At 44.7% G+C, this 144179-nt stretch overlaps 1 protein-coding gene across 1 annotated transcript; it reads right to left on the reverse strand.

Moving 5' to 3' along the window:
- Positions 1-25842: 25842 nt before the first annotated feature.
- On the reverse strand, positions 25843-99556 carry LOC147740936 (bile acid-CoA:amino acid N-acyltransferase-like). The gene is made up of 4 exons (XM_086952221.1): positions 99450-99556; positions 75168-75673; positions 62377-62579; positions 25843-28764 (listed from the first exon to the last, which is right to left on the reverse strand). Exons 2-4 carry the CDS (start codon positions 75628-75630, stop codon positions 28168-28170), a joined length of 1263 nt encoding a protein of 420 aa, XP_086808347.1. The 5' UTR covers positions 75631-75673; positions 99450-99556; the 3' UTR covers positions 25843-28167.
- Between the last annotated feature and the right edge of the window lie 44623 nt (positions 99557-144179).

Consider the following 144179-nt stretch of genomic DNA (forward strand, 5'->3'; position numbering starts at 1 on the left):
TACAAACAATTAGCCTTTTTGTGACTGACTAGATATAGAAAAACAACATACTGGCAGGGTTAAACACATTTCAGCTAGGGTCTGACGTCAGGCTAAATTAAATCAATAGACAACATAAACTTTGGTTGCATGATTGTGCATACACATGAGTATATTGAGGACAAATGTGACATGTGAAAATAAAAGTAAACAAGATTACATTGAACAAGTAATCAAATACTCTACATGGGTTCTGGATGACTACAATGGCTACATTTCAATAATTGGAATAAATGCATCACACGTTAATAAAGGTATGTCACACACTAAATACAAATGTTGTATATGAATATGTGTTCAGTTCAAATCTTTTATTCGATTAACGTTTAGATAATCATAAAAAGTACATCATACAATTGAATACATTTACATAAAATCACATTATTACATTACAAGCGGAAATATAAAAAGACTTTGCTTTAAATCTATATACAAAATTGATTCAAAATTAATTCAGGTGATCATGAATTCAGTTAGGCATTATCCCCATGGTATTACGGGTCGTTAAACATGATTTTAGAAAAAGCACTACATTCTTTGCCACATATTGTGAGTCTAAATGCTGAGGTGCCAAAAATGCCGGACGACAGGTCCTCAACCCCATTTGGCGCAATAGTGGAATAATCCAACGTTTACGTGCTTGATCGTAATAACGACAAAACAAAACAGCATGCATAGTCGTTTGGGGAGAGACTTGGTCACACGGACATTTGGCTAGGTCGTGAGACCAATTTGACACAGTGGGAAAGGTGACAAGACGGAAAAACAGATTAAAACGAAACCTAGTTAGTAAATACTTTTCGTAGTTCGACAAATAAAAAGTGAGGTAGGGCTGAATCCCAGGAGAGACTTGGACCATCAATACTTGTACATTTGTTTGTTTATCTACTTCACAAGAGAGGCGCAGTTCTCTTAGGTGGTTGAGGCATTGATTTTTCAATGCATTTCTGCTTATCGCAACTAAAGAAGATGGCTCAGTGAAGTATTGTGTGAGGTTCAGGTCCTTCAGGAAGTTAAAAACGTACATTAACCATGGAATTTTCTTTCAGCACATCATTTTTAAACAATCAGAGATCAGGGCACGTGTTAGGTGACATTGTGGTTTATTCCAAATACGGTGCCATAAGAGGATTGGTTGACATTTGATGTTATCAGAGAGGTAGTCAATACCAAGCTCAATATGGCTACCGTATATTGGAGCGCTCTGTGGGAGTGCCAGTAGATATTTTATGAAACCATTTTGGATTTTTTGTAGATCTTCTGTGTTTACGTAGCCCCAGACGCCTGCGCCATATGTTGCAATGCTGTGGCATTTGGCTTGATAAATTTTGAGCAACTCGGATAGAGCAGGCTTGCCCAATTTTCTAGAGAAGGAGACAAGAGCTGAGGTCGCTCTCTGATAGAGCAGTTTCCTGCTTGCCATCGCCCTTTTCCAGGTTAATTGGTCATCAATTAAAATACCTATGTAGGGATATTCCCTAGTTCGTTCTAATTTGGTTTGCTCAATATAAAGGTGTTTAGGATTTTTTACCTTCGGACCCGTATACATGACGAAAGTCTTGCTTTTGGTCACTTTTAGCCCCAAAGAAAGCATATATTTACAGTATTTATCCAGTTGTTTTTGCAGCTGTACTAGGGTCTGGCTAGTATGACGGACAGCATAGAGTAATGCTGGGATAGGGCGATGGTTGATGGTAGGTAGGTCCTGGTTCCCTTCTAACATGGCTGTTTCCAGCCCGTTAGTATATAGATTAAACAAAAAGGGAGCCAGGACGCAGCCCTGTCTGACTCCTCGTGTTATAGAGAATGAAGGTGATAGTTCTCCACCTATCCCGTATCTTACGCAGGCCGAGGCATCAGAATAAAGCTCACGCAGAAACTTGATAAGTGGAGGATCGACACACAATTCTCCCACATACTTGCCTATTAGAAGGGTTAGATTTAAGGCCTGTTCAACAGTACCAAGTCCCTCCTGGAAACCATACTGGAGGTCGGTGATGATGTTCTTCTCTGTCGCCCAATCCTGGAGACGTTCCAGGATTAGGCGTCCCGCGACCTTCCCCATTGAATCCAGGAGGGAGATGGGCCTGTAACAGGCTGGGTTATTTCTGTCGCCCTTTTTGAAGATTGGAAGAAGTATGGAAGAGGACCAAGAGTCCAAAAGGCCAATTTTTGATACCACCGCCATCACCTGGGTGACGATTGGGGACCATAAATCGATATTGGTGACAAAGGTATCAAGAGGGACTCCGTCAGGGCCAGGAGCCTTTCCGATTTTGGAGGTAGATAAAGCGTGTATGATCTCACCAAGAGTGAAGTGGAGATCTATTGGGTATACCTCCGTTTTAGAGGAATCAGCTGTCGATTCAATCTGTGCAGTGCAGACCGAGGGGGAGTCACTAAAGATCTTTGAAAAGTGAGTCACCCACTCGTCTGCAGTCACAGCCACATCCAAATGCTGATGTGAGTTTGCATCAGCCAGGAAAGGGGATTTAACTACCTGCCAGAACTGGGAGCTGTCCTTGCTAAGGCAGCTCGCGTGTAGTTGGGCCCACAGTTTATTCTTGTGGTCTTTTTTACAATTAATTTGGGCCTGTTTGTACTCAGATCTAAGTTTAGCTACTTCGTTTTTATCTCTGACTGGGTTATGTAATGCCTTTTTTAAGGCAGATAATGCTTTACGACAAGCCGAGTTAAACCATCTTGGAGCTGACTGATTACCTGCTTTATGATGACGGAATAATTCAGCCTGAATGACTTTTAGGATCTCCCGGAAGCTAGATATAATTAGCTCGGGGGTGGAATCTTCCGCCAGACAGGTGTTTATCCATGGAAATGCCTTGGATATAACCTTGTTGGTGATTATTATGGGATCGATCTTTGACCATTTCACAGAAAAACCGTTGGTTCTGTCCATGGTCAAGGATTTCTGGGTCAGTAAGCTCTTCCTGTTAGAATAGGAGTCGCTCGAGGTTATCTTAAGAGTAATGCTATTAGGGAAATGGTCACCTGAAATTTCTGAGCCTGTGGTAAACTGAGAAAGTTTGCCCTTTAAAAAATAAGAACATAAAATAAAATCTATGGTGCTTGAACAACCCCTACCGTGGAAAGTGGGTCTGAAGTCTACAGGGGGGTCTACAAGTTCATTTGCATACATCAGTTCCAACGAAGTAAGACTGTCGTTAAGAGAGTCACCTAAGTAGGAATGAGTAAAGTGAGTCAATGGACAGTCTTCTTCATCTAGAAGCCCACAAGTGCCTTTTTTATAGTTAGCGCACAATGGGACATTAAAGTCCCCTCCCCATATTACATTACATGCAGATGATAGTTGTTTAGAGCGTTGTTCATTTATAAGAAGTGACATTGCAGAAACAGTTTTCACACAGTCTACAGGGGATAGATTATTGTAAAAATTAATAAAACAGTATGACGTACCATTGTTAAAAATAACCAGTAAAATTTGGTAATTCGAAGTGGTATGGAGAATGGAGATATTCCTTACTGCCAAGTTATTTGAAATATATACTGCTAGGCCTCCCATAGGTCTGCCGTGAGTGGTAGTGCACGCTGGGGAATGGAATGTTTTATAACCTTGTAAATGTATTGGGTCGATTGCCCACGTCTCCTGCAGACAAATTATCTGATGGGTAGATACGAATTCCAGCCATGATTTAAGTATGATCTTCGTTCAAAGACCTGCTACATTCCAGAATAGTACGGATATTAGCAAGGTCGACGTAATTATGGTGTTAAGTGCTGGACTTCCTGGTTGAGGCGAAGTATGAAAGGAAATGTGATTGTCAACATTAACAGAGTGGGGCGAGGTTTCAGCACATCGTTGTGGGTATAATTCTGCTAATACCGTTGTTTGAGCAGTGTGAAGTGGTAACACAAGACTGGAGGGTGGGATCGAGGGTAATAGGGGTCTAGGTGAAATGGATGGTAATAGACCTAAAGGAGGGGGATTCCTGCTATCCTGGTTGTTGGCCGATGGTGGTCAATCCACCATCTCCAAACAATCAAATCTATTGTACGTGGGAACACCCCTCCAGTCAAAGGATGGCACGGTGTCTCTGCCTCCTTGGCCCGTCCAGTCTACCCAATCTGGTCTTCTATTCCAGCTTCCTACCTGGGTCCAGTTCCAATCAGGACCTGGAGCATAGCGGTTAGCTGGAGGATAGAAGAAGGACAGTCTTTTTGTGCCTATTCCTTCTGAGGATATTTGGGAGCCCCAGGAACAGATATGTTCGACTGTTTGGGGATCTTCGAAATTAATTATTACACAATCTCCAGGAATTGTTTTTAACTCTTTTCCTACCCTAGGGACCCTACGAACCGATATAACTCTGTTATTGGTGTAGGGAGGGAGGGGCCTGTTGGTTGATAGCCAATGTAACACTTTATTTTTTAAGGACCATCCTGGTTCCTCTGAGTTTGAATTCAACTCAGGAACCCCGGTCATGATAACGACAAATGTGGTTGCTTCCGGGGGGAGATGGATTCTTTTTTTCGGTATGGCTCCCTCCCTCTGACCCCTAGTGTTTGGGGAATGAGAATCCTCCTCGGTTGGATTTGTAAAGAGAATCGGGGTTCTCTCGATTGATAGGGGTGATTGGGGCGTGGGAAGGTGTGAAAGTTGCGTGGCTGAGAGATCAATAGACACCGACAGGTCCACGGTGCCTGGGACCATGTGGGACTCCAGTGGTGCGCCAGAGTCTAAGTTGCGCAGTGGGGTTTTAGCTGCGGCCAATAGACCCAAGGAGGAACGCTTGGCTGTAGCTAGGTCTTGAGAAACCCTCCTTTCTAGCAGGAGGACACCTTGATTTATGGCGTCATTTGCCCTTGCAATGAACTGGTCAATTGGGCCTATTGTCTGAGCAGCATGGGATGGCTTGCTGCTTCTTGTAGTTCTAGGTGACATGCTTACAGTGGAAGTAAACAAGAAACAAAAAGGCTAAGTTAGGAACACCGGGACACAGCAGGGCGAGGATAAATGATATATCACATGGAAGGAGAATAAGGAAAATGTCAATAGGGTGGCCCAGTCCAGTCTTACCCGGTCTTGAACGGGCTTAAACGGGCCCGCCCTTGGCCCGGGCTTCGCCCGGCGTCCCGCGAGACGGGGGTGACGCTGAATTTAAGCGCCTCCTGGCGCGCAAATGTCGCGGAGTGTGCCGCTGAGGATGCTGGGTATTGTAGTCTTTTAGCCCCACACCACGCTCCACTCGGCGGCTGGACCCCAAGATGGAACAGGAGTCAGGCGGCGGGAGGCGGGTGGGCGAAGACACGAGTTTTGGCAATCCAAATAGGGCACAAGTTCAACAAAGAGTCCTGAACACAGCAGTTCGTGTGGCAGAAGGTTCCCTCCCTCGACCGGGGTGACGCTGAATTTAAGCGCCTCCTGGCGCGCAAATGTCGCGGAGTGTGCCGCTGAGGATGCTGGGTATTGTAGTCTTTTAGCCCCACACCACGCTCCACTCGGCGGCCGGACCCCAAGATGGAACAGGAGTCAGGCGGCGGGAGGCGGGTGGGCGAAGACACGAGTTTTGGCAATCCAAATAGGGCACAAGTTCAACAAAGAGTCCTGAACACAGCAGTTCGTGTGGCAGAAGGTTCCCCCCCCTCGACCGGGGTGACGCTGAATTTAAGTGCCTCCTGGCGCGCAAATGTCGCGGAGTGTGCCGCTGAGGATGCTGGGTATTGTAGTCTTTTAGCCCCACACCACGCTCCACTCGGCGGCCAGACCCCAAGATGGAACAGGAGTCAGGCGGCGGGAGGCGGGTGGGCGAAGACACGAGTTTTGGCAATCCAAATAGGGCACAAGTTCAACAAAGAGTCCTGAACACAGCAGTTCGTGTGGCAGAAGGTTCCCTGTGTATAATTGGAACATAGAGTGAAGCCTAAATGATGCTGCTTCATAATTAAAACAGGCCCAAACAAAAATCTGAGTGTTGAATACTGAACCAGTGACGAAAATAATGAAATGTCTCTTTCTTTTCCTTTTCTTCTTTATATTTATATTTCGAAGCCTGATAGGGAATGAACATCAGTAATCGTTATCCCCAAATAATCAAGTTCATGAAAATGATGGAAAGAGATCAAGCACATATTGCAGAAGTGAGTGCAACGTTTGAGAAGATCCACAAGAGGGCAGTGTCCAAACACAAATGTTTGGAATCATAAAAAGCCAAGTGTAACAGGCTCCCAGAATCAATCCAGGCATGCATCTGACGGAGTAATAAAAATAATAATAATAATAAATAATAATAGTTCATTTATAGAGCGCATGGATACCCCTCAAGGTGTGTCTCCGCGCTAGAAGCACCTCAGCAGCCGTGGGAAAGAAAGACTCCGGGCGAGAGTTGATATAGGCAGTATTGATCGAAAAGCCAAAGCACTCACCCCTCAGGGAGGGATGAAAGATCCCTCACCTGCTCCTGAAGGATGGCGCCCTGAAGCCTGTTTTGCTGTAAAACTAGTTATGTATACTCGAAGCACCTGTACACTGAAATCGGAGGAGCACATGTCAGATTGGGGCTGCTGCTATCAGTGTTGTAATACTGCAGCCAGAGGGGTTGTGAAAAATGCAAGTGTTACACAAAGAACAAGAGGCAGGTTTCCGAGACTGTGAGGCAGTGCAGCGTTGTAAACCAGCTTGCGGCGCTGCACTGCGGCACTGGGGAGGGGCAGGAATGCCCTGAATTTAAGGCAGTACAAGATGCAGGCAGGGTGGATGCATGGAGAAAGGGGCCCCTTCCTGCACAAAATCAATCCTGAGAGGAAAATTCCTCTTTTATGTGTGCTGATGCAGCACACATAGAAAGAGGGTGTAAGAAGGAAAAATAAAGATATTTCTCCTTTGTGGTGCACTACCAGGATTACCAGTTTTGGTAAATCTGAAAATACAACAGAAACCATGAGAGTTGTGTCTGAACACCCAGGCAGCGCCCATGAACGCCTCAACAACACAGAGTAAGGCAACGCAGCGATTTGCACTGCGTTGATTAACTCCAGATTCATGGAGCCACTCAGGGCCACTCAATAGGACCATGCCTGGCTTCAGAATTCCCATTTAAGATTTGCGTTGGGCATGCACAACGTCTCGTGGTGCATCACATAAAAATGCCCCCAAGCTGGTGGTGCACTTGGGAATGATATTTTGGCTAACGTGCTCTTACCATACACACCCACCCATCAACTCTGGTCTCTGGGTCAACATCTGGCAGCGTGCCAGTGGGCATTCCTTCCGTACATTAGCAGCCAAACTTTGGAATTCTCTCCCACTGCGCATTCGCAGTCTGAATAATTACTCCGCTTTCCGTAAGGCACTAAAAACTCATCTGCTCCCCCCGCCCCAGACCCTGCTGTTCTTTTCTTAGTGTCTCCCTATTTGCTGCTGCTAGCTCTGGGACGCCCCTTTGCTGGGGCAGCTGTGCGCTCTATAAAACCTGTTAACCTAACCTAACGCACTGTCACAAATATATTGCTAAAGAATGGCTTGGTAACCACTGTCATTTAGAGACAAGACATTTTCCATTGAAATGGACACTTAGGTGGTTATTTATGAGAGCCCTGTGTAACTTTTGTACCGCGTAAAGTTGTAAATGCATGACGCAGGGCTCTCCTAAAGACTTATTAAGCCACAAAAAGCCAACCTGCATAGCTCTGAGTGGCCTCATGAACCATGAGAGGTGCAAATCGCTACGTCACCTCACTCTTTGCCTGGAGGCAATCCATGGGCATTGCGGTGGGTTTTCCCATGCAACACCCATGTACTTTGGCACTGCCCTAAATTTAAGTGATGTAAACCTGGGGATGCGTCAAATCTTTACTCCTCCCAAGCGGAGGCATAATGAGGATAAATATGTTAATTTCCCCTCTTTTTCTTACTCTTTACATGTGTGCTGCTGAATTCTGCAGCACACATAGGAAGAGGGAAATATATAAGCCTCAAGGTGGGGTGCCTACGTTGGCACTAGGTGGCCAAAATGGTGCCAGCGCATGCAGAAAGGACAGGAATGCAGCGTATTGCTTACATATCATACATTCCTGCTGTTTACCTTGGCGTAGGGCAGTGCAGTAAGGTGCCTTGCTGTGCTTCCCTACACCAAAATGCCATACATTAGGCCCTTAAGTTGATGAGACGTGCAGTTGTGATAATAGAGGTAGAGGTCTGGTGCAGCAGCCAGAGCAGCGGCCTCTGGAGTGCGGGGCTCATGGTACGATCACCGGCACCGGCGACAGCAGCTCAGCACCACGTGACGCTAGGCTATAGCTCACTTAATCTCCCCAATGGCCCCCCAGCGCCTTGAGACCCTTAGGAGGGGATTTATTTGAGCTTAATAAATACTGGATTTATTTTAGTTATTTATAATACTGATAATACAATATAGCGCACAAAAGATCATGTCTGGAAATTGGCTTCAGTGAATATTAATAATTTGCACATCACCAAGTAAAGTGTTTTGATTTGTTTTAATCCTACTAAAACCTTTGATTCCATCACACTTCAGAATTACAAAAACATACTTTTCATTTGTAGCTTCCTAACAGCTATTTATTTTTTATCAGTGACATAATATATAATACCAAAATATAGACTTAACAAAATATCAACGGAAAAATATAGAATGCAAAAATATCGAATTCCTATCTACAAACAGGTAAGTACAAAAATGAATCAAAAATATTGTTGTAAAAAATATAGTTAGTCAAAATATAGATTTTTTTTAATGTCTTAAAAGTAATTGAAAATTAATGAAATAATAAATATAATTAACTTAAAATACTTAAATAACCTTAAAAATAATAAATTATTACTGTAAGTTAAAAGAAACATACAATTTTATTTTTTAATACATATATATATATTAACGTAATATTAATCAAAAAATATACAATATTTTTACCGTAGGATAGCGGGAGGGTAAAAATTACTATTCCCACTCCAGAGAGTGCAACAGTAGGAAAACCATTGGAAAGCGTAGGGGTAAAAATACTATTCGCACTCCAGAGAGTGCAACAGTAGGGAAAGTGTTGGATAGCAGGAGGGTAAAAATTACTATTCCCACTCCAGTGAGTGCAACTGTAGGGAAAGGATTGGATAGGAGGGTAAAAATTATTATTCCCACTCCAGAGAGTGCAACAGTAGGGAAAGCGTTGGATAGCGTAGGGGTAAAAATTACTATTCCCACTCCAGAGAGTGCAACAGTAGGGAAAGCGTTGGATAGCGTAGGGGTAAAAATGACTATTCCCACTCCAGTGAGTGCAACAGTAGGGAAAACGTTGGATAGCGTAGGGGTAAAAATTACTATTTCCACTCCAGTGAGTGCAACAGTAGGGAAAGTGTTGGATAGCGCAGGGGTAAAAATTACTATTCCCACTCCGGTGAGTACAACAGTAGGGAAAGCGTTGGATAGCGGGAGGGCAAAAATTACTATTCCCACTCCAGAGAGTGCAACAGTAGGGAAAGCGTTGGATATCGTAGGAGTAAAAATTACTATTCCCACTCCAGAGAGTGCAACAGCAGGGAAAGCGTTGGATACCGTATGAGTAAAAATGACTATTCCCACTCCAGTGAGTTTAACAATAGGCAAAGTAATGATTTGATATTTTAATAAACATAAATCAAATATCAATACCAATAAAACATTAATAAAAATTATTTACCAATTTAATATTATGTAATAATTAATTAATTAGAAATACAAATACATATTAGTTATTAAAAATCAATTACCTATTCATAATTAATTAACAACGAATTATTTTTCAATAACAAAAACTAATTATTAATCAAAATTAATACCATTTAATAATGAATTAAAAGTAAATTAATTATCAATACACAAAAAGTATTTTTAATATATAATTAATTACAATTACATTACTTCCCACCCTATTCCCCTATAAACCCACAACCCGATACGAAAAATAAATTAATAAAATTAACATAATTATCAATTAATCAACAAATAAAAATTAATTACCAATTAATAAAAACTAATTACCAATTAAAAATTCATTAGCAATAAATTCAAACTGAATACCAATAAATAAATAAAAATATTTAATTAATTACAAGTAAATTATTTCCCACCCTATTCCCCTATAAACCCACAACCCGCTACAGAACTAAAAAGCAAAATTAAATAAAAAATTATAATTGCTAAAAATAAATATTTAATTTAATATCATTAAATTACTTCCCACCCGATTCCCCCAGAAACCCACAACCTGCAACAGAATTAAATTACGCAAAAATTAAATAACATAAAATTCATTACTCAAAAAAAATTAAACATACATTATAAAATAGTATACACTTTTCACACATATACTAACATACAAAACACTTTAAAAAATTCGATATTAAAAATTCAATATATTTTAATGCCTATAATATATACTTCGATATTTTTACAATCGATATTTTGATAATCGATATAACTTACCTTCAATTCTATATTTGCAACCACTATATTGTGTCCATTCGATATTTTGTCCATTCTATATTTTTACTTCGATATTATGTCCATTCTATATTTTTGGTTCGATATTATGTCTTGTTACCATTTTTTTTATAGATTTGGGCAGTTAATTTTCAGATATTTAAATGCTTTTTTGTGTGTTAAAAAAAGTTTTATAGCCTATCATTTTACACTCCCTGTGCCCTAACAAGAGTTTCACTTACTGCAGTTTACAAAAGCCTCTCAGTCTGCAGTCAGAGGAATAAAAGTAAATTCCACTTTCCATGGTCTAAGAATAATGGCAATACGTCAGAAGACATAACCTGACATTTGACCTCTGTCTTAGAATGTAGAGAAGAGGTAAAAACACATCATTATTGAGACTTCACATTCTGAACCTCAGCATGTTTATTTTGGGGGTGCTGCAGTATTGTACTTCCAGTGACCAATAACGAAACACCTCACCTTTCGGTTCGGCACAAACTCCTTACAGTTATGGATGTAATGAGCCACCCAGTCGCATCCCAACAATGTATTGATCAGCAACTCTCTGGGCCGGGCACGGACCAGTGGGTTTAAATAAAGGTGACGTCGGTGCAGAGGCTGTCGATACTCAGAGAGTACATGGTGTGTGTCATGATTGTGTGTCTTGTGACGACTAGGCCCCACATAAATCCCCCCGACAGGCGCCCCCACCACCTTTGTGACGAGGCAGAGCAGATCCACAGCGTGTGCAGGGGTACAAACCTATCAGTGGCAGGGACTGTGGTGAGTGGAGCAGTGGTCCGGAAGTACCAAAAACTAAGGTCAGACGGTGAGACGCTGCGAAGCGGGGCTGCATGTTGCTGAGCCCGCGATGTCCAGAGAGTGATTATCTGTGAAAGAGCGTGTGCAGCTGCACGCGAGTGTGGGGCGTGGCACACAGGGGCTGGAGTGCAGAGTAGGCCCGACTGGTGAACAGGCTTGGCCCTGCACGGCAGAATTGAAGCAGCCAGGAGGCCTACCTGATGGCCATGTTCTCAACAAGCGAAGTAGAAGCTGATTACCTCTACGTCCCTCGTCCCCGACCCAGTCATGACACATGAGGTATTCCATACGACAAGAAACAAAACAGGAAACGCTTTTAGACTCCACCCACCCTCCTGTCAGGTGCTATAACACACCTCACCACCAGAAGCAAATCCTGATGTACCAAGCACCAAAGGCCTGGAAAGGGAGGGCGGGCGGGAGTCAGAGATGGAAGTCAGTCAGCTTCATTTAATTTTGAGGAAGTGTGTCATTCACTTCGGAAAGGCCATTGTCAACTGCCACACCTGGAATATGACTCACAAAGCTTCTAGAATGGAACTAGGACCAATAAACAAACACATGACGTGGAGAGAAATGCTCCCCCCGGAAAAGACTGTTTTCGTTTTTTTAATCAGAATTGTGTCTGTAAAATTTAGAGTCAACCTTGTGTAGCCGACTGGAATATACACCGCCCTTCTTTGGGTGAATAAAACACACTGTTGGAACATATAGTCGTGACTGGTTTGAAAGGGAGTGGAATATGCAACCCTTTCCCAACTCGTCACAGGGAGCTGCCCTGTGACGAGTTGGGAAAGGGTGTGGGAAAGGGTGTGGTAGGCTGCTGTCAGGCGGGAAGCAGACATTGAGTCTGCGCAGTATGTCAGGACTTCTGAAGACCACTCTCGTTGTCTGCTTCCTGCGGCTGCGGCACTGTTGTTGGTGGCAGGACCGTGAGTTGGAGCCATTATTAGAGCTCCGGGTGGTCCCTGTGTTTCAAAGTGGCCGGTAAGAGCTGAGTAGCAGTGACAGCCCCGATGGTCCCCTAGTGCAGCTCCCAATCCGGTAAATTGCTAAGGGCACGGCGGAAAGGAGAAAACAAAATAGCGTAGTAACTTAAGTTTACAGATACTGGCGTGCTGAATTGAGCGGTAGTTACTCACTTAGTGTAAATATTCACAGCTGAGTCCTAGAAAACGCGAATGAATGAAGCTTGTGTTGTAAAGTTTACTCCACACTGTGCTTGTACTGGCTGACCTTGGGTAACCCCAGGTCCACTGTTACAGGTCCCTCGAGCGAGTTCCAATGTTCCTTTCCGACTAATCTTGATAACTCTTTGGAGCTGTTCAATCGCTTTTCAAGATGCCTCTAGAGTTTTCCTCTGCACTTCTGTTCTTTGTTCCCTCAAGTAAGCAATACACAATGAATTCACGGGAACTCTTTTAAAACCGGAGTCCAAGTAATCCGCAGTGAGAGATAATTGCTACTGATTCATTAGATGCTCTAAGGAAATGAGGCCTCTTGAAGTCAATCCTTCACTGCACTAACATTTAAAATCCACCACTAGACAGCCGTTCTACCAGTCACATGTCAAGCTGTCGCAAGACTGGTTCAATCCCAGCCCTTCTGGCCTCTATAGATCGCCCAGGCTGTGCGTGCAAATAGCATTTTAAACCTCTCCCCCCCCCCCCCCCCCACCTACTTATCCATCACTAGCTGCCCTCAAGATAATTTGGGCCGCAAATCACAATCTCCTGCAGTTTAAAAACTGTAATTTTGAACACCCCATTCATGCAGTCATGGATGTCAACGTCACGCCTGTCTTCCCACTAAAGCACCAGCAAATTACTGCAGCATTTTCAAAAGGCTGAAGAGCAGAGATCATGTCTATTTTTTTTTAGTACTCCCATGGGTCAAGGATGAGTGCCCCATGCTCCTGTCCCGCTGGCAATCATTTACTAAAAGTTCTGGAAAGTGTGGTATCAATAGAAAAATAAAGAAACGTTCAAAGACATCCCACGCAGCCAATTTAAGAAGAAAATCACAGCATTTCACACAAGTTAGGGCACAATGAAAGGAGCACTCGTGTTACAAGTTGTTCTATCTGTCCGCCATGCAGACCCCAGAGGGAAGACTCCAAACATAAAGACATATGATGACTATTTGTTTATAAGTTCCTGCGTCATAATATGGTTGTATGTACAGAGCACCCTTGCTGGAAATCCCAGCTGATGGCTGATGCAGACTAGAGCTGATTTGTAATGTCAATAATTGTCAAATTAGTTGATGTCTAAATGTGCCTATTGGTTTCAGCTTTTTATTATTAACAAGTAGAACTTGCATAATGTTATTTTTCCACAGTGGGCACATGCAGTGAAACGTTATTAAACCCATATGCCACAGGTAGGTCAGGAGAACCCATTTGTAACTTGTAAACTGGAATTTCCACAAGGGCTTTAACAAGGACTTTTTTGAAAATCATTAACACATGATAGTTTTTTTCCATATTTAGAAAAGGGACTGGGTTGTAACAGACCCTCTACAGTGGCATAGAATGTGCAAATATTCTGTTCCTGGGGCTAAAACTGCATTGATTGTCTCTCAGACTTTTTAATAGAAATCCTCTGACAAATGAAGTCATGTTTATTTATGTTTTTTCATTGCTGGCTGCCAAATAGAAGTTCGCTCAAGACTGGTTTGCCTTGTCCATCGGAGGAGGAAAGAGTTTTATGATCAGGACATTTAGGCCTAATTACAGCCATGATTCATGGGCTGGCCGAACAAATGACATTAAAATGGTGGCGCAGACACACCATCTGCACGGGCGAAGCAGCTCTGCTTAATAAAAGTATCAGTGAATGAATCTGAATTTTTCGTTAGGCCACATTTTCGATTGCTGGTCCCTTCTTGCCGTTATACCGAATCCTGTCAACAAAGAGACAGCCCAGCGGCAGCAATGTGTAGTGTGTTTAGGAAATTAAAAGCGCCCAAAAGCCATCACTAAATTGCACATGTACAACACACATAAAACACATTTCGTGCTGTTTTACAAGAAATTAAAAGTGTTTTGTTGTTATTCATCCACATTAAATTCGTAGAACCTCAAATTCACACCCCCTAAGAAAAGAGCAAATGTTTAAAATGTTTTCCCCCTGCTTAAGTTTTAAACATGTATGAAAATGGAAACCCATAACCAGGGCTGGCGCTAGGCATGGGCAGCGTGGGCGGCTGCAAAGGGCCTCGCACTCAGCCCACCAGCATGGGGCCACGCACTGGTGATGTGTCCTGTTGTTTCCCTGGCGATCTATTACAAAGAAAGGTGTCGCCTGCAATTAAGGTCCATTGGAGGGGGCCCCCTCCCTGGGCCTCTCATGGATGGTGTCAGGAGGCATAGGGGAGGGAGACAGAGACGGAGACGCTCCCTCAATTGCAAGGAGACCATTCACAGACACTGTGGGGGGCCCATTGTCCAGCATTTTGGCGCCCCCATTGTTTTAACTTTTAGACCACAATCAATTCTCACACCTATGAAGGTGTGAGAAATGCTTGTGGAGTAAACGTTAAAACTGTGGGGGCGCCAAAATGCTGGACAATGGGGCCCCCACAGTGTCTGTGAATGGTCTCCTTGCAAGGGGCCACTTATCTAAATTAGAGTGGGCCTCGCACGTTCCCTTTTAGCCCAGGGCCTCGCAAATCCTAGAACCGGCCCTGCCCATAACAGCATAAAGGTTGGTGCCTTTGCTGTGAATACATTTGTTTTAAAAATCCAGGCACAGATCAAAAATAACCTGCCTCTGAGAGCTCCCTGCCTTCATTGCTTGTCCCAGAATGCTCTAGTGCAGGTGTGTTTGCCAGGGGCTGTTACTGCCAGTGCAATGAGTGAGATGTTTCATTACTTATTACCCCATACACAATTTCTCCTACAATTACAGTGGTCAGGCCCTTTGGCAGGTCATTAAAGCCCTATTAAGTGGGAAACGCCAGCTCTCTCTCCCTGGTACCATTTAGTTGCCTTTATAACTGCTCAGAGCTATGGAACAGCGCAGTATTGCTAAGTAAATAGTTAGAAATGACTCTTGGAGGAAACTTTTAACTTATTCATAATTCAGGCGTTCTCCTGGAGTGAAACTACAGCTGGTGGTTTGTGCGCCTGTCACATCAAGGGTGCTGCATCACATTATCAGCTTGAGTGAATCCTCCGTGTTGTTCATTACGTGCCCACAACGAGGCTCTGAAAGTTTATTTCCCTGACATTTGATGTGAAGGTGAATCAAGTAGTGAAACCGGTTTGCTTTCGGCAGTCAGTGCACACTGCACACGCTGGCACTAATCTCCTTCAAGTAGGAAATTTCCGTAATCTCACATATCTTTTCTTATTGAGACCTAGAAGAGCAAAAAGTACTAATTAGTTTGGAACACTCATAGGTGTCGCTGTCTAAAATGGTTCTAAGGAGGCCGCCACCCACTTTTAACCCCAGGTGTGGCTCCCATTCGAATGGATCAATCAAACATGATAGCCTCATGAACCTAATAACCTGTTAGTCCACAAAGGCATGTGGCCATACATCAAGACATGAAATAAATCAGAAGAAAATCTGCTACCTGCAAGGCTGTCTCTGTAGAACAAGCACCCGATGCAATTTCAAACCATACATCGAGTTATGTCAATGAGATTGTGATAAAGATTTCTGATGCTACTTTTCTGATTGATCCCTTTAATGGGCTATTGCCCAAGGAGCTAGGGGGTTTGATGCAAAATGCTGCTGTCTCAGCTGGTGATTTCTGTTTGAACAGCCTGTCGTCTGCTTTCTCTGCGAACTGATGCAGGAAAAAACTATGAAGGAAACTTGAACATGAATTGTATTAACCTGTGTACGATTTCCTTCCAGTGTGCATATGAAAGGACTAGGAGGTAACAACTGGCAAGGTTTTTTTGGACATAGTGCAGGGTTTTCCCACCTTAATTGGCTATATTCAAGGGCACTGGAATTATGCGACAGGGGAGGGCTAAATAATGCGGCTGGGTTAACTAAACTATGTGCCAAGAAAAGGCAAATTATGTGGCTTAATGTGGCACATTGTCTAATAGTATTACTTCACACTGTAATTTTTTGCAAATGTTAACACTGGGTGGAGGTTTGAGCACATTAGTACCAGATTACACACAAATAGAGCTGTAATCACCTGAAGGGTGACCAGTGAACCTTTGTGTGAATGGCTTTCAAGTGTGACAAGCTGTTTCAGTATGTTTTTAGTAGTGTGGAAGCGTTCCAAGTATATACTTTTGTGCACTAAATAATAAAGAATAATAGTATTTTGATGTTACTATTGATTCTGAGTTTTGCTTTGCATTACCTTGACATGCTGATTTACTTGTGAGTTTTGTTGTACAGCACTTACTATGATTGTGATAAAAACAGAATGGACCCTGAAACAGTGCAACCTGATACTGTGACGAGCTGCTCTTTGGTGGTGTGATGTGTCTTATGATGTTACAAGTTGCCTTGAGCTCTGATGTTGTGATGGGTTGCCGTGAGCCATGATGCAATTTAGTGGTGTCCCTTGAGTTGTAATATTTTATTGAGCTGTGATGTGTTCATATGCTTTTCTGGTTGCTACATGGTGTCTAGTGATTTTTTTTTTATAGATTCGAGAATTGGCAAACATTTTTTCTTGCAACCTCGAAATTTCTCGCCAAAAACTATAACTAGTGTGAAGCTTAAGAATCTGTAAAGCTGAGCTTTTGCATGTAAATCAGGACTTTGTGACTATTTTGTGTATGTGTATGTCTGATATGTAAACTCACTGATCACAGATGTCACTGCCTTATTGATGGCTTTGCATTGGCCTCCAGCCAGACAAATTATCCAGTTTAAGACCTGCTGTATCCGCATTAAGGTCCTGAATGGCATGGATACTTGCTTTGTGAATAGGAGAGTCAAGAAATACATCCCTAATCAGATTGGTAAAGAAAAGTAAAGGAGGCTGTAGCTTCTCTGTACAAGTTCCTGTCCTGTGGAACTCTCTCCCAGATCACTTACGCCACATAGGTAATTTTATTCGCTTTAGGAAACACTTAAAAACAGTGCTCTTTAAATAAGCATTTCACTGTTTACTATCTACTTTGGCTCCAAAATGCTATATTTGGATCCCCCTTTTTTCAACAATTAGCAGTAAATATGTGTTGTAAAAACCACCATTTGAATGCATTGTTTTCAAACTTTTCTTGGGGAGGGAGAACCCCCGCACCCTCCTTTTGCAGTTCGGGCTCGCTCGCTTATTACCTTAGTGTACAATATTTTGCGCCTCACCACTTTCAAATTCCACCAGCCGCCACTGGGATAGGGGTGAAACATACAGCTCCTTCCAGGACAAAAAGTGTGTTACAACAATGTAGGCACTACTGGTGTGCAAGAAAGGAATTGGGGCCTGTATCCACTTCTCAGGTAAGAGAAGCATCTGACCTTGAAACGACCTGAAGTAGAAGGAACCAGAAGATTAGACCATTCAAAGCCACCTGTGAGGCATGCCAGAGGGGCAGTGATGTGCAGCCACCCATGGAGTGGAAAAGAGAGTTCCTGAGGCATGCAGCCAGCTCCAGGGCAGGAGGCGTCAGACCCATGAGTGGAAGAAAAAGGGAAGTTACAACATGCAGACGACTCTAGGATGGTAGAACGGGGGGCAGGGGTTGGATATTCCAGTATCACTGCGAGGAACAGAGAAAGGACCCACACATGCATAATCAAATGTGATGTACAAGGGTGGGACTGAAAATGCAGCCACCTCTGGGTTGTAAGAAGGTAGAAATGATAAATGAATCTACCAGTGCACTGAAAATAAGTGGGGCATGCAGCACCTATGGGGTATGGGAAAGAGGGGGCATGGAATCTACAGTCTGTGATTGGAGCCCCTGTAGAGGAACAACTTGTGGGGTTTTAATATCAAGACGTGCAGATGGCTTTAGAGTGGAGTGAAAGAAAGGCATCACATTACAGACACTTGTGGGGTGGAGAAAGGATCATGCACACAGGTGCCAGAGCGAGGGACAGGGAGGGTTATGGTTTCTAGGATAAAAGGAGGAGTAACCACGACATCTGAAGGTGGAAAGTGCATCTCTGTGATGCAAAAGAGAGAGTGGGGAATGCAGTTCAGGGAGGGGTGACAGGATGAGAATGAAAAACATACTTTGCCCTACGGTTTGAATGATTGGGGAGCAGCTGCCTGTAGTGTTTTAAGAATCTAGCTTGGCTTGTCACAGCACCACCTGTAGGATGAAACTCCACCAGCCCTGCCCTCCTCCCAGCATCAGATCAGGATACACTATGTTTACAGCTCACTTATTAGAAACCTTACTTGTTTTTTTTTAAATGCAGTGTGTTAAAGTAACAGTTTGAATTTTCAGTGAATCATACCTAGTGGATTGGAATCTATTGTGAAGCTTTTGCTTGAACTAAGTTCTCAGTTATCTCACTAACAGGGCACTGCAAGGAAGGAGAGGTGCTTGCGTGTGACTGGGGACACAGCATGTCCTTGCACATTAAAAGGGTGTAATGCTTAAAAGCTCTCTGAATAATTCTCAGATAATTTAGATCGAGCTTTAACTGAATCCACCCTGCAATGTTGACACACTCAAAATGGGAAAACCTTGTCAAGGATGGACCTAGCTCATACAGTCCAACTCAGCATCCTCACAAGCAATAGCCAGATTTACTAATATCCTCACAGTACTGCAATGTGTAGTTCTACCTGGGGTCTGGTTGCGCTCTAGCTCATTCCTTTTTTGGCACATAGATGTGGTGTATTTTCGAAACAAAACATTGTGATGCAACAAGGACGCAGCAGCAACGCAGCACAATGCAAAGTTGTAGTTTGGGTGCACTACAGCCTTACTATGGCCTCACGCAACTTTCTATACATCAATCAATCAGGACTTTCTATAGCTTGGCTATGTGTATGTGGAGAAGTGTGGCTCACTAGTTAGCGGCAGACCCTGAAGCAGAGATCGGGCCCAGGACCAGGGTTCAATTCCCGATGCAGCAAGGTCTTGGGCTCAATGTCCGCGGACTCGATAATTTTCTCGCCTCGGCGCCTATTCTAATCATGGGTCCACGCAACTCTGGGCAATAGCTTGCTTCATCTCCACAACGGCCCCAACAACAACCTGACTTCACCTTGGTGGTGCCCAGGAGGGGCATCTCACAGGGCGACCTAGGAAGGGTTCCACAGCGTTATACAGTGCCGGGACGCCCTGTTGTTGGGGCAGCTGTGTGCTTTACAAGTATACTACATTTACATTTCATCAGGGTTGCAACGTGCTGAGGGGGTGGGGGCTGCTGATCTGTCTGGGTGTGGCGGTTAAGTCTAAGAACCAGGTCTTGAGGTCCTTCCTGAACTTAGGCAGTGACAGTGATTTCCAGAGGTTTCAGGTCTTGGCAGCGAGGTAGGAGAAGGACCGTCCTCCAGTTCTGGTCTTGTGAATCGTGGGAAGGTGACCATGGCACAATCTGCTGGTCGCTAGGGATTTCAACATTTGGTGTGACAACCCCCCCAACAAATTCCCAGAACAAAGAGTTATTTGGCATCATGTCTTCTTTGTCTTTCACACATCAGGTCCAATGACCTGCACATGCTTACGGGTATATTTGGGATTCCGGGATGGTCACAAGAAGGTGTCAGCAATAAACATTCTTGGACTATTCTTTATCAATCGGTTTAATCAGAGGGAAATGAAGCACTTGTCCTGTGTGTTACCAGGGTCAGGGTTTTGTATCGCATTAAAGAACCCTCATTCAAGAAATAACCGTGCGTGCGGTATATCTAGGTTCTCCGCAAAAAAGCTTAACTGAGCGTTAAAGGGTCGCCCGAGATAGGCAGTTTTTAGGTCTGGCTTAAGGACAGCTTTAGCTGTCACACCAGCTTCATGTTTTTAAGAATATTTATAATATACGTGAATATATATATATAAGGTCATGTGATCAAGGTGCTTCGGGCACCGAAACGCGTCGTGGTGGAGTGGTGGTGAGCTAAATAAATCACTAAACACTATACCTCGGTTTGCCTCGTCTCCTTCTGCTGCCGGACCTCTGCAGGACGTCTCTATGCTGAATATATATATATATATATATATATATATATATATATATATATATATATATATATATATATATATATATATATATATATATATATATATATATATATATTTTTTTTAGTTTTTTTATAGAGCGCAAACTTGACCCGTGAGGGTATCAGAGCGCTTTACAGGAAATATCACAGTGTACAAACAAAGTCAATGTGCAGAAGTATACAGAAACTGTACAAAGGGATGTAGAGGGACAGGGGTGATGGGAACATAGGGGTATTGGGGATACCAAGGTAATATTGCAATCAAAATTAGATTCAGTAAAGAAATTAAAGGTCCCGTAAATTCTCTGCGGGGAGGGTTGGTGATCTGAGAAGAACGATAGTCTTAGAAACATCAGATTCGTGGTCAGGCATGGCGGGCATTAGGCAAGGAATTTACCCATGAGGAAGGTTTTGGCCTCCTTCTTGAAGCGTGCTAGAGAAGGGATTCTTCGGATGGCCGGTGGGAAAGAGTTCCAGATTCTGGGTGCTGTCCCGGTGAATGCCCCATTGTAGGTTCTTTTTTTCTGTAAAAAGGCGGGTTGTATATGTATATAAAGCGGCTTTCAGTCATCAATTGGTCTGCTGAAGTGTCAATAACATTTTGCTTTTGCCCACTACAGCATGGGTCAGTGGGTCAGCCCACTTGATAGGGTATCTAGCTTTCTGAGTGACAGCTTTTTGCCTGATCACCAATGCTTTAAATTGGCAGGTACTGTCCGGTGCTCAGTACTTGAACTTCTTCAATTGGAAAGAGAGAGTAGCAGCACTTCTTGGCGCTGGTACAATATTATTAATATGAGAGTACCGGCACTTCTCAGAACCAAGCAGGTACTCGGGAGAGTGAATACCTGCACTTTTGCATTTACATTTAAAGCACTGCTGACTATGTGTACAGCTACCTGAAAATGAGTGCAATTCAGTGCCAGCACAGGCATACCTGGGATGCTGGGGCACTCGTTTTTATTATATTTATTAGCCAAATATTTAAATACATTTCGAGTGTTTGGGAAAAACAAGCATTGGAAATGCAATAGGTCTCATATTTTTTCAAGTTAGGGCTGTTGATATTGTAAATGGCAATGTCTTTTACCTACCAAGGAAGGAGAGAGGTAGCAACAGAGGGATTGTCCAAAGTAAACCAAACAAGAGAGTCTTTAAAAGCAAGTGGTTCAAATGCCTGAGACAGGAGGTGGGTGCAGCCGGGGAAGGGAAGCTACTTCAAGGAAAAAGGATCGGGGTATACTGCTGTGAATCCTAAAACAGGACATGGGCCTGCCCAGCTCCATTCACAAGTCACATTCCTGTTTGTGGAAGAGAGGAGTGGGGGCTGGTGAACACACGCAGGGCCTGGAGAGACTACTCCAAGAACATGCATACTGCAAAACAGCCACTGCCCGACCAAGACATGGACACGTCAAAATAAAAAGCTTGTTATTTTAACTGACTTTGGTGTGTTATGTTATCCTAGCCTGAATGTATGATGGTCCTGCATATGCCTTGCTTCTCTTACAAGTTTCTTTCTTGTAATCTTGCGGTCTTTCAGTGGGAGCAGTCATGGAGTAGGACAGCCTTGCCAAGAACAGAGGTGTGGAATGTACTTTTTGGTCTCGAAGTGCAGTTTTGTGGGCAGTGATGCACACATGTGCTCGGTGTTGGACAATGAGAGATGAAGTATGTGAATCTATAAGCAGCTGTGCACAATTGTGCATTGTGTTGGACATTGATGAGAATTATGGAGTTCTTACTATTGGCCTTGACATGGCCTCATGTCATCCTTTCTTCTGACTCTGCTTGGCGTCAGCTTTTTCTGCATGCACAGCAGTGCTTGCAAGTTGTTTGAGTTAATCACATTCAAAAGTCTTTTTGTTTTTGAGAGAGATTGTTTGGAATGTACCCGGAAGGCTTTGTGAGCTTCGTCAAGATAAAGGCTGTAATATCCGAGATTTGGGGAAGGGGACGTGAGAACTCCTTCTAGCCATGGAATGCTTGCTTGGAACCTGGCCAGTTCTGGTAAGATTCCTCTGGCAGGGGGGGGGGGCTTTCTCAAACCTTTTAGTGTGTTTTGCGATAAAGCTGAGGGGTTGTGGACTTAGAAGCCGGGAGTTTGGAAGCAGAATGGGAACGGACACGTCTACCTCGGAGCGTGGTCCATGGTTGCTGAGGCTCTCAATCACGGCTGTTTAACTTCCCCAGACTGAAATGCAGTGTTTGCACCAGGTGAAGTATTGAGTTTTGGTTATTTCCATAGTGATGCTTGGCCAGTGGCTTTGATCATTTAATGTGTTTTCTTTGTGATGTGTGAGTGAGTCAAGGTGTACCTCCGAAGTAATCATGTGATGTGTGTGTGAATATATATATATCTTTCTGATCCAGTACATAATTTCATATTATTTGCTGCTTGTTTATTCATCAGTATTATTCATGCATTATATTTGCCAAGTGTGTTAATATTGCTTGCATATAAACATAAATATCTCTTTGTGTATTTGAATCTTGTGCATTTGGCATCTGGGAAAGCCTGTCTGTTAGAGAGCATTGTGTAAAATAAAACCCCAAGCCTTATTCGAAAAGAGAGAGTTCCTGCATTTTGTAAAATAAAACCCTTTTCTAAAGGTGTTCTTTGTTTTGTGTTAAAGTCTTTAGCTTCACCCAGTGTTGAGCCACCGTGTGGGAGCTGTATTATCTGATAGGCTAAAGCAAGACAATCGTGCTTTTAATTTTTTTTAATAATATTTTTATATTGCTTCCTTCACACAAATAATAACAAATGTTTGCTACAGCAGAATAGCTTATTGTTTAAAAATGTAACCAGTAAAATGGCAGCGATATTTTAATTAAAACATTTTAATGTAGGCCATGGCAGTTACAATTATGTGGTCACGTTTTCATTTGTCCCTTTTTTTCTACCTTTATGCTTGTTATAACAAATAAAAATATATTCCTTGCATAGCCTGCCAAGGTCAGACCTACTGGCTTTGCCAATGCTTCTTTATGGTTGTGAATAGTTTGCAAGTCATCATTCTTTTTATCACACCACTATACATCAGATAAAATGCTGTGTGAGCTGTAGTTTGGTAGGGTCTTCTAGCTTGTGTCTACGGTGGTCGAAGGCTGCAGCTAGTAAAAGGTTTGTGGAGGATACGAGAACATGAGTGAAATTTTGAAGCAGGAAAGATGTCAGATGTGAGAATTGTGATTGGTCATTAGATGAAGGTGAGAAAACCTGGTATTGTGGACGCTTTATCAGAAAATGTATTTCCCGGCTGCGAAAGTCTTAAGGCAGACTGCAATGTGACATTAGTTGTGAAGGTAGGAATTCTTTAAAAGGGGCTGGATGGTGATATAAAGTCTTACTGTTGAGGGCATAACAAACACCGTTCTTCTTAATACCACCTTAACTGGCCTTCAAAGTACAAAAAATAAGGGAGGACATTAGGGACATTAAACTCAATATGATATGAAATGTGTGAACTGCATATGATGACTCGGACAACATCCATCAGTGGCTGCTAAATACCTTTGTGGAACTTGTGATCACTTTTTCGACTGTCTCGCACCCCTCACACAGAAATGGAAGGGCTGGGTGGGTTCCCTTGATGACATTGACAGGGGCAAGATATCTGTTTGGCCCCCTGGGAACTTGCCATAGCCTCAGGCCAATCTTCTCAGAGAACCATCAAACCTAAATAAAAAGTCAACGCTTTATGTGGTGATCTTGAATGGGGAGTTGTTAAAGACATTTCAGGTTCAGAAAGTTGTTAAAAAAAATCTTTCACATAGCACAATCCCCTTCACAATCAACAGTAGTGGTGATGTGGTGCACTCAAGGCTAAATGAGGCAAACAGCCTTCATCCCAGAATCTCCACTCATCTGGTTAATAAACTGCATATAGCTCAAAACACAAGTGTTAGTATGGCTTTGTGTCCATGGTGCATCAGAGGGGAGTAGATCATACAATCTGACCTCCCACTGATTCAGAGTGATGGATCATATTTGCTTCTTGGTTTTCTGCCTATTTCTCAAAGCGAATTAAGGGAAAGAGTCTGGTCACCTGGCTGCTAAAACATGCTTAGTTACACATACCAAACCAGAAGACACTTCTCACCATCTACAGATATTACAGACAGACTATAGGATTTGGTTTTTCCATTTGTAGGTCCATGATAGTGCATGTACAGAAGAAATCAGGCTTAAAGACTATAAACCAAGGTTTAGTTCCATCCTAAAAACACTCCACCCAAATAAATGATGTGCAAGTTTGCTTTCATTGCTACTGAGTTGTCGTAAACCTAAGCCACTGTTCTCATCAAGTTAACATGGTGCCAAGAGACATTATTTTAGAGAGAGTGAGTGTGAGTGTGTGTGTAGGTGTGTGTGTGTGTGCGTGTGTGCGTGTGTGCGTGTGTGTGTGCGTGTGTGTGTGTGTGTGTGCGTGTGTGTGTGTGTGTGTGTGTGTGTGTTATACAGTCAGTTAATCAACCAAGATTAAAGTGAAGGGAAGAGTGTCTTTTTTTACATGCCAAAGCGTGTGCTATGGCAAATGGTTGGTAGGTTGGTTACTGGTGATGTTAAGAGTGATTTTTTGGGGGGTGATGAACTGTCAACATGTTGAATAATTGGAGCCCAATGTAGAAAATTAGTTTGTCATGGTTAAACTGCAGAGCTAAATCACTTAGGAGAGACAGTTCCCAATGTGGATTAATTGGTGAGACTTAGTGAAGAAGGGGTATCTTAGAGGGACCAGGGTGTACCCAATGCACAATTGAGTTTCTAAGTGTCATGGTTGTCTGTACATCTTAAAGATTATGGGCCTGACTTAGATCTCGGTGGGTAGGTTAGTGGCGGATATCCCGTCCTCTGTAATATAAATCTTATAGGATGTAATGGGATTGATATTTGGGCGGACGGGATAACCAGCACCGTTCAATAAACCATTCGCCAAGATCGAAATCACACCCTAGGTTCTGAAAAGAGGTGCTATGTTTGGTTGTCTTTATATGTGTGTTTCTTTTTTAAAGGGAAAATAGTGGGTAATGGTGCTGTGTTTCCCTGTTTTCTGTGACCTGTTGTCAAAAGTGGAACTCCATGGTTGAAGGAGGCTCTAGGATAGAAGTTGGCAGGGGCAGTCCTGCTAGAAAAACTAAACTCTATTCACATCATCTACCTTATTCATACTTGCTTAGGTGAAGTTCCAGTATACCTTGATGGGACAAGAGGTGCTTGGTTTCAGAGCCCTTCTCATATCCTCTTAAAATAACATCAAATACCCTGTCTGATTTTTCTAATTAGGGACCTTGGTTTTATGGTATTTATTTTTTGGACAATTCCATCTGTATTTATCTACATTTATTTTTTGCTCATTTTATCTGTATTTATCCATATTTATTTTGTGCTTAGTGAACAAAATGAAGCTTCAATGGGTACGTTTCCATGTTTATTTAGCCGACAAACGGTTACTCATGTTTGAATGTAAATGAGTTTAAGCCATTACAGTACAATAGTCATATGAAATCATTTGCATTGCAAAACAGCTTAACCAGCTATACTATTTCAGTTATTTTAGCTACATTACTTTTTTTTTAACTCCCCTACCTGACTATCTACACAGCTATTGACCTAGCACGCATGATTGACAGTAATGAAAATTGTCCTTTGCCACTCAGTGCTGTTACCACGCAGGTCTTTACCATGTACGCCACTGAATGAATACATTAAAAGCTATTTGTAGAGTGTAACTGCTGCTTCAAAAGAAGAGTCCTGGTGCTTGTGATGTCAGGTAGGATCAAAATTACAGTTTACCAAACAAAACAGTCTTCAGCTGAGCTGTAAACAGGCTTAGAATGAAGGGAGGTTGGAAGGGCGTTCCAGAAACTGGGAGCCGGAAAGAACTAAGACCTGTCCCCAGATCTGGCTTTGTGAAATCATTACAATGAAATGGTTAATATACATCAGGTAAGTGTATAAGCAGTCCTCGAAAAATCATAAAAATGTTACTAAACCTGTAGGTCGAGTAACTTAAATCATCTACTCAACTTAAGTGTAATGTATTTGACCCGTAAACTGGTCTCAAATTGTGGGATCATTGGCAAATATTTTATTTTAAAGAGTCTCCCTTTTCTTTACTCTCGCATATGAGTGCATCTTCAAATGTGTGAGTACAGCATTTCTGCTGTACAAAACAAAACTCTTGTTTGGTATATAGATTAAACATTTGCTCTGTGTGTAATAAAAATCCAGCCCACATATAGGGTACATAATAATTCTGACTTGCCTCTCAGTTTTCTAACGGAATTGCCATTAAGACAGTGGCAGGAGTGTTTCTCAGTTCATGTTTAAACACTAACTTTTAATAAATATATTACTAAAGAATGATGTGGTAGCGCACTATCATTTACACGCAATACATTTCCAAAAATGGCTAATATCCTTCCCAGTACTTTGCAGCTTTACTGATAAAACTATATAGTGTATTAACAATATTATGTAAAAATGGATTCAGAAAGCATTTATAATTTGCATATCACTAAGTAAAGTGCTCTGATTTGTTTTTCATCATATTACAAAATGGGCTTTCACAACTACTGAAATATAGATATTTTGAAATGTTGGTACAGTTGACTTATTAGCTATATAAATGTGTTGTGAAAACCCTGATACCATACAGCCTTTCATTTCTTACTTTGTACAGCAGGTCAGACAGTTCACTTTACAAACTCCAGGAACTTTGCAGACAGAGAAGGAAAAGTAGTTTCAAACTCACTGAACACAGAGCAAATGTGACAAGATAGAAACGAGATTTAAAGGTGTTGTTATTGCTCCTTCACTTTCTGACTGAACAGAACACCTGTCCTTTGTCAACTCACCAGAACAGGCGGGTAGGTCCTACATATAGCTGTGACTCGCCATAGGGAGTACGTTTTTAGCGGCGTTTATACGTATACATATATAGGTAAATATATACAAATACATATATATTAGGTATTTGGCTTTAGGTGTTTTTAGTGTATTGGTTGGAAGTATGGTTTAAGGGTTTAGAGGAGGGTAAGGGCATTGGGTGGCAAGAGGGTTTAGGGATTTGGGATGGGTAAGGGAATAGGGTGGTAAGGGTGTTTTTAGGATTTAGCGGTATGTAGGGTATTCGGTAATAAGGGTGTTTTTAGAGTTATGGGGTGTGTAAGGGTATTAAGGGATGTGGGCGTTTTTAGGGTTTGGTATAAGTAAGTGTATAGGGTGACTAGGGTGTTTTTAGGGTTTGGGGTGGGAAAGGGTATAATGTGGAAAGGGATTTTTTTAGGGTTTAGGAATGGCTAAGGGTATTGGTTGGTAAGGGAGTTTTTAGGGTTCAGGGGTGGGTGTGGGTAATGGTATTGGGTATTAAGAGTTTTTAGGGGTGGGTAAGGTTTTTTAGGGTTTATTGTTGGGTTGGTTTAGGGGTTGATATGGATTTCACTTACCCGATATATACTTACCATTTTGAGGTAGACGATATAGTTGTATGTCATACAACTATATATATATGTAGGTCATATTCGTTGATTATTTTCTGATATAAATGTAGGCGAATAAGCATGGAATAATTGTAAATCTATGAAAAAATAACTGTATTTACATCTGGTGTACAAAGGATCACATTAAAACTTGACTATTTTAAAACTACTCAGTTTACAAGTTTGTTTGCACCGTAAATTCTCAAGACCAGTTCAAGGACAGTGTTTTACATTTTTAAATTTGATCATAAGACAATTATCAAAGCCTGCTGACCATTGGACCTTTTAGGTGGCTTCTGAGAAAATGTTGAATTTCCCTCCAGGAATGCTCCTGTGCTTTGCCGTGGGCTGTCAACTCCCCTCCCCACAAAACCGGTAGTGGGAAAATGGGAGCAATTGCAATGCGACAAAGAGGCGAGCCCGGAGGCTCTATTAGATGGCCAGCACCTGGGTAGAAGAGGAGGCGACCGTTTGTCTTCCCGTTCCTCTTGAGCCGCACAAGCACCTCATCTGCATACAGTTTGCTGTTGTAGTTCCGATCATCACCACCCACGATAAACAGTAGGGAACCGGAGGCTCTTTCCACAGGGAGTATACAGTCCTGATGTTCCGGTGCATGGGGATCCACCAACACATCATATATTTCCATTGCTCCATAACTGGTGGTGCGGACACGCTCTGGAACATATGGCGACCCATCGATACAGAGGTCCCGGTAGCGTAGTGTCATGCCATTGATGCTGTTGGTACCGTTAATGCAGACAGTAGCAGACACCTGTTTTAGGAAGGTCGCCATGGCCAAGGCAATCTCTGCTCCTTTGCAAACAGACACCACACCAACAGTGGGACCCAAGACCTATAAAACAAACATACTTGTGATCAAGAAATTGACTGCAACATAGTGTAATGCTAATTTTTATGATTTTGTTTCTCAGAAACTAGAGAATGGATTACAAAATCTTTTACAGACTATGGCATTACATCTTCTACGAAAAAGCTGACCAGTCAAGACAGAGTGATCTGACATTTTACCTTTAGGAATGGGGGGGGGCTCACTTCTGTACCACACACTGTAGACACTGTATGATTCGTCTCCAGACAGTTCACAGCTATTTATCGGATGCCAGCCTGGTACCTTCCACAGCGCTGCCAACTTCTTGCACAATTCCTATTGTTTTGTTCCAATTTTATTCAGTGTGAACTTGATCCAAAGGTATTGGAGCGTTTTAAATGAGCACCAGTTTCATTACACAAGGACATACTCATATTTTAGTAGGCATGGCAAGATTAAGGGCCAGATGTAGGTGGTTCATTACCGGTCAGTAAGCCCGAAATTCGGTAAATTTCAGGCTTACCAACCGGTATTGAGCTATTTCCAATGTAGGTGATGATTCGTTAAATACAGAATCGGTATTTACCGATTCTGTATTTACCAAATCATTATTTACCGAATCGGGTATGTAGGAAGCACATTTAAGAGCGCTTATGTGCTTTAAGGATTTGTTATTTACCGCCAACTACAAGTTGGTGGTAAATATCGAAAACCTTTAAAAAAGCAATTTTGTGCTTTTTGAACTGTGCCATGTGGCAGACAGGTATGTGTGCCGCACGTGCACACATGCACGTTTCAGGGGTGCAACAGGATGTCAATGTGACACCCTGCCACCCTTGAATGTGTTCCCCATATTACCGAATCAGTATTTACAGATTCGGTAATTTCCATTCATTCCTATGGGCCTCCAGGCCTAATAGGAATGAATAGGAATGACTGAATCGGTAAATACTGATTCTAAAATACCGAATATTACAGATTCGGTAATATTTACAGAATTGTTTGCTACATACCATTTACCGATTCTGAAATACCGAATCGGTAAAATTCGGTATTTTAGAATCGGTAAATGGCAATTATCTACATATGGCCCTATGTGATTTACCCAGGATCAGTGGATTTTGAGATGAAGCAGAGGATCGAACCGGATTCCCCAGTTCCAAAGTCGGCAGCTCTGGTTATTACGCCACATCCTCTTCCCACTGAAAATCAAGTTCTGAATGGTTAAGAAGATCTAATTTAGAGTTTGATATAGATTGTTAAATGTCAGAGCCACTGTAAAACATTCACTACAAATTTAAAAAGTTTTCAGTAATGAAGACTGCCTTTATTGTTTACTACAGAGACATTGTTTTATCACTAACTTTCATTTTGTTGACTTTGCAAAGCTTGACTTGGATTCGTTTTATATATGCACTGAGCTTGAGCTTTATGGACGAAGATGTTCTAACGTAACAAGAAGGGAGGCACTCATTTGATGAATCAGAGTTTTTTTAGAAGGGATTGGAAATAGGAGTATTGGTGGATGTAGGGCGTGTTTGTGTTTCTTACAAGGTCGCTCTGCACCAAACGGTTCTAGGAAATTAATTTAGCTGCCAACCTGGGAGGTAAAGCACTTAGCACTCTAGACTACTCGAGTCATATTGAGAATGTGCAGACTTCCAAAGGCAAGCCCTGTCCATGGCCATGGCCAGAGACCCTTGCCGTATATGGGCATTTTCTGCATGAATGGCTCTTACCATTTCAGAAAAACCAATCCATAGAAAGTTTTTTTGAGATAGACTTCTGCATACTTATTTTTTAAGGTCTAAATTAGTATTTCAGATTATATCTTTTACATTGTCAAGCAATTACTTAGGATGCTTTTAATTCGCTTATTTCTTACCACTCCTAAACATCATCCATCTCTGCCCTCTAAAAATGCCTGCACACATAAATAACCCCCATCTCCGAACCCTGAACTCTTAAAGTCCTTTCTACACCGGCACTCTATCTCTTAACCTACAGCGCCCTCAGTGTCGCTAAACTCCACCCATTCCTGAACCCTAAAAATCCTGCCCCACTTCTTAACTCAACTCATCCATGAAACCTAAAATCCCACCCATAAAAAGTGTTGTATCCTGTGTATTTTACAATACTTTCTTCCTGAGTGCTCTGCTCGTTGCTGCTCAGCCAGTGTGTGAGGTAATTAAGAATGTTGAGTGTGTTTATGCGTGGATGAGTAAACAGTTGGGAGTGAATGCGTGGGTCCACCAGCAGAGATGCTGCTCCCTGTGGGGCTTACTCAACAGCTTACTTACCATCTTACCAGCTACATGGAACTGACTTTAACTAAGTATTAATAAACCTCTTCTTATAGTTCCATATAGGTTCCCAATATAGGCTCAGGTAATCACCTAACCTTTCACCTATATTCTCCCCTACCCTTAAACAGCAGACCGGTTCTTAGTGCTGACCTTTTATCTAGTTATGGTAATGTCCAAAGTTGACATGGGGTTTTCTCCGAAAAGCTTACGCCTCATTCATTTTGAATGAGGATTCTTGGACTCACAATAGGACAGCAGGCCTCCCATCTCCTGCATAATAACTATGTACAAGGGTCATTCTTTCCGTAATCCTAGCCCGACATGACAAAGCAAGGTATATCCCCAGAGGGTACCACTTTGGGAGATATATACATATCTCTAGCTGTGATAGTGAGAGGAGAAAAGGACTTCCATGTATTTATTTATTTTTAACATTTATAAAGCGCACTGTAACCCTACGGGCATCCTGACGCTAAAATACCAGAAGAGGCTAGCACGTAAACTGTAGAACTAAACTAGGCGACACACTGACGCGAGAAACTGAGGCTCCTGAACGCAGACACTCCAGCTCGAAGTGGTCTGACATCCCTTGCCGGGTGTCCATCTTGGGACCAAGATGGGGTCCCACAGTCGCTTACTTCAGGTAATGGGGTCGACTTTATCCTAGAGGGATTCTTGGCTTTACACCCACATACATGCTAGGTACACTTGGGTATATATTTAGGGTCGCATCATAGGTGTACGCCAGCTAAGAGAGAGAATACTTTATTGTTTGATTAATAAAAATCATTACAATGGTGGAAATGCATCAATAGAAATGTATATCGAACAATTGTTAAAATATTTACACATAGGGCAGTAAACAAGCGTTAACTAGACTCCAGTGTCTTTGCTTACATTATTTCCTTGTGCTCTTTTAGAAGCAGCCTAAATGCGGCCATCTAATACATTGATACCGTCGCGAACAAATAGTAAATAATAAGAGGATGTGAATTTCAACAATAAATAATTATTTGAAACCTAATATTCTCTATTTGTTCATGCTATTAAAATGTTGACTCCATCTATATGAGGAATCCTTTTTCTTAAGACACAGTTAAGAGCCGGAGTGATCCATTCTAGTTTTAACATCAACTAAAAAGATGGGGCAAGACATTAGTCATTGTTAAAAAGCTGCTAATTAAACCATTAATGGTGCAATTATATTTGTAAATATGTAAAAACCCTACATAACGTAATTAAAAACTTCAAGGTCACACAAAGCACAGGACAATAAATAAACAATGTGCAAAATACCATATTCTGCCGCTGTCAAATAGAACAGTAGAGTAAAAAGATTGGCAAAACCACATCGTGCTTGGTTCTCCCCATTACGAATTAACAGCTGTTAGCCTGCTGGCTCGTGCAGTTTAAAAGTCTTTTTACTGATCTTGTAACAAAGTTAGTGAACCGGATGTTGAGCACTGGAATGTCCGGATTGATAGATGCAAGAATGGCTTGGCAACAAGAGCGAACTACAAGTTTGTTCCATTCGCCCTTTAGCAAGGTCTTTCGATTGTTAAGAAGTGCAGGACAAAGAGATAACACGTGCTCAGTTTTTCCCTTGCTGCTCTCACAACCCCTGGACGTTATATTGGTTATTGTGTGGCGCCAACCTGGCAAGTGATACAGGAATGGCCATTCACCCATTCTGAGGGCCCCATATTTTTTTTCCACTGCACTGAGTAGGTGCACGACATGTGAGGCGGACAATATGTGAGGCGCCACAACCCCTGGCCTAAACCCCAATATGACCGACCAGGAATGCTTACGTTGTACCAGTTGGGCTCTGTCCGAGTGGAAGGACCAGGAGCGGACATTGTTTTTAACGTAGGTTTTGAGTGCCTGCTGGAATGGGTTGGAGATCCAAATTTCTTCTGCATCCAGGAGTTTAAAATAATCTTGTAGAGAACGCCAGTACGGTCTCCCAAGCTGACAGGCTAAAATTTCCTGCCACAAAAGGCCTCCAAGCTTCCTGATGAATGCTCCAGCCCCTACCGCTCCATGTTCTTGGAGATTAAACTCAAGTCATATTTGGGCGATGGATTAGGTTTTTAGAAGGCTCAGCACTTGTTTAAAAATTCTTGTTATTTTGTTCACAAGGCTGGTGTCTTTCCCCTGCATGATCTCCTGACCGTAAGTGAGGTAATTGATGTTTTTTTGCCGGTAATCAAAAGAGAGAGAAAGGACTAGGTAGCTAGTCCGTATCCCCAGGGATTATATGTATTATCAACAAGGACTAGCCTGATTGTGAAGAGACTCAGATTTGTATGTTTAGGGGTAAAACATTTGGTTTGATCAGGAAGCCCTCACCCACCAACCTAGTTGGTGGCATGCTTCATCATCAGGCCCACCCAGTGACACCGAATGTGCCCCGGGTGTGCTTCGACGCCTGAATACAGCGGAGCAGGTATTTTACTGAGTGTGCAGTGTAGTGTAGTGGCGTGAAGATGAAGATTAAAAGCTATACAGTGGTCCCAGTACCCGAGGGTAATAAGTATTTTATTAACTGGGCCTTAGCATTAAAGAAGGCTGATGGATGTATAGGAGTATAGATTATGACATCCTGCATCCAGGTGTGGTCTACATTTTTCAGCCAGGCCTTTATTTTTGAAACTGGCTTTCCTCAGTACCATTAAATAGGTGATAGTGCAGTCTTAATTTTAAGTGAAAGTGCAGTCTTAATTTTAAGTGAAAGTGTAATTGGTAAAAATGTGTGGCACTCGCTAATGTTCTATATATGTGTGAGGGGGTTTCCCTCTTTGAGCATTAATTGGCTAGTTGCCGCCAATGCGGAATACCGCGGCAGGACAACAGGTTCGCTACAGGTCCCGACCGAAAGTCTCGGTCAAAACCTCTGCCAGGTGATTCCATGAAACATTTGCGATCTACCATCCTTCTACTCTGTTAGTGCTTATAATCATTTATTTCTGTTACTGTCAAGTAGATGTTTCAGCCCATCTATTTTATACTAGAATGATGCTGGTTCAATAAATGCTTATTCAAAAACATGCCCATCGTTTATTCTGGGTATTTCTCCTAAATGAAGTGAGCACAAGTGACTGAGCAAAAAGTAGTAGACTGTTTCCACGATCCTGAGGGATCAGGGTTGCCATGTTCGATAGTTGCCAAGAACTATTCTCTCCTTGGTAAGAGGAGTTTCTAGTGGCACTGTGAGCTAGCTGGTATACAGGCTGACATATTCAGTAGGGATGTCTATAATCAGTCTGACTCCAATCCTACAGTATATGTTGTCTAAACGCACAGATCCTATATAGTGTTTATAGGAACTGCATGACACCTGGACTACTGGATTCACCTCTTTTACAACACTGGTGACGATGAAGGAAAGACACCATGCTTGAGGAACAAGGTGTAGAGTTATTGAGGTCTACAGTAAAACTACAGAAGAAACTAAGAGATACATTTAGAGTGAAGAAAACAAACCCTGAAAGAAACAGAACGTCCTGATGCCCGACCACTGTCCCCTTTGTCGGACAGCCCATAGCCTGGGCGTGTATCTGTTATTTTTTCTAAGTTTAAATCTTTATTGCACATTATTCAATCAGTCGCAGCCATTTGCCTACAACCCAGGGGCCAGCAGCATGTTGTTATGGTTAATTATACACATCTATTAAGCCAACAACCCCTAGGGCAGGCAGCAAAATTGTGTACCAATAATTAAAAGATACTTTATGCATAAAGAAAACTGATAATGCAACCCATAAAATTAAACCAAACATACTCAGCCTGCATCATTGGAATGCTGACAGATATACTCGAAGTTATGAAAGGTCGTTTGGAAGTCAATGTACGGTGGGATGTATAATCTATCCAGCGTGTGGGATGTATAATCTATCCAGCGTGTCGCATGATAAACTCCCGGTAGACCCGCGCTCCCTGCAAACAAAACTCTACATTTTAGACAGCTGCAGTGTGATCATTGCTATGTATGTCCGGGGGGGACTCTGGATTGGCATCCGCTTCTTTAGCAAGCATATATGACGTATAAAGTCCCAAGAAATTCTTGGGTCTACTCCTGGGAGAAAATAATTCGCAAAAATTCTCAGTCTGTGTGCAATAGTAAAGCATGTAGTGTGACCATTGTGTCATCGTGGGCAAGAGGCCCCTAGACCAGCACATCGCAACTCGCAGCTTAGCTATGAGAAGTCCCATATCACCTAATCTACGTACTGACTTAGTGTTTTAGAGTACCCTAAAAGTGCCCGAATCAGGTCTGGGCTTAGCTCTGTATGTACCATGTCCCCAATTCCCGAAAAATGGACTCCCAGAATGTATCCCCCCCCCCCCGGGCACTGCCACGCTAGGTGGAAGAAATCCGCTAGGTGCGCTCTACATCTCTCACAAGCCAAGGTATCCCTTAAACCATATCTATGTAATATCTCTGGGGTGTAGTAGACTCTATTCACATACTTGAAATTAATCAATCTGTGTCTTCCGTGCAGGGAAATGCTTTGTGTACTGCTGCAGCAATACGTCCACATGTCGTCATCAATGTTTTGTTGTAAATCTCGTTGTCAGGCCAGCCTGGCTTTAGTGAAGTGGTATGCTCTGTGGGACATTGCTAATTTATATATATTAGTGACCATTTTGCGGGGTGACTTTGCTCTAATTATGTAGGAACGCTCCAGCACTTCAGGCGGTTCCAGCAGTTTGTCTCCTAAAATTACACACAATGCCCTCCTCACTCTATGAAACTGAAACCGTTGCAACATATTGCTAGAAACAACCGGATCCCTTACCTCTTAACAAGACTTAACTACTCCGTCTTGGAATAAGTCCCCAGCCGTCCGTATATTCAATGATTGTAACACACGTACAACCCCTTTATCCCTACACCGGGCCAACCATATAGTCCATTCAATGGGCATGTCCGGGGAATATAGCAGCGCACCCGCCTGCAATTGCAACATGCTATGCCATGCATGTTGAGTCGAATTGACAGAGTCCAAGATCCGCCTCCGATCAAAAGTCGTGGCCGGAAGAGGGTTTGCAAAAGTTTTTCCATGCGGAGAAACGGTATATCAGGAGAGCCATGCATCCAGTAATAATCCAGAGCGCCTTGCGCCATTCTATAATATAAATTAAAATCTGGCACACCCAACCCCTCCAAATAATACGGTAGTGTGAGTATCCGCCAGCTCACCCTTGCCTGCTTGCCGGCCCATGCCAATTTTACCAATTGTTTGTTGACTCTCTGAAAGAAAGAACAGGGTAGCACCATAGGTATGTTTGTGAAGAGGAACAAAAAACGAGGCAGGACCACCATCTTCATAATTGAGATTCTACTTAATAAAGAAAGAGGTAACCCAATCCAAGTGTCAACATCACCCTCCAATCTGCTTACTGCGGTGGCGTAATTTTCTTTAAACACGATCTCCGAGTCTGTATGAAGGCGGACACCAAGATATCGTATCGCTTCAGTGGACCATTGCTGTGGATAGTCCGGCTCAAATGGTATTGTGGCCAGTGTGAGAGGGAAAATTATGGATTTTGACCAGTTAACACGTAGGCCCTATAGCGCCCGAAGTGCACCAGCTCCCTAAGGACCAAAGAAAGATTGTTTTCCGGTACGCAGACATATAATAATGTGTGATCCGCATAGGTAGACACATTGATCTTCTAGGTTGGGAAGCAAATGCTTTGATGGCTATGGTACTCCCTTAATGCACACGCGAGAGATTCAGCTACCAAGGCGTATAAGATTGGGGACAATGGGCAGCCCTGCCTCGTTCTCTAGTTATCGGGATAGTATTGGTTACTAGGTAGCCTATTTTGATACGAGCCGTGGGGGAATTATAAAGCACTCCAATCAGTTGGAGGAAGACTGGGCCCAGTCCCATCCTAGTTAGAACTTGCCGCATGAAAGGCCATTCGACAGAATCGAACGCCTTCTCCATGTCGAGGAAAACCGTAACTGCTGCAGTGTCCGGGTTGGTATGTTGTATGGTACCAAACACCGAACGGAGATTTTATGTAAGGTTCCTGTGCTGAATAAAAGCCGCCTGTTCAGGGGCAACTAAAACTGGCACCAGTGGCACGAGCCGATTAGTGAGTATCTTAGCGAATAACTTGGTATCCACATTAAGCAGGGAGAGCAGACAATATGTTCCACATTTGTCCAAGGGTTTACCCGGTTTGGGGATAGTAACGATTAACGCTTCCCTCATTGGCGGCAGCATTGTGCCGACACAGACATGTCGTCAAAAAGCATTAAGATGTATCAGAGTAATATATCAAGAAAGGTTCTATAAAAACCAACTGTGAGGCCATTCGCTCCCGGGGGGCTCGCGCCAGGGGCAATACAATCTCATCCTTTTCTATAGGTCGCATGAGAAACTCCCGGTGAATGTTAGTGAGAAACGGTAATTGAATATGCGTGAGATAGGAAAGAATTTTTTCCTCCGAACCAGACGACCAAGACGAATACAATTCTGCGTAAAAATGCCTAAACCTATATACTATCGCCACCTCCTCCATCAAAATCTCACCATCCTCCGACTTGAGTTCAGTGATCTGCGTTCTACCTCGTTTGGCTTTCACTATTTGTGCTAATACAGAACCCGGCCTGTCCCCTTCACCATATACTCAGCCGTGGCATATTTGCCCAGATGCAGCATCCTGATATTCGCCCAGTAGGTCTTTGATATCCTGCGTTATCGCCTCCTCATTACACACCTGCTGGCGCTGTTCCAAGACACCTACTTTTCGCTGGAGGCCAGCCAGCCTCTGTCTAACAGATCGCAGTACACCCGAGTGTTTTGCCATGGCTACTCCCCGGATGTAGACTTTAAAGGTTTCCCAGATAACTTGAAAACTATCCACGGATCCCACATTTGTAATGAAAAAGTTTTCGATAGCTTCAGCCATGTCGTCTTTAAAGACAGGGTCCAGCAATGAATAAGGTGGAAACTGCTAAGAGAATGGTGGAACCGTCTTCGTGGGCACGTTAAGTACCAGCAACAGTGGAGAATGATCCGATAGTGTACGAGGGAGTATCAAGCATTCACGGATGCGACCCATAAGAGGTGAGGATATCAACCAATAATCTATACGAGTGTGTAAATTATGATAAGCTGAAAAATGTGTGAAGCCACCTCTAGCCGGACTTCTCGTTCTCCAGACATCGCACAGAGCCATGCCTAACATCACACTTTTCCAGTGCCCTGGCTGCCGTAGATGGTCACTTTGCCAGTCCCCACGATCTATCCAGATTCGGATTCCTGATTAAAGTCCCCCCAAAGAGAGCATGCATCCGGATACCTATATACAATGCTAGCAAGGGTATTAAAAAAACTCTGTGCAGTCGTAATTTGGTCCATAAACATTTACTACAATGAGATCAACACCTTTCCCTTGACACTTGGAGATCACAAAACGGCCACTGCTGTCTGAGTGTAATTGTACCATTGAAATAGCCGACCAGAGGTTAACCCATGTTAGCACCCCCCTTGCATGCGTAGTGAACCCTGATGTGTTAATGTTGCCTAAAAGTCCTCTACTTCGCAGCAACGCACTGGTTAACAGCAGATGTGTTTCCTGTATCAGGGCAATAGCAATATTGTGCCTGTTAAGATAATTCAACACTTTGAGCAGTTTCCGATGATCATTGAGCCCACGTACATTCCATGTAAGTGCGCGCAGGGAGCCTAAAGTCTCTAACGCATGGGCATTACTGTGTCCCACCGTCATGTGTAGTGGAGCATACCTTATATCCTGACCCATACAACAGGTATATGAAACACTCATCTGATACCAGATTCGTGCCAGGCTTCGTACAGCTTAAACATCAACAGGTTCCCCATCTGCAGACCTCCCCCTCACCCACAACAGACCTCCCCCATCTTGGTCGTGATTCATTCCTTTGAACTCTCACCACCCTCCCCTCATCCACCCAAAAATCCAAATGTCCACACCCTTGTGTAATACACTCGTAGGCAGATGTTGCTCGCTCTACTATGAATAACCGTATAAACATTAAACAGTTCACTCCTGTGCATCGACAGTTCAAAGATGTGCAGCCTCTCAGACCAATTATATTTAGGCCATAACTGACATACAGGGTGAGCCGGACGAAGGTTCCTCCCTGCCCAGTCCTCAGGAGAACGTGATGCAATGTTAACCTGTATAAATTCCAACAGGCTCGTTACCTGAACCACACTCCCCCGCCCCTCCCGTCGACCGCTCCCAATATTCACCTACTTCCTGTCCAATGATCCCACAGACACGTCCCACGAGGCGGTTTTAATTGCACCAGTGTATCATATGGAAAGGAGCTGCTCCCCCAACTGTATTTTCAAAATCAAACACGTCATCACCCTCCCCTCTTTTCACCTCTCACCAAAAAAAACATACTTATCATATAGGAGTGCACTGCTCTGTCAGTCTTGGTCCTCAAGGGAACCCCAAGTAGCCTCAGCCTGTAGGTGTCGCTCCGGGCTATGACGTCGCTCCTTAGCCCAGTCTTTTAGGGCCTCTTGTAAGGATTTTGGGTCTGTGAAGATGTGGGATCGTCCTTGCCTGTTGACCCGAAGCTTCGCAGGATACAGCAAAGCGTAGTCTACGGTCATGTCGGGTAGTTGTTTTTTCATGGGGACAAATTGGTGGCGGGCCTTCTGCACTCGGATAGTAAATTCTGGGAACAATGATATTTCATAGCCCTCATAGTTCAGAGTTCGCTTTTTCCTCGCCAGTCTCAGAGCAACATCCCCATCTCTATAGTGGAGTAATTTTGCGATTATCGAATGAGGTGGCGCTCCCGGGGCAGGCATGGCCCAAGGGAGTGATACCCTCTCTCCACTACAAACATGGCCGAAAAAAAAACCCTCACCCAGCAGATTGACCAACAGGTTCTCAATAAACAGTTCCACGTTACGAGTCGCTGTAGATTCCGGCAGGCCAGTGATTCTGAAGTTGCATTGACGGGAACGTGCTTCCAAGCCCTCTGTTTTGTCGTGGAGAATTTGTAGGACTTTTCCCAGTTGTTTATGCTCTGTGTCCAATGTTGTATGCGCTTCCTCCACCTCTGTAAGTCTCCGCTCGGACATGTCCAAGCATTCAGCATGTTAGTCCAAGGGCTCAAACATTCTATCCATACAATAGGATAGGGCATCCATCTTCGTACCCAACGAGGTGATTCCGTTTTGCAGGCTTTTTTCCATAGCCACCAGCATCTCACGTATATCTGGGCTAGGGTCCTCCGGCATAGGGCTTGCCTGTCTCCTTTCTGCTCCTTCTGTAGAAGCGTCATGCGATTTTGATTGCTTTTGCTCGAATGAGAGCTTGGGCTGAGCTCTATCTACTTTACCCGTTTTGGCGCTCAACTGGACTATCCAAGCAGGGCTCTCCAGCACACCAGACCCAAGGTCTCTCACTCCAGTTGTCAGCTTATAACTCGTGGGCTCCACCAAGTTAACAAAACCCTGCCGCTGGCAACCCTATGCCAAAGCGCTGTCGTCCGCCGAGTGATACCAGCAGCTAGCGTCCCTCTACTTTCATCAGCTGGTGGGGCTTTGTTTTAGGGCACCAGGCAGCTCCTAGATGCGGAACAGCTATAGGCTTACAATCAGGTAGCGTCTCAGCTTCCGAACTCCGATCAGCCGCAGCTATCCAGGTCAGTACTGTTCTAAAGTCAAACTGCCCAGCAATTTTTCAGCGCCTCCTGACTCCGGTCTTCATTAGGCCGAACCTGACTTCCATACCCCACTCCAAGGGGCTGGAGTGAAGAATGGCGACAACCCCTGTCCTCACTGAGGTAATCTTCTGCCCCTCCGTCCAGGCACCCCAGAGCAGGACTAATACACCGGCGCAGCAAACCCCGGGTGGTCAGGCCATCTCAGTGCGTTTTGTGACAAATCCCCTTCCTCCTAACACCGCAGGACTCTCCTTGACAGGGGTTCCCTCAGTCACTCACCCTCTGAGCCAGAAGGAGCAAAGCTCATATGGTGGAATACTTCTCTGCAACTGTGCATGCAAACCACACACACAGTTGGTGGGTCCAGCGGAGGGAGGGGGTGGCCGAGGCGCCTATTTGCCCGAGCCCGCTCCCGAGATCCACTCTGAGCTCCCACCGCAGGCCTGACTCCCCGTTGGTTTTGAGGGTTGAACTAAGAACCATGGTCAGAGATGTGAGAGCTCGTCAATATGCAACGCCTGTGCCGTCCTGCTGGAGATCGGACAGCCGATCCCTGTGTTCCACTACTCCCCCACACCTCACTCCTTACTTACTCTGGGGTAGCGGTGTGTCTCTCAGGAGTCCGGTGCTCGGATTGGGAGGAGCAAAGCTGATTCCTTGCAGGCGATAGATGTCGAACAGCGCGGGATCCTGCAGCGTCTTGTCGTCAACCCGCCCCCGCGTCACACCACAGCACGGGAATTCTGGCCTAGCGAGGCGAGCAAAGTCCGGGTCGCCTAACCTCGCTTTCCCCGGTCGTTTTTTGACAGGAGGAAGATCCTCGGATTCCTGGTCCGCTCAGACGTTCAGTTCTCAGTCTGCACAACATAGGGCGTTGAGAGATCTTCGGATAAATGCTGAATGGTGCTGCGATGCGACAGAGCTGAGGGCTCAAGCGGCCATCATGGTCGCGAGCAAGCTCCGCCCCTGTGTATCTGTTATTTATGTGTTCTGTTCCCATTCATGTGAATTGGTAGATTTCAATTAAAATAAACCTGCAGCATTAAAGTGGAGTCAGCTTGCAGTGTACTGTGGGGATAACCTGCAGTGTTTATGTTAAAGGATCCAGCAAAAGAATTTGAAAAAAATAATATGGACTATTTTATATAAAATCCTTTTTAACATGTCTGTGCATTTGCTGAATGTTAAAACATGAAAGGGAAAAGGTGACAACCCTACTCGCCTATCCCAGTCTACCTTGATCCGACTCACATTCCAGCCCTGTCGAGTGGAGTTCCTGTGTGGAGATTACACCTGTCAGTGGCGAAGTGTGTAAGGGTTGAAAGATACCCTGTGCATCAATGCCCTGTGTGTGTGGTGTTGTGAACGGATCCCCTGTTCTAAGATGCCCTGTGAGTCTGGCTATGTTTAAGGGGTGTGAGACACCCAGTGTGAGGATGCCATTTGAGTGTGGTGTGTGACATCATAAGGCTTTCCCATTTGCTCTTTACTGACTCCAGTCCTTCTTTTCCCTTGTGATACTGCGATTAATAACTAGGTATTGTGTGTTCACCAACTATGTTACCGCCGTCATTCCATACTACGTGTATTAAGAGTGTATTACATGGAGTAGAATGCCGAGGGTGGAATGGTGGGAGAGCGGCCAGGGTGGACGCAGCTGTTGGTGTCTCCTGTCGTGTGTGCTGATGCCAACGTCTTGAGCAGGAATAAACTTATGGAAAGGAAATATATATGTGTCAGTGGTTATTGACACAAGAGATACCTACATTGTGATGAGACTAGATGCAATGTAAGGATAGCAGGCGAGCCTCATTTGCTGCTGAAACATGGTTTATCTTTGCTACATTCAGTGTTTCCAGAAAGTTGCATTCAGGGTATTGTGAGGAGTTCCTCATTGCTTTCCTCTCTTTACTAATTGCACAGCTGGCATCTTCAACAGATATCTTAAACACTAAGGTCCTTTCATCCCTGCCCAATTCTCATGCCTCGCTGTCCATCAAGAAACAAACCTCAAGCATGCAACCATTCTCTCTATTTTTAAAAACACCAGAGCTGGTTGCTCACTGCTACCAAAATAAAAAAAATTCTCATCGCTCTGATATTTCACGAAAACAATGAAAACCTTATTGCATGACAGAAAAGATTGTATCATATTGAACACCAGTATATTTAGATTATTGATACATTGTTTTATGGGATTACATGGATTGCCAGTTAAGCCCACTGCAGACCAAGTGTCCTTGCCACTGTGAATGTATTTTAATTTTAAAAAACTAATGCTTGATTTAAGCTCTTCCATGCTCGTGTCGGAACCGTTCCGTCACGAGCCACGGGTGGGCTGTGCTGGTGACGGTACGGTTCCGTCACTGCCCTGCCGCCACGCCTGCGCGGCGAGAATTCCGCGCCTGCGCTAACGTTCTAAAGAACGGGCGGGCCGTGACGAAACCGTTCCGTCACAAGCACAGCTCACCCGCGAGCCTTGACGGAGTGGTTCCGTCACAAGCACGGAACCGCCGCACGGCCGCCCCACCCCCTTAGCGCTGCGGCGGAATAGCCGCCGCAGGGAAGGGGTTAAAATTGTTTGAGTAAGCATGACTAGGCTTCAGCTGACATGACCTGGCCTAGTAACCTACAGTGACATTCATTTTACAGTCATTAAAGAGGACAAGGGGGAACCCATTTAATCACTCGGGACCGTGGGTAGCAAGTATTTATCAAAACAACAAAGGTCCTGAGCAAGGGAGAATAAAGAAAACTTGATATATATAGATCACAGTGGAACTCTATATAGTCTTAAAATTCCATGACCAGCCGGCCAAGGAATATTTATTGATTCAATTATTTTATGATGTCAAAGTTACAGCAATTAACCCAAACAGTATGGGTTAAATTGGGGCACAGTCCTGTGCCATCCAAGAAGGGGAGAGCAAGAGGGTAAAGGTAAGTGGGGAAAGTTATCAGGCAAACAAAGTGAGCTGACAGGTCACTGGCATTTAGTATACATTTAACAGTGTATCCTGAAGTCATTCATACACACAATAGTATTATGTAGGTACATGTATGAATTACTTTAAGGTCGACGTTTCGATCCCTAGCTCAGATATAACGGGATCATCATCAGGACAAGAAATTGATATTGCCTGAACATAATTAATAATAACACCGAGTTGGGGACCCGGGAGGGTGTAGGCTTCAGTTCAGAGGGACCTCTTGGCGGGGTTGCGCGAGCCAACAAGATTCTTAGTGGGTTCACTGTACTTCAATCAAGGGTTGTGTTGAAGTTCTGTCGAAACGCTGATCAATGTTTACAGACAAGCCCCAATCTTCAGGGTTTGTTAATGAGGTTCCAAGTCTTGGGAATCCTCAATTTAAGAACTTCTATGCCTCTTCAGTTGGATGCATGGTTTCGAGTGCCAAAACTTAGATGTGGAGTGAGTTCTAGGGGTGAATAAAGTTGCTGATTATGCCTCTCAATCGAGCCTGACAATATGGCCAATCGGATGTTTATAACGCGGGTGCGCTGTCCTCGCGTTTCCTCAATCAAGAACAGGCGACGTAGTGCGGCCAGGCGGTTAACTGGTCCGCTGTGGGAGACAAACGTTTTCCTGGAGTGCCGATCAATGGGGCTGCTCGCGAAGGGTTCCTTCGCGAGCAGCCCCATTGATCGGCACTCCAGGAGAACGTTTGTCTCCCACAGCGGACCAGTTAACCGCCTGGCCGCACTACGTCGCCTGTTCTTGATTGAGGAAACGCGAGGACAGCGCACCCGCGTTATAAACATCCGATTGGCCATATTGTCAGGCTCGATTGAGAGGCATAATCAGCAACTTTATTCACCCCTAGAACTCACTCCACATCTAAGTTTTGGCACTCGAAACCATGCATCCAACTGAAGAGGCATAGAAGTTCTTAAATTGAGGATTCCCAAGACTTGGAACCTCATTAACAAACCCTGAAGATTGGGGCTTGTCTGTAAACATTGATCAGCGTTTCGACAGAACTTCAACACAACCCTTGATTGAAGTACAGTGAACCCACTAAGAATCTTGTTGGCTCGCGCAACCCCGCCAAGAGGTCCCTCTGAACTGAAGCCTACACCCTCCCGGGTCCCCAACTCGGTGTTATTATTAATTATGTTCAGGCAATATCAATTTCTTGTCCTGATGATGATCCCGTTATATCTGAGCTAGGGATCGAAACGTCGACCTTAAAGTAATTCATACATGTACCTACATAATACTATTGTGTGTATGAATGACTTCAGGATACACTGTTAAATGTATACTAAATGCCAGTGACCTGTCAGCTCACTTTGTTTGCCTGATAACTTTCCCCACTTACCTTTACCCTCTTGCTCTCCCCTTCTTGGATGGCACAGGACTGTGCCCCAATTTAACCCATACTGTTTGGGTTAATTGCTGTAACTTTGACATCATAAAATAATTGAATCAATAAATATTCCTTGGCCGGCTGGTCATGGAATTTTAAGACTATATAGAGTTCCACTGTGATCTATATATATCAAGTTTTCTTTATTCTCCCTTGCTCAGGACCTTTGTTGTTTTGATATATTCATTTTACAGTGACAGAAAGAATTCAGTCTTTAATAGTACATGAAGTGTACTTTTCTCTTCTCTGTCTTTACTTTTCCCGGTGCCTTAATTTGGCGAGCTAAACGTATTTGTTTGTGTTCCTCCAGAAGAATGTTTCTGTATGTGTAACAAATTCAAAATTCTTACCTTTACATTCTAAGAATTGGTTCATCAGTAAGACTTTCTATTGTTTTGATTTGTTGCACACACATTTCATGTTCTTTCTTTCATTTCCTATATAAGCCTAGTCATAATTAAGCATTAAAGTAGGAGTCCCTGATTGTTCTTATTTGGCGTATCATAATTTCTCAAAAAGCTATTGGTTTATAAGTATGCCCCTGTGTATGTGCAGCCCTAGTATGTTAGATCTCACTGTGGGGAGAGTGTGGTTTTCACTGCCTGAAACCTATGAAATGAACCATTTTTGGGCGCACCCCAGACTTTTTGCGCATTTCAGACTCCATGTCAGTCTGTCTATACTGGGATTTTAAAGCAAGAAAGTGTGAGTAGTCTCTATGCCATTCGGCTTGCTTCTTTAGAGCCCACTCGTAAGCTGATTCTACATTAGTCGGTCAAATGATGTATACTTACACTGTCCTTGACCTGTACTGCAGATTTTATGCTAGTTCTTTTGCTGAACTTTACTTTGGTTTTAGTTATTTAATGGCTCTGGAGGCAACCTTATGTTGATCCTCTCACATTTGCAATTATCTGATGTAATTTTAATGCAGATTTGAATTTGACCAACTAATTTTTACCTTTTGTAAGCTTCTTACATTTGAATAAACCTTTGTAGTTTTGATTTTTAATTTTGCCCTGTAAAAGTTTATTTGCGAAAGGGTCATCCTTTTATGTGAATCACATACATAAACAATAATAATAATACTCAAATTTGTATAGCGCAGCTAATCAACCACGAGATGCTCAAGGCTTGCACATACAAACTCTTATGAGTTAGTACATGCATGTTTGCCATACAATTAGATGTGTGTCATTGAAAAAGCGATAAAGACATGAATTATGCTGTTCCTATCATGAACTTGGAAAATATGGAGAAAATGGATTAATATAAAGATTATGGACAAAATAGTGGATTCTTGCGCGTTGATTTTTGCAGTTCTTGCATGGCTGTGCAGCTTGATCGAGGGGCGTGACAACTCATCACATACATTGGAAGCATACGTTTGTGCTACCGGGGCAGAGCGCACTTCAAGGTAGCACGCAAACATTTGCCACTGAGCGTCCTCAAAATTATGTTTACATTGAGAAAAATAGGCGTTAATTGTATCTATTTCTTTGATCAAAAAAGCAACGCCACCTACATCACCCCAGACATGTGTAACTATTGGCGAATTGCCTTTCTTTTTGCACTATTTATACTTAGACAAGCCATGTGTGTTAAAATATTACGTCATTCCATTATTTTATTTGTGCAATCTTGACTATAAGTATACATTGTGATTGATAATACAATGAAAAGGCTCTGAGAGCAAAAGAAAATCTTAGAGGGTGTTATATTAATACAGGGTGCTTCAAACTATTTCATTTAAGGTGGTATCCTTCAGTAAGTAAGGAGAGCACCAGGTGTAAAGCTTACTACACCGCCAGAAAGATAACTAGTTCAGATGTTACAGGCAGCCCCATTTCTTTCTGGTTCAACTTACCCACAATTACCTTAGTTTATCTCTTGGCTTCATGTATTTCATCATCAGAATTACAAACAATGCAATAGAACCCACAATTATTATCAGTGTCAATCTTGTGGAATTTATTTAAAATATATACCCTACTGTAGGCCAACATTACCTTAATGTTTCTTTGAATAACCCTAACATAGAAACAGAAATTCCAGTCCTTGATTCTAGTATTAACTTTTGTTTTGATAACAATGTAGTATGCATATCAATTTATTAGGATTTGTATACTGGAGGTTTTTTTTGCATTTTTCTTGTTTATGCAGCTGTAATGGATATTCATATAACATTCAATGTATTCATTACTGGCACGGAATATATGAAACTTAGGTAATGCGAAACATTTTCTTTGACTGTCACAACATACAAACCATTTTTCATCATTTCTAGAATTTCTGGGTTTTTTCATTTAGAGTTATTTCAACGTGCAGTTGTTTTGCATTCATTATTTAAAACTAGTATGAGTGAAGTTTCTGAAAGAATTTTACTTTCAAAGTAACAGATTAATATGTTGGGTTATTAGTTCTAAACAGCGCAACAAATACCCCGAAGGAGTGTGCTGGTGCTCAAACAAAATATTATCAACAAAAACATGGCTACAGGCAGAGACTGGAGCAACTAAAAGATGTTGTCATAAGAAAGATACTTCATCTCAAAAAAAGTCATAATGCTAGCTACTGAATGCCAACGAGACAATTTTTAGAGCTTTCTTGAATTGAAATAAGGGAAATAAGGGATTTCCCTCAGATAAACATGAAGCTCATTCCACAGTTTTGATCACACCTGGAGAAAGCATTGTGTCTTGTATGGCATCAAGTGACCCGTGGTAGATGATGTGTGTCCAAGGAGCGCTACACGCAAGAGGGGGTGTCCCTCTTATATTAGATGGATAGACCAGGCCTATTCAATGAACTGCTTCGTAATCGAGGTGGTTTAAACTTCACTCGCTTTTCCACTGGAAGCTTCTGAAGAGGATGACTGTTACATTCCCTACAGTCAGTGGCGTCACTAGGGTTGGTGTCACCCGGTGCGGGTAACTCATGGTGTCACCCCCTCACGACTTACCGCATGGACCGAGTCCGCTCCGAGTCCGCCAGTGGACACAGATGGCAAATAACGGGACCATACAATGAACATTTCTCTAAGTTGTGTTTTTATAAGATCAAGTGACACCACTTCCTGGGTATATTGAGGGGCAAAGATCACATATTTCACTTACTGTGAGGTCATTAATTTCAAGGGTGCTTGATATCACTTCAGCTGCCCCGGAGACTTTGGTGAATGGTGTGTCACATCACAATTAAAACTTTAGTACCCCTTTGAAGTTGTTTGGAGAATAAACTCCAGCATCCAGACAATGTCAAGTCGTAAGGAAAAGAGATTCTTAGTTAAATTGTGAGAAAAAGGCACACCCATTTTCAGCACCAACTAGAACTCGATAATTCTAATATTGCCTGTTTGCTTGGATAAACGACACCACCTCCTTCCAGATCATTACGGATATTGCTTCCAGTTCTTGATTTTGTGTGATAGTTTTACATCTATTTAGCTAATTAGACTATCAACCCTGAAATCAGTGATTTATTGGTGGAAGTTTGAGACTGGGGACAGTGCCTGTAATGACTAACGCAAATTTACAGGAAGGGAGACTTTTGCTAGTGAGATAAAAACTTTGCACACTTATGAAAGACATGTTGGTCTCTTGAGGAGAAACAAACATATTAGGGTATTACAGGTTCTAGTGCAGCACTGTGTCATTGTATGTACTTGTCTTACAAAAATATCTGGGGTAAAATGCCACAGGTTAAACATGATACATAGTCACTGTCAAGTAGAACAGGTCATTTTAACGAGTCCCTGACATGTAACCTGATAGTTGTGTTCGCCAAGCATGTATCCTCTACCACTAGGGGGCTCCATCTCTGAGCGGCGCTCACGTATGTCTCTGGGGAGCTGAGGACCTGGGGGAGGCAATGATGTCATTTGCACCAACATTTATAACACATAAATTACACTGGTGCAGTTTAACAGATCCTGCCAATTTGAAAAACGAAATTTGCACTAAAAAAGTGCAAAAACAACACTGTCAAGACCCCGTCACCTCTGCAGTTTTGTTACCCAGATACATAGGTGCCAAAATTGCACTAGTGCATTCTGATATAGAAATATAGCTATACAACTGCATGGGCATCTGTGCAATCTAAAAAAAAATCCATAAATATAGGTGTAGGCAGTGCAACAGTGCGATTCATAAACACAAGGTTGGATTGGGATCCAAAATATGCCCTGGCACCCTCAATACGAGCGCACCACATTTCGGATTGCACCGGTTCTCAAACACTGTTTCAGTGTTTAAATGTTATATTTTTTTTTAAAAAGGAGCGGGTTTTCGATAAAAGAGGCATATTTTCTAAACTTCAATGGGATAAAAAACAATGCAAATGTTGCCAGGACTCTGTGCAAAGATTAGTTCACCATGGTAAACCACGCCTGAATATATGTGCTGCCACTTCTGCCCAGGCCCCCTGCCTCTGCTCAATCTGCATCCATTAATGGACAGGCCCAGAGAGAGTCTGGGTAGGACACCTCTACCCGTTGGTAAAACTAAGGGTGGTAGTTGCCGTCCATCTGCCCCCAGAGGCCGCTCAGGTCCACACAAAGCCCGAATCGGCCCCCATGCTGCCCAAAAAAGTGTCCCGCAGCTGCAACTCGGATACCGGCCCATCGTCCATTTTACCAATCAGGCGCTGCTTAACTGCGGGTGTAAATTTGCATGAGGCCACTTAATCTGGAAGTGTGTAGGTACAGAACCGCTCTAGTCCGGTCTGTGCAATCCATGTAATCTGGAAATGTTAGTGCAAATGACACCAATGGATGCTTTCCAACCGACCCATCACACCTTGTCCACTACTGCATTCTTCCTGGTGGACTGGGGGGAACCAAATATTTCCCAAAACAAGCTATGTGCCAGCTGAGCAGCAGCACGTTTTGTGAAACTGGGGAAAGCCTGCATTTAACAGGTATGACAGAGGCCCCACGTCCTGCAGGCCCCTGGGAGCCCCTCCTCCCTCACTTACCCACGTGCACACACAGGGCTGCAGCGACCAGGAGGGCCTTCATCTTCGTGTGGTGTTGGAAGCTTCCAGAAAGCACTGGAGGGGCGTCCGAGGGTGTATATATGTAGCATCGTTTCATAGGTAAGTAGAGGTCACGACACCATCGGTCAGAATTCCTTCTGAGAATCGTGATGTCGGTATTAATTCTCCAGTGACCAGCATCATCACATCATCTGGTGCGTGCGTGCGTGCGTGGCGTCGTGCTGCTGCAGTGCACACACTCACTGCACTGACTGCAGTAGTAGCAGTATTTATTTTTTTTGTAAGCACCGTGGTGGCGTGCGTTTGCACACACTAAAGCAGCACTGGCAGCAGAGGTGAGGGCGAGGCTGAGCCGAGGCTCAGGCTGCACTGCAGAGCGAGCCAGCCAGCGTAACTAACCAGATTGGTGTCACCCCAGATGGGGTGACACCCGGTGCGGTCCGCACCCCCCGCACCCCCCTAGTGACGCCACTGCCTACAGTTTATAAAGTACTTGTATTTAATGCATTGGTGTTGATACTGTAAATCACATTGTACGTATTCATAACCCTCACCCTGCTCATTTGGTAATGGTATATTCCACCCCCCTTCTCCCGAGTTACATTTGGTACGCTCCAGTTACCGTGGGTCTACCTTAGAATGTTGTGTAGAGATCTGATCTTACTGTGGTGGAGAGAGGAGCAGTATTGGAATAAAGAAGGCTTTTCCTTTACCTGAATGGTGTCTTCACTTTGTATCAATGACCAATGAGGAAGGCCCCTTGGCTCCCACATTATGAATGCCTTGCAGTCCCTTCTCTTCCCCCAGATAGTGGGAATTGCAGTAATCCAGGCGATTATTTATACTTAATATTGAGAAGCCATGTTTGTTAAAATATTACGCCATCATATTCTTTTGAATGTGCAGTCTTGACTAGGAGTATATATTTTGATTGGTAATACAATGAAAAGTCTGAAAGCAAAAGCAAAGCTTAGTGGGTTTTGGATAAGTGCACAGAGCTTTAGACAATTTTCCTTCATGGTGTTATGCTTCAGTAAATAAGGAAAGCACCACATTTAAAACGTACAACACCTACAGGAAGATAAATGGAAGATCACCACCTCGTGGACCTGCTTGTGGGACACCCCCGCGCCGCACGGCCACCAGCTGCTGCGTGTGCCCCTTGCCTGCCCTCTGCCTCGCTGCTGATTCGTTTGCCGGTTGCCGGCTGCCGCCGCTGCGGTTGTTTTTGCCCTTTGTTTTGACGTTAATTTGTGCCTGCTTTGTTTTACTCTCATTTTGCCCTTGTTTTTTCGATTATTTGTGCCTGTTTTGTTTTAATTCCATTTTCCCCGTGTTTTGCTTTTCCTTCCTTGTTGTCCGCCTACCTCGCCGCCCTCCGCCCTCCCTTCCTGCCACCGCCGCTTTTCCCCGCCCCTTTTTCTATTCTGTACCCTCCCCGCTCCCGCCTCCCAGCTGCTCCGCCCACCCGCGCACTTGGCCTTAAATGGCGACCGTGCGACGCAGGTGAGTGTGACCCACTTGTGGGACACCCCCGCGCCGCACGGCCACCAGCTGCTGCGTGTGCCCCTTGCCTGCCCTCTGCCTCGCTGCTGACTCGTTTGCCGGCTGCCGCCGCTGCGGTTGTTTTTGCCCTTTGTTTTGACGTTAATTTGTGCCTGCTTTGTTTTACTCTCATTTTGCCCTTGTTTTTTCGATTATTTGTGCCTGTTTTGTTTTAATTCCATTTTCCCCGTGTTTTGCTTTTCCATCCTTGTTGTCCGCCTACCTCGCCGCCCTCCGCCCTCCCTTCCCGCCACCGCCGCTTTTCCCCGCCCCTTTTTCTATTCTGTACCCTCCCCGCTCCCGCCTCCCAGCTGCTCCGCCCACCCGCGCACTTGGCCTTAAATGGCGACCGTGCGAACGCGCAGTGGTCACGCGCAGCGGGCGCGCCGATTGTGCGCCGAAGGCGCGCCAAAGGTAAGCCCGTCTGCGCCCGTCTGCGCCCGTCCGCGACCGGACCGCGCCCAGTGCCAGGACCCCTGGCCCACGAAGATCCCGACCGACCCGCCTGACGTACTCCGCCGCCACCCTCATCGCTCTCAACACCGGCCGACTCCCAGAATGCCATCAAGCCACTCCAAGACGTACCCACGGACCTTTCAGCTGCCACGCCTGCAAGTTCTCCTGCATCCGGACCAGCCCCGCACCAGCACCCGCCAAGTCGAACACCAGCAGCACCCACCTCAAGTGCATCCTGCTCAACACCCGCTCCGTCCACAGACACGCCATCGAACTCTGGAACCTCCTAGACGCCACAGCCCCTGACGTTGCCTTCCTCACGGAGACCTGGATGGCCGCCTCTTCAGCTCCCGACATCGCCATCCCTATCCCAGAGGGCTACAAGATCGTCCGGAGGGACCGAAAAGCCAACCAGATGGGAGGAGGCATCGCCATCATCCACAGGAGCACCATCCGTCTCACGACCAGCACCGACAACACCCTGACCAGCGCCGAACACCTGCATTTCCAGATCCACACCAACCCGAACACCACCCTCAGAGGCACCCTGATCTACCGACCCCCTGGACCACGCACGCAATTCAGCGAGGACATCGCCGACTCCGTCAGCCCGCATGCCCTCTCCTCCGCTGACTACATCCTCCTGGGAGACCTCAACTTCCATCTGGAGAACAACAACGACCGCAACACCAGCACCCTGCTCGCCAACCTCGCCAACCTGGGACTTAAGCAACTGGTGTCCACCCCCACCCACCTCGCCGGACACACACTCGTCGCCGTCTTCTCATCCAGCACAGACATCGACTTCAGCCACGCCACAGAGCTTCAATGGACGGACCACAGCTGCGTCCACTTCACCTTCAAGAGAACGACGACCCACCATCACCAGCAACAGGCCGCCCGCAGAAGCTGGAACAAGATCACAGCAGACCAGCTCGCCACCTCCCTGAGCCAGCACCCTCCTGCCAGCTCAGCGAACCCCAGCCAGGCCGCCGACAACCTCACGAAGTGGATCAGCAACTGCGCGGACGAACTCGCCCCGCTGAGGACCCCGCCTAGCAGACCCGGCAGCAAGAAGGCCCCATGGTTCACCGACGAACTCAAGAGCTCCAAGAAGAACTGCCGAGCCCTCGAGAAAGTCTGGAAAAGGGAACCGACACCGGACAACAGGACCTCCTACAAACTTGCCACCCGGAAACACCACCAGCTGATCCGCGCCGCCAAGAAAACAGCATTCAAGGACCGGTTGGACAACAACGCACACAACTGCAAGGAACTCTTCAACATCGTGAAAGAGCTTTCCAACCCCAGCGCAGGAAACAACGACATCACCCCATCGCAAGACCTCTGCAACTCCCTCGCTTCATACTTCCACAACAAGATCACGGACATACACAGCAGCTTCAACAACCAACCAACGCACACCATGACCGAACAACCACCCCCCACCACCACCCTCCACGCCTGGACCCCGATCAGCACCGAAGACACCATCCGCACGATGAACTCCATCCACTCCGGATCACCGACCGACCCCTGCCCTCACCACGTCTTCAACAAGGCCGACGCTGTCATCGCACCCCACCTGCGAGACATCATCAACACATCCTTCGACACCACCATCTTCCCTGAGAGCTGGAAACACGCCGAGCTCAGCGCTCTACTCAAGAAACCAACAGCGGACCCCACCGACCTCAAGAATTACCGCCCTATCTCGCTTCTCCCGTTTCCAGCCAAAGTCATCGAGAAGACCGTCAACAAGCAGATGGCCGCCTTCCTCGAGACGAACGGATCCCTCGACCCCTCACAGTCCGGCTTCCGAGCCAACCACAGCACCGAGACCGCCCTCATTGCCGCCACCGATGACATCCGAGCCCTGATGGACAATGGAGAAACAGCGGCCCTCATCCTCCTAGACCTCTCCGCGGCATTCGACACGGTCTGCCACCGCACCCTAGTACGGCGCCTCAGCAACATCGGAATCCAGGACAAGGCGCTGGAATGGATCATCTCCTTCCTCGACGGAAGAACACAGAGAGTCCGCCTACCACCGTACAAGTCAGAGGCCTCCGAAGTCATCTGCGGCGTCCCCCAAGGATCATCTCTGAGCCCCACCCTCTTCAACGTCTACATGAGCCCCCTCGCGGCCATCGTACGCAAACACAACCTCAGCATAATCTCCTACGCCGACGACACCCAGCTGATCCTCTCCCTGACCAACGACCCCGCCGCCGCCAGAGCCAACCTGCACGAAGGGATGAAAGAGGTAGCCGAGTGGATGACGACCAGCCGCCTAAAACTGAACTCGGACAAGACGGAGGTCCTCATCCTGGGCTCCTCACCCTCCGCCTGGGACGACTCCTGGTGGCCTCCCGCCCTGGGCACTGCACCCAAACCGACAGACCATGCACGAAACCTGGGCTTCATCCTGGACTCCTCCCTCTCCATGACCAGGCAAGTCAACAACGTCTCCTCGGCGTGCTTCAACATCCTACGCATGCTACGGAAAATCTTCTGGTGGATCCCCACAGAGACCAGGAAGACCGTCACCCAGGCCCTCGTCACCAGCCAACTGGACTACGGCAACGCCCTCTACGCCGGTACCACCGCCAAGCTCCAGAAGAGACTCCAGCGGATCCAAAACGCCTCAGCCAGACTCATCCTCGACATCCCACGAACCAGCCACATCTCCGGACATCTGAGAGACCTTCACTGGCTCCCCGTCAACAAGAGAATCACCTTCCGCCTCCTCACCCACGCACACAAAGCCCTACACGACCAAGGCCCGAGCTACCTCAACAGCCGAGTCAACTTCTACGCTCCCAAACGCCACCTCCGATCAGCCAACCACGCCCTTGCCGCCGTCCCCCGCATCCGAAGAGCGACTACAGGAGGAAGGTCCTTCTCCTACCTGGCCGCCAAGACCTGGAACTCCCTCCCGACCGACCTGCGCCTGACCCAAGACCACCTCTCCTTCAGGAAGAAGCTGAAGACCTGGCTGTTCGAGCAGTAGCGGCACCCCCCCCCCCCCCAGCGCCTTGAGACCCTACGGGTATGTAGCGCGCTTTATAAGTGTCACTGATTGATTGATTGATTGCTTAGGAAGGAAGAGAAGAATCTTTTTCAACACTTTGAGTACAAAATTACAAGTTGAAAGCACGACTGCCCTGAGCCTTCGGTGTGAGGTTGGGTTTAAGGCTTACACCTAGATTGTTGACAGCCTTCAGATGAGCAGGGCGTACTGTCCAGGAAGGAGGGGGGGGGGGAGAAATCGAAAAATAGCATATTTGGGGTCTGGCACTGTTTTTTCAGAGTTCAATTTTAAGGCATTTTGATGCAACCAACTAGAGGCCGCTGTCATACATCTTGTGAAAAGAACCAACAGGATCATTGCTGGCCCTATCTGCATTGATAATAAGCTGAATGTCTCCAGCATATTCATGCATTTATGCTGCATATAACGAACAGTCTTTTCTGGAATCTGCATCTGTTCTTTTGCATTCCTACTATCTGCACACCCTTTGCTGTCACCAGCCCCCTTACATATGCTTTTAATGCATCCCACACCACACTTGGTGGGGCGGAGAGCGTTTATACTCCATTTCTGTGAGGCAAAGTTCTGGAATTTGCTGCGTCCGTAAACTTCCCACTTCATAGTGTTTTCACACGTCTCCCGATAATAGTGGTACCCCACTGGTATTGTTCGGTCTAGCGCCTGTGACAGGAGCAGATAAAAGCAGGAACCATGCAAAGTCAATAGGGTTCCTTCACCTAAACCCTAACTATCATTCATGTCTACATTATATCTATAATATACTCACCCTTATTGTTTTTGTGTAGGGTGAATGATTTGTATTTCCCTAACTATATAAAGTCATGTCTCATCCCTGCATACTTTAGAAATCTTCTAGTTGTAAACATGCTTTCTTCGACACTTGCTCAGCAATGGCCTGGTAACGTTACTCACTACATGCATCTTTCTAGATAGTAGAGTGGAAATTTCCTCTGAACTCCATTCACTTACTCTTTGTTAGTGCCACAAATGCCAACCTGCTTCTAAAATAATGTGGCAAGCTTGCACACTCTGTTACTTATTATCACCATTCCAAGTATTCATTTTCTAGGCCCTACTCCTTGCGCATACACTCTCTAATGAGTAACTGGAATAATATTTACAACACAGTTAGGGCTTAATTGTATGCAACTTTGCGTGTGTCCTCAGAAAAGCCTTGCACATACATCAGAGAGAAGCTGCACCTGAATGGATTTTACAGTGTCCTCCTCTCCTCCACTCTCAAGACTCACTGTTCATAGAATCCACATGACGTGGCAAGTGGGGCTAGAAGGCAAGGTCTGTGCAAGCTCCTAGACCTGTGCTCCTCAAACTGTGGCAGGTCAGGAGCGGATTTTGGGTGGGTTATGCACGTTCAAGCAATAGAAGAAGATGCCTTTAAACTCTGTTTTTAACTTGTTACATTTGCTGCTGCTTCAAAGACAGAGGTCTAATGTCAGGATATGTCTCCTGTCCAAGAAACTCTGCCGCTCCCTTGAAAAGGCCTGGAAAAAAGACCCAACTACTAGCACCAAGGACGCCTTCAAAAACGCCACCCGCACTCACCACCAACTAATCCGAAAGGCCAAGAAAACAGCATTCAAGGATCGACTTGACAACAACGCCCACAACAGCAAGGAACTTTTCAACATCGTCAAGGAATTTTCCAATCCCTCGGCCAACTCCAACGACATCACCCCCTCTCAAGCCTTCTGCGACTCCCTAGCCTCATTCTTCCACAACAAGATTGCAGACATCCACAACAGCTTTGACAACCAACCCGGAAACCAACCCACCCTACCATTTGCTGAACATTCTCCCCCCATGAACACCCTTAACGACTGGAACCCAATCTCCACTGAGGACACAATCCGCCTGATGAATTCCATCCACTCAGGATCCCCCACAGACCCATGTCCTCACCACATCTTCAATAAAGCAGACTCCGTCATAGCACCGCACCTCCGAGACGTCATCAACTGCTCCTTCAACCGTCACCTTCCCGGAAGACTGGAAACACACTGAACTCACCGCCCTTCTGAGAAAACCCACAGCGGACCCCACCGAACTCAAAAATTACCGCCCCATCTCGCTCCTTCCATTCCCGGCCAAAGTCATCGAGAAAGCTGTCAACAACCAGCTCGCCGCCTTCCTCGAAGCCAACAAATCCCTCGACTCCTCACAATCTGGCTTCCGAGCAAAACACAGCACTGAGACCGCCCTCATCGCAGCAACAGACGACATTCGAACTCTACTGGATAATGGAGACACAGTCGCCCTCATCCTCCTCGACCTCTCTGCAGCATTCGACACAGTCTGCCACAGCACCCTGCTACAACGCCTCAATAACATCGGAATACAAGGAAAAGCACTTGAATGGATCACCTCGTTCCTCACCGGAAGAACCCAGAGAGTCCGCCTCCCACCATTCAAGTCCGAGGCCACCGAAGTCATCTGTGGCGTACCACAAGGATCCTCACTCAGCCCCACCCTCTTCAACGTATACATGAGCCCCCTCGCGACCATCGCACGCCAACACAACCTCAACATCATCTCTTACGCGGATGACACTCAACTAATCCTTTCTCTCACCAATGACCCCAGCACCGCCAAAACTAACCTACACGAAGGAATGAAAGAAGTTGCCGAATGGATGAAACAAAGCCGTCTGAAACTGAACTCAGACAAAACAGAAGTCCTCATCTTAGGTACATCCCCCTCTGCATGGGACGACTCCTGGTGGCCGGAAGCCCTCGGAAAAGCACCCATCCCGACAGACCACGCACGGAACCTAGGCGTCATCCTGGATTCCTCACTTTCAATGAACAGACAGGCCAACGCCGTCTCTTCATCTTGCTTCAACATTCTCCGCATGCTCAGAAAAACATTTCGCTGGATCCCCACCGAAACAAGGAAAACAGTCACCCACGCTCTGGTCACGAGCCGACTGGACTACGGAAACACCCTCTACGCGGGCACTACCGCTAAACTCCAGAAGAAACTCCAACGAATTCAAAACGCCTCAGCCAGGATCATATTAGACATCCCACGCAACGAACACATCTCCGGTCACCTTAAAGACCTCCACTGGCTACCCGTCAATAAGAGGATCACTTTCCGACTGCTAACCCACGCACACAAATCACTCTACGACATCGGACCAGAATGCCTCAACTCACGACTGTCCTTCTACACCCCCTCCCGCCAACTACGTTCTTCCAGCCAAGCCCTCGCCACTGTACCTCGCATCAACAAGACCACCATGGGAGGCAGATCCTTCTCATACCTGGCTGCCAAAACATGGAACTCACTCCCCGCTTACCTTCGCCTTACCCAGAACCACCTAGCATTCAGAAAGCAACTTAAAACGTGGATATTTGACAAGTAATCCTCCTCCCCTTTCTAAGCGCCTTGAAACCCACTGGGTATGTAGTGCGCTATATAAATTCTCTGACTTGACTTGACTTGACTTGATAAATTGCTGCTTATTTGTTTTTTTAACACGGGGATTAGTGTTTCCAAACTCATCACACTTTGCAGTTAAAGAAAGAAAAGTAAAATGAATTATGTGATAATCATGCTTGATGTAATTTCTTGTAACCCACAGGAAAATGCAAATACCTCTAATGAACTGTACATATTCAGCAGTTAGGGAAGCAAAAATGAAGCACATTGTTTGTAATTTTAAAGTGTGATGGAAGCAAAGATTTTAAAATGATTCAAACGCATCAAGACACAATATTCAACTGTAACTAGAATTAACATTCTCATTTGGGTGCAATATAGTTTTACTTGTAAGCCTGTAGGACTGTGCAAATCTGGTGGCCATTGAAATGGAAAATGCGCTGCATGTAAATGACAGTGCACTACCACACCATGCTGTAGTTAAATTTAAAAATCTCCTGCTTCATGGCCACTAAAGATTGTAGTTCTAAAAAGTGATTTGTGGTACTAAAGAGTTTGGGAACACTGTTCTAGACATCTGTCCACTGGAAAGGCCTGCTACCATCACTGGGCATACTTTCAAATGCGGTGTGGAGTAAAATCTATGGGACCTTGGGCAATGTGGTTCTTATTCATTTTACTGCAGAATGGGGTTGCATTGTGTTTATGTCTTTCCACCCACTGGAGTCAGTGGGCTGCCTTACAGTCTTTTGTGAACCTTGGGGAGGTTTGTAGTTAATTGAATATTTAGCGGTTCTGCTTCCCAAGAGAGTCTTGTTGGCTCAGCCTCAATGTGCCGCTTTGTGCTGCAAGGAGCGCTCACTGAGCCACTGAAAGATGCTTCTCTCAAATTCTTGTCTTTCAAAACATTAGCACGTCACCTAGACGTCAAGGAAAAGAAGGTTCCTTAAATATTTTGAAGACCAGCCCTACATTCATTCCTACGGTGGCTCAAAGCTTTCACAGAGAATCTGAGGTGGTTCATCCTGTGTTCCCCTCAATCCTGTCTCTCTGGAACTTTATTTTACTTGATTTTCTTGATTCATTTGGATTGCACAAGCACTTTGCATTGATGTGTCGGTCGTTTATGATTTTTGTAGCAGCTCGTAAGAATCTTTGTCTAGGATCCTAAGTTGTTGGTCAAGTCTTCCATCTTCTGGAGGTAGGATATTTTGGTATGGATCAGCCAGAGTTCCTTTAGGCGCAATCCACTAAGGTATGGCTGCTTTCTGTGCAGAAGGTCAGGGTGTCCCTATAGCTTATATTTGGGCAACTAGGGTTACTCTTTGGGCTGACCTTGGTGGACCATTATTGTCTGAACATGGCTTTCCAGGATCAGTAGCTTTTTGGAACAGGTGTATTCTCATCTGCCTCAAGATCTGGGTTGGATGTTAGGTACTGTTTACTAAAGTGCAATATGTGTTAAATTGTGTTTTGGAGTTTGCACTTTATTTTTGGATTACATCTTCAAATCTGCTTGAAAAACGTGGCCATATCCTCATAAGCAAAAGACAGGGTTGGGGAAGAAATATAAAGATTACTCCAATCCTTATTTCGTCGTTATACAGGCTTTTATTCCCACCGTCCCTCACATGAAGAGGCAGTGGATACAATAAAAATTCTGGAGCTTGAACATTTAGTAAAAAATACTGATGTTTATAGTTGTGGTGCTTCATCTATTTTGCTTTTCTTTACTATGCAGAATTGGGTCGAACAGCAAAAGGAGTAGAATTAGTACAGCATTTTTAGGCCTCAATTCATCCGCTCCAAACTCCCAAGGCCAACCTTAATGTCCACATTCCTCTCTTTCCCCAGGTAAAACATTTCACAAAGGAGTTGTTGAGCCTGCCGCTACTTTCTTAATTACTGTATCAGCAAACTCACTGGGCGGTCACATTCTAATAAGTCTCACCTTGGTGAAAAGACATCTCCAGCTTCTACCTATTAGTTTACCCACTGAATTACTCTACTCTGTGTAGGCGAAAGCATTTAATAGGCAGGGATTTGTGATTTACTAAATCATGACTCTAAAATAGAAAGCTGTACTTGTGCTGTCTTCCATGGTTCCTGTAAAACTGTAAATTCAGATCCTCGAGCAGACCTTCTTGCACTACCACGCGCTGCATAATTGTGAAGATCTTGCATCTTCTGCTTCACAATGAGTTTCCCGGAGTTCTGCAATCTCTTGTTTCCGAAGACACCTTTTGATTATCGCGGACGTATTCACAGACCCACTTCTGGACGTTGACCTTATTTCACTATTGAGCTAGAGTTAAGTTGAAAGGGGGACTCCTGCTAGATTGCCGCCACCACCAATGTAACTTATTTATTACTATTATGTTTGAGCTTGTAAAGCGCACTGGTACCCGGAGGTTTCCTGGCGCTGTGTAACGCTGGGGAACCCGTCCTGGCTTTCCCTGTGGGATGGTCCCTGCTGGGAGTCCCCAAGGTGGAGCCAAGCATCCCCGGCGTTGGAGGGGCCGTTGTGGAGATTAGGCAAGCTAATGCCCAGAGTTGCCGAGTGGGACCCCTGATTAGAGTAGGCACCGAAGCGAGAATTATCGAGTCCGCTGACCGAAGTCCACGACCCTGCCGCGTCGGGAATTGAACCCTGGTCCCGGCCGACTTCTGCTCCCGGGTCTGCCGCCTCTAACCAGTGAGCAACACCACTCCACTACTCCATAAGATTGGGTGCTTCACGTTCTCAGACTATTTTGATATTAACATGTATCCAAGTAGGTGAAGTGGAGCGGTCATATTGTTAAGAAAGGAGGTGTTTATCGCTGCTCTATAAAGGCCAGAACCGTGGCAGTTCTTCAAAATACCCACTGCGGATATTTGCAGACGTCATACCGTCTCACATCGATGGTGCCTCCGGACTCCGCATGTACGTTCCTGGATAGTGGGAACCATGTTTTATACGTGTCCAGTTGCTTGTGTCATGTTTAGAAACACAGACGACTAATCAACTTGCCAAAAATTGCATATGTTTCGTGTTATTCCATGCAATAGTAACTATTTTGCCATTGTTTGCCATATCATGAATATGTTCCCAGTATTTCAAAAAAACTATCGTGGTTCTCTTTTTGGCTGGGGTTCCCACCACAGTACCTCTTTCATCTCACTCTACTAAATGTGTCCCAATCCTGCCTACTCTTTAAACATTTTAAAATAACCATCCTATTTGAGGGGAGTGGAGTTCACTTCCCCACATTCCACAGAAGTCCCTACGTTTTACTCTCTGCTTTTCTTCGTAACTTCTGTGACCCTACTTGTCTCACCAGCAAGGCACTACAGAAAGCCCCTATGCCCTAAATCTGGGTTTGGTACTTAAGCAGGCTAATGGAATTAGGACTGAATATGAACCTAGCAGTGGGACTACATTTCTGAGTCCCACCTGTTTTAGTTTGCAAAGAGCCATCTTGAAATTCCTACAGTCGCTGTGCTTTTTCTTTCAGAATACTATTCCCTGTTGTTTTCTTTGTAATATTCGTTTTTTGGAATACTTTTTCAGACATATTTCTAACACAATGTTTTCTACATAACGGATTGTACCTGGTGCTAGAAACTGTTATGTACGTTACATGCAAAAAAGCAACATCACGACCATTTTGAAGCATTGTTACAAGAAGAGTAAATCACATGAAGCTGAATCCTGCAAAAGGACTGGAGTGCAGAGGGAGAGAGCCTTTGTACAGGGGATGTTAAGTCAGTGTTACACTACATTTGACAGGAAGAAGTTAGAGGGGACATACCTTGGGGTGCTTCAAGAGAAGGTCAGCAGCTTCTTCAAAGTACTCCAGATCCACTTCACTCAGAAAATTTGGCAGGTCATCGTAGGCAAAATAGGCCAAAGCGAGTGTGGCAAATCCCCGGCTGGCAAGAAGACCGCTGCGGAACTCCGTGAGACCCCCGACTCCTCCAAACATGTCAATGACTCCAGGGAATGGCCCATCTCCTGTGGCAGAAAGACAGCAAAGCAGTGACAAAGCAGTCAATATTCGGAATACAGTAGATAAAAAATGAACACAGAATTCAGAAAGTTGAGATACTGGATGGGAGATAGCATATATGGTGTACATGCAGATGTCCACCAACCTTTTCAAATAGGCACTTGTGCCTGATCAACACAGATATTTAACCAGAACCAGGATACATAGGCGGAGGTCATAGATTTAGAGTATGAGCTCCAGGACATAATATTGACTGGCACACGATGTGCCTTCGCTGCATGGGCCAGTAACACTTAATGAAGATTTTCTGGCTCAGCTACTCTTTTAGAGATGAAATTACAATGCAAGCCCTGTGCACATTCATCCAAGTGACAAAAGTTAGCAGATGATCGATTTCTTTAATAAGGCATCAGTTTTTTACCATGTAAGGATAATTGCTATATACAAAAACAAACAGATGTTGCCATTTGAAGGTATCATCTTGGCCTGTGCCTCTCACTGATTCTTGCACATGCCTGTTCCAGCTGTAGGTTCATTGTTGGGACGGCACAGAGAAAAGTGGATGTGAACCTGGTGGCGAACCCGGTGCTACATAAAAGTATAGAGGTTCAAAAAACCTTATTTCTTTTTTATTAGTTTTAGATCATTTTTATTAGTTTAATTAAATTATGACATGCATCCACAAGCATTCATACATATTTAGACTACTCTAAATGTCATAGAAGCCTAGGCCCACTAAAACTACTACAGTAAAACTACAACATCAATCCCTGTGTCCCTAATCGAGTAAAGAAGTCATAAGTAAAGTGCATAAATATTCCACATGAACAAGTATCTCATAGTAGTACCCATTAATACCCAATATATCTGAATTAAACTAGATTTACCTTTTTTCACCCGCAAAGGCTCAGGGAGCTATTCGACGAGAAGCCATACTCAAATACTGTTGATGGGTATGATCACTCCTGTTCTTACACAACACAATGTTTTATGTTACTTGTACTGGTTTGTTTCTGTACCGCAAGCTAGACTTCTGAATAAAGTGGAAACTGTTTAACATGATACACAGAAGTGGAAGCATTGCATGGAAGTAGGGAAGGGGGAAGCAAACTAGGTAACACAGTGAAAAGAAACACTGGAAAGAGTGAAGATAAAACAACATATTAAAATAGAAGAAATAAAGTGAAAACTGAAAGGAATTGACCACAGAAAGACCAAGGAAAATGTAATTATATAGAAAAAGTGTTGTGTTGTGGTAGAACAGCAGAATAAAGAATGAACGTTTTGAGAACAGATGGAAGAGCAGTTTGGAAACAGAGAATCACAATGTGGCAATATAGAAAAGAAACAGAGTGACAGGGAATTAGAGAAAAATAGGATGGCTTGGCCGTAGAAATGAATTGAATAAAATGTATTAAAAAATAGTGTGGGCTCAAGAAAAGAAAAGAAAAAGTGTTTAGTGTACATGCTTTTTGCCTCCCACGGAGTCATGCTTTTTGCCGCTAATCTGAGTATTCAGCAACTTGATTTCAGATAAAAATATGTAATGGCTCATATTCTGTTTTAGGGATAAGTGTTATTTCATCCTCTGTAGTGAAAGAGGGAAGGACATTGTAAAGGCTGCTCTTTTAATGATGTATTAGGTTATTATAATTGTGGTTATGTCGAAACAATGCTTAAATTTGTATAAGGTTCATAGCCTGTGGCTCTTAACTGTCAATGTAAACCTTGGATTCTGTGGTGACCAGCACTGGAAGAGGAGACTGTCCCCCGAAGACGAGGGGAGGAAAGGAGAAAGGACACACTGACTGATGCTCGTGGGAAAATCTTCAGAAGCGAGTCGGTCTAAATTCAGGCGGATTTTGTGGCCCCAGCTGGCAAAAACTGAACTGAAGCCGTCTGCTTTGAGGGTCAACAAGGTGTACCACAGTTTCTGTCTAGAAAGTCTACTCTGGGAAGACATTCCAGGACAGAAACTGTGGTGCCCTTGCAGCTCCTTGGACCACACTGTACCGTTCCCCAATTCTGTATCAAAAAAGCATTTATAAAGTGCTCACTGACACACCAAGGGGTATCTGGGAGCTGCGTCTTTGTTGAAGAGCCAGGTCTTGAGTCTCTTCCTCGAGTCTGCCAGCGAGGAGGCTTTACAGAGCTGGAGGGGAAGGTCGTTCTAGGTCTTGGCAGCAATGTAGGATAAGAAGCGGCAAACCGTTGGCTCTGTGACGGATGCAGGGGTGTGCGAGGGTGAATGAAGAAGAGCACAGGTGTCTAGAGGGTTGGCAGAAGTTCGGTTGATGTACACGAACAGGCGGGTCTAATAATATGTGCTCTTGTTATGTTTGTCATAACGTTTTTAATAATATATTTACCTTGTCTTTTGTTCTGTCAAACATAAACTGCGGCTATTTTAAATATAGCATGTGCATTCTTTTAAATGTGCTTTTGTTTATGTCGTGTCTTTCATGTGACAGAGTTTTGTTTGTCTTTTGTGTATTATGCTAGGTAACATAGACTAATGGGTTAATATTAGTGAAGGGGGTGGGTAAAAGAATAATTATCAATTCTCGAATTAATTGATGTCTTGTGTTTCCTTGCATACTAGAGTCATGCTAAAAGAGGCCTGTGGCCAATTTCTAAAATGGATGTCCGAAGTCCTGTCGAGTTGGGCCTTGCACAGCTGTGAATGAAAAGAAAATATTTTCTTCATAATTCTTTGAAAAACACACACGCGGAAACAAGGCTATGCAGAGCATTGAGATAATTATTGTATAAACTTTCATTGCCAAGGACAGGGTGTGTAGCGGCGGAAAAGCTTGGACGGAGGAAGCAACGAAAAAATTTTATTAAATGTTGCAAGCTTCAGAAGAGCCTGTGACACATGTAGTCAAAGGAAAATGCCGCTCTTAAAGAACGTGATTCTTACAATGTGAAAGGCAAATGACTTCATCGAGTGACATTTCTAGACATGCTTCGTGTTGGGCGGATATTTGTATTCTTTTAGTTAGTTTTAGATAGAGAAAAGGTATAAAATTGCCCCCTTGGAAAGAGTACTGTTGGCTTGTTCCTGTGCTCCAGAGATGCTGTCGGACTTTTAACTCACGTAAGATACTCTGAACTTTACTTTTTCTCTTTAGGTTTTCTTTAGCTAAGTTAGGGAAATAGGGTTTAGGGAAATGTTTAAGCATTTCACATGCTGATTTTGATTCAAACTGACAGTCTAATGTGCCTTTCTAATAAAATAATGCTGCTTCTTAAAATGCAAATAAAAGAATTAAATTCTTAAAATGCTTTTCACCTGATAATAAAGTTAATAAAATAGATTTTGAAATGACAAGCTGGTCTTGTTTGTTTCGTTTAAGTTACCATTAGTTAATCCATTGCCTATGACTTTGACTTAAATAAATGTTTATAAAGTGTTTTGAATATTTAGGTCATATGATTCAGTTGGTCAATTCATGTCTCAGTCATTTATGGGCCTAGTGTTAGATTAATGAATTATGGTGAGTATCCTGGTGTAGAGTTGTTTATTTGAGACTGAATTTCATTTGGCTCACCGGATCAGCAGCTTCTAGGTCGTGGAGAATTGTGTAGACTTGAGTGAGAATCTTGAATTGGCATCTCTTCTGGATGGGGAGACAGTGGAGGGGTCGCAGGTGGGCTGGTTTGGGGACGTCCAGAATGAGTCTGGCTGCAGCGTTCTGTAAGGTCTGGAGTCTTCTGAAGAGCTGGGTGAAGATGCTGGAATAGGGGGTGTTGCCATAGTCGAGGCGGCTGGTGGCGAGGGCCTGAGTGACGTAATTTCTGGTGTTGATTGGGATCCATCTGAAGATTATGCAGAGCATGCAAAGTGTGTGGAAGCAGGAGAAGGCTCTGTGAATACCACTGCCATTCAAAATGTTTTATACACAACTTCACAAGATACAGATCAAAGGTCTTGTGTTGAGAGACCTGCTAAGGGTGCTCGTTCATTTCAAATACCAGTAGCCCTGTGACCCGTTTATGCCTTTGCAGGAAACTTTATCATTCCTTTTCCAGACAAAGGTTCTGCCCTTTTACTGCTACTGGTTGAGTCTTTGCCATGAACCTGGAACCATACAAGGCATCTTTCTAGTCATTACAGTTCTCAGAAAACACAGTATGAAGAAGTTTTTGAAGCAATATCATAAATTCCTTTTCCTCAGTTCCTACTGAGAAATAGAGGGATGCCCAAGGTTCTGTGAATACCTCTGTTATTTAAATTGTTTCATACAGAACTTCAGAAGTTACAGATTGAAGGTCTCGCGTCTCAGAGAGACCTGCTCTGGGTTCTTGTACATTTTGAAAACCAGTATCCCCGTGACCCGTTTATCTCTTTGTAGACCATTTGGAGCAGTAACTCATTTACTGCTGAACTGTGCCCAGTGGCCGCCTTGCCAGCGACTATCTGAGCCCAGAAGATCAGTTAATTGGACAATGGACTTTGACACAGTTCTTAGATTGCCAATTGGCATGAATTGTACCGTCAAGCAGGTGTTTTAACATCAATGCTGATAAAAACGTTTGAGAAAATAAGCAGAAGATAAAAAATAATTCTTATTAGAAATATATACTTAAAAGATTAAGTACCACTAGAAATCACTTCAAAAGAATTTTAGAACTATCTAATTAGTACTAAATAAGCAAAAACTGAACTGCCATGTTTAAAAAAAAAAGGACTCCGAGAATCTTACTCTTACATATTCAAATACGGAAGTTACAGAAACTTGAAAAAATGAAAAATATTTGTCTCTGACAATGATAGAAAACTTATGTTGTGCTTGTCCCTATCTGCAGGGTCACCCCCAAAACATTGCGCCTTCACCCCTCCTAATATCAGAATTTTGTTTTTCCTGGCATTAGGAATCTGTCACCTTTACCACTGCTAACCAGTTCTAAAGTGTGTGTTCTCTTCTATAAAAATACTAAAAATGGTTTACATCCAACGGATATATTTAATTCACTTTTTCATTCCTAGTAAAGTGGTACTGCGTGTACCTAAGCCCTGTAAAGTAAATGCTAAGAGGGCCTACAGCACATATTGTGCAACCCACTTCAGAAGCCCTTTAAAACATGTCTCAGATCTCCCATTGCAGCATGTGTGCAGTTTTAAACTGACAAATCGACCTGGCAAAATAAGCCTTTTTGTCAGATATTTACCTCTCTTTTGAGTACATCTAAGTCCCCCCTAAGGTAAGCCTTAAACAAACCATAGTGCGGGGTGCACTGAAAATAAAAGGTAGGCCATCCGTTTTTACGTTTTATATTTCCTGGCAGGGAAAAACTCTCTCCAATTAGTTTTTCCCTACAGTGAGCCCTATGTTTCCCATAGGGTAACATTGAGTTACCTTATTATATTTAGTAAGAGCTAAAATTTGATTAGGAATAGGTAGTTCACAAGAATTGCAATGGAAAAGTTGGATTTAAAGTCACAGTACTGAAAATGGCCACTATTAGGAAGTTGGCTTTTTCTTGTCCTAACCATTTGCTGCGTGCAGCCTGTGTCCTTGGCCACGTAACTGTGAATAGTTAGTTGGCAGTTGGACCCTGTCTGAAGGGAGTCCTGCCTTCCAAGTGGTTCCCTACTAGTCCTGGAACCTTGTACTGAGAACCAACAAGAGTAACTTCTTTACGATTCGCCCAAGGTGCATTGCTGGTCATCCTGACTCCATGGTAGAACCTGCTAGTTCTTCTACGCAGCAGCAAATCCTGTTCAGCAGCTTTGCACAGAAAGTGTTCCCAGCCTTGTGAAGCTTTCATCAACTTCAGCCTGCAGCTTCGTCCTGTTGGAGATTTTCGAATTCCAAAAGAGTGACAAAGTCAGAACTGAGAAATCGTCACCGCAACTTTGTCCAACATCTCCCGGACAATGATGCCTCCTTCTTCTCAGACACCCACGGCTGCCTGGCCTCGCTGACTTTCAGCTACTCAGGAACTTTCTTTGAAATTTCTTTTATGTCCAGAATGGACCTTGTTTATCCGAACCGCGCTCCATCGTGGTCAGTCATATCGTTTGACTTTGCCCCTATCTCAGGCGACTAGACGCCTGCAGTTGGCGCTTTGATCTCTTAGGCACTATTTATGGCCAAAAACGTTGAAAAAAAACATAATCTGTTTCTAATGATTGGATATATTTCATTTTGGTATCAAAATATGTATTACAATTTTCTCAACTTTTCTAAATTGGTGAGGGATATTTCTTTTGTTGTATTTTCATTACTATTTGAGTGCTGCGTAAATACTTAACAGGGTGCCTCTACGTTAAGCCTGACTGTTTTTCTGCCACATTACCAGAGAATTATGCACAGGTTAATTTATTGATTCAGCCTGCCAAGAGTTGTGGTTGTAGCGCACATAGGGGTTTTACCCTTCTCAATCAATAACCCAATTTCCTACACCTTATTTGAACAATCCTTTGGGAAACAAAAGTCTGTGTGTTCAAAATGTTTGTGAAGTATTTAGCCGATTCCTGTCAGTTTTTTTAATTGGAACTGAAAGAATAGGAGAACTGAGACCCGACTATTACCGAAGATCATCAAGATGATCTCTGTTTTTCCCAGAAATGATCCATAGGAGGATTTCTCTGAAGTGTAAAAGGGTCCCTTTTAACCCAGTCCTATCTGCCAGGCTATCTGTGGGGTACCGTCAGCCTCTTTGTGTGAGGACAGGACACAGCCTATTCAGATGTAAGTGTGAGTCGCTCTCCCCCTTGCTTCCGAGGAAGGCTATCAGAATGCAGATGAGTCCCTTGTCACACCGAGCCCTTACTGTGTTTGGGCTGTCCAGAGGGAAAGTGTAGCTGTCACTCAGTCCTTACATGTATTGGAGACAGGCTGCAGAAACAGACAGCAAAGCTAAGAGCAGAGAAATGTCCACTTTCTAAAGTTTCTTGGCATTTCTAAAATGGTAATGGCAAATCCATCTTTACCACTAAAGAAAATGTACCACCACCATTCCAAAAATATTAAACATTAAGCAGTTACTACTTTCCAATCAGGAATTAAAGCTTAAGACTGTTTTATGGAATATCCAATGCTAGCCTATGGAAGGAGTAGGACTCACAGCTGTGATAAAATAATGTAGCTGTTTGTCACTGCCAGGACATGTAAAATGTTTTTTTAATTAACACATTTTATTGATATTTTTATTGGTACGTTCTGGCCCTGAGGCCAATTACGTACCCATTACAACAGTATAGCCAGTATTAGAGAAGATTAACTGTAACAACTTACGTTGGCACAGGTAATACACCCCAGGGACATGTAAAACTTAAAAGTACATGTCCTGCCTTAGAAACAGCACCCTGCCGTTAGGGTCACTTACAGTCTGCCTTAGGGGTGGCTTATGTGCAATAAAAGAGGAGTTTAACGCTTCGCAAGTGGTTTTAAATGCCAAGTCGAAGATGCAGTAAACCTCTCACCCAGGCCCTGCAATGGCAGGGCTGAGACGAGTGTGAAAGGCTACTTGTGTGGGTGGCGCAACCAGTGCTTCAAGCCCACGAGTAGTATTTAGATTACAGGCCCTGGGTATATGGTATACTACTCTACAAGGGACTTCTAAGTAAACTAAATATGGCAATCGTATAGCAATGTCAACATGTTTTAGGGGACACGCACATGCACTTTAGCACTGGTTAGCAGTGGTAAAGTGCTCAGAGTCCTAAAGCAAACACAAAGATAAAGCAAAATATTGGAGGGAGGCAGGCAAAAAAGTGAGGGAAAACCACCCTGAGGATGGCAGGTCCAACACTTCTGTTTTTAGGATGGTCAGAAAACATGTGATCAAGAAAACACATAGAGTTTACGATCTTTGTGAAACACAGGCTCCTAGAAGTGTCACCTACATCACTGCCATAAAATGATTGTCCTGGAGGAAACCACAGCAGCGTTCTTGGCTTGCTCTAGGAGCTGGTCTCTGAAACCAATATGTTCTACAAACACTCTGGGTGGAACGGAAGAAAGGTGTCAAGGCTAGACCAGGCCGCACGCACAAAGATAGTGAAACCTCCCAGAGTATTTAGGCGTAAAAGAAAACAGATGTGGGCAAACCACTCCCATTTCCTTTGTGAAGCTTCACCAGGGATGCATTATTAATAATGCATCAACTCTAGCCCAACCAGAATGCATGACTTGTCTCCCACCAGCATACCAAGGAGCCTCAAAGGATTGGACTTGTAGCCAGGGATTCAAGGGCTTGGACAGTAGTTGGGACCCGGAAGGGGCATCAAGGTGCATTCAGGCTGACTGAGCGCCCCTACTGATCTGAATCCCAGATACCAAAGGGACTTTTAGAAACAATCTGCTCTGGAATCCATCCTTACGTTCATACAGTAACAACATCCATCCATCCATACAAGTGCTGGAATAAGCAAGATCTTGGGGATCCAGCATCAAAAACTGACCTCACAGAGGACTGATGGAGACCAGTAGCCATGCAGATGCAATGAATGAAACAGGCTTCTTACTTAAAGAGTGTTTGTCACAAGGTTACTGAATTGTTGAACTTTTATCAACGCCACACAAGTAGCCAGGGGAGACTATACCTGAACTTGGTGGAAGGCAAACCAGGTGGACCAGCGCCGGACACCTTTTTAGATTAGAATACATTTTTCACATGAAAGACATTCACCAAGCTGACCACCCTAGCAATCTGAGCAATTTAAGTTTTGGAGGAAATGTGGTTTAGTGGAGCTTTTTTCATATTTCATTACAATCCTCTGTTCTTTATGCCGATTTGATGTGCAATATCCATTCCATCTCTCTCCCATTTTTTGCTTGGAGAATCTCTGTTATTCTTCTTTTCAGGTTTTTTTTTCAGGCTGTTCCTCTGCTGAACTTCACTGGTTTTCTCCTTGTGAGCCTTCTTTTCTTTTCCCTCTCTATTTGCGTTCACAATCTTGACTTTCATTTGCTGTTTTGAAGCGGCGGCGCAAGTTGCATTCATGTAAGTCTCCTTCAACTATTCCTTTATCCCTCCTACATCTTTCTCTTTTTTTCACACCAGTATTGCCCCCATTTTCCTCTTCCACAGTCTTGCTTTGCCACGGGTCCCCACTGAAGCTTTCTTCCTTAAACAAATTACATAAAGAATGCACCCAGACTCCGGATTAGATTCAACTCTGGGGCCAGAATTTGCCGGTCTGGTTTCTCTACATTAGCAAAATTGTGTTTTGGATGTGTGTGTTTACATTCAGATGGGACATGGCCTCACAGGCGAGGGTCATTCTTTCACTTTTGTAAGAGGTAAAGTCTAATTTGAAAATACCTGGCCCATGTCTGGAACAGAAGAACCACAAAAAAAGGGAAGCAGCTGGGATTCATTATAAGTGATTGAAATTGTTCCATCAACCTGAGTGGGAATTACTGTGCACATTGCTTGTGACCAGTTTCCACTTGAGTGATGTTTGCTCAATTGAATTCTATGTTCCACAGTAAATTTCCACTGGGCGCAATCCTTAAATAATGCACAGCCTTGTGTACTCAATGCCAGACCTTTGCTCTGAACCATGCATCTCTGATAAAACCTGTTTGGACCCTTAGAATATTTCTGGACTTTCTTTAGCCATGAGTAGACCTTCATGGGCTTCCATAAAAACATACAATTACAAACATTCACTCTGACTGCCATTGACACACATGGACTAGCATTGTATCCACTTTCCAAGCAAAACCTTTCTTCGTGGCGAATGCTCCTATGTAGTGTTTCTGCGAGTTCTCCCATTTGGACCCCTATCTCACAGATGACCAGCACTTGGAATGTACAGGACCTGTGTTCTCTCATTCTTGAGTCCTAAGCTTCGCATGCACTGATACAGGTGAGTTAGGGATACTTCAGGGATGCCGGAGACGTGCCTCTGTGTGTTGATGGACTAGGAAGATCGGGAGGTCAGCTAAAGCCCCCCCAAGCCACTTCAGCACTGCCTGCCCATTTCAAACTCCTGTGAGTTGTTTCCACTGTTTCAAAGATTCAGAGAGGGTTAAGTGGAGGTGCTGCATATTTTTATTTGCTTTGAGCCAAGGTTGAAATAAACCAAGATGAACTAAAGCTTATAGGCCCCTTGTCTTTCGGGGATACACTGTAGATCATCCTGGTCTCCTGCTTAGACCCTCATTCATTGTCCTAGGACTAGAGAATCGGGACTTGTGCAGATCTCTCTGCTGCCAGAACTTGTAGCAGAGGACTTTGCGGTATGGCTGCAAGCGGGGTCCACAGCCTTAAAGTGGAACTGGTTCAGAATGAAAGCAAGAGTTCACATTCCCCCCCCCCGCGCCTCAAAGGTTAAAGCATCATGGCCATGATCCAAAGCTCTCAATATCACCCTGTGGTTCTTGATTTTTAAAAATTTCTGTAGGTCTCAAGGAAATAACATTGAATTTTTAGGCACTGTAGAATTCTGCTATTTCAAGACAATTAGCTAATCTTGCAGCATTCAAAAACTGAGAATGGGACAACTGGTATAAAGTTCTAAAGAAGACCTACTAGAATATTCTTCCATTAAATTACTTTTCTGTCAAATATTCTGCATAAAGTAAAATGCTGTCCTATTATTATCTCATTGCCAAGTGATCACCGTTGTCCATTCTTCGTTTACAAGTATATATGGACTGTCTTTCATAGTGAATGCTACCCTTTTTAATATGGACTGTTTTTTCTATTATTCAGATAGGTGTTCCGCTTGTAGTGTAGGAAATGCACGCTCAACCCTTTTAAGATGGCTGCATATTAGAAAATAAATAGTGTGTGGAAGCTCTCTTGTAATCAAAGTTTGTGCCATAATGCAAATGTTTTCTGTGTGATCTGGTAGTTGTTGAATGACAGCTCCAAGAAAGTGTCTGCAATCACTTCCCAGTGATGGGGAATGCAAACTTTCCTAGCTTTCGCGTCAGAAAGTTTTCATTCTGTTCAGAACAAGGAGGCAAGTATTAAGCTGGTAAGTTTTTTTATTTCTGAACAGCAGCCCAATAGAACAAAACATGTGACTACAAATGCCAGAGTCTTTTAAACTTCAAACATGAATCCATAAATAGCAGGTATTTCAACCAATCAGAGGTCACTTTAACTATATAACACCCAGGAGGATGGTGCTGTGCTCCAGGAGGTCAGATAGGCTGCCCCGGCCAAGTCCAGGACCAACTGGAGCCACACAGCACCAATGCCCAGGGTAACAGACCGCTTGCAGCAACCAAAGCCTGGTTAATTCCAATCCGAACTCCAACACTAAACAGCCTTCAGGGGATGTCAGCACCACAGAGACCCACTCCCAGGGTGGCCCAGCTGTCCTGATGTTTGCAACCTCAACTGGCGAGGCTAAAAAACACGAGTGCCTGTGACAGACAAGTCGAGAAGACCGAACCACTCTGCACCCGAGCGCCCCAGCTTGGGTTCCAGAGAACTGCCTGTCATTTCTCGCTCACAGGGCCCTCAGAAACCGAGCCCCCATTGGGAACTCCAGGACTTGTCCCCAAATCCCCCTCTGCAGCCTATTTCTAGATGGCCGCACCTCTCTCCATTGGTGTACCGAGCAAAGCTACCATCCCGACCAGCACTTCTGCACACGGATTCTCCAGGGTAGGTAACGACTAACTGCTGGTGGTTCTTGGCCCCCTACGACCTTACGTCCAGAAGGGGACCCCCAGAATCCGAACTGAACTAACTGTATGCAATGTATGCGTTTTCTTTCATAGGAAAGCAATGCTGCGTAAAGACACATTTAAGTGAAAATTTTACTTAACTGTGAAAGTCAATATTTTACAAATTACTTACCGGTTTACGAAGTTCTTGATATCAAAATGTATATAAAAATAATTGTTATTTTTCTAAAATAGTCTTGGATTTATTCTTTGAGTGTGTGTGTCTCATTTACTGCCTCTGTGCGTGCAACAAATGCTTAGCACTACCCTCTGAAAAGCCTAAACTGCCTGCCCACACTAGCACAAAAGAATGCACTTGGGATTCTTATTTGTGCCCCAAGGGTCCCCTGGACTTTCCAGAGTGTACCTCGTTTTGTTGTACTATGTAGACAGCCAGCTTCCTACAATGCAGATAAATCATGTAGCTATGACGAGACTTTTTACTTATATTACCTTGGTGCCAAGAGCATTGTAGCTATGGCCTTTGTAAAGGCATTCCAAACTGGCAAAGCCTATTTTAGATTACTGCTAGCAACCCTGCCTGATGCAGGTGACCATTGCTGCTACCTTGCATAACATGGCCACATCTTTGATGTGGTCACTATTACAACATTAATAATACTAGTAGCTAGGAATAATTTTCGTTTAATATAAGTAGCTCTTGTTACAGAAAAGTTTGGAGACCCCTGGTCAACACCACAAACAGCAGACAACGGTCTGCATCCCAGACACCCAGAAACACCAAGCGACAATTGAAATCGCTAACCCGGCGTTATACCAAAAAGAAATAAACATTTACCCAATCGAAATTATGACAGAAAAGGGATGCAACTGTTTAGAGCCGTTATGTGAAACATCTCAGAAGGCAGCAGATTCTGGAGAAACACAGAGGGCCAATGAACAGCATCTACTAAAAGAATGAAAACTCTGACAGAAGAACACACTCACCTGGAGGTAGAAAAAGGGCTCCCCGCACCCTGCCTTCCCGGATCGATATCCGTCGCACTCCAGGCGCCACGTACCACCGCTCAAACGTCTGGCTGGCCAAAGGCTTGACTGTAGGTGATGGCTCAAGCTGAACTGAATCAAAAACTTCCACGGTGATCCGGTATGGGCTTCCAATCACATCTCGCTTCATGAGCCGGTGGAAAGGCTTCTCGGAGCTCAAGGCCCAGAGGAGGCCCATGGGCAGCACACCTCGGAAATCCCCTCCGATGGCCACTGCCCGTTCCAGGTCCACCTCTCCAGAAGCATCCCCCCTGTAGAATACCCGTGAGGTGAATAAGAATCCTTTTTCATCCAAAAGTGAGGCCCTGAGAGTCACCAGCTGATTGGGCTCCAGACCAGAGACGAAGATTCTGACGGGCTCATCCGCCAGCGAGACCTTTGGGAGCACAGAGATATCAACCATTGTGGAGGCGATCTCTGAACTCGCTCACAGTGGAAGCCGTTACCTAGCAAATAAAGCACAAAAGAAGAGAAGGAATCAGTACCATACCCCTCTTAGAATGCAGGTCAGACTCTTTAGATGCTTACTTTAACAACAGTACACCAGAACAAGGCATGGCCTAGAGGTATGGGAATAGAGCAAGGGCTAACAATAGAGAGATAAACATCTCAGGACACGTTTTTAGAGGTCCATTAATAGGTTGCCAGGTCAAGAATACCAGCTCACATGTATTATTTCCAAAGCCGAAGATTTGGATAATATGCACTTTACTGTTACTAAGGGGTTTTCATTCAGAGAGACATTCCTTCTTTGTTGAAGTCATTCTAAGCTTTGCTCAACTCAACTCAGCCTAGCAACCAAACTATTTAGAGTAAAAATACAAGGAATTGTGATGCAGATAGTTCTACTTGATATGGGCTTATGTGTGTAAATGTTTGACGTTTCAGGACCATCTTCAGGACTATATTTGTTTGGAAAGACATCCTGGGGAATAGGGAGTTCCATGTGGACAATACCAACGTGCCAGTCCATGAACATTAATACTAACTGCAAAGCACTAACCTGTGGTATCAAGCCCACTGGAAGCAAAGCACGGAGCAAGTCCTACCATGCCCCACAATGTTCTTTGGGGTAAACTGTACCTCGTTCACTTCCAAGAATTACTGTAGGGAATGGGGGAAGGGTTGCAATGCCATCCTGTACCGTGAGCACCTCTCAACTTTTAGCTGACTGGTAATGGTGGTAACTGACTGACTGACCCTGGGCTCTGCCTAACCAGGCCCAGGGCCAGAGCTATGTTGAGAACATGTAGACTAAAGTGAAAACACCTTCATACACTAGGGTACAGTAAGGGTTGGAGTACCCCTGTGATTGACATGACCTACCCTATCAGACATAGTAGGGCAGGGCGATTGAAACTACCGATCAGTCTCTAGTATATAATAGGGCATGGCAGTTTAGAGGCCAGCGGACGTTTCTGCACTTGCATGTGTGCACCGCTGAGGCCTGAGGTCATTTTTATAGTGGCTCTGGGTGGCAGGACTGATTTTAAAAAGTAATTTGTGCCCTACCTCGACTTTTGTTTTTGAGGCACCTAAAATGGTTAACCTATAATGTTTGAGCATATTAGGTACGCCGAGGGTCTCCCCTATGTGTTCTAGGTGTGGGGGTCAGGTATCTATAAGGTGGACACTTATAAAATGAGTTTACTAGGCTATGGGTAAAGTCAAATTGTACATTTCACTCTACACATTGTGATAAAGTGCTGCCCAAAATTGACTTTGGTATTAGGAGCACTGTAGAGGGAGGATCTACAATATTATTACATATTCAGAACCCCAAAAGTCTCACCTAGGTGTTACTGGGGTGGGGATTATAAGACTTTTTTCGTCTGTAAGCCAAAATTCAACCCTGTACTGTTCTACCCTGATTGATCAGATATAAGTGGGTGGGCCTGGTTGCTTTGAAGAGGTGATAGATGACCCCTGAGGTTAGCAAGCCTCTCGGGGAGGAGAGGTTGCTGGACATAGGAATGCCAGCCTGGAGTACTACCAGTGGGTTTGTAAAGGTTTTGTTCAAGTAGATGGTGGGAATTGAAGTCTCACCCTTTCAAGGACCCTCTTGGAGATTCCAGAACCTTGGATTGTGTGTTGGATACTTTGGGACACGCAAGAAGAACTTCAGGAAAGAGTTCTAACTGGACCCCGCCTACTGGAGAGGGCTGAACCAGAGTGGTATGAAATCCTCCAGAACAATTGCTAAAATTGAATGTGTCTCCTGTCAGAGCTAACAAAATGACTAAAAGGGGCAATGTTGGTTTCTAAGCTCTAGAAAGTGACTAATCTTTTTTAAAAAAAATCGTTTTGGTGTCATTTAAAGGATACAAATATTTCCTATTTTTATAAATTGGAGTTGTTTTTTTATTTTGTGTTGTGTCTTTATTATTTACTTAATTGGTGTTTTTAAATGCTTTACATACCTGTCTTTGAAGTTAAGCATGCCTGCTCGCAGCCATGTTACCAAGTGTTGAGCATAGGAATAATGTTCTAAGACCCATTCTGAGCCCTATACTGTGTAACTGGCCTGATTACCAGTGGCAGACCTACATTTTGCCCCTACCAATAATCCACTTTCCAACAGGAAGGGACAAAACAAGAAAAAAGGCCAACCTCTGATCATGTGATGTCACGCTTGTGCCTCTTTCACCAACAATTATGCACAAGTATTACATGTGTGTAATCACTAACAATCTTAGTACTGTTGTACACTGTACATTCATACCACGCTCATTCAAGCATTGTTACCTGGCTGCCCCAATAAGAACTTGGATTAGTGAAAGAACAACTTAGTGCAGACATGGTGTACTGGCAAATGTTCTGAACTCTCAGTCTTAAGCTCAAGGCTCAGTGCGAAACAACTGAGAAGCGAGAAACGCACTTCAATTTACTAAACACTTGTTTTTGAATATCTCTCAAGCCTTCTATTGTCCAAGCAAGAGTTCTACTTGAATTACGCCGCATGCATAAGCCTGATCGTTAGTCCTACTTCATTCGTTAGTTGGTTAGCACTAACGGTGCGCTTGTGCGCGAACATGCGCCCCTAGTTCTGTACTCAATGAGTTTTTTAGATCTCGCTGAGTCAGCGCGCATTCGCTGCTCGGAAAGACATTTAGTAGGGGCTTTGGGAAATGCTCCCAAAGTGGCGACCAGCTCGCTAGAACGCGCGCTTGCACGCACATCCCTTGCGTGTTTTAGCGTCATCGCGATCACTTTTGCTTTCACAGCGATTGCGACGACTTTCGTGGCCAATGCAGTGTGTTAAAAAATGTCAGGGTTTTAGCATGGCGAGCGAGGTTCGCGGGAGCAGAAGCATCATGAAATATAACCTATCAAATGTGGAAACTTTTTCTTCACGAGGGCAGCTTTCTTTATTTGCACGTCATTGCTACCATCACTGAAGTATGTGGCCCTGCTTGCTCTTCATTGTACGTTGTATTGACATGCTCCTGCGGTGCGTGTGAAAGCACGCACTTTATAAACCGCATGTCCTCCCTGTGAGTGCAACTGATTGCTAATTCTGCTTCTCTGAGTATAGGATATCCAGTCTTTTACTGTTATACAGCGCTCCGAAGCTAGAGAACACAATCTGACATGATCCGATAAACTTCGACAAAGCTTTGCGTATCATCTGAAACATTTCGAACATAAACCATTAGAAAAGCTGTGGATAATTTACCCGCATTATGGAAGTTACTGTCTGGTTTCTTTACGTTGTTCCGCGTCACCCTTCACCAAACTGTACCCCCTTCTGCCCTGTCGTTTGTTATTAGCAGAATTGACCGCTTAAATTGAAACTCCAGTTTCGCTTTCTCTGCCATGAAAGCAAACTTTCCTTCATCGTCACATTACTTTATTTCAGTGGCAATTTAGCAGAAGAGAATGCTTCTAGCAATTCTGGCAGTGTCCCTCTCCAACGGCTATTAAGTTATGTATTTGGTTACACTTATGAAAAGAAGTCTGCATTACACCAACACTTTAACTCCAAACCGCAAAAACCGAACATCGGCATCTGTGTGCGTTCGAAGAATCCTGCTCTTCTTATGTGGGTGTGCTTTCAATTTATGAGCCAAGCAGGTACATTCATGCAGTATTGGGTACTGCAGTTTGTAGAGAGGATGGAAGCTGTTCCTCTAACTGCATCCTGAAGGACGTGACATTATTGTAGACCGGACTACACTTATTTTTAAGATTTGTCAAAAGGATATTCATTTACATGGCAGTCTAAGTAACGTTGTATGTCTTGAATTGTTTTGCTAAACCAAAAGAGAAGTTTAGAGATACAAGCGGGTTTAAATCTGAAACCAGACACACAGGAACAAATGCTGTATCACATGTGTTTTTTTTCTCTTGATAGGAGATCACCTGGATCAGAGAGAAAAAAAACCACCTGAATCAGAGAGAATCAGCATTGGATTGGAAACTGCAATCTACACCGGCTTGCTATATAATATGTGTTTTAATTCAGCTTAACGTCCGAGCACACCGGCTAACCCCTCATACTCTTATTTGTAAAATAGCTCCTCCCTATCACAATCTTGTATGTGGATGAGGCAACTCTTGAAAATGTGTGTGGTGAGAAGGGGTACTGTTCTGCCTATTTCCAAGCCCTGGGGCAATCTATAGTTGCTGTGTGGCCCTGGGGTACTATTGGGTCTTTTTTTAGATCCCTGAGCAATCCATCCTTGCTGAACAACCGCTTGGTAAGCAACAGCTTTTTTTGCCATCTATGTCACAGGGCCTTGTACCTGATTTCTTAACATTGTAGATGTAAGTCCAGTTTATTACCCTTACACGAGACCTGCAAGTATTCCATGCTGTCCTTTGGCAATCATTTTTACTTATCAATGCTTTTCAAATACCGTTTCAAATCGTTACTATAATCAATATTGTATTGTTTATTAAGGCATCCATAGAGAGACTGAGGACTGATTTTAAAACGTTTAACCGACAACAAGCTGAAAAGTGGTACAGGTTACTCTAATACATTTCTATTCTCCCTCTGCACTGTTCAACAGAGCCAGAGGCTTTCAGTTGGACACATAACATAACTATAGAGATCTATATAACTTGACCTTTATTTTCCTATACTGGTCTCAGCACAGTCCTGAAAACGGACCCATTTTTATCAGGTGGGCTGTGTAGTTTTGATGTAGGAGGATTAGTGCTGGATAACCAAACACTTATAAGGTCCCAAAGGCGAAACCTATTGGCTATGCCAATGCTTGTTTTCCTTTTCTTCGCCCTTTTCTTGAAGATGCCGCAAGAGATTTTTAGCACCAGCTACCACCAAGAATTGCCAGAACACGCCGCTCCCGCCCAGTACCAAGCGAGGATTCTGGATTTGTTTCACGTGACATTAGCCCCCTTAAGCTCAACCACTTGATATACCCATTGCCTAGCAAATCAGTGTGGTGTGAGGGGATTGGTTTATATAAACTCTCAGACAAGATGGCCCCTGAGAGCTTGAAGTTGCACAAGACTTCCTTAGAATATTCTAGAGTGTGTGTGTGTGCCTTTCCAAATCTCCCTAGCATGTAGCCAGTGTTCCTCATGTGCACATACAACTGTTGATCCTAATCTATGTGCGCTTCGCATACATGTTTCGGCAACCTTAAGACCCCTTATGTAATGGACAAGTCATACCATGCTCATTTCTCTTTCACGCTGTGGTGTGTGAGGCGAAATATGAACCTACTGTGTTCAATGGCATGTGTCTGATGCCATGTAAGCAGGTGTGCACCACACCTTGCGTCTCGTTGCGCTCGTCCTCCAGAACCAGTTCTGTGGGTTGGGGCTAACTAAGGAGCCTTCACGACTACTGGTGACATTCTGGAAATATGATGATCTTGTACTCTGGGCGATTATGATGCTACCAGCCAATGCAACGCATTTTAAATCTTTAAATCTAATCTCATAGTGTTGAATTTGTATAGATACTTCAATCAACATACAAACTAAGCATGTGGGCAGTCCCCAGCTTGGCGAATGATTAATGGCAACAAATATACCTGACAGCAGAGCTGCAAAGTCCATAATGAGATTAGATTAGATTAGCAGTTTATAAAGCACCTGGTCCCCTCGCTAAAAATTCTTCCTCCTCGTCAGTAAACTAACCCCTGTCTTCTGCAACTGCAGCGGGCGGAACACATAACGCCATGGAATACTCGCCCCCTTTAAATATAAGGAGATTCCGTCACATGTACCCGAGAGATGTTTTTACAAGCGAAAAACCACCATCTCTAAATGTTAACAGTGATTTCAGTCTCAGTGATGGGGGGGATGGGATATTTCTGAATGTATTCTCAATTTACATTCACAAATAGATTAGTAAGTTAAAAGTATTCAATGCCCATGGACTGTACCAATACCTCAAGCACATTTCTTGGTCAGCATGGACATCATTTAGGCAGTCACACCGGTTACCTCTGATCTTCAGCTTGAGACCCCAAACCCTGTATTTATGCCGATAACCAGGGGGGTAGGTACCATTGGAGCAGCAGCACTGGGGAGCAAAGCTGTGAGGGGTCCATTCATCCCACATAATTTCTGTATTTTACTGCCCCAACATTAGTCAAATAGGTCATTTTCCTTGCTTGTACCAGGGCCCATGGCGTCCTTGCTACACTACTATTAGCAAAACATGCTGGCGTATTGTCTTGTAGTACTGCGACGGCCATTTAAAATAAAAAAAATTAAAAAGTAGAGTTTTATATAGCATGAACTAGACCTGGAGTTATCAGAGCGCTTTACATGAGCACCAGTTAAGTTACAGACGGACACATTCATTTTTTATGTCTCGCCTATGCAGCACCAGCTCCGAGGTCGATAGCCCTAGCCGTAAGGGTCTGGCTTGGCTCGAAGACAGTGGTGCCTGCCTCAGAATGGGGGTATTGGGGCAGGGGGGCGAGGATGGATAATTCAAAATAAATTAAAATAAACTTACCTTTGCCACCATGCCTCTCCTCTGCCCTCGTAAATGAAGACCAGCACGTGGTAGCACCGGAAGCACTCCGGCTCCCGTACTCTCAGCCAATCACAACGCTGCATGAGCAGCATCGTGATTGGTCTGAGCAGTCTGTTTGACCACTCAGGCAGTACCCAGGAGCCTGGGACTGTTCTCCATGGGGCTGTGCAACACAGCCCCTTGGAGAAACACCAGTGGTGTGACTCCTTGACAACTGGTTCAAGGCCAGCACTCTCCCCAGCCGCTCCACCTGTTGCCTGGCTCCAGCCTCCAGCTCTGTGCCCTCCGCCAGGGTTCGAGCCAGCAGCCCGTCCCGGCGCCGCTGCTCCACCCCTGCAGTTCACCAGTTTCATCTGCTAGAGCTCCCCCTCTGTCCCTTATTGTTGCTGTTGCCCTGGTGTGCTTGTATTCTGTGCCCGTACTTTGTTTGTTTTCTCCCGTTCACTTTCGTGTAAGTTTGATTTTCGTTTTTTAGCCTCCCTGTTTGCTTACGCTGTTTTCCTGCCGCTGCTGCCCCACCCCCGATCCGGCCTGCTCCCGCCTCCTACCTCTGATCCCGCCCCCCTCCCCTTCATATGGCGAACGCTGCTGGGCAGCGCATGTCTGCCAGATGGCATAATCGCCTCGGCAAGCATCCAAAAACTCACGCTGCCAGCTGGCATAATCGCCGCGGCAGGCACCCAAAACTCGACAATATCAGAAGGCACTAGATAGACAAAGACGACACTCTGAGGAAACTTGCTGACAATTCTGCAAACTATATTGACCGCTACCCGCGGCCCATCACTGAGCTGACCATGTGATAAACCCCAACTGTGACAAAGAGTCACACTTCGATAAGACAACCGAAACAGCGACTAAAAAATTCTAAATGAATGTGGAGTAATGAGGTGACTACCTCGGTATCCAAAAACTCATCACTGTCAGAAGGGATCTGACAGGAGAAGACAAGACACAGAGCAGCGCATGTGACTCCTTGACCGTTGGTTCAAGGCCAGCACTCTCCCCAGCCACTCTGCCAGTTACCGGTCTCCAGCCTCCAGCTCTGTGCCCTCAGTCAGGGCTCAAGCCAGCAGCCTGTCACAGCGCTAATGCTCCACCCCTGCAGTTCACACGTTTCGTCTGCTAGAGCCCCCCCTGTCCCTCATTGTTGCTGTTGCCCTTGTGTGCCTGTATTCTGTTCACGTACTTCGTTTATTTTTTTCTCCTGTTCACCTTAGTGTAAGTTTGATTTTTGTTTTTTAGCCTCCCTGTGTGCTTGCGCTGTTTTCCCGCCGCTGCTGCCCCTGTGGCCTCGCCCCTGATCCAGCCCGCTCCTGCCCCCTACCTCTCATCCCGCCCCCACTTCATATGGCAGCCGCTGCGCGCAATGAGGCAAGTCTGTCTGCGCCCGTCCGCGCCCGGACCGTGCCCAGCGCCAGACCCCATAGCCCCCACGAGTGCCACAACTCCCAACACCGCTAACACCCTCCATGCTCTCAACGCCAGCCGATCCTCCACCTGCTTCCAGGGCACCTCGAAGCTCACCTTGGGACCCTTCACCTGCCGAAACTGCAGCTAGACCAATCAGCGCAAACCTGCTCGTCCTGCCCATCCCACCAAAGCAAACCACAACCATCTTAGATACATACTACTCAACACCCGCTCAGTCCACAGGCACGCCTTTGAACTCTCGGACCTACTCGATTCATCCTCCCCGGACTTCGCCTTCCTGACGGAGACCTGAATAAATGCATCCTCGGCGCCGGCCAAAGCCATAGCCATCCCAGATGGCTACAAGATCACCCGCAGGGACCGATACAACAAACCAGGAGGAATCGCCATCGTCCACAGGAACACCATCAGAATTTCGACCAACACTGAAGACTCCCTCAGCATGGACGAACACCTACACTTCCAAATCCACGTCGATCACAACACCACCCTCAGAGGAACCCTTGTCTACAGACCCCCGAGACCCTGACCACAGTTCAGCGACTCCATCACCGACCTCATCAGCACACATGCCCTCGCCTCCACAGACTACATCCTCCTCGGAGACCTGAACATCCGAGTTCGCATATACTGGCAACTCCACAACCTTGATCGATAACTTCGCCAACCTTGGTCTCAAACAGCTCGTCACGATACCCACCCACTCTGCCGGACACACCCTCGACACCATCTTCTCCACTAGCAATCACGTCACCTTCAGCCACACAAACGAACTCCATTGGACCAACCACCACTGCATTAACTTCTCCTTCGAGAAACACACCATGCACAACCAAGTGTAACGAATCCCACACCGCAGCTGGAACAAAGTCAACGAAGACCAGCTTATCACCACCCTTGCCCCAGGCCCTCCACCAGTGCCCTCAGACACAAACACAGCGGCCCACAACTTCAGACAATGATTCGGCGACTGCGCCAACACTCTTGCCCCGATCAGGAAAGCCTCAAACAGGCGCATCGATACGAGAGCCATCTGGTTCAACGCCGACTTCCCGACTTCCAAGCAAACCTGCTGAAGACTCAAGAAGCAGTAGTGCCACAACCAGACAACCATGCAGCACTCAAGAATGCCAGACACATGCACCACCAACTCCTCCGATCAGGCAAAAGGACCTCCTTCAAGGAACGCATCGACAACAATGCACACAGCAGCAAAGAGCTCAACATCTTGAAAGAACTCGCCACCCCCAGCTCGAATGACAACCCACTGTCACAAGAAATCTGCGACTCCCTGGCCACCTTCTTCCACTGCAAGATCGCAGACATCCACAACAGCTTCGACGCCCAGACACAGACGCCAGACGCTGACAAACTCCCCTCCCCCCGACTCAACAGCCACCAAACACACTGACCTCCTGCTCTCCTGGAACAACATCAACAATGAAGACTTCATCAAAATCATGAACACCATCCATTCCGGCCAACCTTCCGACCCCTGCCCCCACGACATCTTCAACAAAGCAAACTCCATCATCGCACTTCACCTCCAGAAGATCATCAACAGATCCTTCGAGACGGCTACCTTCCCGGAGAGCTGGAAACACGCTGAGATCAACGCCCGACTCAAGGAACTCAAGGCGGACCCAAAGGACCTCAAGAACTTTCAACCCATCTCCCTGCTCCCATTCTCGGCAAAAGCTATTGAGAAGACCACCAACAGACAACTGACCCACTTCCTTCCGGCTTACGAAGCAATCACAGCACCGAACCCACCCTCATAGTCGCCACCGACGACATCAGGACCATGCTGGACAATGGCGAAACCGTGGCCTTCATCCTCTTGGACCTCTCAGCGGCCTTCAACACCGTCTGCCACCACACCCTGCACACACGCCTCCACGATGCAGGGATACGAGACAAACCTCCTTCCTCACCGGCAGAACCCAGAGAGTTCGCCTTCCCCCATTCCAATCCGATACCACCACGATCACCTGCGGCGTACCCCAAGGATCCTTCCTCAATCCGACCTTTTTCAAAATCTACATGGCACCTCTAGCCAACATCATCTGAGCGCACCACCTCAACATCATCTCGCACACCGACGACACCCAGCTGATCCTCTCCCTCACCAAGGACCTGGACACTGCCAAATCCAACCTCCACGAGGGAATGAAGGCTGTCGCAGAGTGGATGAAGACCAGCCACCTGAAACTGAACTCTGACAAGACGGAGGTCCTCATCCTCGGCTCCACCCCCTCCACATGGGACGACTCCTGGTGGCCGGCCTCGCTGGGAACTGCCCCTACACCCACCAACCACGCACGCAACCTGGGGTTCATCCTGGACTCAATGCTCTCCATGACCCAGTCAACGCTGTCTCCTCCTCCTGCTTCAACACCCTCTGCATGCTCCATAAGATCTTCAGATGGATCCCCACTGAAACCAGAAGGACAGTCACCCAAGCCCTCATCAGCTGGCTGGACTGCGGCAACGCCCTCTACGCAGGAACCAAAGCCAAACTTCAGAAGACTTGAACGCATACAAAATGCCTCTGCACGCCCGACAGTGGCGTAAGGAAACTTGAGGGGGCCTCCCTGTAAAGCACATGGAAGGGGCCCCCCCAGCGCCCCCGGCCCACCACCTACCACCTTGCCCCACCGACAAATAAGCAGTCACCTAAAGCTGTACTTATCTGTGCATACTCCGAACAGCAAATATAAATAGAAAGCACTTAAATTGTTTTCTAGGGCTGCCTGAATGATGAGATCCAGGACTGATAATTAAAGGGAACAAAGACAGAAAAGTTATATTGCAAATTATTACATACTTTTTTATTTATAACCGTATATAGTGCCAAGACGAGGACTTTCCAGGCTCTTTAAACACATGGCTGGCATTTTACTTTTGGCAGCCCTACTTTATATTCCTTTTCTTGAAATGCATTCTCACACTACAGCAGTAAATGTAAATTTCAAATGCAAGGAATAGGCAGAGTGGGGGCCAAGGGGGTACTGGAACCAGACAAAAACTTAGCCTTGGTAACCAGTTTACAAAGGTATGTTGACTGTGCACCTCAGATAGAGCACAGCTGACTATTATGGTGCACTGTAGCACCCAACAACACTTTTCAATAATGTATATCACACGCAGACATGTAATAGCACACACTGGGTAGAGCTTATACAGCACATAGCTCAGAAATACCTGGCTGCAATGTGGCCCCGAAGAGCACTTTTCAATAGCATGGAACAAACACAAACTTCCAACACAACACATTAAATAGAACATTTTGCGTAAATCTAACTAAGCACAGACATGGCATTTGGGCCGTGGACCATATTTTCCGTAGAATGCAGTATATAAACATAAATAACGTAACATAACATGTAATTGCTGACCAAATAGTAGTGTAGCTCTATCTATAACTTGGTCATCAGAATGTTCTACGACAAAGATGATGATGCTGGGCTGGCAAACAGGCGAGAGGGCCAACTCATCTTTACTATTGAGAGGTTCAGAAGTGCACCATTTAATTTATGAGGCAGGCCACCTAGCCGAAGGACAGATATGAGGCAACTGGTGCACCCATGCTGCAGCTGCGCGCTACAACTACTGCGCTGATGGTCCAAGCTCTACACCACTCTACTCTATGCCACTGCACTCTACTCCACTGCAGTCTACTCTGCACCCCTCTAATCTGCTTCACGCTACTCTACATCACTGCACCAATGCACTCTGCATCAATGCAGTCTATACCACTTTACTCAAAACCAATCCACACTATGCCAATCTACTCTGCACCACTGTACTTAATGCCACTTCAGTCTAGGCCACTTTACTCCACTCTACAACACTCTTTGACGCTCTTCTCCACTCTGTCACTCTATGACACTACGTGCACCATTCCACTCTATGCCATTGCACTCTACTCACTGCAGTCTACTCTGCACCACTCCACTCCACTCTGTTTTGCACCACTCTACACTGCACCACTCTACACCACTGCACTGTATGCCAATTACTCAAAATCAATGCACTCTAAGCCACTGCACTCTATTCCAGTCTACTCTCCACCACTGTACTTTATGTCACTTAATTCTAGGCCACTCTAATCCACTCTACAACACTCCACTCTATGGTGCTCTAATCCACTCTATGCCACTCTGCAACACTACTCAACTCTGACCCTCTATGCTAATCCCTTTATGCCACTACATGCCATTTTACTCCACTATATTCTACACCACACTCGTCTTCTCCGCTACTCTACGCCACTACACTCTATGTCACTCTACTCTGACACTCTATGCCACTCCACTCTACGACACTACTCCACTCTATGCCATGTCATTCTACTACACTACTCCTCTCTATGCGACACTACTATACAACAATCTACTCTGCTCTACACCACTCTATAACACTGTACTCCACCCTACGCAACACACTCTATGCCTCTCCACTCTGCTCTACACCACTCATGGCTTGGCGGTTCGGGCTGGACTGTTCCCATGAGGCACAGGGTCAGACTGATTTGCATATGGCCATGTCTGAACTGGGGTGGCAGAGTGGGCTAAAGAACGGTGATGGATTACACCCAGATCTGTTGACTGGGTGTGAGTGTTTGATTGGTTCAGATGATCCATCCATCACCACCCCCTTTTGTACCGCTACATCACTCCACAGCACTCAATGCCAATCCAATCTATGACACTCTGCTTCACTATACAATTCTCAACTATATGACACACTAATACACTCTACACCCTTATAATCTAGGACACTCTACTACCTCCATGACAATCCACAACACTATGCCAGTCCACCCTATGCAACTCCATAACACTCCACTCAACTCTACTCTACACCACTCCATGACTCTACGCCACTCCATAACAGCCCACTCTACTCCACGACACTCTGCTTTACGACACTCTGGCAGAAAAGCAACTTGTGCCTCGTCTATCTAAATGCCCCTCCCATGCTGTGTAGCAAATGGGGAAGGGTCAAATGTGTACATTAATCCTACCCAGATAATCGAATTAATTGAATCACTGGCTTAGTCATTTCTCATCAGCCAGAGCGGTCACCAATACCATTGGTGTACTCAAAGGGTATGCTATGTGTTTCTAAATTATCCCTACTGAATAAATAGAAGCAACTGATAATGAGCCCTTAAATGCCCATTCTAATGTGAAAAACGAAATATCAAATCCAATGCTTAATTTGAGCCTGTGGTTTCCGGTGCTCAGCACCAGAATTAAATTGTCATCACCTCCACGCATGACCGCCTGCCCCATGGCAGAGCAGGTGGCTGAAATAGGGATGACCACAATATCAGCCGGCGATTAATTCAATATATGTTTACAATGATTATTAACTGCTTTGCAAACCATTCTTAGAGCTTTGGGGGCTGGGAATAGTATGAATTGTAATATCTGAAAAAGTGTGAGGGTTAGTAGTTGCCTTGGTACTTTCGTTGGCAGCAACATTGGTTAGTTTAACCCCTTCCATGCTGATGACGAACCCCAGCCGTCATGCACTACGGTGCTCGTGTGCTGATGACGGCTGGGGTTCGTCATGGCCCGCCCCTGTTCTTTTGTTTACCGCACAGCGGCGGAAACGGGCCAGCAGGGAAGGGGTTAAGTTGCAGAAGCCTTCTGGCAAGGGCCCTGGCACCTAATTGTTTACAAATCAAGCACTGCATGTGAACCTTAACTATACAGAAGCCAGATGAGACCAAGCAGTACAGGAAGGCATATGCCTGAAAACACACACTGGGCTGTACCCACATTTTGTGAAAAAAGGCCACCTCCACATTATAACTTCTTCATGATACGAAATAGTACCTGTAAACAAGTTTGTTTTGCTTTATTCGTAGAATGAATTTCTGCTCTTTGTGTCCTCTAATTACTAATCAGGGATAATTGATGCAGAAGCCCTGCAGAAAGGCTTTCCATTCGTATTTGCTATTTGAAGTATGTGCCAATAATGCGGTTTTACTCCTCTAAGCGTTTAACTCTTTGTCGGGGGTGTAGTCGCATGGGCTCCCTCCAAGTAACCTATCAGCCATGGAAAAACGCCTCGCCAGCCACGGGAAAACGCCTTGCAATGCGTTTCCTTTTAACTTCCTTATTTCTTCACCAAAACCCTCTCTCGCAATGAAAAACATTTAAAACCTGGTGAAGATAATTCCTTCACCAAAATATGAGCGCAGCCATGAGTTTCTATGCTATGACCGGGCTTCCATCGGTTTTAATCCAAGAACAGGAGACAATCTCAAGGCCCGCTGGTGGCAGCCAACAGGTAATGATCATGCCCAAACACAAACAATAAAAACAAGATAACATTGCATTATAGACAAAAGGGAAAACCTTTTAAACCAATGAAATTATGGGTTGGGCAATTACCCATGACCAGCAATGTTAGCACTTGCAATAATTAAATTAAGGCTGCAACAGTCCGTCCAGGGCAGCACGGTCCGTCCTGGGCCGCTCGGTCTGTCTCAGCCGCCTCATACCTCATGCGCATTTTATATTGCGCAAAGTGGCATGCGCATGAGAATGCTCAGCTGCAAGGCTATCCCTGCAATGTCAGTGTGCAGCGGTCCTGAGTCTGTAGCTCTGGTGCACTACTTCATGAGCTCTTTACTTTGATATTAAAACAGTTAAATCTTACTGCCAGTTTTACATTCATCACTACGGGCCCTCCTCCGAAGTTAGTGCCCTCCCATTTTTTGTGCTTTGCAGAAGTTTTAAGATCATCTTAGAGATTCTCGTTGCTTCAATGGGTGTAAATTCTGATCTTTCTGTTTCACTCCTCTTCAGTGCTTGATTTTTTTCACAAGAAAGCGTCACTCATAGTCGTTGAATGTCACTCATAATTACACTGAAATTATGAAAATGTCACACATAAGCAATCTGAAACCATGGCAGCTATGTAAGCCAATAATTAATCCTAACTATTTGAACAAACTCACTATCAATATAAATCCCTAGGTATATGACATCTTTAAGAATGTAGTCTTTAGCATTCATAATAACCTTGCTGGGACTAGATTCACACGCATTAGAAGTATGGTTGTACAAATCCCAGTAACGCTTGGTGTGGTCGGCTTAAACAGTTAAAACTGGCCTAAACTCACCATCATGATATGGAACAAGTCGGCAGCTATATTGGTAATGTTTGACTAAAGTCAGATGGTTAGTAGTCTAGAACATACACGACCCTTCCAAAAACAAAATAACAAGTTTTCCGACATAGTACCAAATAGAATAATGCTACTCCTAAATGGCCGCCCTTTTCAGCCACGAGAACAAAAACGGACTGCATTCTGCTTCTGTAATGTTTTATTTCTAACTTTGATTTTTTTTTAAACATCCCTGCCCTTCAGGTTTTCTACAATAGCTTCTATCCCAAGTACGGGAGAAATATTATTACCGTATACAAAATGCCAGAATAAAAGCAAGTCTACATTCCGTTTGTGTGCTGTGAGGCTGCGTATACACAGTCCAAGCATGAATATTGATCAAATATTTTATTTCTTAGTGCACTCTTTTAGGCTTTTTCTGCCATAAAGTGAAAGTAATTAGTAGAATAGTTTCCGAACTGAGCTTAAGTGAAATGTAAATCCATAACTGCGTGTGGAGTGCTAAGTGGTTGCTGGCTGTGCGGCTGCGAAGGGGGCCCCTGGAGTGGGGGGGGGGGGGCGGGCCCCCCCGCACCACGGGGTCTGCGGGGGCCTGTGTTACGCCCCTGACGCCTCATCCTCCAAATCCCCCGCCACAGCCACATCACCGCCCACCTGAGAGACCTACACTTGCTTCCAGTCAACAAGAGGATCACCTTCAAGCTCCTCACCCTCACCCACGAGCACAAAGCACTCCACGACACCGGGCCAGCATACCTCAATGAATGACTCACCTTCTACACCCTGAACAGCCAGCTTCGCTCGGCTGACCTCGCCCTCGCCACCGTCCCACGCATCCGCCGAACGACCACCAGCAGCAGATCTTTCTCCCACCTCACCGCCAAGACATGGAACACCCTCTCCACCCACCTGCGACAGGCCCAGGAACTGCTGACCTTCAGGAGGATGCTCAAGACCTGGCTGTTCGATTATTAGCTGCTTCCTCTTCCCCCTCCCTCTAGCGCCTTGAGCCCTCACGGGTGAGTAGCGCGCTCTACAAATGTTTGATTGATTGATCCTAAGAACGTGTGATAATTTGGCCGGCCCAGGAGGGACGGCCAAACTGCCATGCGCACTTAGAGGAGTGCAAACCACTCCTCACTCTGCTCTGGCGTCACAGAGTACAGCCCCGCCCCAACCTGGCCTCAAGTCCCGCATGGAAAAATAAAATGATAATAACATCTGAAATAGTAGAGGGCGACGGCCACTGCTCTAAGAGCCTGCGCACAAGTCGAGCCATATAAGCATTTAATGTGTAAATCTTGCAACAAAAACCGTAAAAATATTAAGTGTAAAAATGATAAAGGCTCAAAAAAGTGTAGATCTTTAATGTGAGGAAGCGTTTCGCGTAACTAGATGAGATTATATCAATGTTAAAGTGATAGGTTTTAAACATGCACTTATAAACCTTTGTGTATCTTCCCTCGTGCCCTGATGACAATGCCATTAGTGAAATAAGAGGCAAGCCACATGGAGCAATATGTGCTAGAAGTAGGTGTGGGGGATGCTGGAGCACCCCCAAAATAACAATGCTGGAGCTCAGAAGGTGAATGAGCAATGAAGATGCCTTTACATTTTGAGTTTATCTTGACAAAGGTTCAATGCTAGGCTATGTCGCCTAACGAATGGCTGCTTATTCTTTTAACATCGAGATTGGTCCTTACCTTTCTTTTTCTAACTGCAAAGTTAGAGGGTTTTGTAAGGCTTGCTTGGGTACAGGGAATGGGAAAGGAAAGTCTGTAGGATGTCACTAACATCATTTAAATACCCATAAATGACCTGTCCAAATATTTAAAGATGTATCAGTAGTTAGTAAAGATGAAATAAAGCATACTTTTTTATTCTGACTTTTGAATAAAAAGGTTTTAATAGGATCAATACAAATCAAGACACTGTACTCAGTGATGTGCAAACGATAAATATTTGCTGAAACTTGATTTTCACAGATTGTTGTTTGTGCGCTGTGTTTTTATCAGTGAACTTGCTTGTCAAGGCACAGCTTTTGTGGCCATTTCAAAGGAAAACGGACTGTGTCTAAAAGTAACAGCTTTGTGACAGTTTGCACCAACATGGCCCACTGGCTGCATGCCACATTCTTACCCCTTTCCTGCTGAATCTGCGAGGCTCATTTGCCACACTTGTTTTTTGTGTGGCACCTGGATTTCTTTCTTCAGCACCCTGGCTCTGAAATCTGTTCCAGCACTGTATGGAGCAACAATGTGTTCTTGTAACTCAAACAAAAGAAAGGTTTTTGTATAGCGCATACCCTGAACTCACGTACTTCAAGGCGCTCTCATGTGTGATAATTAAGTAAAAGGGACATCAGATATTTGCACAGGCTCACACACTGGGATGTACTAGTGTCACATTGTGTACTTCACCTGTTAGAGGGTTCAAGAGGACCTTGAGGCGAGCCAGAGCCAGGCATCTGGGTTGAACCTCCAGTGTCACACCGCCGCCATTCTGCACTGGATGGAGGGTGCATTTTGATTCAAACTGAAGATGGTGAATGCGATGGGCACATGCAAGAGACTCGTTTGGAGTATATTTTTGAGTGAATTGTATGACGACGGTTCAGGACATACGTACAGCAGGCACCAGGGCTCTATCGCATTAGCAGCAGGCGCCAGGGCTCTTTCCCATTAGCAGTAGGCGTCAGGGCTCTTTGGCATTAGCAGCAGGCACCAGGGCTCTTTGGCATTAGCAGCAGCCGCCAGGGCTCTTTGGCATTAGCAGCAGCCGCCAGGGCTCTTTCGCATTAGCAGCAGCCGCCAGGGCTCTTTCGCATTAGCAGCAGCCGCCAGGGCTCTTTCGCATTAGCAGCAGCCGCCAGGGCTCTTTCGCATTAGCAGCAGCCGCCAGGGCTCTTTCCCATTAGCAGTAGGCGCCAGGGCTCTTTCCCATTAGCAGTAGGCGCCAGGGCTCTTTCGCATTAGCAGCAGCTGCCAGGGCTCTTTGGCATTAGCAGCAGACGCCAGGACTCTTTGGCATTAGTAGCAGTCGCCAGGGCTCTTTCGCATTAGCAGTAGGCGCCAGGGCTCTTTGGCATTAGCAGCAGGCGCCAGGGCTCTTTGGCATTAGCAGCAGGCGCCAGGGATCTTTGGCATTAGCAGCAGGCGCCAGGGCTCTTTCCCATTAGCAGCAGGCGCCAGGGCTCTTTCCCATTAGCAGCAGGCGCCAGGGCTCTTTTGGCATTAGCAGCAGGCGCCAGGGCTCTTTTGGCATTAGCAGCAGGCGCCAGGGCTCTTTCCCATTAGCAGCAGGCGTCAGGGCTCTTTTGGCATTAGCAGCAGGCGCCAGGGCTCTTTCCATTAGCAGCAGGAGCCAGGGCTCTTTCGCATTAGCTGCAGGCTCTAGGGCGCTTCTGCATTAGCAGCAGGCACCAGGGCTCTTGAGGGATGTGATGAAGCTTAAGTGCTTTCTCCCTGATGCAGCACTGTGGTGTAGAGACGCCCATCTCACCAAGTAGTGTTCTGACCCGAAGAGAGACGCCACCTTGACTGCACAGAGCACGACCCCTGTATGACAAGTTGGGGCCACAAAGGGCCATTGCATGTGAATAATTTGTAAAATATTAAGTGCCAGGGCTCTGGCCAGGAGGCCACTGCAGGTGGCACCACCTATCGCCCTTGTCATCGCTGCCAAAACAACTACTAACCATCTCTCTCGCATGTAAATGTGACAGTTGGGATTATTTCAGGTCCCAAAAGCTAAAGGAATTCCTGTGCCGGCAGTTATTAGCAATTTTAATGTATATTGTTGCCCTAAACTCCCGTTGTTATGCGTGTTCTCCCATGTGGTGGACTGTTCTAAGGATGGCGTTGACAATTAGGTGCTGGTGCCCAGCACCGGAAACCAATTACGTGCCAGTGCTGAGCACCGGAAAGCACCTGCTCAAATTAAGCACTGCCCCTTTGCCCGTGATACTTTGTCATTGGACCTCGAATAGCACCCCGGGTCTGCCATTGGAGACAGAAGATAATTACAATGAAAACAGAGGAGCGCCATGGAGGTTCAGTCTCCGTGGTAAGCCTATTGATCATCGCTGCCACCATCCGCTGTCAACATCTATTCAGAATTACTGAATGCTCCCGGGCCTGAACATCAAGTCACAAAGCCATTGAGAGGGGAATCCTCTTCGACTCAAGCACCGATGGGGAGGGGCCACTTGGGCTTTGAATAGCCACAGAGAGACTTCCAAGTCTCGTACTCCCTAGTGGAGCCTAGCCTGGATGTTGCCTCGTGTAAATTGGACATCACCCCGTCCATAGCTTGCAGAGTAGGAGATTGTTGTCTGCGCGGGCAGTGCTTGGATACCGACCTTATAAAGAGTCTTATTATCTAGTGTGTATTGTATATACCTCTGTGGGTGTTTTTTAAATGCACTTTTTTCCAATAAAAGTAAGTCCTTGGCTGGACATGTACTCCGATTGCTGAATGGAAGTTGAGTTGTGAGCCTGTGTACTCCTTGCCTCTTCCAAAGGGGCTAGGCGTTGTAAAATATATATATGAATATCCATACAAATTGATGTGCATGCACTTTAAAAGATATCATGATTAGATATTTCACATTAACATGAGGCATGGAGCTCAAAAGGGCTTCCTATCTGACCTTGACTGGACAAGCTTCAACATGCTATTCTGTACCCTCTTACAGGTCACCTTGCTTGTCTTGAATACATGATATGCAAGTGCTACACAGTGCAAAGCCTGCCTTTCTGGTCTGCCCATATCTGGCTGTTTTGCATGGTGCAGACATTGCACATCCATGTCAGCCATATTTAGCGTGGTGCCTTATTCTAGTTCCGTTGACATGGCATTTCAACTGTATATAGCACCTACAAATCTGTCAATCTGGGAAGAAGCGGTCTGAGAGCCCCTAAGATGGCAGATCTGACTTCTTCATTGCTAATTAGCAATGATGCATGCTTTTGGTACCATTAAATACATTTCTCTGTTTCTGAGCAAACCTGCTATGTCCGGTGAGTTTCATTCATTTGCTCCTGGAAGGGTGCCAGTATTTCCCCATCACTAGGAATAGGTCCAGCGATGAGTGAGACAGGTCCCTGAACATGTTCTGTTGTTGATTCCTCTTTGTTTCAAGGGGTAAACAGTGATATGCAAAGATACACGAGATCTTAAATATGAGCCTATAAAGCTTTCATTGATGTCAACTTAGAGACAGTAATGTAACATGGGCGCTGCTACTATCAAACTATATGACTACTGGGCCTATTGATGTTCTGGTCTGGGAAGACAGTTTTTGTATTGTCAACTTGAGGGAAAATATGTGTTTTATTTAGTTCCTCATTCTCGTATTGTGAGGAAAGATATTAACAAATATTGGGACCGATGACCAAACTTTATACCTAGCTTGCTAAATGATTGAGAATGAAGGTAAAAGACCACAATAGAAAAGCATGCTATCGATGTACCTCCAACACTGATATTAAAGAAGTATATGTTATTTTATTTTGACAGTTTTGTATAGCACGAACAAGACCCTTGCGGGTATCAGACCGCTTTACAGGGCATATACAGGTGATTGATAGATACATAAAAATACGATGAATTATGCGAATACATTCCTGGTAAATGTTAGCAACTAGCACATCTCAACAAGAGTATATAAGAAAGTTCAGGTGAATCTAGATAGGAAAATTGCTTTCACTTCTTTTTTTAAGAAAGCAGCGGATGGATTCAGTCTTGTTTCTGGGGGCAAGACGTACCAAATCTTGGGAGCCATTCCTGAGAAGGTACGATTGTATGTTTTTTTCTTGGAGAAACGTTGTGGTTAAAACAAGTTCTGTATCCAAGGTCCACATGGGAATGTTCGTTAAATTGCAGGCACACGGCTGGTGCTCATGTGTGCTCCCTAACATGTGATGGATGGATGGATGGATGCCAGCATTTGAGGTGCGCAGTGCTTACCTGCACCTGAAATTCACCACAGATTTCATGACAGATGTTTGAGTCCGTCCTTGATCAAGGCCATGAGACGTCGCAAGTCATCGGTACTGGTTATTCAAGGGCTTTTAAATAGAAATGATGAATTTGGGGCTAAGATTCTCAGAGACCCTATTTGTTCGCCCTACCTGTGGGTGCGCTGTACCCTAGGCAGAGGTCCAAGTGGATTTAAAAAAGTATGGGAACTGTGATGCTCCACGCATTCGGCCTATCACCCTCATGTAACTACATAAAAAAATAACAAAACATAAAAGAAAAATAAATTGAGTTAATCAGTAGGAAATGCGGTAGTGTACATTATGCAGAATATAGCATGTTACAACCCATGCTATTACATTGTGTGCTTTTACAACGCAGTGTTACAACAACCGCCTAATTAGTACGAGATACTTTTACATCGCAGGTCATTAGAACAACTTGCTGTCTTGGGAGCACTGGACTTAGGAATAGTGGGCCCGATGTAGGTAATTCCTATTTACCTACTCTTAAATACCGAATCATACCGATTCGGTATTTAAGAGTATCTAAATAGGAAGGGGGCAGATGTAGTTAATTCTTATTTTAGAATTACCGAATCTGTAAGATTCAGTATTTACCGATTCGGTAAATACCGAATCGGTATATCCTATGGGCCTTGAAGCCCATAGGAATCAATGGGAAATACCGATTCGGTATTTACCGAATCGGTAAATACCGAATCCTGCAAGGGTGAACGGGGTGTCACTTTGACACCCTGTAGCACCCCAATTCCAGGCTTGTGTGCCATGTGGCACACAGACATACCCTTAGGGCATGTCTGTGTGCCACATGGCACAGGTGTACATGCACAGATGTGCATGTACACCACAATTCGGTATTTTACCACCCAATTAATGATAAAATACCGAATTCGGAAGGCCTGTAGCACTGTAAACAGTGCTACCTACATCTGGGATTTACCGAATCGGTAAATTTACCGATTCGGTAAATTTACCGATTCTGTAAAATAATGACCCTACATCTCAATCACCAAATACCGGTCGGTAACGGCCGAATTCGGCCATTACCGACCGGTATTTGGTGACCTACATCGAGCCGAGTATTATTTACTATTCCTTCTCCAGTTTGCGCGACAGCAGGGAAGCTGTTGGATTTCATATCCAATACCTTAGCGCCCCCTACAGCAAGTCGTTCTAATGACTTGCGATGTACATGTATTGCATACTAACAACGTGGTCGTTGTAACGACCGCGTTGTAAAAGCACTGCTATGTGATGACAGCGTTGTAAACACAGTTTCCCATTATGAAACCTCCATTAGTTAGTTCACTACGTAGGTCTGTGTTTGTAAACAGAGAGCCACAGAATGTATTTCTGGTTGGTGCAGGGGTGAATACTAACTTGTGTATTGTAAGTGCTATGCGGTCCCAGTCTGTGACAGAAAACACTGTGAATAAGTAAGTCATTTGTCTAAAATTGCATTGCAAAAAGTATGACTAGGCTTCTAAAAAATATGCAGAAAGTTTTAAGGTAAAAAAAAGTAATACAAAAATTATATATTTTAGTAATACCCAGAATGTACATGGTGCATTTTATTAGAGATGTATTTTAAAAGCAGACTTCACAGCTCAGCTAATAGATCCCTTGCAATATAACTCAAAAACAATACATCTGTGTCATCAGGAAGCATAAAGTAATTCTAATAATTAAATCCAATACCAGCATCCTTTGCGTTTGCAGAGTGACCAGTTGGGCACATTTGCATTTCTTTCAGGCAGGCCGGCACCCTGGACAGAAAGCTTGTTTAGCTGTCTGCCCCTCCGTCGGTTTCACAGCACAGGAGACTCCCTGCCTTACACTTCAGCTGAAGCATTTCATCTGTTGGCATTACCCATCCAGGAATAGCTGTCTTTCCACAAAGAATGAGCTCATTATTCACCACAGCAGCCCTCAACTGGCACACAGGGGTCACGGACCGCGTACACTGCACTGCCACCAATGTGCTTGAGCTACTTAAATCGGAAGTGACGGCAGCAGCCGTCATCTGTAGAACTTGGGGCACCACTCCCTGTTTTAGCCATACCAGGCATAACCCAAGAGACAGGACTATTTCAAGATGCAGACGCATGATCAGTGTTTGCTCACGACCAAAACCCTGTTACCACGGATCCCGCCATCACAGCAGCCGGGACACCCGGGCAGGGGTGCACATCCATGTGATAAAACCTGTGTGATAAAAGTCGGCGTGTGTTGTCAACCAACGTGTTCAAGCAATGGATAACTAATCATGTTTCGGACGCTGTACACAGGGCTCTCCAGTTTCCCGGAGCCATTAGTGAGCAGCTACAGGTCAGGTGTTTTTCCCTGTGCATTCTGGTAGTTGTAGTCCTGAAGTCATAACAAACGGAGCTGCATGGGCTAGAAAGCCCCAGAACTAGAGATGCCATCGTCGATCGACCTCTCTGAGACACACACCTCAGTTCTGCGTGTGGCCTTTTCTCTGGCGCTGCCTTCTCTTGGAACAATACCAACTCTGCTCAACACATGTCAATAGCGTGTTACATACATGCAGCCTCACCCGGGGCTCTCAACGTTACATGCGGACACCCCGATCCCGGTCCTACAGCGTTCCATCCAAAACCCCTCCCCATCCGCAGCCCCCACCCTGGCGGCACTAGGGACCCCCTTACCTGCCGAAGAGAACACGGCCCCAGGCGATCACTGTATTCACAAGTTCTGCAGAGTGCAATGAAGACGGAAGGAAAGATCGGACCAATCACGTGCTCGCTTCCGTACCACACCCTCCTACGACCCAAAGCTGATAGGATGATCGGCCTGTCAATCATTGACCAACCACAGTCCAAGGACAGACCGATGCATCTTATGCAAACACGGAGCAGGTAGACACGATCCGGCTGGAAGGGAGCTTCATCCTTCCCGGGAGTGGATCGCATGTCAGGACAGGAGGCGGAGTGTAATTACTATTGGGCAGTCGTTTCCAAGGACATTCCTTCAACTCCTATGCGCCACCTTTCCCATCCCACCCTTTTGTGCACCGAGAAGCTGTAAAAAGAACTTGAAACTGAAGCAAAACCCTGAAATGGAAGGACACTTACCTCCAGCCCCTTTCTAAGAAAACTACTCTTAGACGTTTGTGCAGCATGATAGTAAACAATAAACAATAGATTAGTGAAATAAATGAGATCTTTACTAAAGTTCTATGGACATATGCAAATAGAAATGCAGGTAAATACAAGCATTTGTAATGCGGTAGGTCTCATATTTATGCGAGTTTGATCTATTGGCATTGTAAATAACAAGGCCTTTTATTTATGTTATTGTTTTTACAATATAAATAAAAGGCATTGTCATGTACAATGCCAATAGCTTAAACTCGTGCAAATGCGAGACCTATTGCATTCCAAATGCTTGTTTGTAAAAGCGCCCTATGCCGCGCTTGCACTTTAATAGTGGCCATCCCACTTTCTTTAGCTGACCCGTGTCTAAAGAAAGGTGTGCGGCTGCAGCCCACCATTAAATTGATAGAGCTTACGGGGCGCTTTTATAAAAAAATAGCATTTGTTTATTTTTGTAAAAGCGCCCCATGCTGTGCCTTTACTTTAATGGCAGCCTCACCCCTTTCTAGACGCGAATCCTGTAAACACAGGTGCGCAGCCGCCAATTATCTTGACAAATATTGTTTTTTGTAAAAGCGCCCCATATCGCGCTTTCACTTTAATGTAGCCCGCACCCCTTTCTTAAGGACGCGGCTCGTCTAAGGAAAGGGACGGCCGCCATTAAAGTTTAGTAACAATTGGGTAACCCAGTATCCTTATGAGTTCAAAAAGTGCATCTAATTGGAAATTGGTTGCATCCCAAGGGGCACTCTGAAAATAGGCAATCTTATGTTCAAATCATAGAAAAAGTTCCATAAACACGATTGATGTGGTTAAATTCAATTTATTCCATCTTATTTTGGTTTATAACTCATTTTTCATTTTTCATATTTGCTTATGTTATTGTCACACATTATTAATATTGGCTCCAATGCATTTCGGGCCACCGCCCTTCATCTGGGAGAATATCTACAATCAAAACAACATAGCTATATTTAGTCTGTTAGCTCATCATCAAATACCTCTGCTTAGTGAAAACACTGTGATATGACTGTGCATTGGTCGTATGTGGTAAAAGAAACAAGCATGCTTAAGGTGCATAGAACGTGCAGTGAAAAATGCGCCGTGACCGGGTAAAAGAGACTTACTGAAATGATGAGTTCGTACTCTCTGGGTGTTGAAATATCTATGAAATGAAAGATACGTAATGAATACCAAAAATGCGGAACAGGTAAGGTCTATAAAGATTATGAGGAGCGTTTCGCGTTTCGCGTTTAGAGCTTGGTGAAATACTCACGAAAAGGATGTAATGAATCTGGCGTGAATTCTGTATGGTTCCGTAGCTCGGTGATACCGGAGCTTCCTAGTGTCAAGTTTTAGTATGAGTCTATTAGTTGGCACTCTGTCATGTGAGGATCACGTGACCGGCCCTGAAAATTATGAAGGTAGAAAACGGCCTGTATGCGTCAACGGAGGGTGACGTGTGCTAAACATGATGGACCTAAAAAACAGACTATGATCATGGTTGTGTGACCGATACGAACAGCGAAAAATATTAATGGTTGTTCATCAAGTGTAATAAAATTATGACGATAATAAAATGAAGTAAATGAAGTAAAATGAACTAAGGCAAATAACTGGGACGTATTAATGGACTCTTTAACGATGAGCTAGCACGATGTGTAAAGTAAAGTAAAATAAAGATAATCACAATCAGGACAATATTCAGAGAACATACATGCCCGAGTCGGGCTCAAGGATGTTTATAAATAACAAGAACATTTTATTCGGTCATTTAAACCATGCGGCTTGATTGCATTCAGTCTATAAATCCAATCATTTTCACGACGAAGTAGGTGTTTGTTGTTATCTCTACCTTCAACTCTCTGTATGGTTTCTAGCACCATGAATTTAAGTTCGGAAATGTTATGATTCTTCTCTAGAAAATGTGCTGCTACTGATGATTTCAAATTCCGTGTCCTTATGTTCAACTTGTGTTCATTGAGGCGGACTTTCAGTTTTCGTTCTGTCTCTCCTATATACACCTTGCCGCACGGGCATTTCAGTAAATAAATTACATTTGTGGTATCACAGGTTGCTATAACGTTTAGCTGAATTTCTTGGACTTTCATTGGGTGCATAACCTTGTTGCCTGGAATTATGTTGTTGCAGTTGTAGCAATTTGCACATGGTCTGGTTCCTCTGGATGTAATTTCTGCTTGATCCGTTCGTTTGAGAATTTCTCCTAGATTTTTGCCTCTGGTATAGGCGAATATGGGTTGATGGGCAAAGATGCCATTAAAATCCGGTTCCAGGCTTAACATAGGCCAATATTTTAATATAACCTTTTTAAAGTCTGCACTTACATTGGAAAATGTAGACACAATGGCAGTTCTTTCGCTTTGACGTTTGGGAGTAGGTTGTATTAGAGAAATCCGATTTAGTGCCTTTGTATGTGTTTTAGCTGCCTCCAAATGTGTTCAGGATATCCTTTTTCTGGAAATCTATTGCCCATTTCGTTGATGCGGGCAATTGAGGTTATGTCTTTCACTCTCACCATTTGAGATTTTGGAAGATGCCGTTTTAGAGATCCCTGATGGAAACTGGAATAATGTAGTACATTATTCCGGTCAGTAGATTTGCGGTGAATGTCCTTAGAGATGTGGTTATCATGCAGTTCGATTGAAACATCCAGGAAAGTTATTGATTTAGAATCAATTTCCCACATGAATTGGATACATTGATCCACAGTGTTTAGAGTAGTTAGTACTTGTTCAAGACTTTCTTTAGAATTGTTCCACAAGATGAAGAGATCATCTATGTATCTGGCGTACATTTTTATGTTGGTGCGCCAATCGGAGTTCTTCAAGATGTTTTTCTGTTCGTATTCTCCCATGAACAGATTTGCATAGACTGGGGTTGCGCAATTGCCCATTGATGTCCCTACGAGCTGGAGGTACCACTCATTTTCATGCTTGAAGTAGCTTTGATATAAAGTGAAGAATCCTAGTTCCATCAAAAATAGTTGCATTGGTTCTTCTAGATTCAATTTTTAAATCGCATAGGACCACAAGAATCGTCGTCCAGCACCTCATTACAAACCGAAAATACGCAAGGAAAAACTACAGGAACGGGTTGTTTAGAACAGGCTACCCACTAAGACGACCCAGGAGGGGCAAAGGCAAAAGATCAACCGCAAACAAGAAGTGTAACGCTCCCCAAGAAAGACAACAAGAAGAAAACAGGTTTAAAAGACAAATAATGATTAATATTTCGGATTACACCTTTACAAAACATGAAGTTGACTTACTACAAACAGGTACCTCGTTTGTACCAACAAACAAATCCGATCATTTGGAACTGGAAGTTAGTACATTCAAATTAACAAGAAAACTCAGATTAAGGAATTTTTTTGAAAATGTGTTACCACCCCAAGGAGAAAAACAACCTGACCCATTGATGGGATTGAAGACCACGAGTACTTACCAGGCTCCAGTGAGTCACAAAACACTAGATCTCTTCAAACAACTCGTACAACAAGATATATCGCAAATCAACTATAAAAAGACGACACACAAAAATATCGCAAGGAAGGACAGAGACACACTCAGCGCAATAGCTAACAACAAAACCATCAAATGCATAAAAGCAGATAAGGGAGGAGCGTTAGTGGTTATGAATACCACGATGTACAATCAAAAAACTCAGACAACACATCTCAGATGATACTACATACATCAAATTACCAGGAAATCCTACACAGCAATTCACAACTATTCTCAGAGACATTGTGGAGAAAGCACTTTTAGAAGGAACAATCAATCAGAAAACCAAATCCTTTTTGTTGAAACAAAACCTAAGGAGTCCATCTATATACGTAGTCCCAAAAACTCACAAACATACTGTTCCGCCTATAAGACCCATAGAATCCACACAAGGTAGTATCCATGAGCCTGTCAGACAATTCTTAGACAGACATCTGCAACCTATTGCTCAATCCATGAAAAGTTACATCAGAGATACGACAGAGTTTCTACGTGAACTACATGACATAAACATTGGTCCCAATGTAAACGTATGGTTATGCACAGCAGATGTAAAATCCCTCTATACATCTATCCCTCATAAGGAGGGCATTGAAGCCATGGAAAGTGCTGTACAAAGGGTTGCGTACTGTGATTTGCACAGGCAGTGTGCACCTTCACGCAATGTGAGTGCAATAATTAATAACTCTGAAATGTCTGCCCCATGATGCATCCATAAAGCCTGTCTGCACAGTACAAACAACAGGGGCCTCCCACTTCTCTTGCCCCTGCGGGGTTGTGATTGCCAATCATCACCACTCGATCCTCTCCTGGAGGAAGTAGCACTGGAGTCTGAGAGGTAGCCGGTCCCAGGGGGGACGTAGTCATCTTTTAAATACGGATAGACCTTTTCTTGGAAAATCGCTGGATGTCTTTCTGTAACTTAGTTACCTTTTGTTTCATCAGAAATTCTTTATGTTCTGTGATTTCTTTATTCAATTCAGCCAGCTTGGTTTTAAAGCCTGTATTCTGCCCAGCACTCTTGAGGGCACTCTCTACGATCTGGATTTTGCTGAGTAGTTCGTCAGCTAGTCGTTATGCTGTGTTGACCAGCAAGATCAGGAGGTCGTGGGTACATTTCCATGAGATTAATGACCATTCAATCTTGAATTGGCCATCCTCCCAGAATATCCTGGGGAAGTTCTGAACAATGAGGCCGTTCGGTGCTATTTTAGCCTTAAAATACTCAGCCATGAGTGCTCCATGTAGGGTAATTCTCACCCACTCTCTCTTCACATCAGAGAGTGATTTCCAATCCGCTGAGTTACTCCCAGGGCTGCTTCAGTGTCAATACCAAGGATGGTGGTATCCTATGAATGGCTGCTGCGTCATCGTCACCGAAACTCAACCCTTGTCCATCCATCTTGTGGTGGTGAGGGAGTGCGAGCCGAGCAGTTGTCAAACAGGTAGTACAACTTATGTGCTGTATATAAACTGACACTAATTTAGGTCATGTTTTTGTAGATAGTAGTCTTTTCATTAGGTCCTGAAGAATAGCAGTCAATGAACTTGAAGCGAGAAACATGTTGATCACACCATTTGCACCTTAGTACTGTATCGGCCTTGGAAACCTAAGTTCCAGCGATTACAGGCTATTCTTGATTTTACTTGTGGCAGAGGACCACCAGAATAAACTTGTTTTCCGGTACCTTGTGCCTCATTTTATCCTCACCCACACCATCTACTCTGTCCTGGCCCCTCACCCACACTTCACCCATAGGCAGTTGGATAAAAGATCTCCGATAAAGAGCCCCTCTTTGAGGTGTGCCCGTTGGGCATTGCACCGCCTGCCCAACGAGGAGCATTGCCTATGATGAAGCATGACACTCGCAAGGGTGTGTGAGGCCATTATATCCAACACATTGGATACCCAGGGGTAGTTCTCCACAGAGCACTAGCCCTTGCACCTTAGTGACCGTTCCCTCTTTCCTCTCTATAGGAACAGCCCAGTCCCCTTTTTGTTGTCCACATTTTCCGGGGCTGCGACTGTGGATGGACCTTCCATTCTTTTTCCTTGAATGGTAATCTAAGCCCCACTGGATCACAATTGATCCATCTCTTCCCCTCCCTTTTGTTACACTGTTTTGCTCAAATGCCAGGGACAAAAAAGCACAGCTCCCTCTTGACAAGCGAGATTGCGCCTGGTTGGTTTAACAAGAGAATTGTTTAAGATTATTATTAATATTATTATTAATGAGTTTTATATCGCACCTGGTTACCCTTAGGCATCCCCGCGCTCTTCCAGAAAGACGCACCATAGCAAGAGACAGAAGCGTTAGGCAGGGAACAAGTGGGTCTTTAAAATTTTGCGAAATCGTAAGGTGCTCGTTTCAGAGCGCAGGCATAACGGAAGGGAATTCCACAATGTTGCCACATTTATGGAGAATCTTCTGCCGCCGGTCCTGGCCTTCCTTACTCTCGCAACTTGCAGCAGATATTGATGATCTGAGCGCAGGGCGCGGGAGGCCTTATAGGGTTGAACCATGTCCCGTAGGATAGGTGGCCCTTTTCCCTGCAAGATTTTGTGGGCCATACAGAGTGCTTTGAAATTCACCCTCTCTCTTACAGGGAGCCAATGAAGCGCCTTAAGCGCAGGGAGGGCTGATTGGCGCCTGGGAAGGTCCGTCAGGAGCCTGGCGGCAGCGTTTTGGACTTGCTGCAGTTTATTTAGGGTTGATTCTGGGGCCCCCAGAAACAGCGCATTGCTGAAATCCAGCCGTGAGATGATGAGTCCCTGGATTAGTAACCTCCTGGAAGCCATCGGGAGGAGAGGTAAGATCTTCCGGGCAGACCGGAGCAGACCAAAACACACGCCTGCGGTCTTCTTCGCGTGTGTCTTAAAAGAAAGGTCCTGCTCCAGCCACACCCCCAAGCTCTTGATTTCCTGTTTGGGGGTGTAGTGCCGCTCCCAGACAGCTGGGCCAACTGCTAGGGGACAGGGAGGGAGGGGAGTTCCCCAGCACCATCAGTTCAGTTTTTGAACCGTTAAGTTTAAGTGCTGAGCTGCACATCCAGGTAAAAATTTTAGCTAAACATGTGTGCAGCCGGTCGGGTTGGTTTGCCGACTGGGGGAGCCCTACCACCAACTGGGTATCATCGGCATAGCTGATGATCTTGATACCCAGTGGCAGCACCACACTCTCCAGTGGGGCCATATAAATGTTAAACAGTGTAGGGCTCAACGATGAGCCCTGTGGCACACCGCACTGGAGAGGGACAGATGTTGACTTCTCATGGCCTTCCCAAACCTCAAACGTCCGGTCTTCCAAAAAGGACGCGAACCATTTCAGGGCCATCCCGGAGACCCCCACCCCGACAGCCGTTGGAGTAACACCTGGTGGTCTACGGTGTCAAATGCCGCACTGAGGTCCAGGAGGATCACTGCCACCGATCCCCCTGAATCCAAAATGCTCCTGGCATTCTCCACGACTGCCAGCAGGGCCGTGTCCGTCCCCTGGCCGGGGCGAAAACCCATTTGGGAATCCCCCAGAAGGGAATTGGATTCCAAGAAATCCGATAGGCGCCTATTCACAAATTTCTCCGCCACCTTGCTAAGGCCAGGGAGCAGGGAAATGGGCCTAAAATTAGCAAGGTCGGCGGGGTCCAGACTAGGCTCCTTCAGGAGGGCCTTGACAACCGCTCCCTTCCAACTGGGGGGCACCACTCCTTGGGAAAAAGAAAGATTTATAAGGTCCGTCACTGGGCCGCCGATGGTAGAGGCGACCTGCTTCAGATATTTCATCGGTACAGGGTCTCTCGGAGACCCACTCTTCACGGTCGCCAAGACCCCGAGAACTTCCTCCACAGTGCCTTGACCGAAGGAGTCCAACTCCACTGACCGCACCCCGGCCTGAGACCCTGGGTTATCACCAGAAGGTGTCTCCTGGGCTAGCCGAGGAAGAGATGCCAAGATGTTTTCTATTTTGGTTTTGAAGAAAGAGGCCAGTTCTGAACATTTCTCACGTGGGTTGTCGTGAATAACCGGAGGTTCAGGAGTTTTCAAGAGTTCTATGATGATCCTGAAAGATTCTTTCGAGGAGTTGGAAGAGAAACCTATTCTCTCCTCGAAGAACTCAGATTTCGCTACCCGGATGGCAGATTTATAAGTGCCAAGAGCCGCCCGATATTCTGTCCGGCTCTTTTCGCTCCAGTCCTTCCTCCAGATCCGCTCCAGCCTCTTGCAGCCCTTCCTAAGTGTTCTCAGCTCTGGCGTATACCAAAGAGCTGATCCCACTCTCCTACCCCTGGAAAGTAATCTTTTCTTCGGGAGAATGGCATCAAGCGAGTTGGTCAGCCAGGTATTTAGGTTCTCATCAGCTACTAACGGGTCAGGCCCGGAGAAGGGCCGGGACGTCTCCAAGTGTCTTGCCCAGGTGTCCACTGGGAGCCTAGACCAAGCTCTTTCCACCGTATATACCCTAGGGGTTGATGCCACTAAGACGTCAAACTGCCATCGGGCCGGCACCATAAAATGGTCTGTCCAAGGCAAAGCCAGCGCGGGCAATACTTTGAGGCGATCCGAGTTTGAGAATATAGGATCGAGCAGGTGTCCCTTCTCATGCGTTGCACCCGAATTAACCAGATTAATCTCAAACGCTTTAAGATCGCACTGCAGATCTACTCCCAAAGAGTAAGAGGGGTCGTCGAAATGGATGTTAAAATCACCCAATGCCACAAAGTTAGCAGTGGAGGAGGCAAGAAGCGCGACCGTTTCTAAGAAAGAGTTGAGAAAATTACCCATGGTCCCAGGAGGGCGGTAAATAAGAAGGCCAGCAAGGGACGCAGTAGGCGACAGGCGTAGAGAGAACTGACAACTCTCGCAGTCGCTCATCCCTCCATCCTGAACCTTACAGATTAACGTATCCCTATAAAGGATGGCAATTCCTCCTCTCCACCCCACAGGTCTATCTAGATGGGATATGAGAAAACCTGGTGGAAGTGCTCTGACCAGGTCTCTTTTAAAAACAACACATCCAGCTTATAGTCAAGAATGAGAGACTTAATTTCTGTCGCGTGACTGTGTAAGGACCGGCAGTTCAACAAGGCAAAAGATAACACCGAATTATCTGCGGCCATGTCCTGACCCGGATTGCAGGCCCCGCAAGGAAGGAACGGTTGTCCATTCTCGTGAGCAAACCTACATGAAGAAAATTTCGGAGACCGCCAAGACATGAGTTCATCCCTCCTATACCTGATACGAGTAGGAGATAGCTCCTGTGAGTCGGACAGGGGGACCAGCCCTAAGCCCGTCTGGGCCCGAACGGGCACAGACGGGCTGAACTCTGGCGTAACTCCGGCGTCAGTCCGGCGTCCCCGCTGCGCATAGCCGCTGCGCGTCAGCATGGCTACCTATGTACTCTCCTAACGAGGTAGAAAGAGGACTTGATCACACGCTAAGACCCACTCACCCAAGATGGCCGCCACGAGTCAGGGGCGAAGGACCCGCAAAAAGCGGTGAATTGCCATAATTATGGTGCGAGTGTGATGGCAGAGGTGGGGGTATGCGAGGCCAGGCTGCTAAGAACAAGGGGTAAGTGTCCAAAACAAGATTAAAAATAAAGACAAAAACGGGTATTTTAAAAGTAAGGAGCTGCCACAAACAAGCGCTGCAAGTATAGCGCTCACGCTGGAATAGGGCGCGCTGCCGGAATTGCCTACCTATGTACTCTCCTAACGAGGTAGAAAGAGGACTTGATCACGCGCTAAGACCCACTCACTCAAGATGGCCGCCACGAGTCAGGTGCGAAGGACCCGCAAAAAGCGGTGAATTGCCAAAATTATGGTGCGAGTGTGATGGCAGAGGTGGGGGTATGCGAGGCCAGGCTGCTAAGAACAAGGGGTAAGTGTCCAAAACAAGATTAAAAATAAAGACAAAAATGGGTATTTTAAAAGTAAGGAGCTGCCACAAACAAGCGCTGCAAGTATAGCGCTCACGCTGGAATAGGGCGCGCTGCCGGAATTGCCTACCTATGTACTCTCCTAACGAGGTAGAAAGAGGACTTGATCACGCACTAAGACCCACTCACCCAAGATGGCCGCACCGAGTCAGGGGCGAAGGACCCGCAAAAAGCGGTGAATTGCCAAAATTATGGTGCAAGTGTGATGGCAGAGGTGGGGGTATGCGAGGCCAGGCTGCTAAGAACAAGGGGTAAGTGTCCAAAACAAGATTAAAAATAAAGACAAAAACAGGTATTTTAAAAGTAAGGAGCTGCCACAAACAAGCGCTGCTAGTATAGCGCTCTCGCTGGAATAGGGCGCGCTGCCGGAATTGCCTACCTATGTACTCTCCTAACGAGGTAGAAAGAGGACTTGATCACACGCTAAGACCCACTCACCCAAGATGGCCGCCACAAGTCAGGGGCGAAGGACCCGCAAAAAGCGGTGAATTGCCAAAATTATGGTGCAAGTGTGATGGCAGAGGTGGGGGTATGCGAGGCCAGGCTGCTAAGAACAAGGGGTAAGTGTCCAAAACAAGATGATTAAAAATAAAGACAAAAACGGGTATTTTAAAAGTAAGGAGCTGCCACAAACAAGCGCTGCAAGTATAGCGCTCACTCTGGAATAGGAACAAGAATAGGAATAAGATGCTCTCGCAATGGCCGCTGTGTGTTGGTGAGGTGGTCTGTACTGGTAACAGGTAGTTCATTGCGAAAACAGATTGAAGGTGACTATAACCCCATAAATAAGTAAAAAACAGTGCAACAAACACCTATATAAATGTTATGTGTGTGTGTGTGCAAATGAAAAAAGTGAGGCAGTTTGCATGCTTAAAGTAAACAATTGAGGGTGGGGAGGCCAGAGCTAAGGGGAAATTCGCTAAATGGAACACGTGGATTGTTTAAGTACAAAAAAATAAGAGTTTCAATTTAGTCTTACCACACTGACCAAATTATGAGATCTGGGCAAATCAGTGTGTACCTTGTGGTCCTTTCCTTAGCGGACAATCTCAGGAATCTCATGAGCAGGTTTAACATCTATTTTGCGTGCTAAATAAAAGAATGAAACCTGAACACACTGATTATCTGACCAAAGCGTTTTTGTCCTCTAGAAAGAAGGAGAGTTGTGCAGGGCACCACCAGAGCAAAACTTGAGCACCTATTATATACAACTAGGCTTTCCTGTTTTCAGTTTCTATTTTTGGTAAATTCTGGTGGGCTTTTTTTCAGTGTTTTCAAGTGATTCCAATACCTTAAAAACAGTTGTTATCAGTGGTTTCACATTTGTGCACCACTAAAAACTACAGAAAAAATGTTTTTCCAGTGTTTATGGAAAATTTTGCTTTTATTATTGCTTGCTTTCTGCACTCATAGAACATGGTATATAGACAGTGTAGGTTTAGTGTATATGAGGTCTAAATAGATTTTTGCAATTTAAACTTATTGTAGTACACCATACAATACTTCTTCAGTGAGTCTTTGGTCATGTGTGCTTGTTCTTTCCTTCCCATGTAAACTTCTGTGAAAAGGCCCTCTCAACATTGCCACTTGAGACGGGCAATGCCAAAACAGCCAGTACACAATTTGTTAACTCTGGCCACTGACATAGCTCTCCATGCCAATACTGGTGCACTTGAAGACTGCGATTCTCAGGGCAGGTTCTACAACATTCGCATTGAGCTGGAAGCTTATTCCCTCAGTGGTATTGAACACCGATTATGCAGAAATAAATGCATAAAAATCTTTCTCTTTTTGATTTTTTTTATAAATGTGTGTAAATCCATGGCAAATTGTTATGTGGTGAGTATCAGTTTGATATGGTACAGACTGAATATTGTACATTAGTCATATTACAACTCGGACCAACACTTTTTTGTACTGCTCAGAGGTATTGAAGCGGCACTTTTGAAACTACAAAGGAAATTCCCCTTTAGTGAAGGAATCTAGAACTTGTACACACAATGAGGTTTCATGGACTTCAAATGCCATTGGTGGTAAAGGGACATTTCTATGCATCATTGCAGGCATTTCTCATACATTGGAAAATAAATGTTCCTGAATTGCTCTTCAACATTGCTTTGCTTACCAAGTAGCAAGCACTCTAACATGGAACATGTTGCAGTGCCAAAGTCACTAAAGGTGTCGCCCAGCCTACTCTCAAGGAGATGTTTCACATGTACACCAATCATGCGGAGCACTTGGCAGACAAGAGATTTTCCAGACTCTAGTTTTTTTTATTATGTCCACTACAGCAGTTATGTTTTCTGTTTAAACCCAATAATGCAGTAGAGTGTACTTTTTCCACATCACTATCAATATTCGACCAAGGTTCCTCACATTTCTTGCTTTTGGCATCATCACTCAGCAAAAATTCTGTAAAGATTGTGACATGGATAATATAGCATTCACAGCCCCTTGGACTGAGAACCATCAGCGAAGGGACACAGATGGGATGACTCTTTCTTTGATGCCACACAAAGCACAAATGATAAATATTTGTGTTTTAGTTCCTGTGTATAAGAAAAAAGCGCACCAGAATGGACTATCTAGTCAATAGCATCCCTCATTAACTCTGAAGATTGTAAAGATGCTTTCAGCATACCATTTAACAAGTGGCAAGGATCTCCTACAGGGAATCACTTCAGCTCAGGTATCGATTTTGACAGGTCATCACACAACTTTTTCATATACACAACTGAATCACTGCAAATACAAACAGTATCACTCCAATCTTTGTTGAACTTGGAAAGAACCTTTTTTGCAGAGCATTACAAGTGAGACTGCGTTCCATGTTGTCCAAAGGTCTGGTCTAATTTTTTCACTACTATCCCAGATGCTTGGCGATAGCACTCTTTATACATATACTTGTCACTATACCTTGCATTAAATGTTTAAAGCCTGAGGTGTTGGCAATTTACCTACTATCAATACTGACCAAATAGAAACTGCGGGCGATCTATTGAGGGTTTTTACCCGTTCTCTGTGGGTAAATGTGATGACACATATTAAGAATGATTCTTAAGAAACCAGCCATTTTACCTATCAGTGAAAGAAACAAACGCAGCCAAAATATCAAATATGATTTTGATATTTCCTGATTCTCTACAGTTTATAAAATAATTAAACAAAACCTAACACATGCTTCTAAACCCTGCATCTTTAGACCTAAGACCACAAAACTGAAAAAAGCAAAAGGAAGAAGAAACAATATTTTAGTGACATCCCTAAACAACAAAACTCAAGCAGAATAATGTCAGCCCAGTCTTTCTTACTGCTAACTTGTATAACAAAGTTACATTGTTTTGGTCCCTTCAGGAAGAAAAAAAGTCCTCTTTCACTCTCTTTTTCCTTCCTTTGAATGGCATTTAGTTTGTGGTTGTGCAGGTGTTTTTTCCAGTGTTTAAATGTTTTCACTGGTGAGGGCTATTTTTCTTTCAGTGGGGTTTTATCAGTTATTATAGATTTAAACCTAAAACCCAGCAGCCTATATATAACAAAAGTGATAACCAACGGTTGCCACAGCCACGTTGAAGCTAAACCCAACTACTGCTATAATAAAGATCAAAGAAACTGGGTCCAGGATTGGTCCTCTGTTTACTCCATTCTCCCTTTTGTGGCTCCTGAGACTGACTGACTGACTGAAGGTATTTGTAAAGCGCACTACTGCCGAGGCATCGTGGCGCTGGGGTCAGGTGACTGAGACATAACAACTAACGTATTAGGGTTGGGAAAAAAGCCATGTTTTGATTTCTTTCCAAAAAATCGATTTATTAGGTAACCATCTCAAATGTACAGGTAGTGTGTTCCAAAGTTTGGATGCTAGGAAAGAGAACCGTGAGAGGCTGGAAACCACAACCACATATAAGTGGCTTCACAGATAGAGCCCTGGAGTTGGTCTTAAGCAGCTAACGCTCATAATGCGGATAATTCAGTCCCAAGAAAGCAGCTCCGCAGAGCATACCCTGCTTTCTGCTCAGAATGGTTGTAATGGCTGACTGCCACTTCCAGAAGTTCACACCTGACTCCTCAAAGAAGGAGCCACTACACAGACTCTAACTCAAGACGCCAAGACTGCCAAGCTTACTCAATATTCCAGAGTGCATTAAAGTTCAACGGGACACTGATTTAAGGCAGGACAGCAGCCACATCCTCAGCTTAGAAAGCAGGACAAACCACAAAAGAATACAAATACCTCAAGGATTAACGAACTAATGTGCAACAATTTCCAGCACAAGGGAGGGTCAGAATGCTGTGATCTGTGTTATAAGAGCATTACTAGGCTTAATGTTGAGCATTCCACAGGTTTCCACCAAGGTCTTTGAAATTACCCCATATATTACCACTTTCATGCCAAGCACGCAATCCGAGGGTCATCAAGAAGCAAAGTGGAGAAATAATTAATCAAGTAATTCCAGTTCATTCGGCCAGGAATATACGTGTATTGTTATTATACCGAAGCAGCAATTCTTTATGAAATTTAGCAGCACAGAGGCCATCGCCATAAGAAGTACATTTGTTTAGTTACAGAAAGCAGCTAGGTTTATCTATATCATAATGAAACAAAGGCAGGGACACAAACATACCTAGTCTGGGAGCGATGGATTGAGAAGAGGGACATTCAATCAATCAGTCAATCAATCAGTATTTGTTAAGTGTGACTACTCATCCGTGAGGGTCTCAAGGTGCTGGGGGCTGCAGGGATCTGCAGGTTCGACTGGTCACTGAGGTTCAGTCGAAGATCTAGATCCTGAGACATTAACTGCGAAAACCCGGTCTAAACTTCAGCCATTACTTGATTCAAGAGCCGGCCGGAGAGCACTCATAGGGCCAAGGGAGCATGCACAGGACCAGCTGGGTACAGTGTGCAACATTCACGGAGCAAGAAGCAGGCACAAACATGGTCGGAATTGAAAGAGCAGAGGGGATAGACATAAGAGGAAGCGTGTCGATGCAAAGGGGAAAGCATGCAGAAGCAAGCAGGGGCAGGCGTGTTCCAGGGAATTAGGACACCAAACATGGCACATGGATGGGGAGCATGCAAAGGGCCTCTGTGGGAAGCACAGGAGATGAGGAGCAACCACGTGGCACTGACACAGGTGCATGCATGGGACATGGACTGGGATCAGGGAGCCCACATAGGCTTGGGACATTGACCATGCGGAGGGATCACACCCACGCCTGGGGGAAGGATGCGCACATCTTTGGTGGTGGAGATCATGCCGAGGACCGGGCAGAGGTATGTGAGGGCAACATACGGCAGATGGAGCATGCATGGGGCATATATATGAATGGGTAGCAGTTCGGGAATCAACAGAAGCCATCTGCGATGTTTTGAGGTGAGTTATGAAGATCCTGATATATAGAGCAATACGAGAGGGGTCCCCGGTCAGGTTCTTATGGTAAACAGTGGCGTAACAAAACTTGAGGGGGCCCCCTGCAAAGTACATGGTGGGGGGCCGCCATTCTCCGTGCCAGTCAAGAACTCTCAGGCCAGCGACCCGCCATACTGCAGGGGCTCACCCCAGCCTTAAAAAAAGGATTCTCATTCCTCCATTGGTCACATCCGCCCTTTCATCGGGCGATTTACATATCTCAATAAATACTGCTGCTGCGCCCTCCAGCAAAGTTACATAACACTGCCTCCATCCGGCCCACCAAACACATCCTCCTCCTTGATGACCCACCTTCATGCAAAGCCCGCTCAGTTAACCACCTCCAAACATAGACCACTGCCTTCGTGCCTGCTACTAATGCATCCATTACACTCTACTTACACCCCTACGAAACTTGCAGTTATGCTTTTCCCCCACCTCTCATAACCACCCCTCGGATGTCACTGCGAACCTGTGACCACCGCCCACTGCTCCTAAGTCCACCACCGACAGAAAGACTGATGGCCAGTCCCCATCTAACCACTGCCTACCAATACAGACAGAACTTTCAGCTGCTGCCCTCCCCAATGCCACTGTGGTAGTTTAAAACATGTTAAACAATCTCTTCAACTGACCAGCCCAAAACAGTTCTTCCTGCTATCCTTTACTATGTCAAAGCCGTTCCTGCTACTTTCCTCCTCTGCCTGATGCACACAATAATATTAAATGGTCCAATTTTTGTTTCCTCACACCAACATCAATTTACACTATGTACCCCACTCAACCATACCTCCTGTCAAAGGCAAACCGGATCCCATATGTAGCACCATTTAGCAAGTTCCCCAAGGACAAACACCAGTGTATGCACTATTCATGTAACAAACCTATAGCGACAACGTAGCATTTCCCCACCCACTGTCAGCCCAGCGAAGTCTGCAACCGCACAGTAGCCATCAATACCGGCAACGTCTAAAGAGCATTTGCAATTCCTTTCATTGGCTGCTCCTTATACATATACCTATGCCTTCTTGGCGGCATCTACTACAGACCACAGCATTCTTTGCCTCCCTAAGACTAACCGAATGCTGTTGGTGAATGCTTCTCTTCCCCCTTTCCTACTAATAACTAATGGAGGATAATGAAGAAAATATATAGTATTTTCTTATGCACATAGCGTATCAAGCACTTGCTGCCCGCAGGCCTCACCAGATCCACACCTATGAATATTCTGCTATCTCACCATCCTGTCAACCCTGTTATTAACTGGAGATGTTTTTTACCCCTTCCGTGAACTGGGAAAAGCAATATCTTGCACAAAAACAAGTCCCTTTTAAACCTTTGCTACGTACACAGGCTTGCAAGGCACTTACTTGTTTTACTAACTGTTGTTGTAAAGCAATCAGGTAACTCATTCTAGAACTGGAATTACTGCTTAGAAGTTTGAAAGTTAATACTGAGACGTAGGATGATTTTTTGCATGTCTGCCAGACACTCGTTCTTCCCTGCATGCGCACACATTGCTATGGCCCTAGAGGCCCATAGGAATTTATGGGAATAGCATGAGCAATTTGCGAGTACCATGTAGGTACTCACAAATTGCGGATGCATTATCAAGGGTACAATGGTGTTAAAAGGACACCCTGATGCTTCCCTGAAATTTAAATTAAAAAAAATGTTGCACACACACACATGCCCCAAGGGCATGTATTTGTACAACATAGAACTTTGAAAAATTCACTTTTGTGCATTTTTCAAAGTAATCGCAAATTACCATCAACTTTGAATTGATTTGCATTTCTTAAATGAGAAATCAATTTTTGTTTGTTGCATCGCATTTAGGGAATCACAATTTGCGATTCCCTAAATGCAATCACAATTTAGGTAATCGCAAATTGAGTGATTACTTAAATAGCGATTTTTGCATTTGGGAATCTGCAAATCTGCTCCTTTGCACCGCAATTTCCAATGATGCATGTGCCCCATAGTCCTTTACAACATTTATAGTCCTAACTATGACACAAATGCGAGACCAATTGCATTGCAAATGCTTGTTTACCTTCCAATGCATCCCAGCAGATCCTGTTTCTGGAGCTGAAAACCTTTTCCTGCCCCAGTCAGCTCTGTGCTGCCTCGGCCCTTCTCAGACGAGCAGTACACTTTGGAGCAGGGATCTCCAAACTTTAGTGAGAGCTACTTCTGATCAGTGAAAATCGTTGTGAGCTACTAAAGGCTTAGCAACTCACACATTTTTCCGAGAAATTTCCCACGCCCAGGTTCACTGACTATAAGCCTAATAAGCTCATACTTTTATGTTTTGTATATATTTGGCATTGTTTTCACTTAGCATTCCCACCTGACCGGGTTGCCACCTGTATTTTAATGTCCAATCAAGGTACAAAAATAAAGTAAGATCACCGAAAGCCGGTATTTTTAGCAAGCCCTTTGTACATACTTCAAACAGGAAATATAAACAGAAAGCACTTTTAAATGTGTTCTAGTTAATTTATTTACATGACTCCATTGGCTGATCTGATTGCTTATTTTGGCTTCCAGAGGTGCCCAGGCATGTGATTTCCTATCAATTGTTGACACTGCAGTGTTCAGGGCCTGTGATTCCTTACTAGTACCTCACACCCTGCTGGGTAACTGTTGGAAATGGCCCTTCTTGCAGGGTCATCCCTAAACTTCTTGCCTGCCTCTTGTATTCTTCTGACCTGTTGTTGTTGGTTTTATGACTCTGGGCACTTTACCACTACTGATCAGTGCTAAAGTGTATATGCTCTCCCTGTGTAAATATGAAAGTGAATTGGTATATCCCTGACTGGCCTATTGGGTTTACCTGTTAGTCCCTAGTAGTGTGGCCTGTGTGTGCCATGGGCTGGTAATCCAAATGCTGCTGGTGGGCCTGCAGCACTGGTTTGCACCACCCACAGAAGCAGCTTGCAAAGTGTACATCAGACCTGACACTGCAGTGTCTGTGTGCAGTCCAGAACTGCCAGCTTGGCTGTGAAGTGCGCACACTTCCCAGCCCCTGAACCTTCCCTTGGCATCATGTCAGTCACCCCTATGGTAGGTGCATTGTGTGTGTAAGGTAGGACATGGCTTGATATGTGTAGCATGTCCTGGTAGTGAATTACCTTCCATTTTGTTTTTCACTACTGCATAGCTACCTTTTCTCCATAGGTTAGAATGGGCAGTCTGGCTATTACATCTTATAGTCCTAACTGACTCATGGAACATGGTAGAAATTCGAGTTTAGTATGCCTGAGCTCAGAATAATAAAATACATCTTTTAGCAAAGTTGGTTTTAATATTCTGTGTTTGAAAATACCAATTTTAGAAAGTAGGTATTTTCTTGCCTAAGCCTTCCAGTGTGCTCCGCTGTTATGTGCATTGACTGTCTGGGTTCAGAGGGGCAAGGCTGGCTGAGTCAGACCTGGGTTGAATAGAGAGATCTGCATTGAGTACTGGGGAGGGATAGCTCCTTGACCTAAATAGGGCTGTGCATGGCAAGGTGAATGCTGGCTCCACCTCCAACTGTGCGTCTGATGGCAGACCCCTCTTTCTGAAAGGAAGGATGCAGCCTGGTAAACAAAGTGCTCCAGGCCTGAGCAGAACTGGTTTTGGCTGGGTTCAGTGACTAGTGACTTTTTAGAACAAAGACTTTTGGGTATAAATATCTGTGCCTAAACTCCTGATTTTGGTATTGCTCCTAGTGTCAAGAAGAACCCCTGTCCATTTCACTTAAGGGCTCTGCAGGGGAGGACTGTCCTTGTGCTTGTGCTATTTCTTGGGCTGGCCTGCAGTAGTTTCCCCTGGACTTGGAAGAAGAGGGAAAAGGACTTTTGAGAGAACTTTTATTTTGCTACAGCAATCACCCAAGGGCTAGAAGAGAGCTAGCTTCCTGCAGGCACATCTGACTCCCCCACCAGCCTCCTGATTCCTACCAGCGAGGATATCTATCTGCAGGTGAGGCCCCTTTGAGTTCCAGGGCCTCTAGTTCTACTACAGAGAAGTGAGTGCTGAAATCGTCGCTAACGCCCGTTTGCGAGGCGCCACAGCTGAAGAGCGTAAGAAAAATCCTCGTGCTGCTGCCACCGAGCGCTCGCAAACCCAAGATCATCTCATCGCACCGCATGCTTGAGGGCCACAAAGTGCTCGCTAACCCCAGAGATTGTCGCATCGCACATTTACGGGCTGTCGAGTGCTCGCTTACCCCGAATCATCGCATGGAGATCAACGCATCACTCAGTGGGGGCGCCGTGCGTCCGCCATTTTCATCGCATCACACCCGGATCGTCGCTCCCTCGCGAGGCACCATTTTCTTTTATTGCAACAAGGTCGCACACGCAACCGGACCAGCGCATCATCCTTCCTTGTGGCAAGGATTCAACGCATCACTGGCCTAGCGTGAAGAAGTCTGTCGCTTTGTGCCGCACGCACCCGCAGATTGGCGCATCATCCACCCATGTGGCAAGGATTCAACGCATCGCCGGCCTCGCATGAGGAAAATCATCGCTACAGCCCGCTTGCAAATTTTTTTTTGTTTTGCTACAAAATCCAGGTACTTTGTAAGTAAAGGGGTCGCAGAGACCACTGCTTTGAAATGAACCCCTATTTGAACACTTTGAACTATTTTTACAGCCTTTCAAGAGTATTCCTATTTTTCAGTATTGTAGCTTTTTACCGTTATTGGTCTTGTGTTAAGTCTATATATAAAGATACTTATTTTTTACAACTACTTTTGAGGTGTCCCTTTGCAGTGTCCTTCACTGTGTTACTGTGTATGATCATAAATGCTTTACACACTGCCTCTGAGATAAGCCTAGCTACTCGTGCTACGTTACCACAGGGTTGAGCAGGGGCTATCAAAGGGTGTAGCCCACTTACTCTGACATAGCAATAAGGATCCCTACTTGGACAGTGGCCAGCCATTGTAAAACTAAAGACCCCCATTTCTAACAGTGACCTGCAAAAATGGAGCACTGTAACAGTTATCAGCTTCTCAGGCACCCAAAGGGCAAAGTTGAGGTGTAATGACATAACTATGTAACTATGTACTGCAAATGCTTCCAAAACCCCATGAACTGATCGTAGCGATGGCCTCGAGGCAGGAAGGCAGGAATCGGGCTCCAGGGCTCGGGGATCACTAACCCGACTCCCCTACCTCTGCTTCTAGCCCAACCCGCCCATTAACTTACTAGTACCGAACAGAGGTCAATCCTGTGAGTGGAGGCGCTCCGTGTTCCTCACTTGCCAGATGCTCCTAGGAAGTCAAGAAGTGGCCTCTTCACAACAGAGCTTCAAGCCGACTTCCCGTCAGCCCACCGTGCTTCACTGGAGACGCGTGGAGGTACGTAAACGGGGCTGCATTGAGGGAAGAGCACATCGCATTCGGTCGGCTCTGGCTGCCGGTTCACTCTCATGCCACTGAGCTGATATGATGGACTGCCCCCAAGATGGCCGCCCGCGAGGGACCACAGCATCCCCTGTAACGTCCTACAGCCCCGGATGCGCACCGGAGCTACTGACGGTGAGTGCAATACACCGCCTACAAACAATTGAGCCGACGAGGCGCATTCTTTGGCGTCAAGACAACCAATTAGGTGAGCACGTCCCAATCATCTTTGCCTGCCCCTAAGATGGCCGCTGATTAGCAACTGCAGCCTTCCTCCCACTGTCTGCAGCCCCTGATGATCTCCAATGCACTCATCGAGGGGAGTGAATTGCCCCCGCTTGCTATTTGAGCAGAGGAGACTCAATTCTGTAAAAAAAGGGTGCGACCTCCCAATTGGGCAGTATGGCAGCTCATAATCGACACTGCCTGTATCAAAGATGGCCGCCCTCGAGGGACCTCAACCTCTCCCGCATTGCCTGCAGCCCCCGATGTTCCCGGGAACACCCCCTCTTCTGTAGGGCTAAAGAAGCCCTTTTCTTAAAAAAAAAAAACGCCACTCAATCCTGAAACAAGGCGTGACCTCTACAGATGGTATTGCAGCTCACAATTGATACTGCCTATCCCAAAGATGGCCGCCCTCGAGTAAATTCAACCACTCCTTCCTACCTGCAGCCCACGAGACTCAATGGAACACTAGCTCTACCCCAGGGTAATTGAGCAAAGGAGGCTCTAATACACAAAAATGGTCTGACAGAAAGATCTGTTCTCATCCATTACTGCTTGCCCCTAAGCTGGCTGACACCGGAATACTGCCCACAGGCAGTTGCATTGACTTTCACTGCATACCTCTGTGCTGCGGCACTTAGCGCAACCCTGCTACAATTCACGATGACCCCAGGCCCACAATTAGTGCAAAGCCTGCCCACTCAGACCACGGGTCACTCCAGCATCCCTTTACTTAAAGGTACAAACCTGAGGGACCCAGGTTGGTCGACGCCAGAATCAAATTGTCTTAAGGAGATATCGTAGTCCACGTATGGCACGGACTTGCCCGCTACAAACCACCACAGGGGAGAAACCCACTAACACCTATCCCCTCCTTGACTTGATGCGCCGTGACTCTGCCTTAATCTAACCTCACTGACCCTATCCCAGCAAGGCCCTACACGCGCTGCTCAGAGTGCCCAACTTCCGCAAGAGTGCCTAGCCTCCCCCAGGTGACTCTCCCTGAGCAAGGCAACTCACGCACCTTAACAGTAATACGGCCCTAAGAATAGCAATAATGTCTCAGAGGATGCACATTTACATCAAACCCTCTATTTCAACCCATATGAAACCGCAAGGTACTAACTCCTTCACAATTATCTTCCCCAAACCTCTACCCTAAAGCGAAAAGAAACTTTAAGCGCAGACTAATCAGACAACACCCAGATACTCTATTTGTCGACACTTACCACTGCCCCTCCAAAGGGCAGATAAAGATGGATCTAATCTTTCACACAGATAACCCTGATAACTGGAACATCACACTAAGAACACAACTCCGCATCTCCAAAATGACCACCACCTCACACAGTTGCAAACTGTCAACCTCTCTCACCAACCACTCAACTAGGAAGGGGAACACTTCAGTGACCATTTACTCTAATGGCACAATCTTGATCCAGGCAAACAATGAGAACTTGAAGGCCTTTGACTCCCTCTTCCCTACACTCCGAACCGCTCATCTCCACAAACTCCAACCTTCCTCAGTCCAACCCCCTTCCCCGGACAACCTGTCCCTCCAGATAGAGCAAACCTTCATTCCCAGTACCCTTGCACTCCCCTCCCGAACCTCTACTCACTCCTACGCCCCTGCAAAGGGCATCCCCCTACCCTGCGATGATCATCAAAACCAACCGCTCCCCCAGTTACACCAGCAAGAACGCGCTAGCCACACACCGTGGGCTCCGGCCCGAGACCTTTTTCACACCCCTTTAGAACCCAAGCCCACCACCCAATATGCCACCCCTTCATAAACCACGAGGCTGAATTCCCGTTATGACCCTTGGAACCCCTCAGCAAAGGCAGATAAAAGAGGCAGCAAAACTACACAAACAGCAGGAGACACTAACAGTAAAAACAACTTTACCCAGTCCAGCCCCCTACTCCTCAGGAAGGTCCTAACCCAGCTGCCATCCCCCAGGCCCGGAAAACATAGCACAGCGGCTGACCCTCTTAGAAAGCCAGCTAGAAGTAATAGTACTGGGCCTAAACGAAATCCTAGCCAATCTTGATAAATCCCCAAAACCCCAGCAACTCCAACCTGGGTCTCCTACTCGGACAGACCCCTTCCTTCAAAAGCACCGGATAGGGGCTTCAACCACCCACGAGACCCAGCTACAGCGTCCCATTAGGTCCTACATAGAGACACAGACACTGAGACACACAAAAACCACAGACCCGGCTTCCCAGAAACAAAGTGTCCCAAGAAAAGAGGTCGAGACCCAGTCACGCAAACTTACTCGCATCACAGCTGTACCGTCTGCAAAGGCCCAGACACGTAGACACAACAGACCCATAGCTGCAATGTCTGAAGAAGATGCAGCAGCTCTAGCCTCCAGTTACACACCTCCTCCCACATCTTCCCATAACTCTAAAATACAAGTAATCACGGGTTTCAGAAGAGACTACCCCCTCACAAAAACCCCCAGACCCCTGCCCCATCTCATCTACTTACCTAGGGCCCCTCCGCGAAACACTCCCAGCAAATCAGGGCTCTCCACCAACTGCTTGCTCATCAACTGCAGATCAGCCAAATGAGTCCTCCCCACCTTGCTTAGATATGCTCGTGCCGCCTGGTTTCACTAATAATAATAATAATAATAATAAAAGGGGTCTTATCATGCGCAAACTTAGCCCGATGGGCGTCAAGGCATAAACAAAGATAGGAAAGATCAACGTGGTGAAGGTATAGCTATCATTTACAAGGACCACATCGACATCACGGAAATGGACGTTCTTATACACAACTCCTTTGAATGCCTCACTGTTAACATCAAATCCAAGGCCAATGATCCAATAATCTGTCACCTTATCTACCACCCTCCAGGTAACACTACCTCATTCGGGGAACAATTCTCAGACCTGATTTCACACTGTGCACTCGGAGACGCCAACAACCTAATCTTGGGTGATCTAAACCTACGATGGAACGAATCGAGCAACTTGCTAATTCAAACCCTAAATAATCTTCTAGGTGACAATAATCGATATCAGCATTGCACAGAGGAGACTCACAACAAAGGAGCTACCTTGGATGCCATCATCGCGCAGCGAGATGCAATCACGATTGACTACATTCTTCTGGTGGACTGGTCAGATCATCACATGATCCTATTCCATATCAACCAAAAAGTGCAATCCCGGCTCCCCACACAAGACCCACCCAAATGGTCTAGAAATTTCACCAAGATTCCCCTAGATGCCATGGAAGAGAGGCTAAGTACGCTACTCCCCAGAGGCAACGAGCTTCTCTCTACAACAGATCCCACCTCGCTCTACAATTCGAGCATGGGGGGCCTGCTGGATCAACTAGCTCCCATGAAAGAAAAAAAAGCAGAGCCATCCCTTCCAGATCATGGTTTGGCTCAGACATTAATGGTGAAAGGAGACAATTAAGAGCAGTTGAAAGACGCTGGAGGAATAATCCTACCATTATCCACAGCGATCAACTCAGATCAGTCAGGAAAAAGTACAACAACCACATCAAAGAAAAAAAATCCGCTCTGGACAATGCAAAGAACAGACCCAAGGAGCTCTTCAATATCATCAGACAACAAACATCCAAACGAGCCCCGAGAACCATTCAGGCATCCAAAGATCTTTGTGATAACTTTGCCCACTTCTTCAATGATAAGATTTCCAAGATAGAACTCTCTCATACATAACAGCCCCCCCCCTTCTCAACAGCGGCACAACAAGATCCCTCAACACTGCTCCTACACCCCCCTCCAAACCCTGGTTCCTCTTCCACCCCATCCCTGAAGCGGAGATAATCCACTTGATCTCCAACGCCAAGCCCTCCGAGCACGTTTTAGACCATTTTCCTACACAAATGACCAAAAAACTGAATTGCGCCCTAGCCCCACTTTGGTGCAAGATTATAAACAGTTCCCTAAATAACAGAATCATTCCAGACTGCCTCAAAGTGGGTCAAGTCACCCCTCTGCTGAAAAAACCTAACCTTGATACATCAGATCTGAACAACTTTAGACCCGTCTCCAACTTCCCTCTTCTAGGCAAAATCCTAAAAAGATGTGTACTACAACAACTAACACAACACATGGTGAGTATCAACTTTCTTGACTCTCATCAATCGGGCTTCAGGAAAGGCTGCAGCACAGAAACCGCGATCCTCAACATCATCAACGACATCCACAAATCTCTGGACTCTGATCAATGCTGCCTCCTCATTCTCCTCGACCTATCGGCTGCATTTGATACAGTAGATCACAAACTCCTCATCAAAGCTCTGCAAGAGAGGGCGGGGCTCGATGAGATAGTCCTCAAATGGTTCTCCTCCTTCCTGCACAACCGCTCCCAAAGAATCAAAATCAACAACTTTGAATCAGATCTACACCCAATCAACACGAGAAGTCCCTCAAGGATCAGTGCTCTCCCCTCAACTATTCAACATCTACATGCAACCCCTCACTACCCTACTCAAAGAAGCCAACATACCCTTCCATCTGTATGCCGATGATATGCAGATCTACTTAGAAATCTCATCTGCGAAGGACATTCAACGACTCAATGGCACACTGAAGGAAGCTCAACTTTGGTTGACTAGCAATCATCTAAAACTGAACCCTGACAAAACTGAACTACTCCTCATATCAAACAAGCAGAGAACCCGCAAATGGTAGATTGGCTAAAGACTATAGATGCTCTCAATGGAAACCTCACCCTGGCGAACTCTGTTAAATCACTAGGTATCATGCTAGACCCGAAACTGGACATGACCAATCATATAAAGAACTCAGCTAAGAGTGCCTTCCTCAACCTAAAGTTATTGAGCAAAATTAAACCTTTCATCCCTCCCAAAGATCTCAAACTAGCCACTCAATCTCTGGTGCTGTCAAGACTAGACTACGGTAATGCAGCCCTCACAGGAATTCCAAAAGCACATCTTGCTCCCCTTAAAACCACCCTGAACGCAGCAGCCAGAATGGTCACTGGACTCAAGAAATACAAGCACATCTCACCGGCACTCAGAGAACTCAAATGGCTCCCAGTCGAAATGAGGGCTAATTTCAGAACTGCTTGCCTTACGCACAAAGCCCTACACACAGGCAAACCCGAATACCTGGCTGCCAAACTCAAAAAAGCAGGTCAGAACTGGAACCTCAGAAGCTCAAACACCCTTCTACTCATTCCACTGAAAGCTTGTAAACAAAAAACAACGTCCAGATCATTTGCAGGTAATGCGCCCAAAATATGGAACTCTATTCCTCCCCACATCAGAACTAACCCCTCCTTTACAAGTTTCAAAAGCCAGCTCAAAATCCTGTTCCTTGATCGATCCTTAGTGAACAGATAGGAGCTGCTGGAGCGCTAAACTATTGACTACTTTCTCGGCTGGCACTGCACCAGCTAGCCCTTCTCTGGCACTGTGTCCTCTCAGTTTTTGTACTCCAAGATTGTCACCATCTTTGTATTTGTGTTTTTACATGTCCTATAACTGTTGTAAAGCGCTCCGATACCCACCGGTCAAGTAGCGCTATATAAAACTCTGAAAATAAAAATAAATAAAATGACTGACACATGAATGTAGGTGTCCTGCAATTCCAAAGACTCCTTTCAATCCCCAGATACTTGGCTGAGAGGAACTGGGTTAAAGTCAGCATTTTCAATCTTTTCTTAAACAAGAAGGCGTTAAGAGGATGAAGCGCTTCACCCTTTTGGGATCCAACAAATAGTAACACCCCTTGCATTTTTTCAACTCTGTAACCCCCTCTATGGCCCTGTTTGCCAAAAAGGATTTATGCTCCTGTAGAAGGAAGGTGGCATGGCGTACATATAGTATGAAAGCAAGTGGGGTATTTTGAAGGTTGGAGGGCACTTGTAACAGAATGTGAAGAATAGAGAGTAACCTTTGAAAAATATCTGCAACACCCAGTGAGCCGACGTAATAACCTTTCAGACAGGTAGGGAAAAAATGGAGCCAACTCCCCACAGTGCATGATCATGGAGGAAGAAGCCAAAAGGGCTTATATGCACTTGAGGTAGATAAGAAGCACGATTGTTGCCCTTGGCAATGTGTGAGACCTCCACCACCATTGCGCCTCCTTGAGCTGCAAAAGTGCTAACTGGGTGGCTTCAGGCTGGGGTGTGAACCCTAAACATCCCTTCCCAAAGCCTGCCACATTACATGCCTACTTTATTATAATTAAACAAAACATAAAAGCAGAATCAACCTGAACTTTGTGAGCAACAAATAGACATTGAGTCTCTGAGACATTCCCCGGGAGGGACTATGCACTTTATGTGAAAAAAAATCATAGTGTTCGTAAAAAGGGTATTGATGGTTGATCTCTCGGACCACAGCTGCTAGCTGCACTACTTCGATTATTCCATTATATAGTGCTGGAACTGTTGAGGTGGTGTTGGATTCTGACAGAGTTTGTACCACGAGAGACCCCGATTGTGTCCAGGTGGTTCTGGGTCTTGCAGTCCCTGTCTTCTTGTCCATGGCGCAGAGTCCAGCAGGGCCAGGTCTATCTGGGGAGGTAGTGAATATGGCAACCTCTTCTGAGGAGTGGGTGATGGATCAGTCATATATTGGTCATCCAATCACTCTTGAATGTGTCATTCTGAAGACTCTGGTGGTTCTCTGTGGTTTCCCCTGACTAGCTTAAAGTGTGCTGTATTTCACGTTACTGTCTCTCATGCCCCAGGAGGCTGTTACCATTGTCCTGCAGATCTTGGATATTTTCCAAGTTCTTAACTCAGCCAGAACTTGTTTCAGGGGTTCAGTTCCTTTATGAGCACCCAATCTTCTACAGAGAGCTTTGGGCGGTCTCCCTCCTGCGTCAAGGTGCCTTGCAGTTCTGTTCTTCTCGGTGGTCTTGAGTGTGACTGTGTGGCACAGTGGCTTTTTCCCAGGCGGAGTGGTGCAGGATGAAATCTGTGACCTTTCGCCTAAAACAGAAGGTGCATGGCATCACTCGGGCAGATGAGTATGGAGTCAGTCGGTAGTCCTTTAAATACATGTATTTGGCACTCTACGCACTGCTGCTCAGTCTGTGCAATGCGGATGATCTTCGTGATGGTCCTCTTGAAGCGTTCAACTTCTCCGTTGGCTTGAGGCCAATGAGGGTGATCCAGCAGTGTTTGGTTCTTTGGGACACCATGCGTCTTGTTCTTCTTGAGGGGTGGTGGGTGCCAGAAGAGGTTGTGAGTTCCGGGCAGGAATTGCACAGAGAAATGATACTCCTGTAATTGGAGTATCTACTTTTCAATCCATGGTGGAGGCTCGATGCAGAACCTTTAAAAAGTGGTATACGGGGCCTGTGATTGGTACTGATGCCAAACAGGTGTCCATATAGTTAGATATGAAAATGTTGGCTGCCCCAGTGAATTGCAATTGCCTCTTTCTCAATATGAGAGTATCACTGCTCGATGGAGGTCAGAGCCTGGCTGGCATGGGTATTGGGGGCCTACTCTCCACAATACTGTTTTTGTGACAGGATGGCTCCCAGACCTGTGGGGCTGGTATCCACTGAGAGCTCAATGTCCTTGCCAGGGTTGAAATATGCAAGTGTGGTGTTGACAGACAGGGCCTGTTTCATTTTCTTGTTATGAACCCACTGTGAGGGGGTGGTGAGATCACTCAGTGGCTCTGTGAGTTGGGTTAAGTTCTGCATAAAATGGCTTCAGTAGGTGACCATATCTAAGAAACTTCTCACTCCGGTGATGGTGGAAGGCGCAAGTGGATTCTGGATGTTATGGACTTTGACAGAGTGGAATCCAAAGAAACATATTTCCTCTTTCAGGAATCCACACTTTTCCTTGTCCAGAGTGAGGCCGCACATTTGCAGTCAATGGAACACTGACATTAGTCTGTGGCGATGTTCTTCCATGGTGGGGCGTGGACCAGGATGTCATCACTGACGTTCAGGACACCAGCACTCCTCTGATAATGCCATGAAACACCTCTGCTGCACTGGAGATGCCAAAGTTGAGGCGTTTATATCATGACAAGCCAAGGTGATTGGAGAATGTGGTCACATGCCAGGATTGAGGCGCTAAGAGGATTCGGTGGTATCCGGATAGTAGATACATTTTTGAGAACCATGGAAACCTGGCCACTCCCCTGCGATGTCATCCACGTTAGATGTTATGTGGTGCCCTGTCTTTATGGAGGTGTTTGAGATCATCCTGTCAACACATATGCACCCCCCCACAGCTGTTTTAGCCTGATAAAAATAACAATGGGCAACACCCAGGACATTGGCCCTTTCACTTGGTTGGAGTTGTCTACATCTTTCAACTTCCGCAGCTCGGCCTCCACGTTAGGTCGTAAGTGGAAGGCCACTTGACTATGTCACAACTGAACAGGTTTTGCCAACTGGTCAATGTGGAGGTTACATATTTAACATGGCACTCTTTGAAAGAATGGTGTTTTTTTCATTTTAATTCCTGCAATGCCTGTTTTATTTGGAAGACTAGATAGAACACGGTAAATTGCTTGGCCCCATGTTCAGAAATGTAGATGGGTGAGATTTACTAATTTTTATGAATTATGAGCATATTACCAAATATTGAAGCCGTTTTAAAAATATAGATCACAAACTGTTGTATTATATTCTGTTACTGACATACTAGCTGCATTAGATAATGGACCATAAGTAAACGGGCTCCCTCAAGGCACTTTTTCAAAGGTGCACATTACTTGCAGGAGCATGTTGATGGAGTCTCTGTTACATGTGGAGAACAGTTTTGCAGGATGCTTTACTGAAGAACCATGCTAGAAAAAGCAGAGGGCGGTCTACGAAGCTTTGCTCAGCCTTATCAGCCTAATCTTAAGGCTCTCCACTAGAACTAGCAGATGGAGAAACTGCAGAAAATATGATTGAATGTTTCGGAATGCCAGATACATAGAATAAGAAATGAGCTGCTATTACCCTTAACCGCTGGTCCCTCCTCCCCAGCAGTGCTGAGCCCCTTTTTGGATATTTGGGGAACTTTACGCTTAAGGCTCCAAGGCCTAGATGTATCAAGCCATTTGTGATTCGCAAAGGCCGGAATTCGCAGAATTCCGGCGTTTGCGAATCGCTAACGGTCTTTTTGACTGTTTTGGCATGCATCAATAAATCGCAAAATAAGGAATCGCAAAAATTTGCTATTCCTTATTTTGCTATAGCATTTAAGGAATCACAATTTTGCGATTCCTTAAATGCTATATATGTAGCATTTACTAATTGCGAATTTTGGTTAAGAAATCGCAAATTACCACCAACTTGTAGTTGATGGTAAGTTGCGAATTCTTTTAAAAATGCACAATTCGGCATTATTGAAGGTGGCATGTGACGCACATACAGGCCCATAGGGCCTGTATGTGCGCCATATGCACACACGTTAATTTCAGGGGTGCAGCAGGGTGTCCTTGAGACACCCCTGCAGTCTTGAAATTATTGTCATTTTGCGATTAGCAAATTGCGAATCGCAAATTGAGATGTATTTCACAATCATTCCTATGTGCCTCCGGGCCCATAGGAATGAATGGGAAATTATTCCTTATTTGCGAAGTCGCAAATTGCGAATTCGCAAATGAGGAAGATTAAGAAATCGCAAAAAAATAGCGATTTTTTACATACATCCCATTTTGCGATTTCTAAAAAGCGATTCCTTAAAAATCGCTATTTAGAAATCGCGAAGGGGAATGTTGATGCACCTAACCTCCAAAACTTTATTTTCATATAAGGTATCCACATCAATTTTTTTTCCTTTTTTTCAACATCCTAATTATTCTAAAAGCACCCAGTGTTTGTTGATTTTCCTGGCGGGTACGGAGAAAATAGGTAAAAAATAGCTATAATTTAAGTTTTGGGGGAAAAGTAGGACAAAAAGTGCTTTAGAAACAAGTGTTTGATTTTTTTTCCTAAACGTGGCATCAACTAACAGTTTTGCTGTGCTAAAGTCACCATCTTCTCAGCGTTCAGGAACATGCTAAGCTAAAAAAGCAACCTATTCTTTTTTTCCACAGTTTTGGCATTTTTAAAAGAGGTAGAAAATGTTTCCTATTTTTTTGTGCTCTCAAACTACTTCCAGTTGGTAGTAGAAACCAAAATTTGGCAACGTCCGAACAACAAGCCTGCAATATGCTGATGACATTGTGTTGCTCTCTCAAACACCTAGAGGACTACAGTGCTTGGTAAATCAACTAGCACTATACACAGCTTCAGTCCAACTAGTCATACATTTTCGAAAAACAGAGGTTATGTGTTTTTCAAACTCACATAAAACACAACCAAAATGTACCTGGATGATAAACATTGACCCTCTGGACCGGGTGGAAACGTGTAAATATCTGTGTGTACTGCTAGATCAACACCTCAATTTCAAGCAACATCTAAAACTAGGGAAATTTCTTGCCATCAATCACGTATGTATCTGGACTTCTAAATACAAAGGACGCAACAGCCTTAAACACCGTGCAAACCAGCCTCTTTAAGAATCTATTATTACTTCTGCGCTATATTCCACAAGCCTTGATCAGACTGGAATTCGGGTTAAAAAACCAGACAAGGGGCCCTTGCCAAATATTTTTGGAGAATGAGGGCAGTGGATGAAGACTCTTTAGCACACTACTGCCTGCTGGAGGTTTAAAAGCAATCCAGATCGACTAACTGAGTCTGCTTTTCCTTAAAACAATCCATCGCAGCTCTAAAACTAGAAAGATGCTTGGAATACAATATCACCTTACCCTGAATTAAAACAAATAGTTAACTAAACCATCAAGCTACAATCTCAGGTAATAGACAAAGTCTCCTTGACTTCAAAAACCAACGCCTGGATGGTAATGCCAACATATCAAATGTTAAAACCCCAACCATACCTAACAGAGGGAAACATCCTTTACAACAAAACTTTTACGACGCAAAGCTATTACAACGCAGGTTTTACTACGCATACCTTTACAACGCATTACACTGGGGGGCGCTCTAGGATAGGGAATACGTTTAATTTACTATCCAACACCTTCCCTAGTGTCCACGGGGACTGGAGTTGGAATAGTAAATTAAACTATTCACTATCCAGCACCCCAAAGTGTAATGCGTTGTAAAGGTATGCGTAGTAAAACCTGGGTTGTAAAAGCATGCGTTGTAAAAGCATGCGTTATAATGTCTTACATCCAACAGAGTGAAAAATCCTTTACAACAAAACTTTTACGACGCAAAGCTATTACAACGCAGGTTTTACTACGCATACACATGTGCCCCCCAGGCCACACAGCGGAGGTCCATAGGGGATGGGGACCCTGCTAGAGGCCCCAAAGCCCCTTTCTGTCTGCCTTTACATGGCTGTGGGACCGCCATGTAAACACTGAAGGAAAGGGACACCGTAATCCCTACGCTGTGCAGGCACTGCTCCCATTGTAGAGAATACTGCCCGACAGGCTCCTAAAGCCTGTCAGAGGCGGCGGTCTTTCCCCTGCCCGATGCACTCCAACTGCTGGTATCTCAATCTGTTGGTTGGGCCATTCCTCAGGATGTTGGGCAGACCGCCACCCACAGCCTGTCGGTGGTGGTCAGCCTGACATCCTAATGAGACCCTAACTGTTGAAATAAAGTAGTTCCTAAAATGAGAAGGAAAACTTGATATTTGTGATGTTATCTTGAGTAACCTTTTGTCACAATGGTTGACTTACAAAAGCAATATACCATAATGTACGCTAGGTCCTTTAAGTTGTGGGAATTTTTAGGATTTGTAGCTTTTCCAACAACAAGAGGTACCCAAAGCCAACAACTGAGTTGCACAGTACTATGGTTTTTCATTGTGTACAGAGTATAGACCAATTCATATGCTGAAATATGTAGAGTACAAAAATGGTATAGGTTTTTCCATTGTAAACATCTTCTGTCTTTTCAATGTATACTGTAATTCAATTCATTCATTGATCATTTTATTTGTAATCATTAGATGCGGTTCATATCATTTTCCTTTTTCATTTAAATGATTGTTGGCATTTTCATCATCATGTCAAACATTGTCATCTCAGTCTATCCAATGCATTTCGGGCATGCAAATATGCCCTTCATCAGGGACAACGACACTGTCAGAAATAATAACTATGGTCAGAAATAAGCTCAATGTTGTGATATGCATAAACAGTCACATTGTGGTGAAAACGCAATTTAAAAAGGTTTAGGTGAGGTAAGTGAATACATGGTAAAACGTGATAGCCTAAACTGCATGCAATGTGTCTCAACGAAAAATATGGGTGATAAGGGTTTTAAGGGTTTGTACAGACTCACATGTCTGGGATTTCCAATGGTGAGGAAACCTGTAAAAAGATCAAATGAAAGAACAAGGTTCTAGCATCTGTGCACCATGTCCGTATCTAATCTAAAATTCGCGCTACCAGAGACAAACGTCTCTGTAACTAACCTTCTGTTGAGTGGGAATGCCGGTTCCACGCGGGTCCTCTCGTAGGTACGAGCTGGTACATGGATCAGCCGTGTTTGTGTTGTTTTAAAGAAAGTTCCGGTCATGTGACAAATGACGCGTCACACTCATAGAAGAAAGACTATGAAAACGAAGATTCGCCGGTGATCGCGTGCAAACTGAATGTGCACGTTAATATGGTGTTCTGGCCAGAACAAAATATATCACTAACTTAACTATAATATTTGTGGAAAATAACGCGGACTTTCTAAAAAATATATATAGATTTACCTGAAAAAATATCAGGAAGAAAGTCGGGATTCGAACCAAGGGGGTTCGCATTGGTGTTGTGGGGATTAGTGTTATGAGCCATAGGTGAAGTTAATGGGAATGGAGGTAATGTGTGAGTGTAAGTGTCTGTTGGATATGTGAACAGCACACAGTATACACAAGATACAGTCTAATATGAGCAATTGATATAATTTTATAGGTAACATGCAAATTCAACTCTGTCATTTAACCCCATTGGTTTCTGGGTAGACAATTTTTGTATCCAATGGTTCTCTCTCATCAATAGGTAATTATTGTTGTTTCTCCCTTCGATTTTTTGAACTGTTTCCAGGATTATGAATTTAATTTGTGAGACATTATGACTTTCTTCTGTAAAATGCAGCGATAATGCTGATTTGGTGTTCTTTAATCGTATGTTGGATCTGTGTTCCGTTAACCGCACTTTGATGCGTCTCTCGGTTTTCCCCACGTACATCTTGCCGCAAGGGCATCTGATTCCATAAATCAAATTGCTTGATTCGCAGGTCGCATTCACTCTCAGTTTTATTGGGTAACCTTTGGAGGGATGGCTGATTATGTTGCCTCGAATCACACTATTACAATTCCCGCAGTTTAAACAGGGTTTTGTTCCTGTGAATGATGTGCTGTCCAGAGCTTTCTGTTGTAGAATTTCTCCTAAGTTCTTAGCTCTTGTAAATGCAAAAATTGGAGGTTCTCTGAAGGATTGGTTAAAATCAGGTTCCATATTGAGAATTGTCCAGTGTTTCATTATCGCCTGTTTGTATTTCTTGCTCGCCGTGGAGTATTTGGATACTACAACTGTTCTTGTCTGTTCTGGTTTGGTTTTACTAGTTAATAACTGTTTTCTTCCAATTTGGTCAATCCTCTTTTTGGATTCATCTAGTAGAGATTGTGGGTAACCTCTGGATGTGAATTTATTTGCCATTTCATCAAGTCTGATGTTAAGTGTGTTTTTGTCTGAAGTGATTCGTTTGACTCTAGCCATCTGTGAGAATGGTAGGTTTTTAATTAGGTTAGGTTGATGAAAACTAGAATATAACAACATATTATTTCGGTCTGTTGGTTTGATATATAAGTCGGTCACAAATCCCTCAGTTGTTATGGTTACCTTAACATCTAGAAAATTAACAGACGTATCTGACATGACCCATGTAAGTTGTATTCTTTGGTCGTGTTCGTTGAATTTAGTTAATTCCATCTGTAGTTTCTCTTGTGTGTTTGTCCATACGATGAAGTAGTCGTCAATGTATCTAATCAGTAGTTTCAAGTTTTTCGTCCATTCATTGTTGGAGAATATGTGTCGGTTTTCATACCACTGCATGAAAATGTTCGCATACACAGGGGCTGCTGCATTGCCCATAGCCATGCCTGACAATTGTTGATACCATGATTCTTCAACTTTAAAATAGCTATGGTATAAAGTAAAATACATCAGTTCCATCAAAAAGGTTTGAAAATCATGATCTAATTCTGAATTCAGAAGAGCCGCTTCCATCGCTTCAATGCCCATGTCATGGGGGATACTAGTATATAAGCTGCAAACGTCAGCTGTACATAGTATTACTTTTTGTGTTAGATCCCATTGAACTTGTTCAAGAATTTGTAAGAATTGAGATGTGTCTTTGACATACGTACGCATGGACTGTACTATAGGTTGAAAATACCGGTCAATGAGTTGACCAACTGGTTCATGCAAGCTCCCTCTCGTAGATACAATTGGTCGCATTAGTGGGTCATTGATGTTTTTGTGTATTTTAGGTTGCATTCTCAGTGTAGGACTTTTTGGATCAGAAGTAAGTAAAAAGTTTTTTGTTCTTTCTTGAATGATGCCCTGTTGTAATGAACTTTCAATGATGTTTTTTAGTGTTTTTGCGTATTCCAATGTAGGATTTCTATCCAATTTACAATATGTCTTATCGTCTGAAATATGTTCTTTGACCTTTCGATTGTACATTTCTGTGTTCATGATGACGATGGCGCCACCTTTATCCGCTTTAGTGTATGTTACTTTGTCATTTCTGGCCAATTTATGTAAGGTATCAAGATCCTTTTGTGTGATATTTCTGTTTTTCGGTTTTACATGTTTGATTTTCTTTATATCTTGTTTTACTAGATTTTTTAATAGATCCAGCGTCTTGTGACTGGTTGGAGCTTGGAAGGTACTATGGGGTCTTAACCCTACTAGTTGATCTTTTTCTTGTGGTGGTCTCTCCGGTAATGTATTGTCAAAGAAATGTCGCAACTTGAGTTTTCGCATTAGTTTAAAAAAACTAACTTCAAGTTCCAAATTGTCAGATGTAGTGGTCGGTATGAACGATGTTCCTTTTTGTAGTAAGCCCAATTCGTACGGGTTAAAGTGATGGTCACTAATGTTGATGACTAAGTGTTTTGTGGTTGGTTCTTTTTGGTTTTCTTCTCCTTCTCCTTCTCTTTGGAGGTCATGGTTGTACTTCTTGTGTTCGGTGGATCCCTTTCTTTGTCCTTTGCCGGACCCTCTCCTGGGTCTCCTTTTTGTGCTTGGCCTTGGTCTAAAAAAGGACTAGTTTCAGTAACTTTGCTGGTAGTCGGTTCTTCTGCAGTCGGTTTATCATGGGTGGCAGGTGTGGGTTGTGTCTTGCGTGCTCTTTGGCTCGTGTCACTGTCTGATGAGGACGTTTCAGTATTGGAATTGTATGGACGACTTCTGCATTTTTGCGCATATACTTCTGCCCACGTGTATACTTCTCCTAAACGATAATCTAGAGTATCTCTTCTAAATTTGCGAATTTTTCGCTCATTTATTTCTTTATGATGTCGGTCTATTTGGCTCTTGATATCATTTAGGGTAGTTGTTAGTTCGTCCTCTGACATCATTTTGGATAGTTCAGTTTTTGTTTCCTCAATTTCTGCAGTCAGTTCCTCTAAGATAGTGGATAATTCTTGAATTATTAAGAGAATTAGGTCCAAGGAACATTTGTTAAGGATTTCGTACCAGCGATCCTGAAACTTTTTGGAGTGTTTACATAGGGACGGTGTAAGTGCAATTCTGAGTCCACGTGGTATGCGTAAGTTCCGATGGTATCTGATGAGGGTGCTGGCATGTAATTGTTGGTTAGTTCTCCTTTTGGATAAGTATAGTAATTGTCTGATATTTTGCTCTTTTGACCGTCCTGTGGTTTCCTGGGTGAGTTCTTCCCTGATTAAAGAATAAATTTGATCTGCATCTTTGGATTCAAATGCAAAGGTTGAGGCTCTGGCTTCAGTACTTTTTGAAATCTCTTCATAGTTGCTCATCATGAAAGTTGAAATTGATTTACTTGATTGCGTGCTATTCATCCACAGGACACTGTAAGCACATAAATTAATTCGGATGGGATGAATGCACTGCTACTGTTTATTTTTTCTTTTCACTCAGTTCCTTTATTTAGTTGGTGCACTAGAAGGTAATGCCGAGGGTCCAACGGCATTCAGTATACTATCAAAGTTGTGGGTCTAAAGGTACTCTAGAACCATCCCTTCATAGGCACTCAGAACATTGTCTCCATATCATAAGAAGACTTCCACACTGTAATTCAATTCATTCATTGATCATTTTATTTGTAATCATTAGATGCGGTTCATATCATTTTCCTTTTTCATTTAAATGATTGTTGGCATTTTCATCATCATGTCAAACATTGTCATCTCAGTCTATCCAATGCATTTCGGGCATGCAAATATGCCCTTCATCAGGGACAACGACACTGTCAGAAATAATAACTATGGTCAGAAATAAGCTCAATGTTGTGATATGCATAAACAGTCACATTGTGGTGAAAACGCAATTTAAAAAGGTTTAGGTGAGGTAAGTGAATACATGGTAAAACGTGATAGCCTAAACTGCATGCAATGTGTCTCAACGAAAAATATGGGTGATAAGGGTTTTAAGGGTTTGTACAGACTCACATGTCTGGGATTTCCAATGGTGAGGAAACCTGTAAAAAGATCAAATGAAAGAACAAGGTTCTAGCATCTGTGCACCATGTCCGCATCTAATCTAAAATTCGCGCTACCAGAGACAAACGTCTCTCTGTAACTGTTAGTTCATTGTCATCTCAGTCTATCCAATGCATTTCGGGCATGCAAATATGCCCTTCATCAGGGACAACGACACTGTCAGAAATAATAACTATGGTCAGAAATAAGCTCAATGTTGTGATATGCATAAACAGTCACATTGTGGTGAAAACGCAATTTAAAAAGGTTTAGGTGAGGTAAGTGAATACATGGTAAAACGTGATAGCCTAAACTGCATGCAATGTGTCTCAACGAAAAATATGGGTGATAAGGGTTTTAAGGGTTTGTACAGACTCACATGTCTGGGATTTCCAATGGTGAGGAAACCTGTAAAAAGATCAAATGAAAGAACAAGGTTCGAGCATCTGTGCACCATGTCCGTATCTAATCTAAAATTCGCGCTACCAGAGACAAACGTCTCTCTAAGAGACGTTTGTCTCTGGTAGCGCGAATTTTAGATTAGATACGGACATGGTGCACAGATGCTCGAACCTTGTTCTTTCATTTGATCTTTTTACAGGTTTCCTCACCATTGGAAATCCCAGACATGTGAGTCTGTACAAACCCTTAAAACCCTTATCACCCATATTTTTCGTTGAGACACATTGCATGCAGTTTAGGCTATCACGTTTTACCATGTATTCACTTACCTCACCTAAACCTTTTTAAATTGCGTTTTCACCACAATGTGACTGTTTATGCATATCACAACATTGAGCTTATTTCTGACCATAGTTATTATTTCTGACAGTGTCGTTGTCCCTGATGAAGGGCATATTTGCATGCCCGAAATGCATTGGATAGACTGAGATGACAATGTTTGACATGATGATGAAAATGCCAACAATCATTTAAATGAAAAAGGAAAATGATATGAACCGCATCTAATGATTACAAATAAAATGATCAATGAATGAATTGAATTACAGTGTGGAAGTCTTCTTATGATATGGAGACAATGTTCTGAGTGCCTATGAAGGGATGGTTCTAGAGTACCTTTAGACCCACAACTTTGATAGTATACTGAATGCCGTTGGACCCTCGGCATTACCTTCTAGTGCACCAACTAAATAAAGGAACTGAGTGAAAAGAAAAAATAAACAGTAGCAGTGCATTCATCCCATCCGAATTAATTTTCAATGTATACGTCATTATCATCATGCTGATGTCCTTCAATATTTGCTTGCAGTGTTGAAACAAAGCTACTCTTAACCTACAGCAGTCGTATTCTAGAGTTCCTTGCTCCCACAAAAGTAGTTACCCATGTGCATGTTTTCTTCTTGAAAGCTTCGCATTACCAATATGCATTCCTTTAAAGCCAGGCCTATTGGCATTACTGTGAGATTGTCTGCCTGTGGTTATCTTGACCAAGTTAGTGTTTGATGCTTTCATTGCTGCTCTGCGTTCAATAACAGAAATGGACTATGCTCTGGGCAGTTTGGCAAGCCATGCATAGATACCGAGAGATAGCCCCGAAGAAACAAAGTCCAGGTTCAGTGAGGTTTAATTTTAACATTCACCTGTCATGCTAGTACTGTTGAGTTCAGTCTGAATCAGTTCTACTAATGTATAGTGGTAGCATTCTGCTTCAGAATTTGTATATCAAAGTCTATTTTTGCACATTTTAAATTACTAAATTGACAAATTGGTTTCTTTTGTTTAAGCACTGCCTTTCATGGATGAATTTAATCAAGGATTTCTTGTAAACAACGAAGGTGACTGAACTCCCAGATTTCACGGCCCCAGTGTCATCAATAAGAGATAAGTCCCGATAAGAGCGGTGAATCCTCTCACCAATAGCTGAGACAGCTTTGCTATCCCTCAGGCTGCACAACTCCAAGTAACACTCATATACCTCAAGAAACACTCCTCAGGGTACGTTCTTCACAGTAGCACCTTAAAATTGCATTGTTATCCCTCAGGTAACACTTCTCCCTGTAGCAGCTTAGATAGCAGTGATATCCCTCAAGCTACACAACTCCCAGTAACACCCTAAATGGCACTCATATGCCTCAAGAAACACTCCTCCAAGGAACATTTTAGGTCTCTAAGCGCTTTTGGAGGAGAGGCCAGGAGTCGTGGATAGATCAAGAAGCCCTACAACGATGAGGTGGTTTAGACGGTGCTAAGTGCTTCCCTAAACAGAAGTGTTTTAAGTTGTTTCCTGAATGAGAGGAGCACTGGTTCTTTGCGTAGATGGTCTGGCAACTGATTCCAGAGTTGTGGGAGTACAACAGAGAAGGTTCTCCCCCTTTCGATGCCAGAGTGCAGGCCTCCGCTGACCGCAGTGTGGGCCCTGGTACGTAGATCTTCAGGCTTTCCTTTATGTAGGCCGGAGCTTTGCCATAAATCACTTTATGGGCAATGCAAAGGCCTTTAAACTTCACTCATTGCCTGATAGGAAGCCAGTGAAGTTTGTGGAGCAGAGGGGAAGCGTGGGCTCGTCTGGGCAGCCTAAAGTTCAACCTGGCTGCATCATTAAGCACTACTTGGAGTTTGTTAATGAGTTTTTGAGGAAGGCGAAGACATAGCGCATTTCCATAGTCCAGTCTAGAGATAATTGTGGCTTGGACAATCATTTGTAGGGGAGTAGTGGAGAGAAGGCGGGCACGTTTCCGTAGTTTGTCATAGGAGCCCTGTACAGGTGCCTACCACTGTAGTGATTTGGTTGGTCATGGAGAGCTCTTGGTCCAGCTTAATGCCTAGGCTTTTTACGGCGGGAGTGGGGGTAATAGCCAACTCCTGGGGCCAGAAGCAATCCTTCCACTGATTTGTTTTTGTGGGGCTCACAAGAACTTCAGTTTTCCCAGGGTTAATTTTCAGAGAATTTTTGGTCATCCAGTTTATTGCGAATCTGAGAATGTTTTGTGCAATTTCCTGGGCGTGGGCCGTGTTGTCAATCCGAAAAATGAGTTGGGTGTCATCTGCATAGTTAAAGACACGGCAGTCCATGTGGGCCAGGGTTGTTACCAGGGATTGTAGGTAGATGTTAAAAAGGAGCGGGGATAGGGAGAGCCCTGTGGGACACCACAGGTGAGGGCACCCCTGTTCGATACCTGTTCCTCCAGCTGAATCTTCTGGGATCTCCCTGTGAGAAAGGATTTCAGCCACCGATGGGCCGATGCCCGTATCGAACGCCGCTAATAGATCTAATAAAATCAGGGCGCTCGGTTGGTTTTCATCAGCCTTAGTTCTTAGGTCATCAAGGACCGAGAGCATCATAAGTTCAGTACTGTGGTATGCTCTGAAGCCCGCTTATAGGAATGCCTTAAATAGCAGAGCTATCCCTCAGGCTACAGACCTTTAATTAACAACCCAAATAGGACTGCTGCCCTCGACCAACTATCCTATTGCATTGCCATCTTTGGAATTAATATCCATAAGGAAGTGCACCTCCCATGAAAGCCTGGGATAGCAGAGATATCCCTTAGACTAGATTTCCTGCAGTAGCAGTTTAGGTAGCAGTGATATCCCTCAGACTATGTACTTCCCTGTTAGAACTGACAGCCTTTGGTGTGGTCTCCGCCTAAACATTTTCCCTTCTCTCCATGTGTTTGCTGAAATTCGTTTTTGTTGACTTTAGGACTCTGTGCACTTTACATCTGCCTGCCAGAGCTAAAGTGTTTGCGCTCACACACATAGTAAAGTTGACCTACACCTGATTGGCAAAATGTTATTTACTTATAAGTCCCTGTCAAAGTGGCACTGCATATACCCAGATGCTACAAGTTTGGCCTGCGGCACTTATCATGCCACCCATTTAAGTAGCCCTTCAAAACATGTTTCCAGCCTGCCTTGCAGCCTATAGGTAAGTTGTTAACTGTCAATTCAACCTGGCAAAATAAATATTTTTCCAAACATAAACCTTTCTTTTTTAGGTCGAGCCCTGAGCCAGTGCTGTTCTGGGGTTGATCTGGGGTAGTTGAGAATGGGAGAGAAGCCACGCCCACTCCCCGCCCATCTTTCTCATTGGCTTGTGTCTTTGTCCTTTACTAAATGCTGCCTTCCGATTGGTTTATAGGCTGTTAGTCCCTCCTTATGATGGCCATGTCATCATTGGTATCCTTCCATGGCTACTGGCCCCTATACATCGAGTACTATTTTCTCCCAGTGCCTTCTCCTTCCCTGCACAGTCCATGCCTTCTCACCCCTCCCAGCATTTCTGTTGTTCGTGCCACAATTCAGGAGAATTTCAAGTCAATCAGTCAGGATTTATAGAGAGCGGCAAATCACCCATGAGGGTCTCATGGTGCTGAGATGGATAGCTGCTTCATGGTGATCTGTTCATTTGAACAACCAGGTCTTAAGTCCTTTCATAAAATACCAGAGCGATGAGGCCTTCCTGAGGTGCAAGGGAAGGACATTCCAAGCTTTGGCCTCCAGGTGTGAGAAGGAGAATCATCCGCTGTTGCCTCTGCAAATCCAGGGGGTATCTGCGAGGAAGACGGAAGCAGTTTGTAAGTGTCTGGTTTGTTGGTGAAAGGTATGGCCTTTTTTTTAATGTATTCCGGCCCTTCGTTCTACCGGTCAATGTGTGCATGGGTCAACATCTTGAACTGGCATCTCCTTTGGATCGGGAGCCAGTCAAGCTGCAGTGTCGATGTGGGTCTGTCTGAGGAGTGAATTTTAAAATGTTCTGCATGACCAGAAGCAGAGATCCAAAGTTATGATGCACTGCTGTGAGAAGTTGGCCTGATATGTAGTGTTTCCAATTCTGGAACCACTGGGTATCAGTCCAAACAAACCCCAAAGATGTCAGGTTGTAAGTCAACCTTGTAGACAAGCTATCCTAGTGGTAGCATGGACTAAGCAGCCTTAAAGGCTTAACTTAAGAGGTTGTGTTAAGCGAGCTGTTTTACCACATACAATCCTGTAATCAAATGAAAGGACACCACACAAGTATATATTATAAAAATATATGTATTTATTTCTAAATTACTCCCCAGTACTCTTTATGAGGAAAGGGGCACAAGCGTTAAATCAAAAAGCACTGTTACACATATAAAGTTGCACAATTATGGATGAGGGCGGGTGGCCACTCAAACCATATACTAAAAAAGTGGTATAAGTAACACTTCTCGAGCAATGGTTAGGCCTAGGGCCTAGAGATTCGCTGGGAGCAGTCAGGACTAACAATGATGAAGTCGGGAGTAGCCCACAGGAGACGGGTGCAGCACGGAAAGTGCGGCGCGCACCAATGCACTGTCAATGGTGCGTAAAAGTTAGTTAAAGTGAATTAAAAGATACTTCCGCTGAACCTAGGAACACAAAACTTTAGACACAGACCCTAGAGGTGTGTACCAGTGTATGGACACCGGCGTTGCAATGTTACCTCACCCACAGGCCGTGGGTGCACAGGGTCGAAGTGGCGTTGGGTTCTGACACGCAGGTTCTTGGTGCTTGAAGCTGTTGCAGCTGCAGGCGCTGTGAAGCAGAAGTGTCCGGTGCGATCCAAGGGTGGATCGAAGTAGAAAAGTACCTGAAAGCAGAGGGGACAGAGTCTGGGTCACTCAGCAGTGACCAGGGTGGAACCAGGACGGAACCAGGCAATGTCGGGCGCAATCAGGCGGTTGTCGATAGGCTTCTCTCCGCTGTCACGTGGGCTCTGGGGCATCTGCGACGTCCAGGAGCAGGTCACGATCTGTCCCACGTAGGCTCTCGCCGTCAGCACCGTCGGCTTCAAGATTGCAGCAAACAGCACTTGGCAAAAGCAATCCACGCGGAACCGGGAGATTGCTTATCACTCGAACCAGGAGGGTCAGAGTGGGGGCTCCTTTTCACAGGAGCTGGTGCAGATCTGGAGCAACCAGAAAAGCGAGTCGTATTTCAAGTTTCGTCGGCACAGGGGCCACAAGCCAGCTGGCAAGTGACCGGGCCAACGCGTCAAGCGCACACAAGCAGAAGGGCCCCACGCAGCACTCGTCGAGTGTGGAGGGGTGAGCTTTGGTGCAAGTGGAGCTCGGGGCTGGGGCTTCTCAAACCCCGGTGTATAGCTTCGAGGGTCACTCGTGGGCTGCACGGTCAGCGTCTCGTGGCCTTTTTTCAAGATGGCGTGCCCCACGCTTCCGGTCGCCTCCACGGGTCTCAGCTCTGCAGGGACTGTGGATCGGGCAGGTAGAAGGCAGGCAAGCTTGATCTCGTCGATCTCTGTCGCTCGAGTTCCGGCGGGAACTGCAACAAAGCAAGGGTCGAGGGCTGGATGGTACCTGTTTGCACAGGGTGGTCACTCCTTGACCACAAGGGAGATTCTTCAGTCTTCTCACGTCGTGTAGAAAGTCGAAGGGTCCAGAATTCGTTTCTTATGTTTCTTCAGGATGATCTGAGTTCCATTGGGACTGCTCCCCCTCTTATTCGAATCTCGGGGGTTGGACATCCTGCTAGGTCCCCTCCTATGGGTGGGACCCAGGAAGGGGGTGGGTACACCCCTCTCCTTTGATCCTGGCCGCGCTGGGACAGGGGCTGGGAGGCCCCAGAACCGGTTTGGCCGGATTATGCAAGGGGCAGCCTTGTGCTCCCCATGCAGTGTCTGGTTTCTTTGAAACCTCCCTACTCCAATCCACTATCTCCTGTCTGGGGTGGTTTGACACCGCCCTGTGACAGGAAACTCTTTGTCCAGGCCTCCTCTGCCGGGTTTCGGTCAGCAGCAGGAGGCCAGACCCGTGTCTGTGGCAGGGGCATCCATTTTGTGGATCTGAGGCTCATTTTAAATCAACCGCGTTTCAGTAAAGTAACATGTCTTCTCCCTCTAGAAGGGTGGAATGCTACCCCCGTCGCCAGAACTGGCGAGGGGGTAGTATTCCAATTCGTATGACACCTTACACGACATGTTTTGATAAAGCCAAACCAAAGTTGCTATATAACCGCGAGGATTATAAGGCGCTTAAGAGTATATGGTATGGCATTATCCCGGATCAGCTTAGGGAGTTGTTCCCGACAGCTGCAGACAGGCTCAGCTCATGCCAGAGCACCATCTCACATAAAACCACGCACTCTGCCTCCAGGATTGATGAGGCCTT

This window comes from Lissotriton vulgaris, chromosome 1_1, assembly GCF_964263255.1.
Source record: "Lissotriton vulgaris chromosome 1_1, aLisVul1.2, whole genome shotgun sequence".
NCBI classification, from domain to species: domain Eukaryota; kingdom Metazoa; phylum Chordata; class Amphibia; order Caudata; family Salamandridae; genus Lissotriton; species Lissotriton vulgaris.

Bases quoted from the DNA above. Each gene is read 5' to 3' on its own strand.
- LOC147740936 (XM_086952221.1), bottom strand. From the start codon at position 75,630: ATGGTTGATATCTCTGTGCTCCCAAAGGTCTCGCTGGCGGATGAGCCC. The intron at 62,580-75,167 runs GTGAGTGTGTTC...TTTCTGCCACAG, and splicing joins AGCCCTTTTTCTACCTCCAG to GAGATGGGCCATTCCCTGGA. The intron at 28,765-62,376 runs GTATGTCCCCTC...TTTGTTTTATAG, and splicing joins TTCTCTTGAAGCACCCCAAG to GTCTTGGGTCCCACTGTTGG.